The sequence below is a fragment of the Coffea arabica genome, chromosome 6c (genome assembly GCF_036785885.1).
Source record: "Coffea arabica cultivar ET-39 chromosome 6c, Coffea Arabica ET-39 HiFi, whole genome shotgun sequence".
Classification (NCBI taxonomy): domain Eukaryota; kingdom Viridiplantae; phylum Streptophyta; class Magnoliopsida; order Gentianales; family Rubiaceae; genus Coffea; species Coffea arabica.
Window position 1 is genome coordinate 7,815,638 of NC_092320.1, and position 121,896 is coordinate 7,937,533.

The following is a 121,896-nucleotide window of genomic DNA, read 5'->3' on the forward strand; positions in this document are numbered from 1 at the left end:
GAGTGCAGATTGGTGCATGGATTTGGAGATGCTTATTGCTTAACCCAAAAGCAAAAGCGATAGGAATTCCTGCACTTGCAGGTTTCAATTCTATTAAATCCAATCCACGTTGCGTTCAAAACCAATTCTATCTATTATAGGTGCTTGCATGCATCAAACCTTTTGCGTTGATTTTTTCAGAAAATTTTGTGTACATCATAAAGTGATTGTTGAGTGATCGCTATCTAATCTAATTTATAATCTTCTGTGAAGATGTGATGGGATCCTAACTTAACACAAATTGAAAAAGAAAAATATCCGTATGACGCTGGATGATTTCACGTACAGCTAAGCAACTGAACATTAATAAAATTAAGGGTCCGTTTGTTTCGGGTGAAAATGTTTTCCAGGAAAATATTTTCCTCATTTCCCGTGTTTGGTTGTACAAAAGTTACTGAAACCATTTTCCTATGTAAAATATTTTCACTCATCTTATGGAAAACAACTTCCCTTCCAAACTTACTGAAGTTGTTTTCCGAAATGCATGCATCCCGCCTGTAGTATGTTCCAAACTTACCGAAAACATTTTGTAGTATGTTCTTTTTTTTTTTTTAGTGTAAACAGGAGAACTCGAACCGAAGACCTCTTTCTTACACTCCCTCCCCTGTACCACCCAACCCAACCCAACCCTCCCCTAGTATATTCAAAATAAAAAAAAAAAAACCTCATCCTGCTCATCCTATGCTAGTAATTAATTATGTATAATAGGGACATTCTTTTCTAGAGAAACTTTTAGCAGTGAGAGTGCAAGATATATGTCACAATAAGCATTGCATGTGATTGATATTTGACACTAAATGGCCAGCAATTTGTTTATTGCTTGAGGAGATATTTTTTATTCATATATACATTTTTCCAAGATTTTTTAAAGTTAAACAATGAGATAAATTTTCTTATTTTGCATGGGAAGAAGTATGTAGTTATAATGTGTAGAAAGTAAAGATAGAGATAAAAGTGAAAATATTTCAAAAGTTAAACAAACACCATAAAAATGAAGTAAGAAAATATTTTCAATAAGCTAACCAAACACCTGAAAATGATGAAAGGGAAATGATTTTCATGGAAAATTACTTCCACGCAAGGAAAACATTTTACTTCCAACCAAACAGACCCTAAGAAGAGGTTCCAATGGCGTATTGAAAGAAGAGAAAACTAAATTAACGGCAGAAAAGAAAAGCTTTGCAAAAATACTACTCTACTATATGTGCACAGGGAGAGAGAATCAGCTGTGTGAGTCTTGAAGCACCTGAAAATCCAGCTATTCCTTAATTAACTTGTAATCAATCAATCAATCAAATTGCCATTGATACTACTACATCTTTTTTATTTGGTATTTTCACATTAGCTTATAGTACAAATAAAAGGAAGGATTAGATAATGAGGGAGCGGAAGGGCTTTCAACGAAACGAATGTACAGGGCAAAAGACAATTGCTGAAGACACGGGAATTCGTTAAATTGGTCAAATGGGTTTTGTTGAATTTAGGAATTGGAGTTGAGAGAGACCAGATTCAATGTAGTCTTCATTGATAAAGATCAACTTGTTTAAAAATACTCCTTCGCTTGTCCTGGCGCGGGTTGGTTGGATAGTATAAATAAAGACAATACAACAAGAAGGTTTGCTTGCTTTATTTTATGGTACTACTACTCCTACTATTCTGCCCCATTAGTTGCTTGTGGTACGGCACCCGCAATCTAGATCCTTTTTTGTTTTGGCTTTCCAGCCCAGCTTCACGGTTTGAACCCCGTCAGGCAAGTCAACTTGAGAAAACGAAATTGGGCATACATCAATTTCCCAGTAGCGAGGGATTCCAGCAGTTTAGCAAAATTAGAACTCAAAAAAACGTCTAGTGGTTGAATTTGTGAACCAATGAAAAAGCAAATACCACTCACGGTACGCATTTGTTGGTTCACAGAAGTGAGAAAGGAAGGTCCACTTGCACAAGTTTCATTTTTCACTCTTTGGGCCTGCACCAAATAAATAAAACTGAAATAGAAAGGAAAAAGGCAGTGCTAAATTCATAGCACCCAAAAAAACATGAAGAAGCTTAGACGTAAGATGCTGCTTCCTGTTCTTTAGTTCTAACCACCACTTGCATAAGAATGCAGAGAGGAAAAGAGAGTTTGAGATCACCCCAGTTCAGGAGTAGTAATCAACCATCCAGCTTAAATGATTAACAAACCATCACCATTTAGCCCAGACAGCAATATGCCGAATCTCACTCGCCTCATCTTAAATTATTCATCCTTTTAGGAGCACTTCAATGATATTTAACACACTCTAATAATCAATAGTTGCGGATACGTAATCGCAGCTTAACAAAAAGAATGCGATAAAAGTTGCGAGCATTAATCATAGAGCCAGATGAACCAAAAGAGAGAGAGAGCATAAGAAACATATAAATCAGTCAGATGTAACAGGCAGTATTAGCATTATATTTACAAGATCTCAAAATGCATCCTGTAGAAATACACAGTTAACTGGTGATTTTGTATCTATAAAGGTGGTATAGAAGGAGAAGCATATATATTTTGAATAGATGTGGAACTACTCAGCCAAATTAAAAAAGCCCATAAAAATTCTCAGTTCCAATGTCACTTATCCTCTTCTTCTTGCCTTCTCTCTCTCTTTTCCTCCCCTCAGGGAAACTATACACCAAATGTCATGAAACAAAGAAAACAGCGAATTCTCATTTACTGAAATAAACTAGGTGCACTTCCATCATAGCTCTTTAGTCATATAAACCTTCTTGCTCCCAAATATCCACGAGAAAATCAACCATTTCCTGTCAGTCAAAGATATTGGCCGGTCAGATACGAGCCCTGCTAGACTGAAGTCTAATGAATCACCGTAATTATAATAGAACCAAGATAGTGCAAAGAGAGCCCCCCCCCCCCCCCCCCCCAAAAAAAAAAAAAAAATTTGCAAGAAACTTACAGAGAGAGGAATTGGCTGAGGAAAACGCTTGTTAGTCCCCAGCAAGCTTTCGTAACTTGCATTCCAACTGCAACAAGAGCAATGAATGAGGCTAAAGGAGTAGGGACAGTATTTACGTATGAAAACGAGAGGATAGAAAGCTAAGAAGAACTGAATCAAAGGAATAAAATCAATTCTGACACATTTGAATATCATATATGTTGGAGCTTAGCAAAGCCTGAAATTATACTTTCTATAAACCTAGTAAACATGAATTACATTCGTCCTGATTATACTCTAAACAACATAATACAACTCAAGCTACGTCACAAGGCCACAACATGATTGCAGAATTTAAAATTCCACCACGAAACAAGAATAAGAGTGAGTGGACACCTTAAGATGGGTTCCTCAACTTGTTTTTGTGTCTCTGACTTTTTACTTCCAATCCACTGAAGCCTTGCCTGGTTCCAACGAAGATAGCCTACGCTTGGGAAAACAAGAAAATTAGAAAGTTGCGTCATAAATGATTTAGCTGAACTGAGAAGAATGTGTCATAAATGATTTAACTCAATCAAGATTCTTCTGCAGCATGCTTGAAGCTACTTCCTCATTAGGAACAAAGACGCATAAGAGAAATACGAAAGGAAGAAGAGGGGAAAATGACCCGAGACCCCTTCCTTTTCATACCGTCATCATGCATTGACCAAAAAACTATTGCTTCATTCACAGCAGAATAGAAACTAAATCATTAACACATAAAGGACGAACTTTGCTACTGAAAGCTCAACCAACAGTACAGAGGAGATTGTAAAGTATACTTGCCATGATTGACAAATTCTGAGTGGTTAATACTGTTGCCAGTGCCACCTTGTTGACTGAGGCTCTGATTTGATATACTGATGGATGACATACTTCTCTGAGATTGAACCATACTGTTCTCCAGGTCACATGTGCTGGTGCTCCAGAAATCTTCAGATATGCTGGGTTTCTTAACTAGCCGACCTTGAATTCTCAATCCCTTTGATGGCTCATCCACAGCAATGATCGGCTGAGATTTGGTGCAGCAACCAAAACAACCTCTGTTCTGTTACAATTCAGGTTCATTAACATATACAATACATGCCAGAAGCAAGATATTCACTTTTTGTGTCCCACAACCAGAACTTAGTTTGTTGTTTACTGTTCACTTTTGCAGTAGCATGAGCATTTGCCATGATTTGTGTTTCGGGAAAAAAAAAGATCTGATTCCGAAGTAAGATCATGATTTCTCTATGTTGCAGAAGGATTAGCAAACATTCACACAATTACAAAACCTTTTTTTGTTTTCAATATTTGTGTAGTTTATAGTTTACTGTTCACTAATGCAGTAGCTTAAAAATTTGCCATGCTGTGTGGCGAAACCAAAAAAAAAAAAAGAGTATCTGCTTCCGACGTAAGATCATGATTTCTATTAGTTGCAGCATTCACACACACCAAAAAAAAAATTTGTTGTCAATATCTTTCCTAATCCAGGTGATGAGCAGGAAGTTTTCAGCCATAGGTGTACAACAAACGGAACTCAAGATCAGTTAATATTAAGAAATTGACAATTTTGGAGATCAAGACCACTACAAGACATCAATTCCTAGCACTCAAAAATAAGACAGCTTTTGAGCAATAGCAATGAAGTTTACCAAACGTGTGCTAAGCACACAGACATATGTATAAACAGAACACCACATAACAGTTAAGCAGAAAACATGAAAACATGCATAACCTTTTGGCCTGGCATAATGGAAGGAGAACAAAGAAGAAACTAGAAACAAATTTATCGGCTAATTAATGGGCTAAGAAGTCCTGAAATTAGGATACTTAAAAGACAGCATATTCCCTCCTCCCTTTTATCCTTTCCAATTTCTTTCAACTTCTTTGCTTCATGATTCCAACGAGCAGGAGATCTGTGTTTGGCTCTCTTTTCAGATTAGGCCTAAGCACCACATTCAATTTTTCTCTACAGAAAATTCCTTATGACTCTTGTTCACTCAGAGTTCTTTCTTCAACGCTTCTTTGCTTCGCCTCATAGCTAATCAGCACCTAGCACCTACTACCAGGAAAAAGAATCCATGGTTTTACCTGCAAGGACTGGTATAACTTATCCTAAACAAAATGCCAATTAAAAGATTCAAGCTCCACGCACAAAATCTTTTCTTGCTTAATGCACTATCAGAAGAAGAGTATGGTTTATAAGATCATTGAGGCAATCATGAATTACCTGAGAAGAATGTTACTCTTCAAACTTAGACCTACAGGTTTCAGGTCCTTACCTCCAGTAACTTGTGACTTTCCACAGTAACATAAGCAAAGAGGAAATGAAGAAGGAGAGAAATGGGAGGAGACAAGAAGGTCTGCGATGTCCAGGACCAAGTTAGAGTAATCAACCACATACCAGCACACTAGCATGTTTAACATTCAATCCTTCTGTATCGCAGCCACCAGATGTGACTTCAATACTTTCCAAGCAGAAGACAACAACAGGCTACTGCATACTTTGGACAGGGAGGTTTCAAGGACACCAGACCAGAAAACTATAATCACCAGTTCGATATTTCTAAGAAGACACTAAATTAACCTCCTAGCAAGGTCCAAATATACCTACCCTCCTATTTATCTTATTTACTACATTGGAAGAATTTTTTCACCACAAAATGGTAAATGTTGTTTACTCCAACTACATGTCCTGTAATCATTACTCCTAGCCAGCAGAAAGCAATTTGCAGCACCTGTATTTGTCAGGATATCGCTCCAATCACAATTATAGATAAGAAGGATATTGGAGTATTGGGCTGGCTGTTTTCAATCAAAATGGTACTTTAGCATTTATAATAAACAAAGACACTGTTTTAACAGTATGGAAACAGAAAATGGAGCAATACTGCTGTTTAGAGGAAGACATAGAAGAGCATACCCCCAGTCATAATATTTCAAGTATTTACTAAACATATTCTGCAACTACAAGTATGAATTGTAAAGAGAAAGCACAATCAGTATTTAGACTTGCATTCTCTAATATAAATCTACAGTTTTAAAGGCATTAACATGTTTTGAAGGAAAATAACACTCTCATACAACCAGAAGCGCATACAATTGTACACACACCATCTCAACCGTAATAGTTGTTGTGTTATGATCATTTGAATGGTGTCTGAGTCATCGAAAAAGAAACAAATTCTAACATTTAAGTGCATAATTCACGGTCTCAAACATTAAGTCAAACACTGTCTCAGTGTAATCCTTCGCTTATGCCTATTGCATACATCCAGGAAGTCATAATAGTATGTAACAAAAAGCTCAGCCAAGCTTCACACACACCATATAGTATATAAACAAGTCTGGTTGATCTTACATCTCCTTTTTCAGCATTTTTCACTTTCTCAACTAATAATAGATCATGTTTTTACCAGTTGATTAGTTTCAACTCTTTCCCTTCAAAAGAATCATGAATGTGCAAGTAGCAGCCTGGAAAAGTCTAGTTTCTCTATCTTTCCATCTTAAGTACTAAAAAGAGAGAGAGAAAAAAAAAAAAAAAAAAGCAGAAAAATTGCAACCACAATAACCAGACAATACAAAGGTCCGTACACCACCGCAAAAGAGACAAAATAGAAGAACTTTTTACCTGGCAGACAGTTTTAGAGTTTTACACAATCCAGTTGCCACTTTTGAGACTACGACAACGGAAGATAACGAGCAAAAGGTAAAGAATAGAAAAAACAAATTAAATACGACTGTGTTGTCCAAATTTGGTAAACAAGAACAACCCATCCCACTCTTAAGTCTCTAGAATCAAAACATCTAATTATAACCACAAAAAGAGCCAGCCCGAGCTTTCCAGTATAATTCTTTAGTTCTCCATGCTTCTAAACCAAACAAAAAAATAGAAGCCCCTCGAAACAGATAACAGAACTTCAACGGTCAATACAACGGAGAGAACAGTAATAGGAAGAGACAGGAGCCAATGATAAGAACCAGAATAACTTACCCCATGCAAGCAAGAAAGCTGCTGATCCAATCAGTGAAAGAAGTGTACAGCATCATATACCTAAACATGAAGCGGCATCAAATTATAAAAACCCAATCTCTATTTCCAAACGGCCCAGATCAACCAAACCCAACATCAAGCTCCAATCATTAATCCAGCCCTGCAAACATATTTGAAGAAAAGTTAAAAAGGGTCGATAGTTTCTATGGAATTTTCACTGTCAAACAAGCAGATATTTTAGGATGGCTACTTATATATGCATAATACTCCATAAATACCTGCAACAGCACTAGGAAATACTACTACTACTCCCATTACCATATGCGGCCAGTTGATCAGCAAACTGCTGGCTACAATCACACCTAAATCCTAATTTGTGAAATTGGGCGGGGGCGGATTGTGAAGCGGTGAATTTGGGAGCGGGACTGTTTGTTTGCTGGGGTGAACCAACCGAAAGTCGAAAGTGAGCGGTGGTTAAGTTAAGTGGGTAATTTACGAGAGGGTTAAGTGGGGCCCGCTCGTTGTTAAACCTTTTCTACTTACTAACTTTCACTAAATCCAGCTAGGATTATAGTGGTTAATTTCAGCGACACGCGCTTCTTCCTTTCCCACGTGCGATTCCCCTCTTTTCCTTTTTCTTTTTCTTTTTTTGAGGACCCCAAAAAAAAAAAAGAAAAATATCTTCCTTAGTAATTGACCTTCTATTGTACGAACAGCTGCTGGCCATTAAAATTATTGAGTTGGACTTGAAAATAAATTCCTTCAATCTCGAAATAAGCATCTGATATCATAGAGTGAAATTGTTTTTTTTTTTTTTTCAGAGTGAGTTTAACAGAACAGCTCAATTCAAGGACTGATAATGCAAATTTTCAAGCCATACACAGTAGTACTTTCCACGATCTTAGGATGCCATCTCATCTGAGCGAAATATATATATATATTGGTTGTTGAGGGCCTTCGGGCCCTATTCCTGTCTTTCCTTATCCTGCAGTACCATTCAGCTTTTCCCATTTGGGGCAAAAAAGTGTCGGTTGATACTCACTCGAGAAACTAGAAGGATAGCTACAACAGTATATATATTGTCTCTTGACAACTCGCTAATTTGGTACACAAATCTGCTGCATGATTTTGTCAATCTTAATGACATCTGGCTTTGCACTAAAGCTTCCGCTAACAGTAATTTGTGTGCGAAATGATTGCTAGATGAATATGATGGGCTAAAGTTAGGTCCCTGAATCCATGGCCAATCATTCAACGAACCGGTTCAAATCAATTATTAGAGCCGGGCCGGCTATTGAAAACTATTGACTAACCTTTTCAAGAACAAAAAAAGCCCTTTGTCCATTCTGCTCGTTTAATTCTTTCAGCCATGGATACAACGTAGTTGAGTTTCGGGAAGACAAAACACAGATGACATAATTTTGATGGGCTAATAACATTATCTATCACCAAAACAGTTTAGCAAGCTGCGCTGCAAGAGCAACAAAATTCGAACATATACTCCCATGCGTTGGAAAGTTTGAAATTCTCCAGCCAAATCTTCTACTGCTTAGTGGCACGATTTAGCAAAATTGAAGCCAGACCAACTCTCCACCAAGGTGTCACAGAGGGCTCAGTCTTCTTGGATATAAGAGAAGGCAGACCTGTGTGAACGCTGCTACCAAGTGTACCCTCCGGCTTGCTACTTGTCACAGAAGAACTAGTGAAGATACGCACAAAAAGAAAGAATCAAACGGCTGGTCACGAACTGTATCACCAGAACGTGTAATATGCGTAGTGCTAGAGGTGGTTGCTAAATACAAATCACAAGAGCAGGCATACAATAACTAGTTTTCTCTTAAAAAGGAACACTCAAAATTGTTAAAATTTTCCCAGCTTCAATAGAGCGTGATGGCTAAGTGACGCAAGTTCACTTGTGCGTTTTGACTAAGGATCCGAAACACAATCCTGCTAGATATGCATTCCATAACTGACGATGCTGCTGTTGTTTTGACGTTTTCAGAAACGTCATGATGTAAAAGTTCAATTGCATAGCACAACTTGGTCCTTAATTTAGATAACAAAATAAGGTGCCCACATTATCATGCTTTCTTGCTTTAAGAAAGTCAGAGAAGCCTTGTGGTCTAACCAAGTTGTACTACTTCTCTGATTTGTAAAATGATCATAATCTATAGTTCAGTTAATCCAGTATAGCAGCAACATTGTAAATTAACCAGAATAAAAGACAAATTTACATGACTCACCTCCAAGTGAATAAACCCGAACACAGCAACTTAAAATCCCATCTCTATCACAAACTTATGCTCGAGTCTCCATTGCAAATTTGTTGTGCCTTACATTAGTAATTTATATAGGGTTTCTGATATGTAAGCAGGTGGTCTGTTTATTTTACAAGAACTCAGTCGTCATCCCTCAGGTAGTCTGCCTACTCTAATGCTTGGCAGAAAATAAGCATGCATAAAATAACTAAGCATGAAAAAACTGAAATTATACGCAAGAAAAAAAAGAGCTCATTTGAGAGTGCATACATCAGGGGTCTTGGAGCTTCATATGCAAATGTGGAAATGCCCTGTCGTTGCTTGTGCTTGGGATTAACTGAGCACAGCACATACACTCGACCACGTCGTTTAACAGTTCGACAGAACTCACACATTTTCTTAACTGATGACCTAACCTTCATATCTGCGGACAACATATCAGTCAGGGAAAATCATGAGCTTACAGAATCTACAGACAAGTACAACAAAGTTTCTTATAGATAAAATGCTACCACTGGCGAACCATGCAACCAAAAAACTTCATAAGAGCAGTTTGATACCTAGCTAACAGCATACAACCATTCAACATAGCAAAACGCTGAAAGGAGAAATGACAATATTACAGATGCATAATCAACTGATCAATAAGGCAGTTGCAGCACAGATTACGTTATTAATCATATTTATCTTCACTTCATTCACATTCCAGACATAAGAATATAAAGTGCCCTCAAACCCAAGAAACCATCTACGGCTGCTATAATGGACCCTATATGACCTCCAACATAGGAACAAAACTTTGATTTAATTTCATATACATAGTCAGCAATTCTTTAGGAAATTTCAAGTTTCATAATCTGTTCTTTGAGAAACTAGAGTTCTTTAGCTTCTCAGTCGTCTATCACATCTCAAAATAACCATTTCGGTCAGCAATAATCCCTCAGCCTGAAATCCAATTGAACATTTATTGGAGACTGGTTTCTTTAGTTAAAGCGCACAAGTCTGGACATGTTGTCAAGCTTCTCTCCTGCTACTTCAAGCAATCTAGCCTCAAGTACAATCCAGTAAATAAAGCAGATAAGTTGAAGAACAAAGATCCTCATATGTCATACGTACTAGAGAAACAACGTGTGACAAGTAAAATGAGAATGCGCGATTTTTTTTTTAACCATCAATGGAATTCGTATATTTTTAAACTTTCCACTTTAAACTAAAAACTAATAATCCTGCATCAAAACACATGGTCTACCTCACAGCAGAACTAGACATGCAAGGACCTTTATACATGACGCATAAATCTGAACTGAGCCATGAGGCTATTTAGTATCAACATTTCATAATCCCACAAGATCATCTATTAAGTACCTTAGCCATGAGGCTAAATCCCAAAGAAAACTGGAGCTGAAAACATTTTCAGGATTGCCCAATATTAAAAGGAAATGATGCAAAATACCCAGAGAAGAAGGAAAAATGCCCGTTACTTTCTTTTTTTTTATTATTGTTTTTCAGCAACAACATATTGCCATAGCTGAATCTATAGTTTTTACCAGTCTTTCCAAAGCTATTAAAACAGAAGGGTTGCATTGAAAACCAACTTGAATCTTGAAGGGGGGAAAAAAGAAAAAGAAAATTCATTTCCTAAGAGCAGCCAAAGTTTACTACTTAACTTTCTCGTAAACCAAAACCCTTCAACTGGAAAGAAGCAATTAACAACCTTGGTATGTGTATGGATAAGAAATCAAAAATTCAAAAACCGACTAGACGACGATTTGGGAGAGTGAATAAACTCGTAAAAAACACTAAATTAAATCCAGGGTTTTCGAAGTTAATAAAAGATTGTGCAGAAAAATTGATCAAATAAGAAGTTACCAGAATGATAAAAGGGATGTTTATTGCAATTTTTTGCTTCGACGATTGCAGAAACTGAAGATGGAGGGCGAGGCTGCGGCACCGCCGAGCTAAAAAATAATAAAATATTAGTGGTAAAATTTACGCTGGTTTCAACGTTGGCCCATAGAGAGCGGGCTTAAGAAGTGGCTTCTAAACCCAATTTGGAAATGCAAATGATTTTATCTGTTTGTTGAGTTGGGCTGGAGCCCAATGTTGTAAAATTTTCGTAAGTTTTCCATGTGGGAGTTAAGCACAAAATTAAAAGATGAGATTGGGGGCCATCATATTTTGGAAATTTTTAAGATTCATTTAGGATATCATTCATTCATTTTGGAAATAGTTTATATTTTAAAATATTGAAATTGTCATCATCTATGAGTCAAAACATTTATTTCAACATTTAAATATAAATTTAATTTAGATTATGATACTCAAAAAATTTATTACTAGAACCGGGAAATTTATAGAAGACAAAATATTGCCAAATTAACATTTGAGATATCACAATAATTACAGCGAAGCATCGCTTGGGATTTCAGAACAATTACAGTAAAGAATAAAAATCCCAAGCAAGATTGAGATATTTAAATTCGCACTAAAATATAAAAGAGTAAATCTCATGTATACTGACAGTGTGTACACAGACTATCACGGTGAAAGTATTCAACGGTATCATACATTCAATGGTGAAAGTGTATAGGCTATTAATATATAAGAAGATTAATCAAAAATAAAAACCATTAAAACTTGGGTTAACGTGTTCCAGAAGACGGAGTTAGCATTTGGGCCAATAGGTGGCCGTTAACATATATATGTATTTTCCAGGAACCATCTTAAAGTTGCCGTGGCATGGGAAGTTGGGAACATGACAAAAGATGGAAAGCTCAAAAAACCCAACCCAATAATCTCTTTATTTCCCCAAGATAATCTCTTTGCTTCAGACAACGGAACGGGCATCAAGTCATCAACTAATTAAATCACCACCTGGACTTGTTGGCGAACCAGAAACATTCTGGGCGTTAGTTTCCCATTTAAACACGACTGATTGCACAATTAAGGCAGTAGATTACACAAGCAAGGATACGATTTGATTAAATAAATCCCACCTGCTGCCGTCATTAAGTTACAATAATTTTTGGCGGACGCTCAATTATTGGTTAAGAAGGGTTGATCCTGATCTTGATCTAGCCTATGGCAGGCCATCTCCTCAGCCAGCAGCCCTTACTCCTCAGGGCCAAATGATTCGACCAACCCTTTTAAGCAGGACCACGTTGCTCTGCACCACATCTTCCGCTCCCGCATTAATTAAAGTTGTTATTAAATTAATGTAATGGCCATGTTATACAAAGATCTTTATGTCGAATGTGTCGAGGCTTCCATTTATCTAACTTTGTTTTGGGGGGAGGGGAGTTTTCAATTATCTCGACAGTTGAAAAAGAACGTGTCGAGGCTTCTTTGCCTCTCCTTCTTAATAATGGTTACTACTAGCGTAAAATGGGATTAGCCCCTCTACAGCCATGATGATGATCAATTACACGACGAAAGAAATTTAAGGTGTGTCACGGTTTGATTAGTTAACCTTGACTACGAAAGGTCCTTTGGGTTTCGTCATGGGAAGAAAGGAATAAGAAACTTTTATTGGATGGATTGGCGTCATTTCTAGAAGCTCTTTCCTCAAGTTAGTCAAGGGTGTTGGGCCAACGCTATGCTTGTTGACAATTAAATGAGGTTACCACAAAGTTGATGGGGTCAGATGGAAGGACCCGGAAGCATCTAGCATTGAATAAGATTTGCACACGCAATGCCCTGCTGTTTCACATCTGCGGTAATAATACCTGTTCAAATTCCACGTCTAGTCATAGGATTGTTAAATGGCTCGGGTCAGCTCGAGTTCGACCCCAAAAAAACCTCTGATTTTGGGTATAAACATTATATTCGAATTAAATATGAGCTGAATTTGGAACTTATTAGGCTCAAATTTGATATAAATCCGGTCATTTAATCTGCATCTATATATATAATTATATGTATAATATCACTAATATTTTATAGTTATGAGTTATGTGTCAAAATATATATTTATATATATATATAAGAAATATTAAATATACAAAATTATGTCAAACGATTTTGAAGGAAAAATCTTAGTACGAGTATATTGAGAACCTTTAATGATGTATTGACTGTTAATCATGTTTTATTACTATTTTTATGTACTTTGAATTAATTGGATACATTATTGTTGAAAATTTATTAGTTTATATACTTTTTAATGAACTATTACTGGTTTGTTTATAATTTTAATGTTGTGGTCCTGTGAATGTTATATTAGGTTTAGATTTTAACAGTTATAATAATTTTATTAAAGAAATTAAAAAGCAATACACGAGACTGAGCTAAGCCCGAATTAGATTCACGCTCGAATATTTTGTGAGTCAAATATAAATTTTACGTTATCAACCTCAAACTCGTAATTCAAAACTTAAAAGCGATAGTCATTACATGAGCCAAACCTAAACTTGTTAAAAGCCGATTCAGATGGTCCCATTGACAGCCTACACATAGTTATCACTTTTTTTCTGTCTACATATGGTATTACCATTCAAGACCACGACAACATTTGTGATTAAAAAAATTTTTGCTTGTGGGTAAAACTTAGTCATAACTTTACTCAATAGACAAGTTTTCTTTTTAATTTTAAGATCATGTTTAACAGGTGTTATAATAAATTAGCTGTTTATATACTACTAGGACTTACGCATAAAGTACTTGCCCCGGAAGATACCAACAAGCAACGACATGCAGGCAGGAACTTTCTAGGAAATTTGAAATTTCGAGGTTGGACTTCAATTCGGACTTTGGCGAGAGGACCAGTGGTAATTTCATTCATACGACGTCATGAATAAACTAAGCAGTATACTAGCTAATGCCAAGATTATCATGCATTGACCTAACTAATTAATGGGTTTAGCTATGCTAAATCATAGTTTGGCATCTCCAAATTATCTTCTTTTCGAAAGAGAACACTCGGGCCAGTGTGTTATGCTCCAGGTGTGTGGAAAGGATCATTGAACCATGGATTCATGACGACTAGTTAAGCTTGGAAGACATGATTGATTTGTTTGAACTTCCTGCCTTGCAAGTACCCTTTCCTTTCTGTGTTTCTTTTCCTACCAGGTCAGGGGTTCAAAATTCAAACACAAAAGGAGCAGAAGAGAGTAGAAAAAAGGCGGTAGAAAGAAAATTAGTTTTTCTTTTTGTGCTAAGAGATGTGTGTTTAATTGGTACTGGTATTAACGTGGCAAGTTTCATATGTATGGTGCATGCAAGATTTTTCTCATTATAATTTAACCATTTTGCAGTTCATCTTATTTCCTTCTACTTAATCCCTTTTTTAATCACTTCTTTTTTTTTCTTTCTTGAAAATTAGCTAGCAAATTTAGGCAGTAGTGTAATAGGAATCTATCACCCCCAGTGGGTAGCTCGGCTGGCTCCGATCGTCCGTCTTTACAGCAAGGCCACAGGTTCGACACCCACTTGCTACTGTTGTTGGACATCTTTGGGGCAAGCTCTATCCAGCCTGGGGGATTAGTCCAGGTGATTTCGGAATACCTCTCTAGACTGTAAAAAAAAAAAAAAAAAAAAAATATAATAATAATAATAATAATAGGAATCTATCGACCACGCCTACCCTTAAACTTCACGTGGCTTGTCCACACCTGCAAAGGGATGAAGCAGTGTCTCCTCACATCCTGTTTCCAGTGCTCTTTTCTTATAGTATATGTTTATAAAGATTACGTAAAAAATTTTGAGATCTTTTTTTTTTTTTTAAAAAAAAAAAATACTATTTGTTAGGATGATTTAGTAGCACATAACAAATTTCAGATGACGATGATAATGGAGTCCAACAATTATGGACAACCTGCAGAACTTTGGCCAGGTAAAGACAATAAAATTCTAGTATTTTTATTCATGTTACATCACCAAAAGGCCACAGCAGATTAGGCAAACGCCAATCTTCCATAGGCAATCTGCAGATTCTCTGCTGGTCCGTGCCATACACAAAGTGTTAAAATTCATTTCATGCAACCCACTCCTACTCCATCAGACCCTTTTCAGTTGCCCATGCTTTGCTCTTTCTATATAGCTTTCTATATTTGGCCTCTTTTGACGCGTATGCCTGGCCAATCAGAGGCTGAAATTTATTTAGACTAAGAACAGCTTTATATGCTGCCCCCCAAAGACGCCAAGCAGAACACAGATTCTATGAACCAAAGAAAAGATAACGAAAGAAAGGAGTTGGAAAAAAAAAAAACAACAACAAAGATCAATATTTTTTTTTTTTTGGAGGGCTTGATGCCACACTATCAATGGTCAAGAATGAAGAATTAATCCAATGGTGCAGACGGCCCTCTTCTGACTACTTTATACAATAATATTAAAATACTAGTGCAAGTTATAGATGTATAGGTGTCGGGTTGTACAATACACATACATATGAACATGTGATGTGATGAGGTCTTTCTGTCTAAGGACTACATCAATAGAGAACTGAATAAACACAGGACTACATCAATACATGAGCCATACAAATGTTTAGTGATACAGAAGGAAATGATGAACACGCATTCACACATATAGATGTGTGAATTCGTGGATTAATTGAATCTTTTCTTATAAGCAAAATGCATGGATTTGAGAGAATTCTGGCTTATACTAGTATTTTTTTTTTGCTGGTACAGGCGTGATTCAAACTCAATCTTCAAGGTCTTCAACTCAATATCGAGACGAGAAAAAAAAAAAAAAAGAAAGAAAAGAGGCAAATCCAAATTGTGCAAATTAACAAGGCAAATGTTCTGGCAAAAGGAGATACAAAATTGGAAATCTAAATTCAATTTAAGCCAGTACTAGAGGAATCATGCATGTATGTACAAGTACAACAGGAGGCTCCCATTCAAGATTTTGACATCCTACCATTAGGAGGGAGACTAAACTCTCACGCAACATGCAATCTGTAACATAGACCGCCATGTGCCATCATTTTCTCTTTCGTTTCCATACTTCTTGGCAACAATCAGCATTTTTTTTTTTTTTTGCCAAATATATTAGTAGTAATTTACAACTAGAAAGGGACATACCCAAATAAAAATTGCAAGAAAATAAAACTATGTACAGATTAAAGGTATAATTACTAGAGGCAATTAGAGCTAGTTCAATAGGAATACGTGGTGCGGAGAAGAACACGGTCCCTGAGAATCCCATTGTATAAAGCTACCCTGTTTGCTGGCATTCCCTGCACTTTCCCACCTTTGAATGTTGCGGAAGAAGAAGAAGAAGGCGATGAGGATAATGATTCTGCAGCTCTGTTGTGGGAACTTGAACTGTAATTGTGCTGCAACTGCAACTTCTTCCTGTACTCATCGCTGTTGCCAATTGGGTCCACCACGTCCGCAGCAAAATGCACCCTTTTCTTCTTTTTATTTTTCTTCTTCCCATCTGCACCCCACAACGACATTATATTCCGAATCTTGGGTAAATATACCATGACAAACAAGATAAGACCAGACGGAGGGGGAAGTCCATAAATATTTTGCATGAGAAAATATAGTAGACTTTTTCTTCTTTCTTGCAAAACATGATTGATTCGTGTAGAAAATTATGCTGATTACCGATCATTGACTTTAGAGAGGAGAAAAGGGTATGTATTAAAATTGTGAAATTATGCAGGAACGATCACGTTACCTGAAGAAGAAGCAGAGGAGATGCAAGATCGTGGGAGGGGTTGAGGGGACTGGCAGGGAGGATGAAGGCAGTTGACCGTGATTGACAACTGGGAAGGTGGGAAAGATTTTTGGAGACGAAAAGCGAGGAGAATAACAGTGCCGGAGACTGCAGCCATGGCGGTGGCCAAGACCATGCCTTGAGAACTCAAGATTGATGACATCACTGATGAGAGAATAAATTAAGAGATCAAGTTTGAGCAGGAGGAGGAGGAGGAGGAAGCAGATGGTGGTTGAGTTGGGTGATCGGTGACTTTTTCTTTTCTTTTCAGTTTTCTCTCTTTTATAGAGGAGAAAACAAACAGTTGGCATTGGAATGGAACTTTTGATGGGTACATTTAGCTGAGCCTGCGCTTTAAAGTCTATAAGAAGACAAAATATTGTTTGGTACGGCCAATTTGAAGATGTCATAAAGTTAGAGGCTAGTTGCTGTTTATTAGTATATGCTATAATAATATATAGTTGAAGTGAGAAAAGAAACAGGGGGCCTCAGGTCTGAGTGCATTTGAGACAGAGAGCGGATGGGATTATTTTGTACACCAGTTTGTTACATAAACAAGCACTAAATGGAAAAGAAAGGGGGAGACAATCAATAATTGGCTTGAAGAGCAGTGAAAGACGTGAATAAGCGAGCATATGGATTACGGAAAGAAACGCTGATTTTGGAATTAGATAAAGGGATGAGGATTGGCTAGTGTGCGTCTTAGCGTCTGCTGGCTCTTCCTGCTGGTGCACCGCACGGCAATGGAATTACTACATATTCATTTCGGTTGCTTCTTCCGCAGGGACAGTGCTCTGTGTTTAACTTACTGTGTACATGAGAGGTGAGAGTGGTCGGTTAGCACTTAGCGCCTGTGGATCACGCTCCTCCAGCCGTGGCTGTGGTGGTTCTAGTCATAAATCATGTAAACATAAGTTAGCAAAAGTCTATAATTAAATGGTTTTGACTATATATGATTTCTTCTAAATTCATATGGGTATATTTTTTTCTAAATTCATTCGGGGGTGCGTAGCGTACCCATCTAATCTGATGGTGATTCAATTTGTCCAGTTTCTTTACATGTTAAGTTGTTAGGGCAGCACTTTGATCATTGGATAACAAATGTTCAACCCAACACGATTTCTTAGAATTTTTAGGCAAAACTTTTGAGGGACAAGTACATTAGTAATAAAGGATAGATGGGCTTGGCTTCTTTTCAGTAGATTTTCTATCTATATTTTTTGCAGTGCATATCACGTGTTTTTATTTATTAACAAAAGCTACGACTAGTTAAATTTAAAATAATCGTTTCCTTTTCTAATACATGTAATGCATTCGGACGTGCATTTTAGAAAATGAGGAAACAATTCACCGAAGAGGAGCCAAATCTCGTATGGGACGCCAATGGAACATTAATTGTGAGATTTAGTGAATCTCTTTTTAAGTGTATAAAAATCTAACGAGAAATATCAGTTTCTCCGACCTAATTAATTCGAAAGAATGTTATGCTGCGTTTAGAAATGCGATGCTATTTTGCTTCATTAAAAAAATATAATAATAATAATAATGTAATGATACTACCATTTTGCATGAAGAGACTACATGAAGCACGTACGACAAATGCATCATAATCTTATAATCTCTCTCTCCCTCTCTCTTTTATTTCTATCTGAATTTTTTCCCCCCATTTTCTTGCCTTCTCTTTCCCTGAATTATGTATAGGTCGAGCAGGCATGTCTTATTCCTTGGCCTTTTTTCTCCTCTTTTTCTCTTTTACGAGGAAGGATATAACCCCAATATCAGCCAAAAGATAATTCGAAATACATGACTTGCTTGATGTTCTTCTCCAGCTCGAACAAGGCAGGGAATCGAAGTTCCGTGGCGTAAAACTACAGATACGTAGATGCTGCAGACACAAAGACCATCACGACAGAATCGTCTCGCTCCATCATTTGACCAGCCAACTTAATCATTAAAGTTGTTTTGGTATGGGCACTTGAAAATAACTCGTTTTCTTTCCTTTAACTAAGGCTACGTGAATATGATAAACTTTGCCAATTAAAGGGGTGAACGCATACGGCGACGAGATTCGGATTTGCGGAATCCGATGAACGATGGAAATTATCCACGGGGATGGAGTATGGACCATCAAAAGTTTGGACTCTTTGACGGGCATATGAACTTAAGAAGGGTGTTTATAAAGAACTGGGATCCTCTCGTGCCAAATTCAGTGTCAATCACACTTATCATATGATGGTAGAATAAATTTAAATAACTAGCACATGACAAATTAAATAAGCAGGACACTTGACATAAATATAGAAGTGGTACTAAATTGTCACTGGAAAAGTGACACTAACCGTTCATGGCATAACACTATTGGTGACATTGGATTGGCATAAAAAATATGTCGCCGAGAATCCCAAGTGCTGTACTAAAATCTAATATTGCTATCATTTATCAAGGGATAATTTCAGATACCTCCCCTCAGGATTGTGATGATATCATTTAGCACCCCTGAACTTTGAATAAATCACTTCTAACCCAATTTTTAGGTTTTCATAACATTTTCAATCCATTTCAGAATAAATTATTAAAAAAAAACTCATTTGTGGATAGAGAATATGCTTTCATTTTAACGTTTTGCTTTTCCTGTGAACCATTTTATTTTCATAACAAATCTGGTTAATCACTTAACTTTTGAAAATTTGGCCGATATGATTTTCTAATTAAAAATTGCAACATGTTAATAAGATTGAAAGACCCATTACTAATTGTTGAATCATTAGTCTACACAATAAATATAACAAAATTTTGAAATTCTAAAAAAAATCATAAAAATTACTACTCCAAAATTTTACAATAAAGAAAATAATATTTTGCACCTTGAAAACCTCTCAAATAAGTTTCTAAATATATGGTTAAGAAATTTATCTTTTCCAAATTTTTATGCCATTTATTCGGACAATAGTTTAGAAAATTCAAAAAACTTGCACACAATTCATAAATCTTTAAAATCATACACAAACAGTTTTGAATTAAAAAAATAATTTTTGGTCTTTGAAAGAACCTCAAATGATTTGTAAACATAAACATTTTGGCTTGAAAATAAATAATCTCTTTTGGCTTGAAAATACTTCGAATATATTCTTCAAACCAATCTTTTTTAACTTTAATCTACTTACTTATATATTGTTTCAGTCAAATTTAACATTCAAACTGGTTGTCTCTATTTTCAACCTATTATTACATGTTTTCAATTTTGAAAAACAAAAGGTAGAACAACAAAAGAATACATTTGGAATAAAAACATCTTCCAAGACTTGATTTTCAATTTGATTCCTAAACTCTAAACTGAGATATTTTAGTAGTCCTTGTTACTTTTTTTTTTTTTGTCACCATAATAAAATTCATATAACCTAATATACCGTAATCTAGAGGGGTGGAAGAGAGGGACTCGATATAAATAAAGATTCTGTAAAAAAAGATTGATTACAGCCGTCAAATGAAATGACAAATTGATGGAACGCAAGGTTGAACCTGATCTCACACGCTAGCTATCAAGACTTGAGTCTTTTGACGGTGACCGTCGTGCCAAAGCCTAGTGGCTTAGTAGTCCTTGTTACTGGGAAGCGTCGGTTTGACACATTGTAAGTTCCCAGACGAGATGTAACATCGGACGCTGACTTTAAGGTTCATCGCATTCAAGATGAAAATGAGTCATATGCTCTACAGTTGTCAGTCATATCATATGCTTCTCTGTCTTTGTTGGGCAGGCTCCTTTCCATTACCCGTTCTTCTCTCCAGTTACCCTCGATGCATTATTAGATGAGCGATACATGGGATCGAGTGATTATCAATAATCATGTTTGCTCAACCTTAGTTGGTAATCAAGTTTGGCATCATTCAGTTTATCATATGTTTATTGCTGAAACTTCCATCTTATCCATTCAATGTTCCGGCACCTATGACTTACCACCAAAATTTAGAAGATTAAACCACTTCAAACAAGCAAAATAAAAGGATAAAGTGACAAGCCCTTTTTTTTTTTTTTTTTTTTTAAAAAAAAAAAACTCCGGATCTCTCTCGTTCTTGCTTTTAATTCCAACAATCCTACAAAGAAAAATTATTTGTTATTTTGATAGATTTTTTACTAACCCACCATATTAAAAAGAAAATTAGAATAGAGCCAACTTCACTTGATAAAAGAAAATGTAAAGCGAAGAAGTCGTTTTGTATTAGCTTGAGTAAATTATTTAAATGTACCAATTTTGAGTGTTGTATGCAGAACTAGTCAATCTTGAAAGAAAAGGAAATAAAATAAGCATAAATTGTACCCACAAAAAATATTAGAGGCTAAAGGAATTAGAGGTCCTGAGTTTAAATCCCTATTCCCGCTCTGTTTCTTAAATCCCACCCATCTTCTTTTTTTTAAAAAAAAAATTAAAGAAAAACCTTTTAGAGATATGAAAATGCATAAATCGGGTGTTATTTCAGTATTTTGTACTCAAAGGAATAAACTTTGATATTGTTTAACAAACATGGTATAGCAATGACAAGGGAACCTTTTTTTTTAATTTAAAAGCAAAATTAGAACAATGCGTCAAAGCACATAGTTAGGGATGTAAATACGTCTAATCAAACTAAATACCTATTGTTAAACCTTGTTTAATTATTTTAAGGAATCTGAAATTGTATTCAAATTTGACTTGATTATTTTTGAGTCCGGACTGGGCTCAAACGAGCTTCTATCGAAGCGGATTGTGAATAGCTTAAACTTTTAATCTATAAGTAATTTTAATTTTATACTAATGGACTTAAAGTAGATTGAACATAAATTGTTGTTTAGAGCTGACTTGACTAGTTAATCAACCAAGTTTGAAGAGCTCGCCTTAACTTGGACATAGAATATCGAGTAGCTTTAAGTTCATCATTTAGTCTTATACATCGGCCACAAATTTTAGAATTGCCCACAGAACTCGCAGTTTTGTGCACTACCACTCGTTTTAGGTCTCAGGCACCACATCTACTCCGTTGTTGTCTCGGGCTTCAGGACTACTCATTCTTGGTCTCAAGGTCCACCGCTCCAGAACGCAAAAAAAAAATAATGGGTACAGCAACAGAATAATACGAATAGCATTTATTCTTCAACCAGTAAAAGTCGATAGCGTTTGTTCTTCAACTAGTAATTTTTACTACACAGCCTCACAATCAACAACACACCAGATATCAACGCCATTGCTATCTCCTTTGCCACACAGAAATAGGAGATTTTTATTTGAAGCCGGAAAGTGGTGCTTTTAAGTGGTGAGAATTGGAGGGTAGTAATCAGCTTTGGTACCAAGAACTTTACCCTTCGTGTCTGGGAAGTACTCAAACCCAGGCAGTTGAGTCACTTCTCCAGCAGCGGTTACCCCAATGGGATAAGTAAGCAGGTGGCCCGGAAGGTCATGTCCCAGGGTCTCGCTGGAGTAAAGATCCCAATACTTGTCAGCCATTTGGTTAACCTTTCGGATGCATTCCACATTTTCAGGATGGAGGAAGCGGTTATCTAGCATACCCAGATGCTCATACCACAGTGCCATCCGAAAGCCGTGAATTTGACCCCTGGCTGGCTGCCTGATGGATAGATGATATGGCTGGTAGGCTCCCATGGCAATTTCTGAATCCCTCGCGCCGTCCATTGACCTCTGGTTGATATTAGCAGATCCTATGATGATATATTCATCGTCAACTGCAAGAAAGGAGAACACAGCACACATGTTAACATGCAACAGCATGCACAAAATAAGTACTAGTTCTTGATAATTTCCGATTGGCTCCACGAAATCAGCTTTACCCGTATACATAACTGATGATCTTTATACAGGTCATTTTTATGTAGTGAGCTTTTCGTGGATGGAGGCAGGTATTTAGATAGGGGATGGTGAATTGGGTAAATTACCAATCATCATTTTAGCGTGTACATAGATCATGAACCGCCTGGCTTGCTGAGCTCTACTGTAGTCTGAATCAGGTTCTGGATGCTCGGAAGGTTCGTATTCCCCCCTCTTCTTAGTTTCCCTATTACCCACGCAAAAAAATGTCAGGTAGTCTTTTGGATTTGCCTCAATCCCTTTTGCATGGAGGGCTTGAGCCACATCTCTATACATCATCTCCATAGTCCTCCTTTGCCAATCCAGTATAGCTTGTACAGATGAACTCTCTGGATAGCCTTCTGGCCACATCGGAACCACAATGTAAACACTAAACCTTTCCCCTGCTTCAATCTTACTCACAATCTTGAGGGATAGTTCCTTTGGGATGAGATGCAAAGCACCGACAACTTCACCCTTGACATCATCTGAATACCACCCAAAAGAGCTTCCTAGGAAATACTGGTTTTCGATGTAAATAAAATTTTTTGCGCGACGAATGGCATTGATGTATGCATCCTGAATACTTCGGTCAATGACGTTGTCCTTACCACTTACAAGTCCAGCCCTGGCTGCTTCTTCAGGAGCTTCAGGGAAACCAAAAGCTGCTCCTCCATCGATGGAACGGAACACCTGAACATTCCACGTTTCATGATCTTCTGGGAACATAACTGGGGATGGAGGGATTATTACGCCTGCCAGTTCTCTCAATTCCAGTAGTAAGTCCTTCTTACCTTGTTTCCTCCACCTCTGCTCAAAATTCTGCAACACATCCCAAGCAGCAGGACCTTCGAGCCTAGAGTGAATGTCATGCCATGGCTCTCTTGGTCCACCCTTTTGAATCGAGGAATTCTTAAAATTAGGCTGATGAAAATCATCATGGTGGGCTGTGCCCAATGTCCTGAACAGGGAATGAAAAGGAGTATCGTATCTCCCATCACAAAGATCAATACCACCAACAAAACTCACAATCCTTCTCCTCTCTGTATTTCCGTTTGGCATTTCACTATCTACAACTACAATCTTCTGGTGATGAGTGAACATTGTACCAATTTCTATATTCTGAATGATGCTCCGTCCATCATCAGGATTGCGTGGACACAAGACGCAGTGGACTTCAGTGCCCTCAAAATAAGCCCCTGTTTCTTCATCATGAGTGGCCATCAAGCCATCCTCTTTTAGCAGTTTTACGGAAGTTCGGTCATCCCAAACAAGCATTAGAACCCGCACTCCTTCGTTAGCCTTTTTCTTCAGTAGTTCACCTATTGTCATGTCTCCACCTGGTTTTGGCCTCCTCGAGTCTCTCACTAAGGTGATTTCAGTATAAACAGACCAGCCTGTGATGTAAATCAAATGCTTTGCTTTAGTGATGGCATCGAACATATCTTCCCAACAACGATGGGGCTCATAAAACTTGCCACCAGCCAGAGGAATTTTTGGGATGAAGTTGTCAGGAATATGAGCGTCTTGGTAAAGAGTGACTTTGCATCCATTATGCTGACTGAAGAAGGTGTAAGGCACGCCCGGAAACCTTGCACTTTTTATTCCTCGAGACCAATTACGCTCACGAGTAACATCAAAATACTGTACTTTCACATGAATCTTAGAATGACCATGGATAGGCTTGTGGTCATCACCCAGAATAGGAAGCCATCTGTCTATTTCTTCTTCACCCAACAGTTCTTGAACAGGCAAGTAAGCTCTTCCAATTAGTTCCGCGCCAATAGGATTATCCACTTTGACGGTGAATATAACATTTGAGGCCATATGGGCACAGTAAATGTGAAATGACTCGTACCATCGAGGATTTGAATCTCCTTCAAGTAGTCTTGTTCGGCCAACTCGAGCTTTCTCCAAATCCACTGTTGCATAGAGCCTAGAAGCAGTGTTGTTGAAACCAACAACACGCTCAATCCCCTCAACAATCTGCAGTCAACATTCATTTGGAAAGAATTGAAGACGAGAAAGGAGGTCAAACCAATTCAGAAGGCAACAATAACATCCAAACTAAAAGATTAACAGCATCAAAAGATCACCATTTTGGCGGTCAGTACATTCCCAAAAGGTATGAGAGGAAAAGCACTCCATAAAACATAGGTCAAAGTTCAAACCCCAATAGTGTTGAAGATAAAACAGAGAAATGCAAGGATCGATGATTTTAGCAACTGGATCTAATTGCTGTATTCTCCTTGAAATCAAAGAAAAGAAACCATTAATGCCTTCTATATAAGACTATCTCTCTCATCCGAGGAAGTGATTTTTGGTTGCACTGGTCTATTAGAAAAGACAAATAGAACTTCAAACGGGTCATAAATTTCCTCAGTCTAATTGGAGTTGGATCCAGCATCAGTCACAATGAATCACTTTTTTGAGTAGTTTCAGTTGGTTGACTCTTCCATGTCCTTTGGGAGGATTTTTTCGTAAGCATTGAGAGCAAACTATGTTAATCAAAGAAAATACAATGAGGTGGAACAAACTTTTTCAAAAACAAAAAGAGAAGACAGAAACCATACAGTGATCCAGACAGAGACTTGCCTAAAGTAGCAAGGAAGTGGATCGCAGTTGGAACACAAGGTTTATCCCGATAGCAGCAGTTCGGTGAGATGAAAAAAATCTTTATAGCAGTTGAACTTATAATATTTCTACTACATAATTTTCTTTTAGCAAATCTACTGCTGCTCTTATTTCCCTGCAGGCTATTAAAAGTTCTATCAGAACGCGATAAGATAGCCTCATGGTACAGGTTTAGTTGAAATATATGATTCTCGATTTCAATCCATATCTCTGAGGGGAGGCAAAACATTCAGTATGATCCATGTCAAACGCGACAAGAAAAACAATCTAAGGGACTTCGAAGTCTTGAATGATCCATGTCAAACACTATAAGCAAAAAAAATCAAAGGGACTTCAAAGTCTCCCTGTCCATTCATTCACAGCCAATGAAACATGTAAAAGCTGCACAAGATTGCAGGAACTTGCCTAGACTATGATCATCTCTGAGCTAATGCAAGCCTGTTGAAAGTCAATTTCACTAGTAGATGTTCATAAATGCTGATGCAATAGATCTTACAAACCGAGATCTAAACATCAGCTCTTTACATGATTAACAAGTATTCTCCCACTTATTCAACAAACCAGAGCAATTGAGGTGATCGGTATGGTAGGCGAAACACCGTATGTAACTGGATAATACTGCAAGATTTACCTTATGAAGAAGGTTTTGACCGAAACCACCTTTTAGTTTATCAATCTCATAGATTGTGGCATGAAGAGTTCCATGGAGCAAAATCTGAGCCATCCGTCTTCCTGCAATAACTTGATCAGAAAGTTCGTACTCGGAAATCCTTACTAACACCAAGAATAATTAAGCAGAGCTGGCAACTTTCTTTTGAGTGTGTACAAAAAAACAAAAAAAATTTAACTAACCTCAAAGAGTATGCAGTTAAAGCAGGAAACTTGAGCTGAAGGCAACTGATAAAATTGATCACAAGACTATAGAGATTAAGCAGCAAGGGGCAAAGAAAAGGACCCTCAAAAAATTAGCCACCAGTTGACCTTCATCACCTCGTCTTTCTCACATGCAGCAAGTAGTCACTTGTATATAATAGTAGTACCTTTGTCAAGCTCTTAGCAGGGGAGTCGGAATGCACGCCCGGTTTTAGACCTTGGGGAGGAAGTGAGCTACGTAGGAGTACTGCTATTATGTTTCATTCATCCATTCAATCAAATCGTAGGCTCCGTTTTCATTCATTCAAATCATAATGGACAAACGCCACTTGGAACAATTGAAATGTTTTACACGCGTACCATGTACTACAAACCTCGCTCATTAACTTGTGGTTGCTTTCTTTATTAAATTGCTTAAGAGAGAAGTAGTCAATTGTCAAGTAGCCAAAGTTTTGCCTGTGCCATAGTAAATTAAACGGTAGATTGCTTCTTATGCTTGCTGTAACTTGATAAATTGATGTACATAGGCCAAAGCCCATCAGAACTAAGTCATCATTCAACTTTTTCCCGACTTTAGTTGTTGAGCGAAAGTAGTCAAATCGTGATTTTGATAGTTGGGTCCCCTGCTACTCGATTAGATGAAGAAATATCAGTGGCACGGTGATCCAATAGCCCTTTTTGAAGTGCGTCCCAAAATGCTTCCCACCAATAAAATATTAGTGTATAGTACCACAAAATGATGTGTTCTATGGCCAATGGGCATCGTCCAGTTGGCTGATAAACTTTGCCCCGTCTTCTTCATCGTCGATAAGGAAGCAAGGGCGTCTACTCTTGTCTGCACTGCAGTGCTCCAATATCCTTTTGAATCTTCTTTGCGCTGCGCTCCTGAGTCAGTTGGCAGTTTATGGCCAGGGCAGGTTCCAGTGCAAAAGTAAAGACCGATCCGTGATTAGTAATTAGTATAGTAGTACGTGTCTGGTTAAGATAAGTTATTGGACCCAACTGCCGACAGAAGACTTGATGAATGAGCTTTTACTTGATTAATTTATGGATCTGGCAATAAGCCATTGGGGTGACCATCAAGGTCAACACCGCTCGAAAGAGAGAGCCTTGCACTAAACGGAGAAAAGGGTGCCCGGCCCTTCCAACCCCCGATTACGACTTTGTCCTGACGCTTGACAATCCGTGGAATGGAATGCAAAACGTTGATGATTTTGGTGAAAATGATGGTTTTATATTTACTTTAGCCTCAGAAAGGCCTTACATTAAACGAAAGTAATATGCTCCTTCAGGGATTAATAGGTTTTTCCCGCGAAAAAAATCAGTCTCATGCAGGAGCAAAAAGGTTACATGAATTGAACTACCTACGAGCAATTGTCGTTGTTGGATTGGGTTCATCAAGGGTAGCATTTGAGGACTAATCCAAGACAAATGGCGTGTCAACATTCCACTGACTAAAATTACCAAAGTGGCAAATGTTTGTCAAAGTCGGCCACCTAATAATGAGTAATGAGGTCCCAAATAAAGTAGAACCTCCAAATGATTACACTTTCACAAGCAGCTTGTCTGTTCTTGCTCTCATTCCAAATTTAACTGCTCCCATCTTCGTATCTCCCGTGCGATAATTTGTGGATTTTCACAACTCAAACCCCTCTCAAAGTTTCTGTCGAATTGGGTCGTTAAAAAGTCTTTGTAGCTCACAAACTAGCGAAGCAGCTTGTCAATTGTAGTCTAACTATGTCTTAGCATCTGTCCCGTAAATAAAAAGAAATACTTAACAAATAAGAGTTGCATGTAATTCAGATTTCAACAACGTCCTTGCCAGTTTTTTGAGTTTCTGGGTACAAGCTGGGTGTGCATGTTTAAGTTACAACATTAGAGGGATGCATGGAAGGAAGATGTATCAGGGGTGATATCCTGTGCTACCTGGAGAATGCAATCAATATTAATTTCAGGATAGTGTTGCAAAAGCTTCAAGTTGTCCACAAAATCACCTCTCAGCAATCTGGTTTTCACACACAATAGCATTGCACAACAGACCCGTAAAAGCATGTCCTGCCCAGAAAATTTTTCCATTTATACATTAATCTTCGCAAAATGCTAATGCTAGCAAGTTAGATGACACCCGTGAGGAGAATTTTTCTATTTTCTCTTCTTATCAGGATATATCATGACTTAGGGAGAGAAAACAGCAATGAGTAAATCGTAATTGATTATGTACAATGGTCTACTGGGATGGGAGAACAACCTGAATGCCATGAGGATTGCTCAAGAGGGAATCCCAGATTCTCAAAATGGTTCGAAAATTGAACTCCTGAGTAAGTAGCAGTGTGATCCACCTGAATGCATAGAATTGTGGGTTAACCTGTTCAATAGGGCACAAAACAGGCATTATGGTTTAGGAGTTAAGTTGCAGTTTCGAAACAATAACTGGGAAAGATTAGGTTGAGCAACAATTATTATCCATGCAGTCAGGCAACTCAGCTCACCTTGTTTGTGAGCTCAAGATGCCTCCACAATTCCTCATCGCTGGCTTTTAACAATTCAGATAGCCGCAAAAGGGTAGAGCGGATACCCACTGAACTGTTATCCATTTGTTCACAGAAGTGATCCACAGAGTCACTTATGAGTCTAACAAAACAAGAAAAACTGTCTGCTTCTACATTTGCCTGGAAAATGGAAGATAATAGCAGCTCTGCTAAATAGAGGGCCATAAGAAGCTGAATGGAAACTGCAAAGAAATAAGACCTAGCTTTTGGAGTTTAGTTCTCTGAGGAAGTTTCGGTCATTTTTATTGCATAGGGGAACACTTTATAAGTTCCAAGGGAAAGCCTTGACAGGAAGAACCTATTGGAAAAGTTCTTTATATTAAAAATAGGATTTTCAAGAGTTGTGGAGGAGTTTGAGGGCAAGGAACAGCCCCAGCCGTCTCCCGCAGAACACCTGCCAATGCACACATTTGTGCTTCCATTTACAACTTTAGCGCATATGGAAATTTCACTCCAAAAGAATCTAAACTACAGTTTTGTACCAGATTTAGCTTCTCCAGACATAAAATTTATCAGAAGATTGTAGGCATTGAACTGGAAGTCCTATAACCACCATTTCTCGGTGGTATAATACATGCAAATTAATACAGACTTATTCATTCAATACCATGAGAAAACCTCCATGGTTTGATTTGACTTAAAATTGAATTCTCGGATAAGTGCATTATCAATTCAGGGCCAACCCCACTGTTTAAAGATCATACTTAAGGAACCTCTTGCATGCTGATAAGTTTGTAATGACTGATTGAAATGACATCAACAGGAGGTTAAAAGGAAGGATGAATTTGGTAGCAACAAGTGCCAGTACCTACTTACTCTATGATCAAAAATTTTGAAAACAGCTTTTGACATGTATTGGTAAGTTTAGCTTGGAACCTCCAGAAGGAAAGGACCAATTAAAACAAGAAAATTACTACAAGCATCGCATCATGTGGTTTGAAGAAATTTCTTACAGAGTTTTTCTCTTCATGGTCGGTGCTCAATACATAATATAGTGGAGCTAAGACCTCATTCATGCCTTGCACATATCGAATTTCAGGATTGAGTTTTGCAAACAGGAGAAGTATATTTTTCATAGATTCCTGCAGATTGATATGTGATGTTGTAAATGAAATTGAATGTAAGTACCATAATCAAATTTACAAGCTCTCCTTTGGCTTTGATCTTTGAGCAGTTCAGATTCATTTGCCAACGTCTAGAACCAATAAGAATCACACAGTACCTTGCTTTTCCTACTTATAGCTGAGTCCCCAGAGAAGAATTTTATGGTTGGGTGTGTTCTTTCCAGGTCACGGTCTATCTGCTCTGAAATTTCTGCAAACTAGAAATAGAAGGTCTCAAATGTAATAAATGTGGAATCAAGCATCACAAAACAATACAAAAGGTCTCAAACTGGAGAAGATGCTTACCTCAAAGTATTTATGCCAAACACTAGCTTTTCCTAAAGACAGGGGATGATCTTCATTTGAGATCTCTTGTCGTTCAAGGGGTTCTGCAGCATGAGCATTGGCCTGCTGGTCAATGCCTTCCGCTGCTTCATCTTTCCTCCTTGAAAATTCTGACTGTCTACAATGAAGCTATTAATTAGCTTATCAAAACACTAGAAAGGGAAAAACACAAACAAGTATTTGGCAGGACAAGAGACAGAAAAGATCGCTCTTAATTAGCTGATTACCGGGCTTACGAGAAATTCCTCTTTTAGCCTAGCATATTTCAGTCGGTTCTCTCTCAACTCCTTTTCCCACATATCACGAGAAGGAGGTAAATACCCAAGTAAGAGCTGCAAATTTGCAACATACCAAAGCTCAGAGAAGTTACTCATTAAATATCAAGAGAAACACGTTTATTCTTTAATCCAATTTCATTAACGAAGCTTCTTTGATAATGACACGGTTAAAGGAAGGAGGTAAAGCTCCTTCCTTGCATATGGATCCAAGCTAAAACAAGTACCTCGTGTACATTACCAAAATACAAAATTGAGGTGGATATATTTTAGGAAGTACTGGAAACAATCAAAACAAAAGGCTTGAGTCTATTTGCATTTTAAACGCATTCTTGTTTATTACCAGGAAAAAATTGATGGCAAAATGATCAATTAAAAACTTTTACCTTCCAAATTGTTGCCCGCAAACCTCCTCCATCAGGAATCCCTGAACTAGCAATTCTTTGCAATTTGTCCAAATTAATTTCCTTCTGTGAAAGCTATCCAAACACAAGCCATAGATAAACATAATAAAAAAAACTTTTTTCGTAGACTATACAGACATGAAAACAAGCAGCATTGCCGCATTCTCTCCCAGGAACACAAAGATAAACCAAGAATCCCCTAGTTAGCAGAAGCCTAATCTAAGCAATAGTTAAGAATCGTTGTCAGTCTATTTTGCTGCTTTAACTTCTAATTGAAATTTTCTGCGCCAATTAAAAAAAATCTACTCCCTGAAGAAATATTTTGTCTTCTAATGAATTTCCAATTTTAAATGAAAAAGAAAATTGAGTCGGCCGAATAAAGAAAATGGAGTAAAGTAGGCTTCTTCTCCTGACCTCATAATCAAGATCGGATCGCTTATCATCAGCGTCAATGGCCTCCACATCTACTTTGTGTTTGGGAGGAGCCCTGATTTCCGAGAAGCCAGCATCAGACTTCACATAACTTGTACCTTCATTCTGATGGTCATCAACGTCTCCATGCGATCCCAACCCAAATGGCTCAAAGGTTTCTAGTTCTTCACCAGATTCCAACTCTTTATAAACGACTCCATTTTCGTCTTCTCCCCCATCACCATGGGCATCAAAACCAGCCACTAAACTGCCAAGCCCATTAGGAGATGAATGGTGGGATTTCTGTGGGAACTTAAGCAGCTTTTTCCCCTTCAGCATTGCTAGTCCTTAAAGACTCCTTCGAACAGAGTTCCACCGAGTAACTTATTCTGAGATGATTTTGCAATTTGGAAGATGGGATTTGGCTCCATGGTTTTGCAACTTTTCTTTTGTCTTCTCAGTTCTCTGCTGTGAAGGGAATGGTAGTTAATCGTTGAATGGTTGGCGGGCCTGATATGGGACTGGGATCCAACCATAGTTTTTTCTTCTTCTTTTTTTTTCATTTTTTGGTGGGCAATGTCAATGTGGATGGAAGAAATGAGAAATTAGTATGGGTAAAATGTACTATTTTCTTGAGTTCGATTGGTGTTTGAATTGAGCATCCTAAAACTGAATTTGTTTTTAGGGGATGGAATGGGAGCCCCCAACAACTTTTATCGGAGGAGATTAATTATGAAAAGGAGTATCATGGAGAAGTTGATTGAAAAAAATATGTATAAATTTATTCTTTTTTTGCATTTTTTATAATTAGCTATTAGAAATTGTTGAGGGAAAAAAATATACGGTAATAATGTAATATATGTAAGATAATAAAAAGTAATTTAAAAATATACCAAAAACTATTTTTTTAAAAAAAAAAAAAACTTACAAGCCAAATGGCACATGAGATGATAAAGTAGATATATTTTTTTTTGTCATCGCCACTTTATTTATATTATACCTTACTTTAAGAGGGAGATCCAATTAAGCATACGAGAGATCGATGAGAACTGAACCACTATCAAACCAGTCGGATGCATTACGCATTCATCTAAATTTTTTAGAAAAAGCATATATCATGACAATTGATGGAAGTCAAGAGTTAAGGACTTGACACCCTTGTCTCCTACGTCACCAAACCTTAACAACTTGGTAGTGGCCACCAATTGCCTCCAATTAGTGGCACATTTTAGATGATGAAGTACATACGAAAACACTAGCTTGAGAGTACTAACTTAGTGCTTGAGCAGGCACCAATTGCCTTTTCTTTTTTAGAACTCAACCACCCAGAAATCAGAGGAAGCAAAAATGCAAGAGATATGAAAAGGAGAAGGAAATTAAATTTTGCGGGAAATAAAAGACTAAAAAAGAGAGAAATGAAAACTGGAGAAATATGAGCCCACATGTGACGGTCATCAAATTTGACGTTCCGAACGCCGATGGACTTGGGATTTGGAGTTTTATTTATGTTGCTGCCTTGCTGGACACAGAGATCTTCTGTACCAACATTTTGGGCTTCTGGCACTTCTGCATTGATGCATCGAAGATTTCTGGCTGTAGACCTTGCACTTTTACTCATTAAGCCTACAAACCTTTAGGCCTCAGGAAAATGGCCTGAGGCCCTTAGCCCTAGAGTACGACGGGTACTCTCTAGATCCCATCTTAACCCACAAAAAGCGGTGGCCCTTTCGCCCTAAAGACTGAGGCCTTCCTCCATTCCTAATACTCTCCCCGTCCCATTTATTTGTTCCTATTTCAAAAATTCAATTTTTTAACAATAGTAATTTGATTGTCATATTTGATCTTGTTTTGATTGTGAAATTTTTGAAGAATATTCGGCCCTTAGACCAGTAGGATTTCTAGTTTCAGGCTTACAGCATGGACTTTTTGATCCTTTCATTTTTTACCAAAACGAGGAGGCACACATGATTCTTTACCCGTTGTTTGAAATAATAATTGTGTTTGGATAGCAGATTCATTGGAATAATTTTTTAAAAAAATTGTAATAACACTTTTTTTTTATATGATGTAGTATATGAGATAAAAGAGTTGTTGAAAATTGTGTTTGATGATCCAAAAATAATAAAATTTAGATTTTTTTTTTGGCAAATCTTGAAAATCAATCAGTTTTTGTTTCGTTGATTTTAAGTTTTGTTTTGGACTTTTGTTGCTGATCAATGTATGGATTCGTGTGCTACTCTTTTTTTTTTTTTTTTACTTAATGATAATATTTATATAATCTACTTTACCCTAATCTTGGAAGAGGGGGAGGAGGAAGCCACAAATAATATCTAGTGAGAGGAAAGATTCGAACTAACCAACTTTAACTATTGACCAACAAACCAAATGGTCGTTGGCTAGTCATGTTGTACTCGGCTAGCCGCTGCATTACATTTTCCACGCAGGCTTGTACTTGTAGTTGTTTAGATGGACAGGAGAAAAACAGCCCTTTGTGGCCCTTACTTTTTTTGACCATTATTGCTTGCAGACTTTTCAGACTTGCAGTTAAGGTGCAAACCCAGCAGCAATAAACCTGTGACAGCTGATTTTGGGACCATTTTAAGGCTTAAATGTTACAAGGACACCAGTTGAAGCTTGAAAGTGAGGAAAGTCTCTTTGCAGCTCTCACTAGTCACAAGTTTAGTTTTAAGTAGGAGCATTGTTGATGCCAGACAATTGAATTGGTCCTTCAATTTGGCTTGGAGCGCTGAAGCGATCTCTCGGATTCTACCTCAAAAGGGTAAATTCACAATGACTGCCTGTTAGTAATTTTTTGGAGTCTGTACTTCCTACAAGTTGTAACATGATGGTCCATGGTGTGGAATTGAACGCAATCAACCATTCCAAACCTGTGTGGTGGACTGATCTTTTAACCTCATTGATTCCTTAGCAAATCATTGCAGAACTTAGATTAGAATTACATACACACATTTGTGACTTGATTTCAAATTCAAGTCATATATATGGTATCGAGTTCACAATTATTTTTGGACATGCAGATATGGAGATTTATTTTTCAATGATAGTATTGTTCTTCAATTTCTCTGCGCTTGTGTATGTTGCTAACTAATCGAATGAGATATTATGAACTACTATTAGGGAAGAGCTATCAGAGCCTTTCTTGTTATCAAGTTCAGAATTTGAATCTAACTATTAGAGGTAAAATTTTCAAAAAAAAAAAAAAAAAACTATTAGAGGTGAAAAATTGTATGGAGAGGGGTTAGTGGAGGTGCAAACGTGACAAGCTGAATTGAATTTTGACTTAATCGAGTCTACCCCCGACTCAATCTTACCAAGTTCTACCTCGAATTCGACGAACTATCAATATAAAGTCCGAGTTTGAACTCGCCCCTACTCGAGATTAAAAAAAATAAAAATAATTATTTTATTTTTTAAAAAATTAAATAAAATAATAATTTTTTAAAAATAATAAAATATTAGAAATATATGTGTAATTTCACTATTAAAATAAAATTATATATAATATAGTGACTAGCGAGTTAACAAGCTAAGTTTTTCTGTACTCGAGTTTGAGTTCGAACTCAACTTAGTCGGTTCGATCTCGAACTCGAATCAAGTTTTGACTAAACCGACTCACGAGCATTTGCAAGGAATTTGACTCGTTTGCAGACCTAGGTGGGAAGGTTTGGAATAATAAAAGGAAAAGGAACTACAATGACGTTGCATACGCATGAGAATTAGTGTGTTGCATTACGAAGGTTTAAAGTCGGCGATGATGATGAGCAATGCAATTTAAGTGAATGCGTAATCTTTAGAACCCATAATTAGGCAACTTTTTGGTACAGTTTTCCTGCATAATTAAACTAGTAGTATTAATCTGGACCAGAAACGAACACGACCAGCCTAAAGTATAGAACCGGAGCAAGGCAAGATTGTATTCGCATCTCAAGTTGAGTCCACAAGTTTTGAATCTATCTAACATTATAGGGATGGTCCAGCGGCCTTAATAGTTTTCGAGTACGTGAATTAGGGATGAACAACCGCTCTAAAAGTCCATCCCAACCAAACTCCATGAATTTTGTACTGAGCAGAATTCATTATAGGGTAACCATCCAATTGAAAAATAACATGGAGTAATAAGAATGTGCAATGAACCAACTCCCATCAGAGGAGTTGGCCACCATCAAGCCTTTAAGGGTGTCTTTGAAAGTTGAGGATTCAAACGGAAAAGAGAGACAAAGAAGAGAAAGCTTGATTTTCCTTTGTTTGTGAGTTTTAAGTAAGAGAGAAAAGAAAAGAAATGGGAAGATGAATAGTGGGTAAAATTTTTTCTCCCAAATTGGAGAAAAATGGAGAGAAAGTTAGAGATAACTTGTAAAATTTTTTTAAAATACCTCTTTTATCCTTAAAAATGTCTTGAACAAATATTTAATAACTTCCATATCCAAAATTATTCCACTAATTCTCAAAATTTTCAAACAACATAACAATCCTTTCTCTTCTCTTCTCTTCTCTCATAACTTAAGTTTTCCCTTCTTCTCTTTTCTATCCTAAACTACCAAACTTAGCCTAAAGCTTGGTGGAGTGGGAAGCAAGGATTCACAAGTGTGACTCCTACAAATTGTCACAGGTGTGGCTCTCTAAATCTAGACGGGTGTGTAGTGCATTCGTCTGATCCGATGGTGATTCAGTCCCCGCCAGCCCTCCTATAGGGTCAGTTGGATCCCCCATAGAATAGGGTAGAGTAGGATAGACAAATATTGGGTGTCGAAAAAAAAAATAAGAATGTGCAATGAATTAAAAAAAAAAAGAAGAAGAAAAGAAAAGAAGACGTGTAAATATCGTTACCATTTACTCTTTATCGAGTGACTAAAGATGGCATACATGGAGAGAGTACTGCTGAGAAGTGTTTTATAAATGATGCAACAATTAGGTGTGACACTATGTGGAGGAATTCACGACACCAAGCTCTTGTCTAATATAACCACAACCAAAGAGGCCAACTTGAGCCCCATGTGAATAGTGTGATTGGTTCCATAATTTGATAGTTATCAGCAGGTCTCGACCCTTATGTGCTGTCTATATACTTTATACAGTTTTATATGATTAATTTGATCAAAGGATTGGGATACCCTAAGTTAGAAAAAAAGAAACGTAGGTCCTGCGAGTTTGATGCTCTGATAGGAAAGGCAATGAATGACACAAGGGTAAAAGAGCCCCCAAGACAATGGTAGTACGTAAAAAGCTCTTCACATATCTTTGATAATTTTACTCGCAATCCATCATCAGGTTGTCAAATGTTTAGATTCTCTCGATGATCCCAAATCCAGACTAAAGTTCTTCAAGCTTCATGTTGTAAAATACTACTAGAACTTTCAGCTAACTCTTGAATATGAAAGTACGAAGCACCTTTTAGACGGGAGTTTTTAACTAGGCTGGTTATGAAGTTGATTTTTAACAGTACATTTGTTGTCATTTAATCAAAAAAAAAAAAGAAAAAGAAAAAGAAGGAAAGGATTACATATATTTTCTTTCTTTGAAAATTCAACATTTATTGTCCTCGTCGGTATTCGGTACGGCAACGATACTTGATGTCCTTTTTATGTTCTTTCCATTGAGAAATTTAATCCTATCCCCTGTCACATTTATAAGCTATTTATTGGCCTTTTCTTAGCATTTACCTACAATTAGAGAGATTTTTTTTTTATTATTATATATCATGTCGTTTGTTTGGCTTATCAACATACAACGTGTGTTTAATATTTTTTCTTTTTCTTTTTTTAAAAAAAAAAAAAAAAGCAGAAGTCAATATTATTAATCAATTAGTTAAAAATTATTCAGCACGCATTCTATGTCAAAAAAAAAAAGATCTATCAAAATGTTCAAGCTTGACCCAAACTCCAAATCAAAATGTCTTATTTTTTTTTTTTACCACTCTCGTGGAATTTCACCTACATTCCAACCCTGGCTGATGAATGTAGAACCATAGTAGACATTTCTTGCTTCATAGCCTTGTGAAGCTTGGAGCCCCGCGACCATGTGAGTTGAACGGGAGAGACCTGCATTGGATGCAGAAAAGAAAACTTGAATAAATCCTTGTGCTGGAGTGCCAGTTTAGTTTGATTTTGATTCCCGACACCAGCTTATAGTTTTTTCTTTTTCCGAAGAGCTTTTAACATCATTTGAAGCTTCCCTGAATGGCAACATTGCTATAAAAATACCGACATGAAGAATCATAGTGGTATCAATCAAATTCATCCAGCAAAGGAAACGAACACGAATTAGATCCTCACCCACCCTCAAATTTGGTTAGGTAAAGGTCAGTAGTGTCTTTTAAGATTGGGTCTGCAGGTACCGTACTGCAGCTTCCCAAGTCCAAAATTTTCCATTTTCATTCGGTGATTTCCATTTTTGTTCATTTATGTACTACATACATCTCCTTGGACTAAGGCCTTTCGGACTATTTCAGGAGATTCAAATGAACTAACATGTAAAACCAGAAAAGCAGTTTGAAAAGCCAAAAATCACCAGCACAACAAGAAGTAAAAAGTACGGTATGATACCAGCATGATTGATGGAAATTTAATCGTGGTGAAGGACAGGACAGGCCAAAGTATTAATGGGGAATCAAGTGCCATTGTCCCCTTTTCAGATGTGAAATTTCATCCAAGGAAGGGTCTTATCGGAGTAGTAAAGGAGACCACATGCGACGAGTTTGAGTTTGACACCGAGCATCCGCCACCTCGACTCCCTGTCCTTTCTTTTTTGGAAGAAAAACCCTGTACTTTGCATCGCCTGACCTCCTCTTAATCTACGCCAGTCCTTTTCACCTGTCGATCCTCGCATCATTTTCCGCAATCTGGGCATGTAACAAAATTTCAAGAAGGTTAGTAACTTTTTGCGACGCCATAGGCGCTGCCATTTACTCCAAAATTTCCGAAATTAACTAAGGTGCTAATTAACGTGTGAAAAAGTGCAGTTAACTTGTGATCAACTCGAGGCATAGGCAAGTGAACTGTCAACTACTAGTCAGAATCAATCCAAGGAAAAAAAAGAGGAATCCAGCAGACCATTCAATTCTGCTCGAGTTACTCGCAATTTATGGAGACCAGTGGCTCAGCAGGGTCAGTTGAAGTGGTACTACTGCGACCGTTGTCCTACTGTTTTTATTTAAACAATAACAAACTTATTATATTAGTTGACCGACGCAGGATTATAGTGTGGTATATATTCCTCTCAAGGATTTCCATGCTTTCAAGTTCAGCCATCTTGATATTTTTCCGCCGTCTGCACTGCAGAGGATATTCTTGTACTTCAATTACTCTCTGCAAATTCCCTTAACTCCGCACAACAAATGGTTCAGTCTAAAAAGTTCAGAGGTGTCAGGCAGCGCCACTGGGGTTCTTGGGTCTCTGAAATCCGTCACCCTTTATTGTAAGCTTCACCTCATCGTCTATCTCAATTCCCCAAAGCCAGCCCAGCACCCACCATTTTTGTCTGCCAGAATGATCAATATATAAAAAGTGTTTCTCTGATGATGCATGTTGATATATCCTTTTAATTTGTTGTTATTTTTTTGTGGGGAGGGATCTAATTGAGGCATGTCGTGCTGATGATTGTGACAGGAAAAGGAGGGTGTGGCTAGGCACGTTCGACACAGCGGAAGAAGCCGCTAGAGCTTATGATCAGGCAGCTGTACTAATGAGCGGGAGAAATGCGAAAACCAATTTTCCAGTAGTCCAAAATTCCGATGATGGTGATGCTGCTGCTGAACCAGCCGACTCGAACGCTAGCATTGTTACTGGTAAAGATGGTACTACTTATTATAAAGCTCAGGAGGGGTCACCCTCGTCGTCATCTAAGGATTTATCAGAAATTCTCCATGCCAAGTTACGCAAATGCAGCAAGGCACCATCTCCCTCTCTTACTTGTTTAAGGCTTGACATCGAGAATTCTAACATCGGCGTGTGGCAAAAGCGTGCCGGCCCATCCTCCGACTCCAATTGGGTCATGACAGTCGAGCTTCAGAAAAACAAGAATACTCATAACTCCAATAATAACGTTAACATCATTGCAGATGATCAGGGAGCAACGTTATCTACTTCGTCTAAGGCTCCTGCAAGAATCGACGGCCGAAGCCGGCAAAATGATCAAATGGATGAAGAGCAGAGAGTGGCCCTTCAGATGATAGAAGAACTTCTCAACATCAACAGCCCTGCTGCAACATTTGGCATTTCTCAAGAAGATCAGGGCAGTGGCTTTTACGTGGACTAGTAGTCCTTTCCAATAACTTCGAAATTTATAAGCTCCTATCTATAAATAAAACTTGAAATGGAATGAAGGCGTTGATTTCATTTCCTCCAAAAAAAAAAAAGAAGGCATAGAATTCATCATGTCCACAATCATGTGTTGGTAAATTTCGGCGTGGAGTATTTATTTCCTTGGTTGAGATTTCACAGGTAATCATTGGTGCAATTTTGAGTGTGCCGATGGAGAACAAGTCAAATTGAAGTGCAGTATTGGGACTTCACTCGGAGTCTAGATTCGCTTGTATTCTGCAATGAAATTTGAGTACTGAATTTTTGAGATTTTCTTTTGTTCCCATTAGAAGGAGGAATTAAATGGTTTCCTCCCATCATTTTTTGTGAAAATGTGGTGGTTATAAACATAGTTTGTAAAATTGAGATCCTACGCAAAAATAGTTTTGGGATAATAGGATCGGATTGCAGAATCATAAAATTCTACTAAGAATTACATACTGCAGTTGTTACTAACTTTTAAACTGTTAATTTACCTAGTTTCATTGAATATATTCATATTTAATTTATAAATGCACAATCTTAACACTAGTTTAGTGATTATTGACATCATAAATATATGTTTCAAATATTGTATCATGTTCTCATAGGTCATATTTAAGAAGAAAAATCTATTATGAACTATAAACCATGAACTTGACCAAAGAAATGAGGTAACTAAGAATCCATTGCACTAATAAGATAACAAGCAAAATACAATAAAAATAAGTAAAATTTCATTTGCACTCTATTTTTGTTATTTGCATTCTAACCATTTATTTTATCATATAATATAATAAATGAAAACTATATAATGAGAATGATAGTAAGAGTGTAATTAACAAAAATGGGAGTGCAAATATTACCAGTATACTAAGCAGCGCAAAATAATATCAAAATGTTATCCTTTTCTAACCAATTCAAACAGTCAAACTCTCATCACATAATTAAACTTGAAACTAATACTAAACTAGTAATATCTTTTAGGAAAAAAATTAAATATTACATTAGAAAATTCTAATTTGTTTTCATCTACTTTGTTAATTATATTAGAATAAATCTTATATAAACTGACAGTGCATATACTATCATCATTAGATCCATGACATATATGCAAAAATTGAATTTCAAATTCAAAATTTATATAATTGTCGTTCATCCAACGTGACAATATATACACTATCGGTATCGGTATCGATATGTAGGAAATATTAATTCATCATATTATTCTTTGCGGTACGGCATAATAAGATAGGAACACATCAGCAATATTTAGAAAGTAGGTCACACTTATTGCACAGCAGGTTTAATTTTATGAACAATCCTATAGTTGTTAGGATCGTGCAATTTCATTGTGATCCTACAATTCCAGTACGACCAACCACCCGTTTGGTTGATGGCAATGAGAGGGTAATGATTGTCATCGACGGCTGTTTGGTACATCACTTTGAACTTTTTCATTACCCACTTTTTGGTCTTCCGTTACCCAAAACTCATTGGGCACTTTCACTTCCATTACCCATCAAGATAAAAAATAAAACAAGAACGAACCAAAATTAGGAAAGGAAGAGAACAATATCCGCCTCCGCCTTCTCTCATCTTCCCTCCAACTCTTCTGCCTCCTCACTTCGCCCTTTTTGTTTCATCCCAATTTCTCTCCTTTCCTTTTTCTCCCTCTTTATTCCATGGAATTTTTCCTTCTTTTCTCTCTCACAAAAAAAAAAAAGTCTTGGTGTGATGAGATTTTCTTTTACTTTTCAGTAAGAATTTTGAAGTCAAAATTTGTTGAAACGGTGTGCAATGCTGGGATTATGGTGGAGGCAGTGAGAGGTGGCTGTGCGGTGGTGGCAGTGGCAAAGGGATAAAGAGAACACCAAAACCCGAAACAAAAAAAAAAAGGAAAAAAGAAAGAAAGAAGAGGACAGCAAACATGGGAGATCGGTCAGCAACATGCAAGAAATCAAGGGAAAGGAAGCAAAAAAAAAAAAATGGTGGAAGGAGGAGCCGGGAGGTGATGAAGAGAAAGGAGCAAAGAACAGATAACAATTTTCTTTTTTTTTTCTACTAAGAAAAGTCAATCATGTGTGTTTGGATTGAAATGTTTTAAAATAAAATAATTTGCTTAATAAATTTTAATCATCTTTTTATTCACATATATCATATTATAAAAAGTGTTATAGTAATTATTTCAAATAAATCGTTCAAATAAATTCCTATCCAACCAAATTTATTGTCATTACGGTGACTATCAAACACAAGATTTTATCAAAAGGAATCTTGATAAATTCATTCTCATCGAGGGGTGTTTCATAGTGATTGTCATTGGCATTCCTTAGCAGCAACCAGATGGGTAGTAAGTTGGGACAAATGCGATTTTATGAGAACTGTGAGCCTATTGACAATATGTTGATTGATGACTTAATTTAATTTCAGATCACGATTTTGATTATAAACTTGTTATAGAAGAAGGAAGTTTGACCATATGATATGAACAAGAACCATGTACGTTACACCCGCCTAAAACGACAGAGTTTCAGTATTTGTTTTGACCTCAAACTTACCCCATGGGGTTTAAAGTTTAAACTTTAAAACGGACGGGCTTTTGAAAATGAACGAAACGTAAATGGGGCTAAATTTCTTTTTTCTTTCTAGAAGTCAAGTTTATCTATCGCCCTTTGCTGGCTGGCGAGAATCAGAAGGGATTGGATTTACTAAGTTGTAGCTGTCTATACCCACTGCTTGGCTGTTCCTTGAGGGTATTCATTACGCTTAAAACTAGTTGTCACCAACATTTTTGTAACTTTTATAACATTCCTACTTTTTTTTTTTCAATAATTGTACTCTAATTCGCGCGACCAATGTTTTACACGACTTGCTGCTCTAAGTATTAGGAGTTTGGTGCAAACTTAGCCATTTAAAGCTTAAGGGAAAATGACCTGTTTCATCTCTCATATTTCATATTTTGCAAAAATATTCTTTTCGTCCCTCATTTTTAAAATGAATCAAATTCGTCTCTGACATTTAAAAATTAAAACTATTATATTCCTGAATCTAATTTTCAGTCTGAATCAAACAGTCCAATAACCCAGTAATAAATTTCCAAAATAGAATTGATAGATCATTCAATCAATTTCATCATATTCACATGACATTTATTAAATCAAAAAAAAAATAAAAATTATAACATAAAAGGCCATTCTTTGTCTTGGAATAGTAAAGTTTTTTTTTGATAAATTTTTTCATGCACCGTTAGTATATCCGCTTGCGAATCTAGATGTGTATCATAAATATAAAAATTCGTATTTAAATTTAAATTAAAATGATATGGCGGTGCATAAAGCCGTCAGTGTATACAATGATAATGTACTAAAGATTAATCTTTCTTGTTTACGTTATAATTTTTTATTTTTTATTTTTAGATTCATTGAATTTCACGTGAATATCAAGTTGAGTTAATCAAGTGATCTATCAATTACACCCATAGTTGTCAAAATCGCGATCCGGATCGTAGGATCGTACGATCCGGATAACCAAAATCGATCCAGATCGTATTCAGAGTCGCAAATCATATTAATCTATGTAGGATCGCATAGAATCGTAGCAGAATCGGTAGGATCGTAGAATCGTAGAATCGGTAGAATCGTACGATCCTACAATTTTTTTGTAAATTTGTAAAATACGAAACTCCATTTTGCAAGTAAATGAAAATATTTGTGGTATATTTGTAATTTATCAAAGAATTACAACATTTAATTGCAATTAGGAGCTTTTGGTAGGATCTTACGATTCTACGATCCGATCCTACGATCCGATCTTGTGAAACTAAAATCGATCCTACGTAGGATCCCAATTTTACAAACCTTGATTACACTCCCAAAATTTGTAATCAGGTTGATTGGTGGTTTGATTTAGATTGAAATTTGGGTTCAGAAATGTAATAATTTCAATTTTTAAATGTCAAGGACGAAATTGCTTAAGTTTAAAAGTGAGGGACGAAAAGAATATTTTTGTGAAATGTGAAGGATAAAACCAATCATTTTCCCAAAGCTTAATTTATTTTCCCCTTTTAGATATGAATTTCCCTTTTTCAAAGATAAAATTTTGGTCCCCGGAAAATATTCAAATATATATATATATATTATCTGACAACCTTTCGTCATTAGCCCTATTCCCTACCTCGCGTGACTGAAGCATCTCATTATATCTAATTTGGTTTTACTGCTAATTTTGTCATACGTGGTTGAGACTGTCGGAGGAGGCCTGGGTTTGGGCCTGTTTAGCCATGGACCTTTCGTTCTTGTGATGTTCTCATGTGCAGAAACAATCATTCATTTGTTAGTCCGATACAGGAGATGACTAATGGGCAGTTGATGTAAGATGATGGAGGCGCCCCTGCTTCAAGATTTGGACTTGTCGGTAAAAGCAAACTGAAGTGCCAGCTTGGTGATGTCAGAGAATCTTGAAAATGAAGAAGGTGAAGCAATCGCCAAACACGCCATCATTATTATTCATACAGCTGAAAGAGAACCAACTTCGAATATTCCCAAAAAAAAAAAAAAAAAATGGTGCTTATTTCCTACTCAATGCTATCCGTTCTGTGCTCCTCCATGCCATGCCATGGTCTATTCCAAGTATTGTGGAACTACAGCGATATTCTGACTAAAGACTAAACTTTTATTTTACCTCGTCACCCCAACATCTCCAACATAATCATGCATTCTGCAACGGGTAAGCATTCTTTGTCGTTTTTTTTTTTTTGGCCTTTTTGGCGGATAAGAAATAACCCCATCCATTTATCTTCCAGATAATTAGCAGCTAAGGAAATGACACTTTTGCATGAACAATGATTGAAAAAAATGGTCCACCTACCTTGTAACGGACTAGAACAAGCAATTTGGACTGCTACTATTATTGCAAATCATAGACCCCGGCCTCGTCTGTCTAATTGCCATCTCTCGTGTCGTGCCGTAATTCATTGGCACATGTTCACGGCATTCTCAATTTTGCCTATACAAAGATTGCGTGATGCAGATTCGGGTTTTTTGTGCTACCAGAACACTACTATTTGGATTTGCCGTTTCAGTGTTGAACGCTGGCCGGCCGTGTATCACAGGTAGAGGTGCCAATAAGAGTTGAATTATGTTGACCCGCCCGCTAATAAGTTGATTTGGATATGCAATGAATTTTAAATGGGTCATCCAATCAAATTCATTTAATTGATGGGTATTGGATTGACTCGGCTCAATCATTTATACTGGTTTTAAAAAAATATTTATATATTTAAACTCAAATTTGAATGGGTATTAAGTAAATAAATTTGAATTTTCAATCAATCTAATAACAATAAAATGTTGTTATTTATTGTCGAACGAGATGCAAAAAAATTTAAAAAAATAAGTAGAATTTGAAGTAAATCACAAATGAATTATTTATAAATACACACCTATACTTATTTATTAAATCAGTATGAATGAGTTGATCCAATTATGATTCATCCAAACTCGTCCCAACCACCTATTTTTACACCATTAATTAATCATAAAATTATTCATAGTCAGTCGATACTCATTATTGTTGTGACAGTTAGACAAGTGGCTCTTTTATTTGTCTTGCATTGCTCGTTTTGCCCGCATAGGTAACGGTACAATCAAATATGAGGATAAGGATAAACAAACCAAAAAAATAGAACAACAGAGCCCAAAGGATTTCCGTTTTATTTGTCTTAATTAATGTTTTCATCGGTTGCGAGGAAAAGGACGACGGTAGAAGATCTTCCGGCCGTAACTCGTGTGAGGATATTAATTTAATAAGCTGACCTCTCTGAAAGTAGGAAACATCCCACTTTATTCTTCCTTCTTCACTCTGTGTCGTCTGTTTCTAATGGACCTTCCAAGCAAATATTCTTCCTAATAATCCCGTTCCTTTCCCTTTTTAATCACTAATTAATGTCTGTTTCATGCATAACTATGATCAGAATAGCTCTCAATTCTTATCGCTCTACTTCAGCTTCTCATTTAAATGTTTTAATTTGTAATTGCTATTCTCCTCAAGCTCTTTAAGTAAAATTGAAGAGCCCTAAGTAGGGCAAAAATTAATTAACGTGGAAAAGCCTTTTGCTTGTTTGGAGACATGGTTTCTACTTCGTGATTCAGCAAATGAAAAAAAAAATATATATATATATATAAAATACTATCATAAATGTTTTAGATAAATTTTCACAAAAGAGTTACACGGTCAATCTAAACAAGTGATAAGCAATGACTCACTCCTTGTGAGCCGAATATGTTCAAGCATATGCCTTGATAATAGCATGCTTAATACAAACTAATCATAACAATTTTTTGATTGGTCATCACAGTCTACAATCGTATTCATTATCAAATTTTATATAAATATCAACAAATTTGACAAGTAAAGATCATGACAAGTAAAACTATTAAGATTACCCAATATCCAGACAGGAAATGACAAGTCTACAGTCATATTCAATTCAATAATGATAAACAACTAATGAAAAAAAATACTCTACAAACTCGGCTTTTCGCATAGGATATTCACTTTTTGACACACAAGATACTAAAAATAACTTACTATAGTTTAGCTTGCACCGAAAGGGATGCGAAGGAATGGAGATGCTGCGACGAGAGCACTCTACCCATGTTTGGACTTTGAAGCAAATTCCCACATATATGCGTGCGTTGTTGTGAAGAACTCCAAAAGCCTAGGGGCAGAAATAGAAGAAAAACTTGACTGAAGAGGGTTTATTCCTTTTCAAAGGTCTTGTAGTGGTGTCACCAGCTTAAGCATATACCACAAATGGATCCGAATCTTCTGCTGTGAATGCCAAAAAAGTCAGAAAAAGAAGAAAAATACAAAAATAAATTGGAATATTCTTCTTGCAGTTAATGTTTGAAATTTGATGCCATCAATAGGGGAGGAAAGGACCACCCGCTGAACAAGACTTAATCCCGAATTTACCCTTACATTTGTGCTTCGGTGCATAGGAAACTAGAGGCCATGACCTGACATCTTAAAATAGAAATGTGCCCCTGGGTCTAACGTCGGACCATTGGATACAGCACTCAGCAGTTGTTCTCGATAATCGAAACGCATATTCCACATGGCTTCGAATTATACCAATTCTCGTAGAGCCGGCGACCGAGTTGAAACTTGAAACTTTGATAGTAAATCATACCAAGTCAATCGGCTCGGCTTTAGCCAACGCTACTCTATAAAACCGGCGCTTGCAGTTGCGTAAATATTTTCACACTATTTGATCGAAGGGTTTCATGGCATCTTGCAACTGTGATGGAAGGAAGATTGTGAAAACAACTTTGATCTTTCAACACACTTACAAAACAACTTTGATTATACAAGTACATCATTGCACTCGCGCGCATGAAGAATCCATGATGATAGCAGTGTTGCAGCCAATAAATTAATTCAAAAATTATGAGAATTATAATTCAACGGCGATGTAAATAAATAATAAGCAGTGGGAGGAAAAACTCATAATACTTAACTCCTATAACTTTGACATTGACTATTACACAAATGTCTCGTTAACACGAAATTTGACACATTTTAATTTAAAGCAATTGCTCATGTATTGTAGTTAAAACTCAATTCCGCTAACTCACATGTTTTGAATTTCCTATTTATATAACGATTTTATTGAACCTAAACTTAGTAGACATCAAGATTTATTTAGATGGGTATATACAAGAAAAAAAAAATTAAGACTTCAAGAGATGTACACATTTGAATATTAATGATAATTTAAGCTTCTATGTATAGAATTCATGATCCAACTTAAATTTCACTTAGGAACTCTTTGTTTTTTTTTTTGTTCGATTAATGTAGACAAATAGGTCATTGGTTATCACCCATCAATTCATGTCTGTTTACCTTAATTTAGCCATTCTTTTATCACAAAACAAGTGTTACACTTTCTATCACTTACCATACATTATATCAACATGGCACATGTCATTGCTTTTAATGTTCATTAATACTCGATTCTTCAATAATAGTAAATGCAAGGATACATATTGCCTTTACAAGATGTAATAGGCACATATAATTTGTTTAAATAAAAATTGAAAATTTCTTACCTCTAATTGTTAGGCAATAGAGACGTAAACTCCTATACAAACCCCAAAGTTTGCAACAAGATAAAGACTACTTTTTCTGTCTATATAAAGTTGATTTATACAATATTAAACCAAAAGTTGCCAATAAAACCTAATTAGTTATTTTGTTCTCCACCAGTATTGATTTTCTTCATGAAAGCATATTCTATGATATCCCTTTCTTTCAACCCTTTCCAACATTGTAAAAGCCATCGAGTGAAACAAAAACAATTTCCTATTCTAACGTGATAGCTTCTTGGTTTTAAAATCTCATTTTAACAATGATAAAACACAATTTGATCAAGAATATAGCATACTTCTAGAGGATATTCAAATCATAAAAGTTTCGGCTCATGGCATTCGCACTGTCCCACCCCCTTGTCTTCACAACCTTTTGGAAAATTTGAAAAGACAAAGAAATAGTCGTAGAATAATTAAAATAGAAAAGTGGGGAAAACAAATCAAATTTTAGTTTTTATTACAGCCCCCCCGGCCCCCACACGTATAGAAAAGGCTCGGCTCAGCTCAAAGGCTCCACACCACACTCGCTCCCAAGTGGCGACCCTATCAGTCCCAGTCTACGGGCCACGTGTGAAGATATGATTAAGAAACCATTTAGTGTGTTTGGACAGCCAATTATTTGGCCAAATATATTTACTGACATCACCATTACAATTTCCAATACACCTTTTTATCTTTCCAATTACCTTTTTATCTCACATACATCACATCATAAAAAGTGATACAGTAAAAATATTTCAAATAACATACCATCCAAACACACTCATTATTTATGGGCCAAAAAAAAAAAAAAAGGGAGAGAGAGAGAGAGAGAGAAAGTCCCAATCCAATCTTCTATCTATCGAGTGTCGTGTCTAAGTAAGAGGGGAATAAAACTAGAGATATCCTCTCTTTCAACATCCATCCTTGAAGAATATTCCCAACTCTGCCCTCCGCATATTCTCTCTCCTCCCGCACGCTATTTATCTTCCTCCCCATTCTCCTCCATCCCCCCCATTTTCCTTCCCCTCAAATTAAAATATATAAGAAAAGAATAGTTGATTTTATATCCTGAAAGAGATGAAGTTTGGGAAGAGTTTGAGTAACCAGATCGAGGAGACGTTACCCGAATGGAGAGACAAATTTCTGTCCTACAAGGAGTTGAAGAAGCGGCTCAAGTTGATTGAGCCAAAGAAGAATCCGTCCTCGTCTTCGTCCGTCAATGGTGGTGATGGCGAAGAGTCTGCAGTGCTGGAGGCTGCTAGGCCTAATAAGAAGCCTAGGTTGGATAATTGTGTAGTCGACGGCAGTGGAGGTGAGAAGGTTCTGGCTGCTGCGACCGAGATGACCGAGGCGGAGGTGGATTTTGTTAAGTTGTTGGAGGATGAGCTGGAGAAATTTAATACTTTCTTTGTTGAGGAAGAAGAGGAGTATATCATTCGATTGAAGGTAATCAGCGTACCCTTCGTTACTGGTTTCTTGTAATTTATTAGTTGATTATTTTTTATTATGCTTCGGTTTGGATTGATTTAAGCTAGAATCGAGTAGGATAATGCAGTTGGAACATAATCTCTGTTTTTATGGACTGATACAAGTGTCAAACTTGTATTCATTTGAACAATCATCAAGCATGTGCTCAATTATTCAGTTTTAAATTGCTATTGAGATGTTTGTCCTGTTGTTAGGTTGGAAGAGTATGTGATATCTCATTAAACTTCACCAAAATGCTGGTTGCTTCTTTGAAAGTATGCTTCATTGATTGATCGTTTCCTCAAAAATGAAGAGAATTGGGAGAATCATAGTTAGCTGAAGACGTAAAAGTAATTGTTATTTAAGCTAAAGTATATATTTCGATACGTAAGTAAGAGACTAATATAGTAGTTTTGCGGTAAAGTTGATTGAAGAGAATTAGGATCTTGGACAGTGGGATTCTAACTATCAGTTTGATTCATGGAGTATAACAATGTGTCAGAATTGATGGTAGCAACTTGATTTTACATGGTTGTTGATTGGAGAAGTATCATTATTGCATATTTTGTTGTTCAATACCTCTAGCGTGGCATCTATGGGCTGCTTTTGAGTATTGTGCTTGCGTGTTGTGGGTTTCTTGTCGTATGAGGAGTTACGTAGCACTAAGCGTTATGGGGATTTTTGGGGAAATACATGCAGAAATTATAGTATCAGGGGAGTGTCTCTGGAGTTTTAAGTGCATTGCTAGGATTTTGAAATTGAGTTGAGTCAAGTTTTCAGCATTCTTTTACACTTCCAATTATAAAATTAGAACCTGACCATAAATCCATTGCTATTTGATGATTGGAGTGGATGCTATTGATTTGCCTTGTAGCGTCCTCTGTTTAAAATAATGTTGGTACTAATGTGATTATATGAACAATTTCTAGTCTAATTCCATAAACACAGGTATTGAAGTATATGATATATTTGAAGGGGTTTCAGGCTGTGGGGTAGATTTATATGGTTATACAGTGGCGTTCCCGCTGAACATTGAAGTCAGTATTTTTAAAAAAAAAAAAAGAAGAAGAAATAAATGTATAAAGCTGCACAAGATCTTTATAGGTTTCTCTCCTTGGTTCTTCAACTTGTCCATATTGTGAAACCCTCTTCATCAGCACCAATCTAGTATACAGAATGGATAATTGAATATGTTGGATATTGCGTTTTGCACCTTTTGTTTGCTTGTTTTAATGTGACATGCCTTTTGTCATCTTTTCCGCAGGAGTTGCAAGATAGGGTGGCTAAGGCGAAGGATTTTAGTGATGAGATGATAAAGATACGAAAAGAAATAGTAGATTTCCATGGAGAGATGGTTTTGTTGGAGAATTACAGTGCTCTGAATTATACTGGTAATTGAACTTCGTTTACAGTTTGGTTTTTACGTGTTTATTTGGGGTGTTGAATTATTTATGCATCTATGTGCAGTGTGCTATTAGTGTGGATTGCAGAATATGTTATGCCACGTGTTTTGTCTCCTCTCACCAAGATAATCCCTAGTTTCCAACTATTCATATTATGGAGGGCTTTGCCTTTGTGTTTTGGTCCTTAATTTGGAATAATGAAAATAGCAAGGGGCTTAGTTCCATCACTGGCTTGCAGATTCTTTGATGATTGATGTAGTTGTGTTCTTGAAGTCACTTGGGTTGGTGCTTTTCTAGAAGTCATAATCAGTAAGCAAGAAAGTTGCGTTGTGGTTACTGTCTACATAATTGTTGTCTGAAAAGTGACTGTCTTTATACGAACTTGAAATCAAAGTTCTGGCAGATTTCTTAAGCATCATCTGTAGTACTACCTGGTTTCTTTAGGCTTCGTTTGGGAGTGGAGGATTCGGACAGAAAAGAAAGGGAAAGAAGAGAAAGTTAGCTTTTCTTTCATTTGTTAGTTTTTAGTAGGAAAGAAAAGAAGGGAAATGGAATGATTTAAGAGGATGAATAGTATGCAAAATTTTTCCTTCCAAATTGGAGAGAAATGGAGAGAAAGTTGGAGGAAGCTTATGAAAGTTTTTTAAAATACCCATTTTATCCTTAAAAATGTCTTGAACAAATATTTAATGACTTTCATATCCAAAATCATTCCACTAATTCTCAAAACTCCCAAACAACATAACAATCCCTTCTCTTCTCTTCTCTTCTCTCATAACTTAAGTTTTTCCTTCTTTTCTTTTCTATCCTAAACTCCCAAACTTAGCCTTAGACTTGGAAATGGGTTGTTAATTTTGCTTAATTGTTAAACAGGATTGGTGAAGATTTTAAAGAAGTATGATAAAAGAACTGGAGCTCTCCTTCGCTTGCCCTTCATTCAGAAGGTTTTGCAACAGCCATTCTTCACCACTGACGTACTGTACAAGCTCGTGAAAGAGTGTGAGAGAATGCTTGATCATCTGTTCCCTGTGAATGTAGGCCCATCTGCACCTGAAGCTGCTGACAAGAATGAACCCTCAACAAGTTCCAACACCAAGGATGAGAGTTTGCTCCAAGGCCCGAAGGAACTTGCAGAGATTGAGTACATGGAGAGCTTATACATGAAGAGCACTTTGTCAGCCTTGCGCGTTTTGAGGGAAATCCGTAGAGGTAGCTCAACTGTTAGTGTTTTTTCTTTGCCCCCTTTGCAGACTGGTGGACTTGAGGAACCTTGGAATAAAGTCCCAGTTATAGAACAAGTTGCTAAATGATGTGTTTACACAGGGGATGACATCTAGTGTTCGCCGAAGCATATGTTGTCAGTTTTGACAGTGTTTTTGTTTGTTTTCACTCGTGCATGTACTAGAGATACTAACACAGATGTACAATTAATCTGAAAGAACAATGAGCGATTACAGGAATATGAAATCTGCTATACTGATCCGAAATTGCTCTTTGTGGCTGCCAATCGGATTAAATCGTGCTGGTGTATTCTTTTGGCATTGAGAGGGTGCTTTAGAGCCATTTAGATTTTGAAACTAATTAGATGGTAGAATTAATGCCAATTTCTGCTCTAGAGGACTTTCCTGTAAAAGAAGGATGCGAGGTTCGCAAACCTTTATCAATGACCTAATGGTGGTTGCGCAAATACGTGGAATCTTATATATGTATGTAACTGGACCTGCTCTAGAAAACCAAGGAATCTGGTATTGTCGCGTGTGCCTTGACGCAAGGAAGCCCCGAGAGTTGGGCTCGTTCCAGAGAGAAATACAGGAGGGGACGGGACTACCATGAACCACATATGTCACGAGCAATCTAGTTTATGCTGCGTCTGCCCAACGCCTTTGAAGTATGGGGTTCGTTGATTCACAACTGCAAGGAAGACTGGTTCTTAAAAATAAAATAAAATAAGCTTTTTAGATAACTGCATTTTTTTTTTTTTGGCTCGGGGATTTTTCATTTTTACTTAAAAATACATTAAAGCAACATAGAGAACAAATGCAGTATAGACTTCCTAAAATGTCGGAAGAGGTGAATTGTTAATAGTTATTTTTCAAGACAAACTTTTAAAAATTTCTCAAATAAACATCAGACGCTTAAAATTTTTGAATCTGGGAAGCTATTTCTCCTCCCTTCCCTCTCTACTTGAGTCTGTAAAATAGGTGTAGACTTGCTCAGACGTGAGACTTATTCTGTAAATAAATAAGGTGTAAATAAATTATTCTGTTTCACTGGACAGATTGTCCAGTCAAATTTATACCCCTTTTTTTTTTTTATTATTAATGGCACCATGTTTAATCGCACGATCTTCACGTGTACCAAAATTTGTGCTGCAATAGGAACGAATTTCGGTCTCTGTGGTGGAACTCTAAATGACCATTCTGCATGCTTGTGGAACTCTGTATTGTGGATGGAGAAATCCTTATCAAATTATCACACACCGCGAAATACCACGTCCGCAAATTGGATCAATTATGTTGTAATCTAATACTACAACTAATCCTAATTGCTCTCCCAGTCCCATTGCGAGAGTGGGATGATCATGGCACCATTAGAGACGAGAGAGGCATATCGATCTTTTCCAGCCAAACCACCAAAAGGAAAAAGGGGAAAAAAAACGGATGCTATGCTGACACATCTTATAACACCTAAACAGGCAAAAACATATAGTAATTTTTTACATTACCTCCCCAGTACAGCTTTTGAAGAAAAAAAAAAATGAAAGCAAAAATTGATTTCAAAGGGGAAGAGAATTAAATTTAAGTTACAGCATTGTCCAGTTTCACAACTTGCAGAGTAATCTCGAAGTCATTGCTGCTCATGCATTGTCGCCGAATCCATTAACTAATCTACAAGAAAAGGTTTAGGTGCAGCTTTCGGGGACTAAAGAAAACTGAGTGCTTTCTTGAATCTGCTTCAAGAATCCGTCAGTAGGATTCAAGAACCAATCACAGTTATAGATCTGTATTCGGCCACCCAGTAGATCAGTTTTAATCCAATCTCTATGAAAGCTTAAATCGCAAGCCCTTTTTTTTTTTTTTTTTTTTTTCCAAAGGGCTTCTTAGTTCCTCGAGCTTGCATGCTGGCAAACAGATGTTGCGCTTTCTCAGGCTTTTAGATTTTCAGTTGTACATTTAGTTGTTTTCGCGGTCATCAGCTGTATGTTACTTACTAATAAACTACCTGTGACAGATTATCAGCAGAACGTTTGGCAGGAAATTCAATGAAGTGTTTTGGTATAACACGATTTGGAGAATTAATCACAAATGCGGCCAATTAGAGATGATCCAGCTGATTGATTCGCGTCATTATTGTATTCATCACATCAACTTTTGTTGCTTCTGGGTCGAGTGCACCATCTGTTAAGGGCATTTGCATGCAAATTATCTATAAATCAAGCTAAGCTTCCCTGCACCAGGCAGAAAAGTAAGAAAAGCAAATGTGAACGAGATGAATTTGGAACGAAATTATTCAAATAGTGGAGGCCCAAAACGCGTCATAATGGAATAAAGTGCAGGAATCATATTGGATAAGGAAGGTTTCTCCTTTTTTTTTTTTTGCTACCATTTTTAACTCTTATACATATTTTCATTTCACTGGTTCTCTCCACTAAATTATGGACAAGTCTAAAAGGGAAGGCCGCCATTTTTTTGGTCCCACAAATTGATTTCCACTGAAAGAAGGCAACGGAGAGAAGTGCCCCGAAAAAAAGAAAAAAAAAAACAAAGAAAAAACCAATAATCACCAGGCAGATGTAAAAGGTGCTAGTGTAAGTACTGTATCATGGCAGCTATAAATATAGTAGTATCTTGCATTGGGAGAAACCAATCCATGCTCATAATAACAGAAGAAATACCATTGTCTATTTTTATCAGTCCTTGGCGTGACTAATTTGGTTCACTTCTTGGTTAAAATGGAGCGAAAGGCAAGTTTCTTTTGTATTTCTATAGTAGTTGTGCTGCTGAGCATGAGCTTTCGAGTAGCAGCCCAGGGAGGCCTCAAAGCAGGATTCTATTCTTCATCATGCCAGAATGCAGAGTCCATCGTGAGGTCCACTGTGGAAACTCACAATAACAAAGATCCTACTGTTGCAGCTGGCTTGCTCAGGCTTCATTTCCATGACTGCTTTGTTCAGGTTTGCGGTTAGCCCCTTGTATTGTATAAAAACTTTCTACGTTACAGTTTTCTTTTGGTGTCGACTTTCAATTGAGTTTCAAATGGTGATGATTAATCATGACGAGGATTTTGAACAGGGTTGTGATGGTTCAATTTTAATTGCTGGAGCTTCTGCTGAGAGAAATGCATTGGCAAACTCTGGATTAAGAGGATTTGAAGTGATTGACGATGCCAAAAAACAACTTGAAGGCTCATGCCCTGGGATTGTCTCATGTGCTGACATTCTTGCATTAGCTGCTCGTGATGCTGTAGGCTTGGTAAAAAGATGACTAGAAATTGCATGCACCTCTATCTGTCTGTCTGCTTTGATGCTTAGAAATACGCTTAATATCTCGATAGCTAAAGTCCTCCTCTGCAACGATTTTCAGAGTGGTGGTCCTAGCTGGGATGTGCCAACTGGGAGAAGAGATGGCAGGATATCTTCATCATCCGAAGTCCCGAATAATTTACCTTCACCACTGGATCCAATTGCCGTCCAGAGGCAAAAGTTCGCAGCTAAAGGTCTAGATGACCGTGATCTTGTTACACTAGTCGGTACTTTCTGCTGCCATCCCAACAATTTTCTTGTCTTTTTTTCTTTCTTGGCTTAAAATCATCAGACACTCGAGTGAAGAGCATCATGACATTTACACTCGCTGCAACGTACTGGGCAGGGGCACATACCATAGGCCAGGCGGATTGTTTATTCTTTAGATACCGACTCTACAACTTCACAGCAACCGGGAATGCGGATCCCAGCCTGAACCAAGCATTCTTGGCGCAGCTACAGTCTCTTTGTCCCAGAAATGGAGATGGTTCGAGAAGGGTGGCATTGGACAAAGATAGTCAGTTCAAATTTGATGTCAGCTTCTTCAAGAATGTGAGGGATGGCAATGGGGTTCTTGAGTCGGATCAAAGGCTCTGGGGTGACCCATCAACACGTCGAATTGTTGAAAACTATGCAGGGAATGTTAGAGGACTTTTGGGACTAAGATTCGATTTTGAGTTCCCCAAAGCCATGATCAAAATGAGCAGCATTGAGGCTAAGACTGGAGCACAAGGGGAGATTCGAAAGATTTGTTCCAATTTCAATTAGAAAATGTTACTGCTAGTTATGAGACAGTTGCTAGATAATAAAAAGTCGAACGGTTATGTGAATTTAGTCGAATTAAACCCTCAATTCCAAATGTTTACGTCTGTCTTTCGGGGGACTTTCAACAAGCAAATAACAAGAAAAAAAAGGAGACTAAAATGGAAGAAGATTTATTATAAGGAACATCTTGATTCTCTCACCCCGTTACACCCCACTCTCCGTCACATTCCACCACCGCCTTGGTTTCTCTCTCTCCCCTCCGCCCATACAGGTGGCATTGGCGGGGTACTGCCGCTTGGACTTTGGATAACGTTGGCAACTTCAGGGAAGGTCGGCAGCAGCACCACCCCCATTCCCACCATTCCCATTGTTGGAATCAGAACGCTCAATTGACTTGCTGGCACTACTATTCCCTCTACTACAGAACACGCTTTGAGTTGACACTTGACACCACTACCATGAAGTGCACTTATGATAATTGTTACTACTAATTGTTGTTGTGATATCCAGTGTAAATTTATCTAAAGCGTTGTACTCCTTAAAAAACAAACAAATTTCACATTTTTAGCCATAAAAAATTGGAGGTATAATAAGATAATATAATTGTACATCAAACATTTAACAGATCCATTAAGTGTACCCCTAACAGCCCAGTACACTAACAACAAATTTTATTTTATTTTATTTTTTGAGATTCAAGTGAAGACCCCAATTCTCACAAAGAGAAAGAGAGAAGAGAGGACGAAAAATATTTGATGTGTTATAAAACTAATCAAATAAGCTACTATAATATCAAGTGAAATGTTGGAGAAAGAAGTAGAGAAATGGAGAGTAATATTCTTATATTCCAATAAGATACAAAAGTCATACCAAAGGGTTTCAATGTACCTCTATATATAGGCACTACAAGATTAAAGGTACATAAATCCTATTAACCATCCACTATTACAATAATATGAAGAAACCTATGAAACGGTTTCTCCACTACATGAATGGATTTATGAATTGTAACTTCTATACATAAGTAGCCATAAAATCATGAATTAATCCCCTTGGGAATACAAAGGGACATCCACATTTTTGTTATTTCATAACACTCCCCCTTGGATGTCCATTACACAAAGAATATGTCTCGTTAAAACCTTACTAGGGAAAAACCCAGTGGGACCAAAAACCCTAGTGAAGGAAAAAGAGTACACTATTCTTGTGTAATAATTTCTCCCCCTGATGCAAACGTCATTTGAGATCTTTTAATCGTTGCATTCCAATACTCTTCACCAATTTCTCAAATGTCGCAGTTGGTAATGCCTTGGTAAATAAATCGGCCAGATTATTATCTGATCGGATTTGTTGCACATCAATTTCACTATTCTTTTGCAAATCATGAGTAAAAAAGAATTTTGGTGAAATATGTTTCGTCCTATCTCCTTTAATATATCCTCCTTTCAATTGAGTTATACAAGCTGCATTATCTTCATATAATATAGTTGGAGAATTTTCTTTTCCGGAGGATAACCCACAATTCTTCCGGATATAGTTGGTCATTGATCTTAACCAAACACATTCTCGACTGGCTTCATGAATTGCTATTATTTCAGCATGATTCGATGAAGTGGCGGCTAGTGATTGCTTTGTAGATCGCCAAGAAATGGCTGTGCCTCCATATGTAAATAAATAACCAGTCTGAGACCTTGCTTTATGCGGGTCGGATAAATACCCAGCATCAGCATAACCAACCAATTCAGGTTTGGATTTATTTGAATAAAATAAACCAAGATCTATTGTTCCTTGGAGATAGCGAAAAATATGTTTAATACCATTCCAATGTCGTCTTGTGGGCGAGGAACTAAATCTTGCTAATAAATTTACTGCAAATGATATATCAGGCCTTGTACAATTAGCAAGATACATTAGTGCACCAATTGCACTAAGATATGGTACTTCAGGACCAAGTATCTCTTCATTTTCTTCTCGTGGTCTAAAAGGATCCTTATTAGGATCTAATGATCTGACAACCATTGGGGTACTCAATGTATGTGCTTTGTCCATATAAAATCGCTTTAATACCTTCCGGGTATAAGCAGTTTGGTGGACAAAAATGCCACCTTTCAAATGCTCAATTTGTAAACCAAGGCAGAATTTTGTCTTTCCAAAATCTTTGATCTCAAATTCTTTCTTCAAATATTCAACACTATTTTGAATCTCTTCAGGAGTTCCAATTAAATTTAGATCATCAACATATACCGCAATTATCACAAAATTTGATCCATTTTTCTTGATAAAAACACATGGACATATTGGATCATTGGTATAACCTTCTTTTGTCAGACATTCATTGAAACGGTTATACCGCATACGTCCAGATTGTTTGAGCCCATACAGAGACCTTTGTAATTTAATAGAATAAATATTTTTAGGAATTGATTTGCATGCTTCAGGCATGTTGAATCCTTCGGGAATTCTCATATAAATATCATTTTCAAGATTCCCATATAAATATGCAGTAACGACGTCCATTAGACGCATATCTAATTTTTCATGTACTGCAAAACTCACAAGATATCTAAATGTGATAACATCCACTACAGGTGAATACGTTTCATCATAATCAAATCCAGGCCTTTGTGAAAATTCTTGGGCTACAAGTCTTGCTTTATATCTCACAATTTCATTTTTCTCATTTCTTTTTCTCACAAATACCCATTTATATCCTACTAGCTTTACACCTTCAGGTGTTTAGACTACAGGTCCAAAAACTTTTCTTTTAGCCAGTGAGTCCAATTCAGATTGGATCGCATCTTTCCATTTTGGCCAATCATTTCTACCTCGACATTCATCAACCGATCTAGGCTCATGATCCTCGTCCTCTGCCATAATATCAAGTGCTATATTATATGCGAAAATATTATCAATAATTATTTCTTTTCGGTTCCAACTTTTTCTTGAAGTGACAAAATTTGTTGAATTTTCTATAGTTACATTCTCTTCAAGAATTGGCTCTTTAGGAGCGACCTCTTCAGGAGGTTGAATTTTGTCACTAATTGTTGATTCATCTATTCCTCTTTTCTTTCGAGGATTTTTATCTTTGGAACCAAGAGGTCTCCCACGCTTCAGGCGTGCTTTAGACTCATTAGCACTTGTGATTTGTTCTTCAGGGACATCAATTTTAATCGGAGCATTTTCAGCAGGAATATGTGATTTAGTAACTCTTTTGGAGTCATTAAATGCATCCGGTAATTGATTTGTAATTTTTTGCAAATGTATAATCCTTTGAACTTCTAATTCACATTCTTTAGTACGAGAATCAAGGAAATTCAATGATATTTTCCAAGTGATTTCCTTTTTCGGTTGATTTTTATCTCCCCCTAATGTCGGAAAATGTGACTCGTCAAAATGACAATCTGCAAATCTCGCAGTAAATAAATCACCTGTTAATGGTTCCATATACTTAATGATTGAAGGTGATTCATATCCGACATATATCCCCAATCTTCTTTGTAGGCCCAATTTACGACGTTGGGGCGGTGCAATTGGAACATACACCGCACAACCAAATATTCGTAAATGAGAAATATTTGGCTCATAACCAAAAGTTAATTGTAGGGGAGAATAAGTGTGATAACTTGTCGGCCTAATTCTTACAAGTGTTGCTGCATGTAAAATAGCATGTCCCCAAGCAGATGAAGGAAGTTTAGACCTCATCAACAATGGTCTAGCAATTAATTGTAACCGTTTAATAAGTGATTCGGCTAGACCATTTTGTGTGTGAACATAGGCTACAGGATGTTCAACAGTTATTCCAATGGACATACAATAATCGTCAAAAGCATGTGACGAATATTCACCAGCATTATCTAGACGAATTTTCTTTATTGGAAAATCTGGAAATTGTGCTCGCAATTTAATTATTTGAGCAAGCAATCTCGCAAATGCCAAGTTGCGAGTAGATAATAAACATACATGTGACCATCTAGTTGATGCATCAATTAGCACCATAAAATATCGAAATGGTCCACATGGTGGATCTACAGGCCCACATATATCACCATGAATTCGTTCTAGAAATGCAGGGGATTCAGTCCCAACTTTAACTTGTGATGGTCTAATAATTAATTTCCCTTGAGAACAAGCAACACAAGAGAATTCATTGGATTTTAATACTTTTTTATTTTTCAATGAGTGGCCATGTGAATTCTCAATTATTCGTCTCATCATTATAGATCCAGGATGTCCGAGATGATCATGCCAAATTATAAAATCATCGGGATGAGTAGACTTCTGGTCTACTAGGTGATGAATTTCAATTGCACTAATTTGTGCATAATATAACCCAGAAGAAAAAGAAGGTAATTTTTCTACTTCGCATTTTTTCCCATAAATGATACTTGTGATTAATAAAAATTCACCATTTGTCTCAGTCATTGTCTCGATATGATATCCATTTTCGCGGATATCTTTAAAACTCAATAAGTTTCTTCGAGACTTGGGAGAGAATAGTGCATTATTTACAATAATTTTAGTCCCTTCAGGGAGAAATATAGTGGCTCTTCCGGAGCTTTCAATCAATTTTGCACTACCATTAATGGTATTAACATTTGTCTCTCCCATTTTCAAACAAGAAAAATATTTTTTATTTTTCAATATGGTGTGCGTAGTAGCACTATCAATGAGACAAATATCATCATCACCATTATTTAATCCCAAATATTTGACATCCATTTCTTCTTCAGGAAAAAAATTTCAAACAAAAATAATTATTAATAAAGATGCGAAAATAAATATTCAATGGAAAGGAAATTACATGAAAGATATAAAGCATCATAAAAATATCTAATTAATCATGGGATATTTGTTGACATCTTCAGGATGTTCAAAAAAATCAGCAACATCGAGGTGTGTCATGTCAGCATCATCACCATCATCATAGTCATTCTTTTGATCAATGAAATTTGTCTCAACACCTTTGTCTTTCTTTTTCAATGATGCTTGATAGAGGTCAACAAGATGTTCGGCCGTACGACAGGTACGAGACCAATGACCTTTCATACCACACCGGTAGCATTTTTCTTCATAAACTTTCTTTTCTCCATTTTTCTGATCGTAGTTATTTTCCCTCTTTTGGGAAATATTTTGTTGCTTGCCCCGGTTAAAATTTTCACGGGGCACACATTTACTACGATCACGTCCACGGCCACGGCCACGTCCGCGGCCTCCTCCACGGCCACCTCTACGGCCACGTCCACGACCTCGACCAGAATTTTGAAATTGGGTCGCATTTGCTTCAGAGAATGGACTTGCACCAGTTGGTCGGGACTCATGATTTTTCAGCAACAATTCATTGTTTTGTTCAGCCAAGAGAAGACATGCAATAAGTTCAGAATATTTTTTAAACCCCTTCTCTCGATATTGCTGCTGCAGGAGCATGTTAGAGACATGAAAAGTAGAAAATGTTTTTTCTAACATATCTTCATCAGTGACTTTTTCGCCACATAATGATAATTGAGAAGTGATTCTGAACATGGCTGAATTATATTCGTTGACAGATTTAAAATCTTGCAGCCGTAAGTGAAGCCAATCATATCGGGCTTTTGGAAGAACGACCAACTTCAGGTGATCGAATCTTTCTTTCAAATCTCGCCAAAGGACAAGAGGATCTTTAACAGTAAGATATTCTGATTTTAATCCTTCATCTAAATGATGACGAAGAAAAATCATAGCTTTGGCACGGTCTTGGTTTGAGGATTCATTTTTTTCCACAATAGTATTACCAAGACCCATTGCCTCAAGATGGATTTCAACATCCAATACCCATGATAAATAATTTTTTCTAGAAATATCAAGAGGTACAAACTCTTGTTTTGTAAGATTAGCCATAAGAAATTGAAATAAGATTTTGACTTAGAAATTTACCTCAAAAGTCACTTGAAGAAATACGGGCAGAATTTCGGCAAAATCTTGTACTTCACTTTTGCTCAAAGTAGCGCCTTCGTTTTCGCCTTTGCTCAAAAGAAGAGCTTTCGTGCTGATAACGTGTTATAAAACTAATCAAATAAGCTACTATAATATCAAGTGAAATATTGGAGAAAGAAGTAGAGAAATGGAGAGTAATATTCTTATATTCCAATAAGATACAAAAGTCATACCAAAGGGTTTCAATGTACCTCTATATATAGGCACTACAAGATTAAAGGTACATAAATCCTATTAACCATCCACTATTACAATAATATGAAGAAACCTATGAAACGGTTTCTCCACTACATGAATGGATTTATGAATTGTAACTTCCATACATAAGTAGCCATAAAATCATGAATTAATCCTCTTGGGAATACAAAGGGACATCCACATTTTTGTTATTTCATAACATGATGGTCGAATTAGGGATCTTATACTCACTCAACTAATGATTCTATTTTGATCTTGGGAACTGACTTTATCTTGACTTAAAGGCAAAAAATAAAAAATAAAAAATAAAAAAAGGGGGGGCAGGGGAGGGGGGGGGGCTAGACTTCAAGCGAAAAAAGGAACTATTCAATATAATGAGTTTTAGGACTTTAGCTAGGCAGCAAGCGAAAACAGAAATTATTCAATAATGACTGATTGTATGCTCTTTTTCATTATGAAATGCACAAGGAATAAGCAAACATGGGAGGCAAATCAATCATATTTCAGAAATTTTTTTGTTAAAATAACAAAACTACCCCTTTTTAAGTTTAAGACTAAATTGCATTTGAATTTGAAAGGATAATTTTTGCATTTTATCCATAAATTGTTGTGAAAATAAAATTCAAGCTGTGACTTTGACACCTCCAATTCACTGCCAACTTAGAAGGCATTTATCAACTCAACAATGCTGAGCATGGGCTCATTTTTGGAACAGCCCGACCCGACCCATCTGATTCTTAGCCCAAGTAAACAAATCCATTCTGGTCAATCCAGGCTCATCCCGCTCCTGAATTCTTCATCATGCACGTCTGATTCGAGCCCAATTCAGAGTGCACACTTTAATTACTTGTAATTATTAGATGAATGAATGCATTTACATTCATTGCTTGATTGATTTTACTCCTCCGTTTCATTTATTACATTCATTAACCGAGCATTTCTCTAGAAATTTGTGGAGTATTTTTTACCTTTTACTGCTTGTTTTCTTTTTTCCTTGTCTTTTAAATCCATGTCGGATTATGGGTGTACGTGAGAACCCCTGCAGGTGAAAGGGTTCACGGAAATACAGTGGAGGAAAGCAAAGAAAATTACGCAACAAATACTACTACTATGTGGGAAGTCGATGGCCACGAGGTCAGGGTTCATGATCATCCCAACCATTCCCCAATTGCCAAAACCAATAAGGCCAAAAAGCTTTTTAATTTTGTCCGCTAATTAAGTACTATGTAGTAGTAGTATATTTTTGGCAAACACATACAATATTTTAATCCTTTGATGGGGTCCCACGTCACTAATTACACCCCAAGAGCCACACGTTCCTGCAAATCCAGACGCCATCGTCGTCCCTCTCCAGATTGTTGGCAAATTCCAATGCCTCTGCCGTCACGAGACATTGCCCTCATAAATAAACAAATCTTCTCTCCAACCTATCCCTGACGTAAATAAAAAGCTCTCGGCGCAGCGTATCTGCAAACTTGCTTGCACTCCATAGACAAATAGAGAGTATTGTCTGCAGAGCCAGGCAGGGAGGCCCATTCCCCCAAAAAATAATTCTTTACTAACTTCCCACTCTCAGGCCAATAATTACCAATTCTATACTTATTTTATTTCTGTCCACTGTTTAAAGCTTAGTCTTCAAGATTACTTCAGCACCTATTACAATCCAAAATTTTTGAAACTTATCGAATTATCCAAAACAATAGCATAAAGGAATTTTGTGAGCTTTTCTTCTTAGCAACCAACACTCCACCCCTTACTGTGTTCTAGCCCAGCAAGCAAAGCAGGACTATCTTATAAAATACTCTTTCTCTTTCTTGTGATGGCTTCCATAACAACACCTATTTCTCAATCCCAGTTTCTTCTCAAGAAACCAGAAAGTGGAGTGCTTAAAGCATCTCAATCCCAAATTCTCGCTAAACCCATCCCGGAACTTTCTCAAAGATCAAAGCTTTTTGCTAGAAATTCGAGGATGGTGTTGCTGGCGGCGGCTTCTGCTGGCACTGCTTCAGCCGCTGAGAAGCATAAGAAGAGGTACCCTGGCGAGGCTAAGGGGTTTGTGGAGGAGATGAGGTTTGTGGCTATGAAATTGCATACGAAAGACCAGGCCAAGGAGGGCGAGAAGGAGCCCCGGGGGCAGCCTGTGGCTAAATGGGAGCCCACTATCCAGGGGTATTTGAAGTTTTTGGTGGATAGTAAATTGGTTTATGATACCCTGGAGAAGATTGTGGAGATATCTTCTTTTCCTGAATGTGAGTAATCTTTACAACTCTCTTCTTCTATCTATTTGTTTCATTGAATTGATCAGGAATGCCCCCCGTCTTTTGACTGAGTATAAGTTGTGCTCGTAGTATCTTTTCCTATTGTGTTTGAGTGGCCGTCGATTGAGATGTTCCGTTGGGCAGAATTGTGATTCTTGATTTAGAAGCATGCAATTTGGGGGTCTACTTATTCTGCATTTTTTGTGGGGTGCCATTGCGGAAGATCGTTATCTTTGTCAGATGAAAATCTTTTGCCAGGCTTTTCCTGCGTAATGTTACCCCTGCATTTGTTGGGATGTAAATCTAGTTTCTACTTTCGTTCACGTCCTGGTGAGTTAATTGAGTCATAGCTTTTAAGGCTGAAGGATGACATCGGATAAAAATGTTAGCGTACGATAGCTCTGCTTTTGTTACTCGACGACTACAATTCAGATATATCCATTACATGCTGCACAGAAGTTCAGTTTTGTCCATTGGAATTAAAAGTAGCTACAATGTATGTTCGGGACGTGTGATTTTGGGGCTTCATGAAGAGTAGGGAACGTGATGACACTCACCAATTCACAATTTTAAGTGTCAGGAAAAACCAGAGGGTGCAATTATGGTTCACAAAGATGGATGGTTGGTGCAAAATTTAGTCAGAAATTGTTACGATCTAAGCTATAAAATGAGATTATGTTAAGTTGCTTTGTCTTCTCAAGAACTTTATGCCTTATTTGGAGATTGACTTTTGATGAATGTGCAACACCATCATGGTTAAACTGTTAAATAGTTTTCTTGTTTGCTATCCAGATGCAGAGTTCAGGAACACAGGATTGGAAAGGTCAGAGCGTCTTGCAAAGGATTTGGAATGGTTCAAGGAGCAAGGTCATGCCATCCCAGAACCATCTACACCTGGAGTTGAGTATGCTCGGTATCTTGAAGAGTTATCAGAAAAGGATCCTCAAGCATTTATTTGTCACTTCTACAACATATACTTCGCCCATACAGCTGGTGGGCGGATGATTGGAAAGAAGGTGAGCAATTAGTTGGCTTACTTCTAAACTTTCTCCGCTATCTGGGACCTGTAACTTAGTTGTAAGAAATGTTAGCTCACCCTATTATTCTAAGACTGACTGATGAGATATTTTGGCCATTATACTTGAGAATAAATCTGGAAAAAATTAGGAGTGGCTATTCTAATGTGTCTGGTATAACTTGGTGCTTTTTCCTTTTTTCCCCAACCCCTACTTTCATGCTTGGTTGATACATTTGATTCTTCCCTGAGCAAGGGGAGTGAGGGTGACTAAGCTTTGGGGGACAGTGATTGAAATGCTGTACCTTCTGTAGGTACAGGCTCATGATTGTTGACTGAGGATGCAAGTCATATAAAATTGCAATTAAAATTTCTGTGATACTTTTTTAATGTCATCTCTCCCTCCTGCAAAGGAGGGCAACATTGAAACGAGATACTGATGTGGTTGGTTGCAATGGCTACAAAGGTTAGATAAATGTGCATGAGTCTGGTAATGAAGTCGATTCTTTTCTCTCTTCAGGTAGCTGAGAAGATACTCAACAAGGAGGAGTTGGAATTCTACAAATGGGATGGTGATCTCTCACAATTGTTACAGAATGTGAGGGACAAGCTAAATAGAGTTGCTGAGGTAACTTCACCTGAGGCCTACTTCCTCCTATTGTTGTGTTTTGGTTATGCAAGTATTAATGTCTCTAAGCTTGTGATCGGTGGTGGATTATACGATACATCTGCTATCTGATACACATTTTGTTTTTCGATTTTATTCAGAGCTGGACTAGAGAGGAGAAGAACCATTGCTTGGAAGAGACCGAGAAATCATTCAAGTTTTCAGGGGGTATCCTCCGCTTGATATTGTCATGATAAAGTTTGTATAATAGAGAGGGCGCAAGCTCTACTAGTTTGTTAATATCATTCTGAACTCGCACTCATTGTGATGTTATTATGCTTCACTGACTCTTCTATCAAATCTCCCCTTCTCTGTGAATGTGATGTGAAGAAAGGGGTGTTAAAGTTAAACACATGCATACTTCACACTTCTTTTTGCATTGGTCGCAGACTGCTGGCATCGCTACAGGGCTTTTTCCTCTTTGCTTTGAATGAAATCTTTTGGAAATTGGGTTTGTCCCGTTCTTGGGCTATGATGCTGCGCTTTTCTCGTGTTCTATTGGGTCCGTGTGAGAGAGGAATCGGGTTCGTTGTGGGCCTTATGCATGGAGGGTTTTGAGCATTCAGCCGTGATATTATTATTCTCAATCCAACTACGAAGGACCGAGTTGAGATGAGATTTATTTTGCATTGATGCTAAAGGCAGGTTTGGCAGAAATTCTGTGCCACTCCGTTCGGACTGGGAGGTCTCTAGGAATAATATTTTTTTTTGGGAATATATTTTAACATATTTTTTAATTATCCTTTTTTTTTTTAACCTTACGTGATGAATTTTTTTTTTCCTACAAAAACCTCCCTAAAACTCCACTCCAAAATTCAGGGAGATGTCTAGAGTTGTCTTTACCCGAAGATCTGTCTACGTGTTGTGGATGAGCTGGACACTTTCAGAAGATTCTCTTAAACTATTCATTTGTAAACACGAACAAGACCGGAATCCCGCGTATTCCAACCGACTCAAACTCGAATCTCAATTGGCTGAAGAACGGTTGCCGTCCATGTGTCGTTGACCATCTATTTGCCCCAATGGCCGACGCATAAAAGCTGATGGATGATCAGATCACTCAAACTCACGAATTGACTTAAAGCGCAGAATGTAGATTTCGATTCTCAACTTTGCCAGTTGGGAAAAACTTTCGTAATCCCTCTTCTGTGTTCGCTAAACAAAACGACCATTCCTGCCCAGAACAGTTCCCTAAGGCTGTATTTGGATTGGTGGATTTAACTGGATTTGGATAAGTGCAAGACTAATTCCGGTGGATTGCTGTGGTCTGCCCTTCTATATCGTTGCCTAATTCGAAGAGTTTCGCGGTAGCCCTCTGGGACACGGATGGTCCTGCCTTTGATATCATCATTTCTTGTTTATTCCAAAACCCTCTGTGTGTGTGTGTTTTTTTTAATTTCAATGAATGAAATCTATACGAGATGCGCATGAGCTGTTTGTGTATATGTTTGAATCATTCTGCTGGTCGGTCATAGGGAGATGAAAACGCTGTAAGGGGCATGTTTTAGACCATGCATTTCTAAATCACTTGTTGAATTTCATTAATTTCCAACCATGTTAAGCACTTTCCGAAGATTTTAAATCTGTCCATTAGAAATTCTTTGTTAGGTTCAAGTCCACCGATTCAAACAGATACAAGAATCAGAATTCAAAAATCGATTCCCTTTTGCCCGTACCATGGAATCAGAACTTCCTACTTTGCTGAACAGCCATGAGATTTAGAATAACTAAAATTGAAATTGGCATCCGTGGTCATTACAAATTTTATTGGTCCTCTCATTGCTTGGCGGCGACCACATTCTTTCTTTCTTGCAGCCCCATTCCACCAACGATTAACAAAGGAAATCTGTAGCTACTTTTTTCAGTGCTTCCTTTTTGTGGCTGCAAATTTTGTATTCTGCTTCCAAAAGAATCAAATCCCATTCTCGTGCGTTTACTTTCCAGGTGCACTCTGGACGAAGTACAACACATATATATATATATATGTGCAGAGGCAAGAGTGCCGATTTATAAAGTCAGCTGCAATTGGCTTCTTCAGAACCCCTAAGCTCTTGAGCATTTTCTCAACCAACTTCAGATATCTGTTAATCTTCCCATCTTTAAGATATGGGTTACCTCAACAGTGGATCGGATGAGAATGTGCAGCAGACGGATCCTGCGGCAGTGCTACGCAACGGGAGAGAAATTTTATTGCAGGCCTTCAACTGGGAGTCTCATAAACATGACTGGTGGAGAAACTTAGAGAAGAAAGTTCCTGATATTGCAAAATCTGGCTTCACATCAGCTTGGTTGCCTCCGCCAACTCATTCATTCGCACCTCAGGGGTATACTCCACAGAACCTTTATTCTTTGAATTCTGCATATGGTTCTGAATATGTCTTAAAAGCTTTACTTAGTAAGATGAAACAGTACAAAGTGAGGGCAATGGCTGACATAGTGATAAATCACCGAGTTGGGACTACCCAGGGGCATGGTGGAACGTATAACCGTTTTGATGGGATTCCATTAGCATGGGATGAACGTGCAGTTACATCATGTACTGGGGGCCGGGGTAATAGGAGCACAGGGGATAACTTTCCTGGTTTTCCAAATGTTGATCATACTCAACACTTTGTTCGGAAAGATATCACTGACTGGCTACGGTGGCTTCGCTACGATGTTGGTTTCCAGGACTTTCGCTTCGATTTTGTTAGAGGCTATTCACCAAAATATGTGAGGGAATACATTGAAGGTGCGAAGCCAATATTTTCTGTTGGCGAATACTGGGATAGTTGCAACTACAATGGCTGTAACTTGGACTACAACCAAGACAGTCACAGGCAAAGAATTATCAATTGGATTGATGGTACAGGGCAACTGCCTACTGCTTTTGACTTTACAACGAAGGGAATTCTCCAGGGAGCCGTGAAAGGAGAACTCTGGCGCCTCCGTGACTCTCAAGGGAAACCACCAGGTGTTATGGGATGGTGGCCATCAAGGGCTGTCACTTTCATTGATAACCATGACACAGGGTCAACTCAGGCTCACTGGCCTTTCCCTGCTAGTCATATTATGGAGGGTTACGCCTATATACTCACACATCCAGGGATTCCATCAGTATTTTATGACCATTTTTATGATTGGGGAAATTCCATTCATGACCAAATCGTGAAGCTGATGGAGATTCGACGGTTTCAAGGCATACATAGCCGATCCTCGATAGAAATCCTTACGGCACAGCCAAACTTGTATGCTGCAATGATTGGTGAGAAAATATGCATGAAGATTGGAGATGGGTCATGGTGCCCAGCTGGGAGGGAGTGGACGCTTGCAGCTAGCGGCACCAGATATGCTGTCTGGCAAAAGTAGATCCTTTTCTTTGTTAGTGGACTGCATTTAGTTTTGGGAAAAGTGGGGGTGCTAACTAAGGGCAGCTACGAGCTAACCTTCTTTGAATAAGGCTTTTAGTCCGTAATAAATTAGCAATAAGACACTGCTGCATACTTGGTTATACATTTGTAATATTGTATCAGATGTTGTCTTATCTTGCGTCTTCTTTTTGTCATTTTACTTGATGACGAAATAAATAAAAATGGTGCTTGCAATTGCATATTACTTTGCTTCCTCTGAAATGATGCGAGACGCGGAAGCAACTTCGGATCTAGAGGAACACGATGAAGATTGGATGGAGTTGAACCTGAACTTGGACCACTCAAGAACAGATTTAACGGTAGAGGACGCCACAATCAAGTATGTGTGCTTGATTGATAAGTCAAGAACAGCCTAGGATCAACTCTAGGATGTTCAACTTAGCTTTCACAAGCTAAGGGAATTTGCCACAAGGAATGGACGAAATTCTGGAAATTTTATTCAATACTCTCAAAAACTGAATGTAACATGCGGCTTGAGGCTATTAATAGCCGTGACTAAGACCTAATAAACTGGAAAGATAACAAGGAAAGTTCGGCCAGGCCCTTGGGCCTCCACTTGACCGAAAGCTAGCCCAACTAACTATAGATCTTAAGCGTCGGGGGCGTTGCCCCCGAACCCCCACCGGGGGCTTCGCTGCGGCCCCGGGCCCCCAAGCCAGGGGCGCGTCGCCCCCTTGGACCCCCGACTCGCTGACCGGGCAGCGAGATCCCCGTACGGCTCAGCGAGGGTATTTAACTGCAGCTTGGCCCGTTATTTGGAGCTTGAACACTTGCATCTTCAATTGTAAGCAGCATTTTAGTAGTCGTGCAAGGATATTCCAACTCAATTCCTTCAATGGCCGGTTTCTCTTGGATTTGGATGGCACGTACCAAGGCTTGGAGGGACTCCTTGAATCTCTTAGCTCGTGCTCGTGTCACCGGGCCTAGGGGCACTTTCACAGGGTCTACTTGTACACTTTGGGTCTCGTGCTCAATCGCATCATGAAATAAGCGTGAAAGAGGCAAAACATGTAACAGGAGAAGTCCCGTGTTAGTGGCACAATAATGGAAGGCAGCTTTTGGACCATTAACTTCTCACTTTTGACTCTATTTGAATTATTATTTTCTGAAGATTTTATAGAAAAATGTACTGTAGTAATTTAATATGTATAAGATAAAATAATAATAATAATTTGATATGTACCAGATAAAAAATATATATATATTCACAAAAAAAGGTAAAAGTTTTCTTGCGAAAAATCACAGTCCAAACATTTTGGTGGCGGCCAATAGCCGACCTATGGTTACCTTTGTTTCTTTCGGGGAATGAAGAATATGTTCTTCTTTACACAAGGTCCAGTGGCTGTGCGCACCATTGCCAGTTTTCTCAAGAATCTTTGAAGTCATTACCTGTTGTTTTTGTATTTTCTTTAGCTAATTCCAAATGCCCTGTGGATTTGGCGTCCAGTGCCATGTAGGGGCGCCATATTTACTTGTGAAAATGGTTCAAATCAAAGAATTTACCAAACCTGCTACTAGTAAAATAATTTAAGAATGACAGTGCCACGATCCACTCTGCTACTACTAGTAGGGAGATTTGAGAGTTGAATTATTATTATTATAAGGCAGCTGCGTTACGTAGCTGCACCCTCATCACTCTGGTCTGCTCCAGTCCGCAGGTAGAAGATAACCAGTACGTAATTGACAAAGCAATAATCCCCCGGAAATGGCCAAACCGCCCCCAGATTTGCTTCTCCTCTTTGCCTCATTCCTAGCTGTTGTGATCACCATTTCTGAGGCAAGATCCCTTCCTCCTCCGACGTCAACACTCCTCCCTCATCTGCTCAAATCCTTCGAGATCAAACCCAACCAGGTAATCTAAAAATCTTTAAATTCCCCCGACCCCCGCACCAAGTAATGAAAATTTCCTGTAATTCCGATCAAACCCATTTTTCTCATAACAGAATTTTATTAATTGTTGACTTGGTTGGTAGAGCGCTGCAAGTGCAAGGAGCTGTTCCTACACCGTGACCATCAAGACCAGCTGTTCTTCTTCATCTTACACCAGAGACAGAGTCAGTCTTGCATTCGGTGATGCCTATGGCAATGAGGTCAGTCAATCAGTCCAGTCAGTGACAACCAACAACCCCCCCCCCTCCCCCCCAGCACACAAACACCAAAAACAAAAAAAAAAAAAAAATCATAACTTGTTAAAAAGGACATATCTTTTTGGTAGATGCTGCAATTTTAGCTAGTCTGCATAAAAAAAATCTACATCTAAAACAAATCCCACTTTCTTTTTTTTCTTGAATTTGATGAAAAATTGATGATGTTATTGTTTTTTTTTTCGGGTAGGTGTATGCAGCGAGATTGGACGATCCCTCATCGAGGACCTTCGAGAGGTGCTCCACGGACACATTTAGGATACGGGGACCCTGCACCTACGACATCTGTTATCTCTACTTGCTGAGGGTAGGGTCGGACGGTTGGGAGCCGGAGAGCGTGAAGGTGTACGTTCCTGATGGGAGGGCAATTACCTTCAATTACAACACATTTCTGCCTGATGGAGTTTGGTTTGGTTTCAACCATTGTAATGGGGGATCTGCTGCCCTGCTTATGTAACAAATTTCAAACATTCCCACCTGTCTTGCCCTGTGAAACATCGTTTTTACCGTTGGCTTTTGCAGAATGAAATACTAAGTACTTCTTTTGTGAGATTTTGTATTGTATTGTATTATGGCATGGAATATGGATGGATTTTTGGTATACTTTCTGCCCCATGTCTGGGATGCCCAGGGCAAATTGCTTTCTTCGTATCGTTATAGTTTTAGTGACTTCTGCTCTCGTGGGCATTTCAGGATCAAATTGGTTTTCCTTTGCGTGACAAATAAGGTGATCGGCATCTTTAAACCACCAAAAAAGAAGTGTTATCAGCATCTATTTGATCCCGTCATTGAGCGGGTACGCAACGCGCCGGTAGCTCAGTGGATAGAGCGTCTGTTTCCTAAGCAGAAAGTCGTAGGTTCGACCCCTACCTGGCGCGTTTAACAGATGTTTTAACCCCTTGGAAGTCTTATTATCAGACATTCAGACTTTTTAACCTGCTGCTATCAGTGTATATGAACAATCAAATGAAAAAAAAAAAACAAAAAAAAACAGCATAGTGTTTTAGTCAAAACCAAATATTTTGGTTGGAGGCTTTTCTTTCTTCTCCACCAACAGGACAGGAGGCATCTAACACTTTAAGACCAACGACTGGAAAACACTACTCGTCGAAAGTGCTCATGATTCCGCCAATAAAGCCAGCACCATTACAGTTGCCGCACAAAATCTGCTTTTTACCTCTGCAAAAGTAGTTACGGAAGAGCACAACCCAGTTAATACTCGATTTGGGCGAGTGAACAATGCTGTGAAGATAATATGGGACAACACAAAAATCCATTTCTATCCTAAATCATTCCTCACATAAGAAGGACATAAAATCCTGAAAATACAACTTCCCTTGTCAGCGCCAGCCAGCTAGACCACTCTCCCAATCCATTACTTGCAAATCAACAATTTTTTGCAGAAAAGATAAGGATAGACAAAAAGGGGGATAGGGGTTCCTCTTCCTCAGCCTGATACCAAACGCTTTTTGAGGTTTACAGGTTTCATCTCAAGTTACAAGGCGTGGGTACCATATGTTGACACAGTTGCTCAAGACCAAAGACAGCCTGATGGAGCATGCAGTGGGAAAACTGAATGCGGTGAAGAGGAAACAGTAATGGCAATAGGTTTTCACAAGTATTAATTAAACCATGGGATGGAATGGAGGAAGGATGTATAGGGCCACCAAATACATGCATGGTGCAGGTACCAGTTTAAGGGAGGATATCTGATCTCAACTCTGTGAGAATTACAGGTGGTAAGCTGGAGGAAAATAGCAGTACACATTTTTATGGAGGTGGGATGGAGGATATGTGGCTCCTCAATCTCATCCAATCCTAAATCTATTACTCATATTTTCCATTGTTATCTTATACTCTTTTCTTTGTCTTTCCTAATTTACTTACATCATGTTTATCTGTGTCTGAAAAATATGGACGATCTTTTACGACCGTTGCGAGTTCACTTTCTGCTATTGTTCTCTTTTTGCAGTCGGAGAGCAGGTGTAGTCGCAGTCAAATCTCTAGGGCTATCAATAGTATAGAGCTAGCCTGAAGGGGTAGATGTAACAAATGACTGCTTTTATTTCACTGATAACTAGGGGAGCATCCAATGCTCGGGGTTTTCATGTTTTTGGGTTGAATAAGATAAGATTGAGGAATATGATACTTGAACGACATACCTGCAAAGCCAACATAATCCACCAGCCTTGAATTGTCCATTGAAGTGATCAACAGAGTTGACTCCTGAACCTTTGCATTGCTTACATGAAATAGCACCTAGAGAAACAACAAACGCAGTGCTCCATAAGATGTAGACCAGGAAAACTTATTAAAGTACTGCTGCTTGCTTAAGCAAGGAAATGGAGGTTAAAATCATACTAAGATTGGCCTACGACCAACAATTTGCAGGATTTTGTGGCTATTACTTCAATTTCAGTATATCATAAGTGACTCAAGTTCATCAAAGACCTTGTCGATATACATCTATTAGCATCATGTCGGTGAACGAGTCCAAATGGCACATTTAACAACTATATACAGTAACAGATGGTCCAACTGTAAACGGTCCTTGCAATTATAGTTGCCAATAAATGCTCATAAATATTTTCTTTTTGCATAACACTGTAACAAGAATTAAGAAATTGATGCAATTCAACGCCTTCAGGTGGTAGCAACCTGAAAGGAATAAATAGTTACTTCAAATAGTCACAAAGTTTTAATCAGTTTCATTACCATTTCCATCACAGTCAGCACAGACGATGCTATTTGGTTTGGTCCTTTGGTCACTGCCTGCTGCCTATTAAATCAAAATGAAAATGCATTAGGGTGAAATGACTTATAGGGCACTCTCAATTGGTAACTAAGAAAGATCTGTAAATAATACTTAAAACAAGAGAACAACCAACAAAACTGCATTGTTACCCAGTGTTGAATGCATAAATCCATTGATTCAATAGGTTGTCGAATCCAAATAATGCACTAAACAATCATTTCATTGCATGCAAAATCATGTTGCAGAATAGGTCTAAGGGGCTAAAATAGCAGAGAGCTTCGCTTCCTAGCACAAGGTCCATCCTCATTATGTTCTCCTCTGAGCATGCAGTTAACAAGACTAATGCTCATTTAAAAACTCAAGAAGGATGCTTGTGCTAATTTACTCTGCTCGTAAAGGGGCTTCAAAAATCAGACTTTTGTGCCTAGAGTTTCTTCACAAAATCAAAGTATAGCAGCAAACGAACTCTGTTTTCAACTCAAATGCAGGAAGAAGAAATTAGCCAATAATTGGTAGTATGCAAGTTTATTGGAGCAAGTAGTGTTGTTTCTTGTGTTCAGAAGTAAAAGACTATTGAAACTTGAGACAACCAAAATGTGCGAAATGAACACATACCTTGAGCTCTAAATTTTGCAAATTAGTAGCATTTTTAGAGCTGTGAGTCACATCATTCATCCACTGGACCTTTCTACCATTGCACCGGCCAAGTGTAATGCCTAAAAAGAATTAACAACAATTCAAAATCACATTAAAAAAAAATTTAGCTTACAATAACTCGAAAGATATCAACTTTCCGCTTAATAGAGTCATCTTGCAAGCTTACACCCAGGAATACTCATCAATTAAGGAGGAGGAGGAGGAGGGAAGTTTCGACAGTTTACAAAGAAGAGGTCTTACCATAGAGAGAGGAAGAGAGGAATACCTGGCTTATTAGTGGGTTTGAAAGATATGAGAGGGGTGAAACACAACGAATTTGACATTAAAACAGAAAGAAAAGAATCTTCGCTCTTCAGCAAGCAAAACGAGTGACGAAGAATGAGCAAATGTGCTGGCAGTCAAGAGAGAGTAAGAAACTCCAGGAAGAGAAGAATGTGGCTGTGAGGATGAAGTGAGGCCAAGCGTTGGTGGCAACGAACATGAGCAGCAGAAGCTGCCAACTGGATAAGGTTTTACATTTTTTTCACTTCCAATGCCATTTTTACTCAATTACAAAAGAACCCTTGTCGGGGGAATTCCATTTATTTATTATTTATTATTTATTATTATTTTTTTAAAAGTTTGCGTCTTAAAAGTCCTGAACTACTGAACCTCCAGCTTCTTTGTTTTACAAATTTAATCAACTTTCAACTGCATGTACTCATTATATTCCAACATGACAAAAAACTTAAGAAATTTTTGTGTACGTCGATTGTATTAAAAAAAAAAAAAAAAGAAAGAGGGCAAAGGAAATGACGAAAAATCTTTTGCCAAAGTTAACCGGGGACAGAAGAGTCAATGGGAATTCTTCATCAATGACAACTCCGCGAAAGCACCGCCTCTCACTCCTTAATTCAAAAAAAAAATTTTTTTTTTTTTCTAGTTAATCTCTTTGCGACGCCAAGAAAGCAGAGCGAAGCAGCAGCGAACATGGAAAGCACTCTGTTATCTCTGTCTCGCTTCATCCCCATGCCAAGTAAGCATTTTTGTTAACCCATCATCATCTGCTACACATCAGTTCTTGAAAGCCATTTTTCTTTTGGGTCCAGAAATGAATTACTGTGTATTTTCAATTCTATTATGTGCAGATAAAGGAGGGGGCAGACATGTATTAACCACAATCCAGAGCTCATTTTACGGCAAAATGATAAGTGGACACAGTTGTTTTAGGGGAAGGAATTATAATAGTGTCAGTGGTGGCAACCGAAGCAGTCTCGCGATCTCTGCCGTGGTTCATATTTTCTACTGCTTCATTCTTTCTCCCTTTCTAATTCCAAAGTTCTAATAACGTTACACGAGTTAAATTAGTATTCCAATCGATTGATGAGTATTCAAGTGTTGAGTACATGGGATTTTGTTCTGACAGCTGGGAAAGAAAATCAAGAAAGAGACTGTAGTTCCTGAGGCCGATTACCGAATTCCTACTGTTCTTCTTGGTAGGTCATAGGCGCTAAAACAAATTTACAAGTGATTAACATTATGGCACGATGTTGTTTAGGGCTCTTTGAGGTTGCAAGATTGTGTTCATCCTCTTATATCCTCTGATGTTAATGGTTCATAGAAGTTTAGCACGTTATTCATTCCATAAGCAAAAGTACTATTACACACCTCACCTCAGGAATCGAATTGCTGTTGATGGTTACATTATCAGCTCGTCTTCTATTCCCTTCACAATTCAATACAGATCATGCCTTTCATATTTACTGTGTTGACATTTACAGGTTTTGCTGGAGGCTTAATCTATGCAGATAACCTGTTAGGAGCAGCTCCTGTAGGACTACTTGGGTTGCTCCTATTAGTCCAGGTATATATGGTGACCATATACAGTAGTTGCCTCTGCATAAACCCCACAATCACGAGTAATCAACATGACTTTTTTTAGATTAGGCTTGACTGACATAGTCACTGTCTCTACTGCTTGGCACCAAAATCTACGAGTAATAGCGTTGGTTGTCTTGCTCTGTGGCCAAAATGGTCAACTAACAACACCCTTCATTTCCTTCTTTCAGACGACTAGAGTGAGGTTTGTCTTCGATGAAGAGGCCCTGGTTTGTTTACTCACTCAACCCTTTTCACATGCAAGCAGCTATTTTATGTTTATGGTTCACGGAAAGAGAACTTAGATACATACAAATTAATGATATGGCATTGCATCGTCCTATCTCATTTGTTTGAGTTTCTGATCATCTTGCTGTACTTCCTTTTTAACTTGTACTTATTTGTCTTGTTCGTCTAATGAGTAATGGCACACGATGCCTCTCTAGCTCTCCTTCTGAATTCTGATTCAGTTGCTTTCAGCTCTTTAAGAATACTGAGTGTTGGAGCAAGCTAGTGCTCCGCATATGACAAGTTTGTACGTTATTTTAGCTGGGGTTGAATTCTAGAACTCGACATTAGTCCTAGGAAAATATACTTCATTTTCCTCTTGAATTTACATCTCTCTCGTATCTTGTCTTTAGGAGGTAAAAGTAGGAGAGCAGCTTGAGGAGTCTCGTGAAAATTTTTTTGTGGGCGGAAAAAATCGGTGGAAGTGAGTAGGGCTGCTGCTCCGCTTTTGTTCATTTAAAACCGTTAGAAGTTAGAACTCATCTCACCTATTGTTTGTAACAGATACTCAACATTTGTGAACTGGGAGCTTTGGTGGCCAAATTTTCCAATCCTTGTTTATTTTAAGGAGACGCAAACAAAACCTGACGGACAAATCCACTTTTTCCCGGTTATTTTTGTGAGTATTCAAGAAATGGAGGATTTATGGATTCAAGTCACGAGCTTGGGAGCAATATAATCAGAGCATTAATTCCTTTTGTTCTTTTGTTTGTGTGGGCAGAATGGGAAGCAACTCTATGATGTTATGGTGGAAAGGTGTGGCCCTTCACAAACTAGTTCGCCCAAAGACGAGTCCTAAGCCCGGACTTTTCAAGGTAACGATGAGCCTTAGGAGTCTTCCTGTAAAATTGTGAAAGGTGGAAATAATTCAGTAGCAACATGTAATTTCACTTCATGTCACAATAGATTTCTTTTCGCCTTCAAGACATCTGCTGGTATTTATTGGATACCTAGGCTTCAAATTGAGTCTACCTTTTAGGCTTATTTTCTGCTTTTGAACCATGCTATTCAAAAAAAGCTTATCGAGATCATTGTTGAACTTGATAGCTAGTCTGACCGTACACTCAAACCATATGCTAGTATACTGATATGCTTTGTACTATCCACTTAGGACCACGGCTACCTTCTTTAATGCTTGTAAATCGTCTCTCTGTGAATTGCAAAACTAGAATGTCTCGTCTTGGCGCAGAATAAAAAAGAGCTCCGAGTAGCTTTGCTACCACATCTCAAACCTTGAAGTTCGTAAAAAAATGACAATATATTTCAATTCTGTTCAGAACAACGTACTTATAAATAGGGTTGCAAAACGAATCGAACCGCTCGTTTCAATATATTTCAATTATATTCAGAACAACGTACTTGTAAATAGGGTTGCAAACGAATCGAATCGATTCGCGAGCGGCTCGAGTCAATCTCGAATTCGAGTTCAAAATATTAAATTCGTTAGCTCACGAGTTCGAGTATATATATATATATATATATATATATTTTTTTTTATTTTTTTTATTTTAATAGTAAAATTATATATATATTCTTAATATTTTATTATTTATTAAAAAATATTTATTTTATTTATTTTTTTTAAATAATTATTTTTTATTTTTTTCGAACTCAAGCTCGAGTTTTAAATTGTCATTTCGTTGAGCTCGAATTCAAGTTCAATAAAATTAAATCAAGGCTCGACTCGACGATTGGGCTAAAACTCGACTCGACTCATTGACAACCCTACTTGTAAACACACAGAAAACTTCAAAGAGCATAAATGAGTATGCAAAATCTCAAAGGTCTGAGAGGCGATAATGACCCATTGAAAAAAAAAAAACAAAAATCATCAAGGAGACATTCTCCTTCCACCAAACAGGACATCCCCCCCCCCCCCCCCCCTTCTCCCCCCCAAAAAAAAAACAAAGGTAACCCAAAAAGCACATAACCCAAACCAAGAAGGAAAAAAACACATAACCCAAAAAGCAGCCAGCCACTGTATTCAGTGGAAACTGCAATGCTGCAGCATGCATTGGAAAAAGAATAGAATAATAACCAGCCTTTACAAGATCACAAATCGGGTTGGATGTTAAAATCAGTATCCAACTGAAACCAAGCATGTGAATTGGTTTATCACTTCCACTAATCACCAATCAACCAATTCAAATTTCGGCCGATGATATAGTAGTTCTCAAGACATTGCTGACAATAAGCTCGAAGCAATCGTCGATTCCTTTGCCTCTGCAATAGAGCATACTGAAACCAAATCACATGGCACATAAGCATGACTTGCAACCGATAAACGTCACCATCGATCTTACTGAGCTGTCATGGTGAATTTCCTGTGGTTAGGACCAACTTGTCATTCTGTTTTTGTGCAATGTGCATCTGTACCATGCTGAGTGCAGTCATGATAGCCCAGGCTGTGAAGAAACTCCCGAATCTCTTTGGCACTACTATTGCTTGCTTTCAACAAGCGCTCGTCTTCCTCATATATTATGTACGGGGCTTCCCCCTTCTTTCTTGATAGCAGCTTTGAGGCACCCTTCAGTACGTGGTACTCCCAACCCTGAACATCTATTTTAAGCAGGAGCACAGGCTCAGACTCTTCAATTACTTCATCCAGTGGAATTGACTTGATTTGAAGTGCAATCTCTTCGTTGGACTTAAATGCCATTTTGGCACCAGTGGCTGAGACTGCACTGTTGTCTAGCCGGCCGACTAACTAGCAGCAGGAAAGCAAAAGCAAATATTAAGTATTGAGCACGGATGAAGACATTCCAAAACGAGTCCAGCAAAATACAGGATAACTTCTATAAAAGAAAAAGAACAGATTAATGTTTGGTTGGATCTCTGGATCTGCCACCACCTTGGATTCAAGAAGATGCTTTTGTACACAGTAGACCAATCATAAACTAATAAAATATTTCACCACAGCTGTCCCTACCTAAGAATTTGAAGAAAGAAGCCCATCAAAAGAAAAATGCTCTGCATACCATCAGTTAAAATTACAATACCTTAAAACAATTGTGCATAATTTTGAACAGAATTACCGATCAACAGACTGTAATATTGATCACTGAGCAATGCGGGATGATGATTGGCCAACTATTATAAGAATTGTTGTGTAGCTGGTCTCTACTCTCTACTAGTCTTCAAGGAAGGCATTTCAGGGCTCTATATGGAAAAGACATCTTGCAGATTTTGACACAATAACTAGGCATGTCTGAATCGACAAGCTTGATTAGGTTTCTTGTTGATGAAACTGAAAAGCTTTGAGCTATAGTATGTGACCCAGAAAAAGGAAAAAAAAAAAACTATGTAAGACTTGTCATTGGTGGTGGATCCAACAGCTTAGCAAAAGATGTATAACTTGAATTTCTCCATGCACTGTTTCTAAACTTTGGTAGACAAGACATTAGCTCAAAGGGATCTAAACAAACTATACATACTGCAACCGCTCAAGGAGAAATGAACAAATTATACATATTATAAATACCAATTACTGCTTAAAATATGAGCTTTTGACAATAGATAGGGCTTTAAAAGTTTGAGGCATAACCACAGACAGGTGGATCAAACCATCCACTGTAACAGCTTATGTTTGTGCAAATAATTAGGAGTCCAGAAGATGACTTCAGACTACTAGTGCATTCTCCAAGTTCATGTGACTTTGACACTTAAATGTTATGAAAATATATGGACTGACCTATTTAAGTGCAGAAACAGTTATTTTTACCAGTCATCCAAAATTCTTCTGAGGCTTTCATGACTTTGTTCAGAAGTATTACCAATATAATGTACCCAAAAAAAATTATATAATGTGTTAAAGTGGAAATCAGTCCATTAATGACAAGACGAATATCACTGCTCTTACCTTAAAATAATGATGCTCAGTTGTCATATGTACAATGTTAGAACTGCTGGCTTCTGATGGGAAGTTTAAAATATTATGAAGCGGTTGGTTAATCTTACAGCGAAAAATCTGAATCTAGATCAGATTACTCATTGGTTCCTTTTACTAGATTAGTAGAAGAATGAAGATCACAAAGCTCAGATGCAAGGCTGACATGTCAAGCAATCAATGTGCCTCATAAAAGCGAAGACAACTAATTGCATAAACCACAAGAGCATGCCTACAAACTTGTCACCAAATATGTAGGCTCACAGTAAGATATAATTAACTCACAATAATCTGAAGAGGAAAAGGTGCCATGTGTCTTTCAGGTTAGGGAGACAAAATCAACACTCTTGCTTATCAGATGCAAAGGTAAGAAATGGCGTCTGGTAGAATGAAGCATTAGTAAGATGGCATTTTCAGATCCAAATTCGAACACGTCACAGATACTAACAAAATTACCAATAAGTAATAACCACACAAGACATTCAGATTAGTTGTAGAACTTTGACTGAAACAAAGAATACAAGCAAGCAAAGTAGCATTAAATGAGTCACCACATTATAAAGCAAATAACTGAATGCCATAACATGCATAAGGATATAGTGATACTAAACCATCATAGTATATAATACTACCTTATGAAATGTGATATTCCCTGATCTATCCGAAGTTGCAGCTTCAAAAACCTCAACTAAGCCCCCAACTCTGTTGAAGTAAATCCCTTCACAAATCCTCTGCAAATTCTCAAAAACAGGCTCAAAGGCCAAAACTTTAATCCCCATAACAGCAGCTGCAAAGGTAGCCATTCCCACGTTAGCACCAACATCTACGAAAATACCATGTTTATCGCCTTTCAATTTTTCCAATAGTTCTTGCACAGTGCCTGAAATATCAGCCTTCCTAAAGGATTTTCCTTTAAGGGTCCTAACAATATTCTTGTGGGGCTTTTCTGGTAAATTCCCAAAGTCTGACAATGAATAAAGAAAAGGGTACTTAAGGCCTTCAACGATGTTGGCAATGACAGGGTGGGCTTGGGGTGAACTGTAGCAATCAAAAGGCTTGATTTTTCGGTCAAATTGAGCAAGGGTTTTGATGGTTTTAGGAGTAGGAGTTTGGATTTGGGAGGCTAGGTAGAGGAAGGTGACGAGGAGGAGAGACGTTAAGAGGAAGAGGAGGATGGTTTTTGGGGTGAGAATTTTTGTGGGTTGATTTCTTTTCCAGGCATTTGCCATGGAAATTTAATTGGAGAGGGAAAGTGAAGAGAGGTCACAGGATTTCCCCGGAAAATCTCGGGAAAAATATGAAAGATGAGATCTTTCTTAGAGTGAGGAAGGGGGGAATGGGCCACTTGAGTTCTGCTTTTGCTGCCCTCTAGATTTGGAGAAAGAGGAATTGGGTTGCGGGTCTGAATCCGGATCTGATCCATTCCCAACTCAAAATCTTGACTGATACATAATTCCTATTTAGTTGAATTCCATGTTAATACTAGTGGGAATGGCACATTTTATCTGTGTTTTTTCAATACTTTTTTAACATGAAGGGGTGAAATTTAAGAAGTGAAGAGGGTGAAAAGGAGAATTGAAACCTCCAATTTTTACAAAAACAAAAAATTCTTAAAAAATCAAAAGATGTTGAATTATTTGAGATTTTTATTATGTCAATGAATGTAAGTTTATCTTTCTTTTGATCTTTTGGGAGGATTGTAGAGTATTGCACATTGTTGAAAATCTTAGACTTGTAAAGGTGAGTATATATTATTCTTTTAGAGGAAGATATTATTGTTTTGCCTTATGTTTTGAAGGTAAAAGAAGGAATACAACAAAAAAAACTGCACAAGTATATACAGATATAAAAATAGAATCTACTTTGTTTTTTTAGAGATTAATAGGTATACATACCTTACTAGACTAAAGGAATGTCTTGACACAATCCTTGAATTTTTTTCGTTACGAGTAGAATTTGAACCCCCACCTACAACATAACCCTCTTTGGTGACCACTGAACTTGACTCGGTGGTTAAAAATAGATTCTACATAACAAATGAATTATTAGAGAATAATGCAAGTAGAATGAACTTCAAGGACCAAGATTGCCATTAATCTTAATTGCAGCCGCTCCATTCCCTGCTCCGAAATATCAATGGAAGCCATACATTTAGCATCCGCCACCTCTGGCAACCAAGTCACAGCCAGTTGCACAAATGCTTATGGCCATGAAATTGACGTAGTACCAGGCCCTTGTTTACTGCATACATTTCCTCCTATATCCTACCAAAATCAAAATCGTATGATATGACCCACAATATGGGAAAGTTCTAATTTCCAATACAAAATTAATCAGAAAAGTAGACCTTTTATACTTCCTCTAGGGTAATTGAAAATGGACATTACCCAGCTCACTACAATACCAGTAATCAATTCGCAAGTCCATGTTTAGGCAGTATTTGCAGTTGATGAGTCAGCAATTAGGCGAATATCTTCTTCAATTGAAGGAAAAATAAAATCTAAAGTTCCCTATGCCAAGTAGCGCCAATTCAGTATTTTGATCAACCGTCCCAATGCCTAGTTGATTAAGTTGCACAACCCCCCTTTGAGATGGCCCGGGACTTGCAGAAAGATTAACGTTGAAAATTGTCTTCAGTCCAACCCTCAACACCCCCCCCCCCCTCTTCCTTTCCAACACCCAAAAGAAATTTTTTTTTTTTAATGTCCTTGTAAACATTAAGAAAACAGAAATTCAACTCCAAACTCTCCATTGATAATCTTCAGGCAACCAGCAAACCGATCTCAAGAACTGTCATAAGTGAATTCTATGATACATTCATTTATGCACAAGCAAGATATACAGGAGAACAATAAATAAGGATCCCCAAGACAAAATGGTGAATGGCTTGTACATTCTTCAAATTATACAAAAAAAGGTATACAGGCATGGTAAAATAACAATACTCACATTGCCAGCTTCTGAATAGATATTTCCTTGAGGGAACTCGCTAATCTACAAAATACCTTGAGGTTGTGGCCCGTTTTATCCTGTGAACCAAGAAGTAGCAATGAAATAACAATAACCAAAAATTATTTTGAATATTAGGGAATTCGAGAATCCACAACGGAAAACAAACACGTGAGCATAAGATGCAAGCATTTGTAAAATTGATGACTAGGAACCATAAACAAGAGACACTCGCGCAAAGCACTGTACTAGCAATTTGATTGAAGGAACACAGAACACGACCAATATCTGCCCAATAAGGGAATATGGGGATATCACATATGCTAATCTGAGAGAATAAAATAGGTCAACCAAACAATGCAAAGAACTAAATGGGCGGCACGACTACACCACTATAAAGGGCCAAAAAAGAAAAAGTGATGATTAGCAATTGCCTCATCAGAAGATAATTTGCTGCATTATCTCATCACTAGGAATCAATAAAAATTTCAACATAGCTTCCATTTTAAACTTTTGCTACTGATAAATAGAAGTTCATGCGAACAACATAAACAAAGGGATAAAACATTTATTAGGAAAAGGCTGAAAATATGCTCCAAGACAGCAAAACTACCAAAGAACCACTCCCATATGAAAGCTTCCAGCCCCCACTTCCCCAACCAAAGCAGCAGAATATTTAACAGGAAAAAATTTTTAAAAGAAAAGAAAAAAAATCAACTTCAGCACAAAGATGCAAGACAAGACCACATCCAACCAAGAAATCTGAAAAAAGAACAGAAATGAAAGAGAAGAAGTTGGTGATGAAGGCAGTAGAAAGTACAATCAAGAATCAGAAGAATACCTCAGTTAGCGATTCAAGCCTTTCTAAAATTGGAACTAACTTCTGGCAAAGAAAACTGATGTCCTCATCAAAGTGCCCTTTTCTTTCATTTGTAAATGCTTTCATCACTTGGCTGAAATCATAGACAAATGAGCTGCTAAGAAAGTCATCAAGAAGGGTAACAACATACCTATGAGGAAAAATAAGGAAGAAGGTTGGCATACCCATCTTGAAAATGGACAAGGATTATGTTCATCACATTTTCTGCAAGCAGAAGTAATAGGGTAACAAGTCGATTCCTGTCTGCGACAGATTGACACATCTCCACCATGGCAATATACCTCCTGAAGAAAGAAGGAAAGGCCGACCAATATCAACAATTATAAGAACATATGATTGAAACACCTAATGCAAGTATAAAGAACCACCCCACAAGATCCAAACAAGTATACTCAATATCCTAAAGATACAGAAGTACCTAAATATTATCAAGACACAAACTGTAAACATTTTTGTCAATGAATCATTGCCATAAAGAAGGTTGATTATTTTTACCAACTAAAGCAGATAGGAACCAACAACTTTCTTTCTGGGAGTGAGTCAAAGCAGTTGCTAACTAGGCATTTGCATTTTTAATTGGCTGCAAGTGGAAATTTAATTGCCTTAATCATTAACAATTTTCAATATCAAAGCCACTCAGTATTGGTTATAGATAAGTTAGTGTCTAATATGGGGCCATCTTTTTTTTGGAGTCCAGTAGTATAGGAGTTTTTCAGCAGTTATGCATTTATAAAGTACTCTCTCTCTCTCTCTCTCTCTTCACACCCCACCACCTCAAGCCCTCCCCCAGCAGACATGCACATGCATGCATGAGTGCAGGCACCATCTCAAGAGGAAGCTGTTCATATCAGCAAGCTAATGGCTACAGCCAGAGCAGAGAAGAAATTTTTAATTAAGTACATGTGGAAAACAGGCGATGAGTATAATAAAAACATTAAAAACACAACCTATAGAGAAAGGACAGAGAAGTGCTTAACTGCTTCAGTCCAGGCAATGCATTTTTCAGAAGCTACATTCATTATAAAAGGAGCTTATAATCAAGGAAGGAAGGCGAAGCAGCATTTCCCGAAAGGTTGCAAGCATTAGCAGATTATCTCAAAGTTCAACAGAAACTTGACCCTGCTATCTATAAAGGTGTCCCTATACAACTCCTGAAGGTTTTTGCTAAACCTCCCATGCACTAGCACTATTTAAATAATCTTTTCAACATTTTAAACCTGAGCAAATGAAGCCTAAGAAAAGGTTCTCGAAATATGTACTCCACAATAAACCTTTACGTATTAAAGGATCACCAAGCTAATATGCATAAGCAAGCTGATGACAATAAAATTGCTGATGAATCTCAAAAAAGGAAAAACATACAGCAGCTTATAACTTCCCTTTTTTTTGGGGGGGTTGTTTTGGGGGAGGAGAGAGAAGCAACAAGTACCTTCTCTGAATATTCTCACTTGAAGAAATACAATCTTGACGAGAACACATGGTAATTATTTCATCAACCTCCTGTCTTGATAGTTCATTGATGTCTCGGATCTAGCATAAGAATTTTCATTACATAATTCAACATACGTATATAAGCATGGCAACACTCTCTTTTTATCTTTTATCTTTTATTTTTCCTTTTATTTACTTATTCTGAAAATCATGAAGTCAACCTTGTTAAGTAGTAAGCAATTCTCTTCAGCCGCTCGTTCAAGTGCAGTAGTCAAAGAGTTGAGGAAATGACCAAGCAAAGTCAATGTAGGTTGCTGTCGTGTGGCAGATGCACGATACTCTGTGGGACCATCTGACACCTGGCAAAAAGAACATTGGGCCCATCAAGTATTTATTCGTCCCTTCCTGTAATTCTCATATGCAAACAACAGACTAATGACAGAGAGTATACTTGCCCTACATATACCTGTAGTCTCAAGGACTTCTTTTTCACCATAAAATAGAGATACGAGCTCAAGCTAAAGCAAAGGCGAGATCTGTTCAATTCTGCCTTCCTCTTACTCTGCATCCACATGCAAGTCAGTAGAACTCCCATGATTTGTATTTGAGCAGCAGAAAATCCATAACAAAGACAACTCATTACCTCCAAAAAACGTGTGGACTCCGTTGAAGAAAAATATTCTGGATTATGTGAGTAAAGAACACACATCATCCCAAAGAGCCCTTGAATGAAACCATATTCACCACTCTCCTCATATGACCAAACCTACAAGACATTAAATAGATTTCCTTTTCAAGCTTCTGCATTTCTCAAAGAGTACAAAATTACCAAGACATGCATGCCAGATAATGTAGAACATGGATGGCAGAATGCTTAGGTCAAAATCCATGATAATTCCAGTGCTACACAAAAAAGGAAAAGGTGTGCTTATAGTTTCACCAAGAGGCAGCCCATTGGAAGTTAGGATGATGTAAGCAATATTGCCACAGAAATACCTTCTGACATTGCACAAAAAGTTAAATTCATGTCCAATAGTTAATACCTTGCTCAACATCCCAACAACAAGATTCATTTGTTCCATAGTCAGTTCATCAACATCTGAAATGTTTTCCTGAAGAATTTGATCAAACAGCAATGGATTCCCTTTAACAAATTCTATAACTTCACGCACGACTTTATTCTTCACCTGCCATATAAGAAACCACAATTACAACATACTCAAGAAATGATAATATGGAACGAATAGAGATTTCTGTACAATGCACAGTTCCTAGGATACAAAAGCAACAAAAAGTTAATAGAATAAAGTAGTAAGGGCTCATTTGGTGTAACATTATTTCTTTCACCACAAAGACATCATGGCAAAAGCCATTTCTTAATAACTAGCCCTATCCCACTAAGAGGTAACTTCTATCTCTTCTATTTTTTTTTAAACAAAAAATTTCTAAGTTGCAGACATATATTGTCAGCTTTCCACTAATGCTCAAAATGCCAACGAACCCCACATTTTTCAAATTTTTACTAATTTTCAATTTGTATTTTTGTATTTTGTATCTATTATTTATTCATGTTTTTAACTATGTCCAGCCAGATTGCAATAATTATGTCCTGATCATGACAAACAAATACATTCAAAGAATTTCTAAAATCAGTTGCGAAAGGCATGTAAAACTGCCATGTCATAAACATCAGGAGAGCCAGGAAGTAAAATATGACAAGCACTCATATACAGAATAATCACAATAATTATGCATCTAATTGGCATTGTTTGAGTTTCCTAAATTTGTCTACAGCAAACAAAGGATAATATGTAAAACACCAATATTATAGGTAAATGAACGAGTCTAACCTCAAAAAAATCAGATGTATCAACCAATGAGGTCAAGGAAAATACTAATCTTAGTATTGGAGCAATAACCATTCGTTGTTTATCAACATCCACAGAAAAGTCCCTTCCAAATTTAGTATCAACACGCCGGAGACCCCCCTGAAAAAAGTCAGCATCCATTTTACACCAATCAAATTCAGGAGGCAGCAAGCAAAAATAGCCAGCAAATGACTTGAAGCATGGTACCTTAACTTGCATGTTAAATATCCTACAAGAAGAAAGATGCTCCACAGCACCCATTGAGAATAGAACCTGGGCGCCTGATTTTCCATACTTATGGCTAATTCTCAACAGAAGTGCCAGCTCTCCTTCAAGTGCGTAAATCCGTTGCATTGACTCCAAAGAAAGCCGGCTATCCTGGTAAGACATTTCAACAAGGGTAAACAAAAAGTCATCAGGAAAAGTCCAGGAAAATTCGATGCACACATCATGTTCTACATTGAGATGAGTCGAATATCGCACGCATACCAAAAAGTACCAACACAGACAAATTATCAAGGACAATTAAATCACCAACTCAATCCAGTTAAAGGGATAAAGCACAGAATCAACAAAGGGAATGCGAGTGCTAGGAATGCACATCTAATCTATCAAAGGAAGCAATTAAAAAACTACTTAAAATCTCCAAACACCACAATCAAGTTTATTTCTTGTTAAGCTATATTCAGAAATTTGTAATAGTTGTGCGGGATAGTGAGCAATTCAATTAACTCAGGCCTACTTTTGGTTGTTTATTTCTCTATAGGAAGGTATATGGTACAGTCTCCCACATAGCTTAAGTTTCCAGATGTGGTAATTCACACCAATTTAGTGTCAAAACGTCCAAGGACGAATTAATTATTGATGCAGACAATATATGACTAGCATTCAAAGATGAAGAAACATCACATAAAAATCATCCAACAAAAAATTGAAGAGAGTCAACTGTGGGGGTTAAAAATAGGCCCAGACAAGCCTCCCCCAACTTTGTCAGCACCATGAAGAATTGGTTCTAAAAACAAACCCAAACCAAGTCATGTAAATTGTTTTCTTCAGCTACAAATTAACAGTAATGGTACACCGGCAATTTAACAGATCAATCTAACAAAAGAAATACTTTTTATATAACCTTCTAGATAAATTTAGAAGCTTGAGATAGACTATCCCACCTCAGAACGTAAGTCATGATCTCATAGAAAATACTCAACAAGCAATAATCCACAATTTAAACACTGCAACAATTTATTGTGACCAAAAACAAAATTCTCAGCCTTGTTACTGAAAAATGGGGAAAAAAGTAAAGATGAAATGAGATAAGAATGGCCGTTTATAATGATAGAATCTCAAGAACATAGAATGAGAAAAAGCATACAATTTAATCTAGTTTTGTAATTACAACTTCTTGTTCATTCCCCATACCTGATATGACACATTACTGATGCTCATTAAGCAAGACCTTAAAAAGCCTCTACTTTGTAGTTGGCTTAGGAAAAACTTGTCATGATCAATGGAGATCAATGCATCCAGAACATAAAGCGACACGGTCTTTCCAGATTCACCACCTTGAGTTGCATCTTTTATTACCTATTTGAAGGATATTAAAACAAAGCGTAACATGAGATGAAGAAAAAAATAAACAACAGTAAGACAATAACAATGATGCTATTACAAGCACAATCTCACTGGATGGGACCAGTACTTAGAATTTGACCATTATAGACAGAAAAGAATAAGTATGACAGAGCAAAAGCAAGCTCTGTCATGCACCCACCAAATCGAGGATTGGTTGAGCTTCCTTCCGTAAAATAGCAAAATTCAATCGAGCCAATTCAGCCTGCTCTTTGTCATACTGTTGGGAAAAAATTTTGCAATGTAACCTCTATGACCAAATACAGTACAAAAAACAAAAACCTCCAGCTATGAGATTATGAAACCTTTTCTAGATCCAGATCATTGTCTTGCTCATTAGCTGATAAGAACTGCAGAACTGTGGCAGGAATATCAGGATCAAGCATATGTTGACAGTACTGGAAGTAGCTGAGGAGCAATGCGTATTGGCTGCATAAGCAACAAGAATAAGGATAAGGGTTTAAATTTCCACACTATCAAGATGCAGGTAAAAGTCTAAGCAATCACTCATTGCCTGACAGAACTCCTACCGTCTCCTCAATGTTTCCGATGTTTCATGTCTAAGAATTGCCATGATAAGCTTGAATAAAATAGATTGGCATGCTCCATTAGACAACTGTTTTGTCATGATCATATCAAGAAAAGCGACTGTATCGGCATTCATACCACCAGGCCATAAGAAACGTTCATCACGTAATTTTGCCATGCATGTAAGACCAACCTTTAACAAATTTTGGAAAACAAAAAATCAACGCCATGAAGGAAAAATTAAATGAAGTTATAATCCCAAACGACTTCCATTATAAGACCTGCGACAACATAAGCGCCATCTTCAGTGAACAGTCAGGAGAAGCAGAAGCACTGAGGGAAGTGTCTAGCAACCTGAGAAACAGAGCAGACTATAAAAGAAACCAGTCAAGGAAAAAAAAAAAGAACTGAAGGTTCTCAGTAACCTACTGAAATAGTACTTCAGATCTATTCTGAAGCGATGAAATCCTTCTGGATGCAGAGACCTAATCGGCAACAATAAAGACAAGGCCAGAGAATAAGAAAGTACTGTAGGATAAACTATTAATAATATTGAAAAGATGATCAATGAAAAGTACAATTCACTTGTAAAAAAATCTGGGTGCGCATGTGTGTGTGTGTGTGAGAGAGAGAGAGAGGAAATAAAACATCTCACCTCAACAATCTGAGACCAGCCTGTTAGCATGTGAAGCTGAGCAGCTTGTTCTTCAAGATTCTTGTTATATTTCCATCCCCATCTCAGCAACTGCTGAATTACATCCCTCAATTCATTTAGCTCAGCTTCACTACCAAAGGAGCTTAGCTGGGGATTAAATATATTACATTTCTGCCAAGGAAAAATAATGAAAACAGTCAGACTTACCACATAACTGTTCTGATGTTTATATTAGTAGCAGACATAAAAATAACACCTGCCAAAGTTTGTCACGAAATGAAGTAAGATCAATCAAGCGATCACCCCGCTCTGAGTAGTAATAAATACCACCCTTTCCAACAGCTGATGGATTGCTAAGGATCTCCTCAGCCTATCAGATATAAAACACAGAAAATTTTTAAAAAATAGAGGAAAAAAAAGATCACTTTATACATCAAAGCACTATCAGATACAAAGCACCAAATAAAAGACTATAATGAAATTAAACATTGTCCCATTACCATCTTACATCTTACAGTTTCTCTTACCATAAAACCATATTTCATATTAGAGATGGCCTGTGAAGACTTCACATTGTCTGGGGATTTGAACTGCACAACTTCAAGCAATCCTAAAACCTATTTGCCAAAACAGAAGAATTATACTATCAGCAAAATTGCAAGAGCACAACCACCTTTAGACCCGAGAAGGCAAAAGGAAAAAAGGAATGTCAATCTAGATTTTGCATTTCAAAGAATCAAACAGTTACAGAGTCTCAGTTAATGCTGTACGACTAGTTTGCTGAGATAAAATCAAACATTAATGCATACATAATTCAAAAAAAAGGAGGCAACAGAAACAAGAGTTTAATACACTAATTACCATATCTAGAATTTAACTTGAGCATTGAAAAGTTCAGTAAGATTAAGTGAAAGTTTGGCATAGAAGTCAAATTAGTTACTGTTCAATAAAGATACTTATCCAACCAATAACAGAAAACTGTCCTCTGAAATTCTTGAACTTATAGATACGCTATAAAGTTCAAAAGTAAAATGATGTGACTCTGAGAGATTGACTTCAGAAGACTTGTGACCAGCCCTTGCAAGGTCAAGTGCTTTCTTCTTTCTAAACTAGCTCTCCAACTTTCTCCCATGCTTCTTCTTCCATATGCAGCTGAAGTACCAATCCCATAAATAGATAGACTACTAACAAACAACAGAAGCTGAAATCTTATTTGAGTTGATTCTTCTCTGTTTATCTGTTCAATGACAGTTAATAATTGCATATGGTCTACAGCAAGTCCTTTGGCCAGTAATATTTATGGGAGTAGCATCAGGATGGAATAACCACAAAAGTATCCTCTATGCAATTTATTCTTGTAGGCATACCAATATTTGAACGTTGAAGAAACTGCACTGTTGTTTATCAAAGCACAAAGAAGGCATATAAATTCAACATGAAACAATAACAATGAGCTTGAATGCATCTGGTGGCAATTTAAAATGGCAGCCAACATTACCTTGTTCTTGCCCATCATTCTAATTCCAGCAATATCACTGCTGTTCAAAATCATTGGTTGTAGTGTATTCTTATCAATGCCACTCTCAGGAATTTCCAAGCCAAATAGCTCAGCAAGAATACATTGACATGAATCTCTATGATGAGAACTAGCCATATCAGCACCATGTAATTCAACAGCTAAAAGCTTCAACAACCATGCTCTCTGCCGAAATATGGTTAGGTGTTAATGTATGAAATAAAAATGACCCCAAAAAAACAAACATTCCACCAGAAAGCTAGGTTTTGTCAGAAAAGTGTCAAAACATACACAAAGAAGTACAAAGAGGGCACAAGTAACCAGGGAGCACTTCTGCAGATTTGTTAGTATATCTAATAGACAACAGTTTCCCTAATTTGCTAGATGGTAAGCCAAAACTCAGCCAGAAACTTCAACATTTAAACATGTAAATCAGCAAAAGCATTTTCGGAAGATGGTTAACACCGTTGCCAGCCACTTTGGGGTTTTCCACTAACACATCTAGCTAAAGCTAAAAGTTGCGCAAGGACGCAAAGATCAAGTCTCAGTAATAGGATGGGATTTAACTCTACAAGACACATCCGCCATAGAAGAGAAAAGCCATTTCTTCATTAAACAGAAGCTGAAAAATAATCTTAACATACATGTATTCTCATTAATAAGACTTAGTACCCACTTTCTTTAAATGGTGAAACCCTTTGATGCCCAATAAATGGTGCTTTTTGGCTAAAATATAACAACATAAAGAAGGAGAAACAAGGAATTACAAGATTATGGTGCACAAAATTCTTCAGAAGTCATCTGGAAAATTCTAGCTATGCAAGACTATGACAACTAGCCTACATAGCAACTGTTCCAAGTTAAATACCCTAGTATTGCAGCCAATTAGGGGAAAAAGAAGAACAGGAAGAAGAAAACACCAGGGGATATTCTGGATTGGTGAACAATAACTTGGGTCGTAGTAAACCTGATGAAGAGAGCTAATCCGAAGAGCCTGATTGTTATTCCTCTTGGGAAGTGGAGCAACAGCAAATGTATCTAGGTGCTGTTGGGACAAAAATCATATTAAGTAAAGACCCCAAAAAAAAACCAACATTGGAGATTAAGCTGAATAACAGTAGCCAATATCCAACTTCAAAATTTATGATGTTGTGACAGAATGTACCTTCAGAAAGAACTGATACTTCTTGGTACTCAACAGATCCATTGTAGGACCACTAGCGAGTGGATCCACACATAACTCATAAAGGAGCTACACGAACAGCAAAATATAAGCAATCAAAAAACGTATCAAAAACATCTAATTTCAGTAATAGGAAGACTTAAAGTAGGTATCAGCAAAGGACAGCTAACCTGAAAGCCAAATTCGTGAAGCAATGCATTCACCTCAGGTTTTGACAGCTTTTCCAAAACATCAAGAATGACCTTCAAGCAACTGGAAGCATTCAAACTAAAAGCACGTGTTAAAACCCGGAAAGGAATGAATGAAAACATAGAAGAAAATGAAGTATGGAATTAAGCATGACCTGTAGTGAAATTTTGGCTGAAGCACCGTCCTCTCGACCGGGCTATCAAGATCAAACTTGAGAAGTAGATGAGAAATATTTGGGGCCGGCCTGCCAATATTATCTATAAGCAGCTGCATTTGGAAGAATGAAATGTCATGAGCCTTTTCAATAAAAAGCTACAAATAACCACATCCCCTGAAAGAGCCCAAGCAGGCTAGCTGGCTCATCCATATCATGACCCTCTTAATCATGAAAAAGGACAAGCACTCAAAAAAATCTGTGTCCAAATCACTTGGCATACTTTTGATCTCAACACAACATCGGAGGTCTTTTACCTCACTCCACTATCCCAGCTTCTGACAATTTCTAATATTCTATCTAGTTTACAAAAATGCAGAAAAACGACCCATAAGCATGGGAGCTATACCACTTTTACATAAAACACTACTACTTTTATCAATGGTCTAATGTTAAGCTTGAAGATGGCAGGCTGAAATAGGAGAATATATCGAAGTACAACATTCACCAATTTGATGACCCATGCAAAGTAATATTCTGCAAAGTAAATACTCTTTCCGTCCCATTGTTAATGTCATGTTTCACCTTTTTTATTGTCCCAAAATTAGAGTCATGCTACAGCATTTTCCGTCTAACGTTCCGTCTTTACCCTCATATCAAGGGCAGAGGTTATGGTCTACTAATGGCAATAATCAAGGGCAGCTGATTATGGGATCTGTTCTATCATAATTGCAAAGATTATGGCTGAAATTATGGGATCTGCTCTACCATGTATATTAGCTGTACATTAGCATATCTGTAATTAATATATTAGATAGGTAGATATATTCTTACCTAGAATAGAATGTACAGAGTTTCTATTTAATGGAAAAGAGGCACAAAAGGTGGGGTCAGCCTTTGATCCAGAAAATTGTCACCTCATAGTGCATGTGTTAATAAGTCCAAAGAAATTTAGTAGGACCCACAATTTATTGTTTATTTGGAGAAGCTAGAGAAGTGTGTGAGACAACTCCCACTTTATAAGGCCAATGATGGCGTGTCTTTAACATATGAAGGGATGCATTTGGTTGAGATAGGAACCACGAAATCATTACTCCATGAAAAACACAAATTTCAGCTGACTATTGTACTTGTAACGGGGTAAATTTGGAAGTAAAGGCTTGGCTGTCAATAATGATATCACTGTACATAAAAAGTTGCACTCCCAATAAACGTCCCTAAAACTGGGACAGAGGGAGTATCAAACATGAAACAGCTCCAAGAAGAAGCACTGCACGCAAGAGAAGAGCAAACCAGGGACTTACTTGCAATATGAGAACGCCAGGATCTTCACTGCTGTCCTCAACAATCTGAGACTCAGATCGTAACTCCAAGCAGGCAGCATAGTCCTCAATCAAAGGACCTGCAGCATTGGATTTTAAAAGCAATTGAACTAGACCAACCATTCGAGAACTGCCATAAGAAAACCAAAGTCTTGTCACTATTGGTTGAATACCATTTCACTAAAACGATACACCATAACACGAGCAAGATTTCTTAAAAAAAATCAATACAAGTACCTTAGAATACTCATAATTTTAATAGAACATTGCTGAATTCTTGGCTGAAAATCATATCTGACATACTCTATGAGAGCCACTATCTGATTATGATCCTGAGAGAGTACAACATCCAAAGGCTGCAGAACAAAGCAGCACAGTCAAAATATGCAATAAAAGATTCTATTTATCTGGTTGGAGATATGAAACCAGTGTAGTCGTAAGATACAAAGCATAAATAAGGACAGAATCTATGGACAGGACAAGATGAAGAAGTGTTCACAGCATATGATATCATGTATAGAAGAAAATCGAATAATCAGGTTGACCAGAAAATGAGTTCAACAAAATACTTAGTTTCCTAAGGAGGAAGAGCCATTCTAAATTTTCAGCCAAAACTCACATACTTTAGCACATTAACATCAAATTCACTCAAAGAATAAGTTCTCCTTGTTTGGTATGTTACCCAAACTTGGATACCGATGTCAAATACGGATATGCGTAGAAGTGTCGGATACTCTATGTTGTGAAAATTGAGATATGTGGACAGGGCTATATTAATTCATTTTGGGGATACATATTAAATCACAAGTAAATTTGTGAGAATGATTAGAATATAATAAAATACCTTCAAACTCAGACTGGAAGGAGTACTATGCTAATACCATTCTATTTACATCCTCTGAAACTTGAATGAACAGAAGAATAAGGATTTTCCAACATCAATTAACAGCAGTGGGGTGCTTCCCCTACCCCACAGGGCTACAGCTTCTGATAACTTTCAGATGTATCTTTACAACAGATTAGGAACTTGGAAAGGAGCTCTCCTCCAAACTTTTCCTTATTTGAGAGTACATTTTTTTTCTCTCTTTACTCGGAAAATCTAAGTCCAAATGCAGTCAAACTATGGGGACTGGACAACAAAAGAAAAATCGCCACAGAAATATCCAGAATGTTTGAAGCTAAGCAACTACTTCAAACTCAGACTCCACCACCGATACATCTTCCTACCCCAAAAAGGAACATAATTTCATGAAGTAAAGGTCATAATAAGTCATAACATTGAGCCGAACAGGATGCTCACATCAGTTCTCAAAACAATGAAAACCTCAGGAAAAAAGCAACTTGCATAAACAGCAGAAAAGTTGAGTTTCTTACCTGATATAGTGGGCGCCAGAAATCAGATACAGTTACATCTTTGTCCAAAACAAGAAGAATAACTTCTAATGATAGGAGGACGGCTTTTTCAAGGAGTTGCCCATAAATTTGATTTGTGCGGTCTGTAATTATAGAATCGACACCAGGCAAAATAATGGCCATCACATTTCGGAACACAGTTTTTCCACTCATAAAATCCTGCAAGAATAATATCAGGAATTATATCACTCAACAAACTGCATAATAACTTTAAGGAAATGCCTGTTCAACTTGAGGATATCTAGCTAGCAGCAGCCTCAAAAAGATAAAGCACCAACTAGCAAAAAGGAGAGTCAATAGTACACATGTATATAACTGCAAGAAACAACGAACTGACATAAGTACGAATGAAGTTTATCAAAAATTTATATCTAAGATAACAACATGAAATGTGCATACCACATCATTGAACGTATCTCTGTTGTCAACACTAGTCAATATAAAAGGAATCAGATGAAGCAAATTGGATGACTTATGCTGCCAAATACCAAATTAAGATAGGTTTAATAGGCCACCAAGGGGACTGGTGAACATAAGCTTGTTATTACCGTCGGTGAAGGAACAAGACAAGCCAAGAGAGTTCATAGACATGAAAAAACAGCAACAACAACAACAAAACTTACCAACGTTAATTGGTTAATTCCAGTACCAAAACATCTCCAACAATCACTGAGAGCTAAAAATGCCACTTATAGCAATGATTTTACTTTAACAGACATCTGACATATAGATATATAAACTACCAAAACCAGCAATATCAATAGCAAAGGCACCAATTTCTGTAACCAAAGGAAAATATGAAAAAGAGATATACAAAACAAAAAGTCTGTTCACCAAGGAGTTCAAGACAAATGTGTTATCAAATGTGGCAGAAAGATCATAAAAGTCATAGACGCGCCTAAGTGATACCACATTCACATAATGGATAACAGATTACATGTCAAGGTGTAAAGAAATAATTCAAACCTGAAGGTAAACCATCATATCAACTGCAGTTTAAAAAAGTCATTGGAAAAAAAAAAACATACACACACACACTAGACATGCAATTAAAATGCGAACTTTCCTCACTCATCCTTCATTATGTGGAAGCCTGTAAGAAAATTCAACCAAGAGCACTTTGGTTCCCAAGATATATTCTACTCCTCACCCATCCTTCATTAAAATGCAAACTTTCCTCTCATCCAGATACTTATATTCTATTCCTAAAAAGATTGAATTGCAATAAATAAGCACAGTAATCTAATAGCAAGACTTATAAAGATAAGCATCCCAAAAATAGTAGAGGATCTGCAAGAGACTACTGCATATTCATAGGAGGAGACCAAATTGTGGCTGGGTCTAGTGTTCAAGCACAAATATCCAAGCTTCTACAACGAAGAGGAATGTCAACAGCAGCTAAAGAACCAGATCTCAACACAACAATAGCATTAGCAAGATCTGAAAGGTAGGAAAATGATAAGCAACAAATTTGGCAGTTGAGAAGCATGTTTCTGATGATAGACACATTTACTTTGTTTAATCATCATCATAATTATGAAGGATGCAAGTTCAACTATACTTGCTGATCAAGAAACTCCCCCATGCATGTAGCGTGTAGGAGCCAGCAAATGCTAAGCAAAAGTGAAAAGGAAATTGGTGTTGTTGTGAAGATACACATCCCAAAGGGCAAAAAAAGTACAGGAGAAGAAGAAGAAGAAGAAGCAATACTTTCATCAACTCCATCACAGGAAGCTGCATCTCAAGTGGAGTAGATTGCAGCACGGATGATTGTTGAGATGGGTTAACACTATCAATATCCTCATCCTTGATATCATACATGGCAAGTATCCTGCAGACACATAGTCAAAGATCAAGAAAACATTTCTCCATGGTTGCACAAAGGAAGCGGGTACAAGAATTTCGCACGTAAGTAACAAACAATATAGACAGCTCTATTGGGGAAAGAAGGACCTAATGCAATAGAATACAGCAGCAGAACTAAATAATGTTAACTGGAGGTAACCAATGTAAAGGAAGATGGCATACATCCGGAAGTGCTGAAGACAAGCAACAACCAGCTGCCATTTCTCACAAGGATCTGAATAGGCTCTCTGGGGAAATGGTCCAAACACATGATCACATATGAATCTGAAAATGCCAATAAATCTGCAAAAAGACGCATAAGTAAGGAGAAGTAGCTTTTCTAAGAAGGAAAACAAGAGAAGCACCATATCCTCATTGCACCATACCTACGCCCTCGATCGCTCACATCCGTTTCATCAGCAATAAGAGTATTTAGTAGGTTAACAAATGATATAGTAGATGGATATTGCTCTCTTCTTGCTTCTATCTCATTTAACTCATACCGCATATCATATATCTGCAATGTGAAGCAGCTGAACAGCTCAAAAATGCTGAAAAGATGAGCATATACCAAGCAGCAAAAAGAAATTAGGGCAAAAAACCTCAATGGCCATTGAACTATTGCTCGCGTCAACTTTTGACCATCAAACAATTTTTCATCACAAATTAGCCACGAAACTAACTAATCAGCTCGTCCGTGGCCATTTTGTCAATTATTGCTCTAACTCTACAAAATAATCAGAACACGTGTCAAAATGCAATGGTATATTTGCCCACCATGGTTATTTTTTGTCAAACACGATTTGATTATTTAATAAATTAAGAGCAATAATCGACGAAACGGCCACGGGCGGCTGATTAGTTAGTTTAGTGGCTAATTTGTGACGAAAGCTTGTTGGATAGTCAAAAGTTGATGCGGACAATAGTTTAATGGCAGCCGAGATTTTTTTGCCAAGAAATTATGATAAAAGATTATGTTGGAATCAAAAGAATTTAATGAACATATAAAAAGCTCAGCAAACAAAAACACAAATGTGTGCGCACGCATGTAAGAGCACACAAGCGAGACACTACTTTCAAGTCACAAACTAGAACAATTTCTTTTTGTCTATTCCTTGATGCAATGTAATCCTTTACAATTCACTACTTTCAAGGGAGTAAATCCTTGCGCCTGCTGTTCATCTATAAGAAAATTGCTAAGAAAATTTTGTTTGTAACTTCATACTACACCTCCCTTAAGTGTCACATGAGTTTTACAATTTTTGACACACGCCCTGGCACTGCAACGTTTAGTCAAAAGACAGTGCTTGACACCACAAGATTGCCATTTGAGAGTGTCCGCACTATATAGTAAGACCAAGAAAAGGTACTTCTAGAAAGCTTGGTTCCAATCTTAAGAACAAACAGACACATAAACCCAAAGTAGATTTTGACAAATGAAACTAACATTATTAGCAAACAAAGATATCTGGTTAAACTAGCATCGAAAGAGCAGAATAAACAAATAAGATCCTAACTAGCACTCAGTAAACTTCTAATCAAGAATACTATAATTAAAACAACTCAAAAACCAACCTGTGCAGGCATTGGCTGTACATTGTTTCTGACCTGAGGACCAATAACTACAGGTAGATCATATTGCTCTAAATAAGCCCAAATTGCATCTCTTAGAGCAGGAGAGACTTTGACAAAAGTAGCTATGGTATTACGCAATGCACCCTACAAATGATAAAACAACAAGACAGTTACCAAAAAAACTTGATCGCAACATTGGACCAAATCAGTAAACAGGGAGACATAATAAGAGAAGTAGCAGTAAGGACAGGAAACAAACTGAAATTCACAACCTTGAGATAAGGAGGGACGTTTTCATAACCAAGAAGCTTGAATAAAGGCTCGATATCTGGAAACCAGTTCTTCCTTTCAATTGGATTCCCATTTTCAACAACCTTTAAAATAGTGAAATGAAGTTACAAATCATTCAGCTTCACATTTCTTAAGAAGCACAGCAACAAGACATGTTAAAAAGCAATTATAGCCAAATCCAAGGAAAGACAGTTGAAAAGAATGTCAAAACAGATAATCGTCAACATTAAATGAAAAATTTACAAAAAAGCTGCATGCTTTCAAAATATCTCAAAAATGACCAACACGACAACTGGAAATATTGTCATGGTGAGAATTGCCAAAAAATGCACAAGACATCAACTGCCTGTACAAGATAATAACTCAAAAATACAAAATATATACAACGCCAATGTGCCCACGTGTATTTGTAGGGTAAAAAGAAAAACATCTCAAAATGACCAAGGAATGTGGCCTTTAGAGGGAAAAATATCTCAAAATGACCAACACAACAACTGGAAATATTGTCATGGTGAGAATTGCCAAAAAATGCACAAGACATCAACTGCCTATACAAGATAATAACTCAAAAATACAAAATATATACAACACCAATGTGTCCACGTGTATTTGTAGGGTAAAAAGAAAAACAGGTTCAATGAATATCACCTTCTGTAGAACATTCAAATATGCAACAAGAGCTTTTGCATCTCCTTCCTGGAACTCTGGCAACAAGGCTCCTGGACTTTGAAGGGACTGCTTAAATTTTTCCTCATATATTGACAAGCAATCAAATAAAGTGCTCCACCCAATAGAGCGAAATGTTTTTCCTTGAAGTAACTCGAATACTTTTGAAGCACCCTCTGGACTAGAGGCCTGGGTCAGCATAAATTACCATCAAAATTAGGGTATTAAAGATTCTTTATCATATTGAACATAACACAAACCATACCAAAGTGCTCAGCATGTTTAAAAATGCTACTAGCGTTTGAAAATTAGTATGATCTTCTCCAGCAAAATTCACAAATGTCCATAAGACATCATTCCCAATCAATAGCTCAGGCTCCTTCTAAAAAAAGGAAGAACAAGAAATAGGTTAAATATAATATTGGGCATCATACAAACAAAGATGTTATTCCAGCTTAACATAGGCTTCAACAAAATATATTCCACTTTCATTTAGTATAATTCACAAGAAGGGGAAATGCAGCTTTTAGACTTTATCGATAACAACCTTGCTCATAAAAGGCAGTCACTGATCAGTTCAAAAAAAAAAAGACCACTGACCCTGTAAAAGAGGATCAGTGAGGGCAAGATCTTGCTTGGCTCAGCAAGGAATTGGTCAATAAAATCTTTGGAGATTGGGCAACTAATCATGCAATGAGTTTCTTGTTTTTCCAAAATAAGCAAGCATAGAAAGCACCACATACTTTCCAAAACAAGCAAGAATAGAAAGCACCCAAAAACTTACCCAAGAAGGACTACTTTCAACAGATAAAGGAAATGTTACCAGCAAAAGACAAAGTAAGATGCAAAAGAGACAACATACAACACCATCCAAATATCTGAAAATCAAAGATAAACTTGTTACAATAAAAATATGTACAGATATTAAACCATTTTTGGTCATATACTCTTTGGTTCAAAATATGTATATACATCTGACATATACTCTTTGGTTCAAAATGCTTCCCTGCTTTTGGAACTCTAGGCACCCTATACATATACAATAACCGATGACAAATGCCGACCGAATACAACACCTAGACTCTACCCACCCATTAATCCCATTTCCACAGCCCAATTATCAGAAGCATGTAAACTAAAAGCAACAAACAACATAGAAGGTACCCAAAAAATTTCAGGAGAAAAGGTGAGAATAGACCAACCTGATAAATTTCACTTACAAACTCCAACAAAGACACAAAAGGTTGAGAAGTTGTTTCAGAAGAATGATGAGAATGTGAGCCACCATCCACCATAGGATCATTCGAACCAACCTGGCGGTATGCACCAAGGGCATTCATTGCTTTTTCTTTTGTTTCTTTAACCTACAGATAGTTCCATACAAAGTATATCATATTCTAAAAGACTTACATTTCTTATGTAGCCAAGCATTTTAAAACAAACCCAGATTCTTCCTTAAAAAGTTTCTTGTGCTGTCAAACATTGAAAAGAAACTCCAATTCTCTTGCAGAGCTAGAGTGGTACTCAACAAAAAACAGATTCTTAGGTCATCATGAATGATAATTGCAGTGTACTGTAACCCCTATATCATGATGCAGTCAATGACTTGAAACTCATCGTGTCATTCCTAACATCTTCCCCTGTAGAAAAAGATCTTAAACAAATTGCAGCCTGAGAACATGGCAAAATCCACTTATTTAAGCCTTAGATCTATTAAACTGGTCCTCTTTGTTGCCTTTTGTAACTTCTTATCCTCGATTCAAATGGCTTAAACAAGTTTTTTTTTTAAATCTTGAGGACAAAGTGACATCTACTTACCTTGTCTCTAGCAAGCGGATGAGATAGAAAGCATGTAACCATTTTATGCAGGTAAGCATCGTACATATAAATCATATCCTCATCATCGTTCTGCATCAAACAACCAAAATTCAATGCAAACTGAATGAGATGGGAGTATAATACTTCACCAGAGATTCAAAGGTACTATAAATCACTTTTCTTTGACTAACACAATATTCAAGTGTTAGAAACAAGCAACTATGTACTGAATCATCAGCACGTCAGCAAAAGGAAAGGATATCCGAGGACCCTGACAGAAAGTTTACCAAGCTGAGCAGGCAAAACACATAATGATTGCACCACCATGATGCAATTTAATTATCCCCAAAAGAAAGAACACAAATATCTCCCAGACAAAAGTGAACATAAAACCCTTGAAAGGAAGTCAGATGAAAATGAGTAACATGATAACAGCTAATAACAAGATCAATGGAATAAAGAAGCAAAAAAGAAAAAAGAAAACTTACATAAAGGAACAACCTTTAGGAGTCACATGCAGATAAAGTCTCTATCAACTCAAAGATGCATCAGAAAAGGAAATAGAAGCATTCAAATGCAGACTATAATTACATAAAACAAGAAAATTCAATTTTTTTTGTTCAAACATTTGTTTATAATAAAGGTCCTCAATTCCTTAAGGAATAAACTGAACGTCCATTTTAAAAGATTCAGACATATATTTCTATTACTCATGCATAACCTTATTTTTACAAAGTTCAGTTGCCAATTTGATCTGAAATATCCCTAACTTAGTGCGCAAACGTTTTCTAGTAGTAGTGGTCTAATCTGCATAACTACAAATCCACATCCATGTGTACATGTACACAGTTAAGAGTGAATGGCTTGAAACTCCTTTACCAAGTATTCTCCTTATTTATATATTCTTTCAGTTATCTGGTTTGTGATCTAGATATAAATCTTTAAATTCTAGCATCCCCAAGCTCCATAGTCTACACTCAACACTAAGAATTAGATCCTCATAAGATTGGTAAATTGGTGTTGATGGTTGCTGATCACAAGTGCCATCTACAATTGGCAACATCAGTTCTTGGGTTCATATAAACTTAGCCTCCTTGTACTGACAGATATCACAAAAAGCAGCATCCCAGAGATCATTCTTTGCAACCACATCAGGAATCATTGCTTACAAAAGAAAGCATAAATTTAAACACAAAAGTAGCTCCAAAAACACACGATAAAACAGAATGATGCTGACATCAACAGCAACTCTGCTGGGGGGAAGCACAGGAGAAAACATGACTAACTTGTGTTACAAGCATGTGGGAAGACAACCAACCTTAAAAGCAGCAGTTCGAAGAATCTTATCCAGCCAAAACTGGAAAACATTGTTGGAGAAAACGATGTCCAAGCATGCACAAATGTATTGCGCATGATTAGATGAAGGAGCAGCTGAAGTATCCTTTACATCAAAACCATCCTGTGTTAACATCAAATGTACAGCCCATGCAAGCCTTACACAATTGACAAAGCCCTCAACAATTGGATCATTTCCAGTAACCATAACCTATATGAAACATTACCATGTTCAGTGCTGATGAAAACTACTAAAGCATTTTAAACAAAAGAATCAATATGTGACTTACAGCTTTCTGGAAATCGTTCTTAAATGAAGGGTCACAAGACAATACAGACTCTTTATCGGGTACTGCACTTAAAGCATCTGAGATGAAAGCAATCACAAGAGAGAAAAGAAGGCTATATATAACCTGCAAGAAGTAACATGAATTTGGTCATGACCGCAAATTTCAAATGCAAAGTGGAATCCAAGAAAAAGTGCATTATCCAAGCATGTGTTTTATGTTCTATTCATCTAACTACAAGTTGAATGATACTAAAACAGTAAAGTACTACTGCTATTTATTACACGCATTCACCATCCCCAACTCAAAAACTGAATGTAGGCAATAACAGATAGGTGAAGCAGATTCACCGATTATCATCTGTTCCATTTTCTGTGTTTTCAAAACATGTCTGAATAGAAATTCTTTTTTTTTCTAGCAAAATCTATGAAAAACAGAATACAGGAAAGATAAAATTACCAAGCACATGATGAGATAAAATAAATATACACAAGGACATAACAGAGATGCCTAGAAGGAAGCCACCAAATTCCATATCAGATGCAACACACTTTTTTAGTTATTCAATCTTGTTCCTTCACATCAATATAATGAAAGTTCCATAGCCGGCAAACTCTAACAAACTGAATTCTAATGCTTTAAGAACAGGATAATCTAACCGTGGACTTCAAGACTTCATCTTAGTTTATCAAGGGTTTCAACCACTACACACAATTACTCAAAAGCAAAACTAAAAATCTAGTAAAGTAAGAAGTTCCAGATTCCTACAAGAAAGTAAAGAACTCAATTTACAGATAAGGCTGCAATTTCTCCAATGTGTGCAAAGTTCAGTGTGGGATAAACTATCCAAAATTAACTTCACTTGACCTCACATAAGCTGCGATAAGGCATGCAAGTACATAACCAAGCAAAGGACCAGCATAAAGTGCAGTTAACAATTGACAAGTTGTTACATCACAAGTATTCGAACACCAAACTGTACAGCTTTTGTGATAACAAGGCAAGACCTGATGCTTCAAAACATCGGTGCTCTGACTAAAGTCCTCTGTATTATCTTTTAAGGCAGCAAAGATGTCTTTTGCATCTTTAGAACCTGCAAGAATGAATAAAAAAATAGCAGCTAATCAGATATGTGCTATAAAGCATTAGCAACAATGTGATGTCATGATGTGTCACTTAATTAGTGATGCAGCCTGAAGCTCAAAAGAAAGTCTTTCCAATAGCCAATTCAATTAGGCACAAACAGCTAAAGCCTTCTTACTATACACCAGTAAAGAAGAAAATAAAAGGGAGCCAAAGGTAAAAGTTGCTTCCTTTATTGTAAGTTCTCCTTCCCCATGGCAAAACTTACTTCTTCTATTCATTCTCCAAGGGTTCCAATACAAAGGAAATAACACATGAAAGATTGAGATAGAAACAACCAGAGCACTTAAAAAAAAGTCATCATCTACTCAACAATCAAAAGTAGAGAATTTAAAGATCTAAAAAGATCATTAGTTGGTCTACTCTTGCCCGGGCCAGGAAAAAATCAGTTGATGACTCTTTTCCTTTTGGAGTTGAAGAGGGGGTGAACTCAATCCCGTCTTTAAAATCCTTATCCGTACAATAATTGGAAGAATGGTTCTATTTCTTTGAATAACTTAATGGGCATAGACTTCTTGGTTGAGCAATAAGGCATTGCAAACTTGAAACATCAAGTAAATAAAAGAAGGCCAACATAAGCAGACCTAAGAACTTAAAGGCTTTCAAGCAGTAAACAGCATATGAATTTCGATGGGACAAACCACAAATGGAGGAAATAATCAGACAGCAGCTATCGCAGCACGCCAATAACAAGGGTTTAGGCCAGGTACTTGCAATTGGCATAAGAAAAACCCAAGAACAGAGCTTACTAACCCAATAAGAGAGCAGCTTAGGGAGCTAGCAATGGCATCAAGTAAATAACACCCATTTAAAATTAAGTTCAAAAAGCGCTTTATGTGGATGTGGCAACATTAAAAGCATTTTATCAGAGAAAGCAACCCACGATCACCACTAAAGAAAAGGCAAGGAAACACAGCAACATCACTTTAAAAGGCTCTTAGAAAGGCAATTTTCACACAAGAACACTTGAAATTCCAAACCTGAATACCATGGAAGCCTTGTTAATTTCTAATATCAAAAAAATAGAGTACCAAAGTAATCAAAATAACACATATAAGTAAAAAAGACCATGAAAGTAGAACTGAACAATCAAGCATATCCAACCTGTTCTTACGACCAAAACAGAAAGAACAAGGCAATGAACAAGAATGACCCTCTCTCTACAAACCACAGCTCGCCGTTCCACTAGAGCACCCCTTGAGTCAAGAACATAGCATTCTGAATTAGGCCCACCCAACCCCGCAGGTTCTTCTCGATTGAGTTCCTGTGACAATGAAAAATGAAGCTATGAAGCACATGGACAACACTACAACACTGATAAAAGAAACCTTTTATAAAATAAACTCAAGAAATCAAGTTGATCCAGAGAATATCCGACGCGATTAACCGAAACAGTCAACAAAAATTGTTTAAATCCCACCAAGACAAGAAGTAACGCTGGCCACTAGTTACTAAAACTTATCGTGCTCATGAAAAGCTAAGTTGTCATCAGAACCACATAATTTGGCATTATTTAAGCAACTTGACAATTGTTAACATAAATAGATATTATATTCTCTTCTTAGCCAATCCCTAGGCAATGAGAGAGCTACAAAACTGTTGGTCCGTAAAGAGATTGACAGCTTTTCAATACTTACCTTTATTAATGAAATAAATCGCTGTCTAACTCCAGAATTAAATAGATCTTCCAAGTATCTCTGGATGTCAGCCAAAAGATCAGCTTCAAGCCCTTGGTCAAGGACAACAGCCTGCACGTGACTAGCAAAATGATGCTTTACAACTTTTGAATCTAAAAACAAATAACAGTAAGAATACTGTTTATCTTGTAAAGCAAAAGGTTTACAATACCCGCAGTAAAGTGTAAAGAGCTGTTATTAGATCCCTTCTCTCTGTATACCAGAGTCCTGCTGCAAGGCGCAAAATTTCTAAAGGATCTCTCCCTAATAAGCTCCACTAATAGTGAAAAGAAAACACCCATCAGCCAAATTTGAGAACTCAACATCTCACATCTTTACTCAAGTCACAGAGGAAAAAAAATGGACAGGAAAACTTCATCCTGGTTATTGTACACCAGTGTCAATTAAAATATATAGCGGTAGTATATCAGCTTAATAACATCTCAACTCAAAGTATCAAATACATAGATATATCATAGAGACAAAATAAGAGAAGTTCCACCTCTTGATTGGCAGCAACAAGCAAGCGAACACAGTCAATTTCATTAAGATGGAGATCATCACTGAGTTTAAGCGCCTGAAATTTCAGCAAGTGGGCAATATTAACCAAAAGGCTGAAGCAGAACATTGAAGACAAGAAATATAGAGCAGCAAGTACATAAAAATTTTTTTATTTTTTTTTTGGAGAAAGAGAGCAAGACCTATAACACCAATCCTTAAGTTGCAAGAAGTCTACCAATAAGAATAACCAAAGACATGCATGAAGACAAACTGTAGAAAATCCACCAAAGAATTAGACAACCAAATAGTAACCCTTTGGCTAAAAAACAACCAAAAGCAGGCAAATTTCATCAATGACATCTGCAAAGTGCTTTTTCATTTGTCACAGAAGCAATTACTGATGTCAAGAAACTGATATCTTTTCCTTCAACTTCCCTTAAAGACAGAAAATTCGCAATTAGCACTGAGCTAATACTCTCAAATTTAGGGCCAGGTAATTGGCTACAACCAACTGTATGGTGGTTTCAGAGGACATGTAACAGGAACCCAGACAGAGAAAAGGTGTCACTTTTGGAGGATCAGAAGAAACAGAGGTCTCCATAAAGCTCAGGGGATATTATTTACAAGCATATAAAACCTGACAACATACTATATCTTCAGGAAGTGTCCAACCACAGAAATATTTGGAAGAAGATTAAGTGAGGGGCCAAATTGTTTGTCTAGCTGGGAATAGATAAGCTACACAAAAGATAAGGAAACTGAGTTAAATCAGGTCTTGCAGGGAAGTGATCAGTAGAGAAACAATAAGCCTTACGTATGAATTGGAGGATAAAGAGCAACAAAAGGCAAAAATACCTAAAGAATAGCAGTGTGAAACTTCCAGAAATTACTCATTCAAAAGTGTCTAGACCGAAAGACTTGAGGTTGGAAAACCCCTGCACTCTTAATTTCACAGAGAGAAAGCTTAAAATACATGGAAACCTGTTCACAAAGGATTGCTTACAGTTCTCAACTCAATATTAACAAGAAATGCAGTAAAGTTGAAACAAGAACCTACAACAGATGAGCATGTGCGAAGCCGTAACCTTTTCGAATCACCATATATGATGTCTCGTACAAAAAGTAATACTGATTAGGCATGTATCACTGGGCAATAATAAACCTTGGAACATTGTAGGGTAGAACCATGGAAGCTAAATCAGAACATCAGAACTTCACGACAGCCAATTTGTAACTGTCGTCTATTTCAAGTTCTAATAAAACGACCTTGCGCAAGAAACATAAAAAAAGAAACCAATATTAGCAGTAATTAGCTCGAAATTAAGTTGTTGAAAGAGGAACTAACAATCTGGACATCTTCATCATCCAGCGTAATTGATCCAGAATTTGGCAGCCTGACTTCCTTAGAATGCACCTGAGCTCGGTCCGATGGTTTTGGAGGCTAAACGTCCAAAAATGCACCAAAGAAAAAGGAAAATTAAAAAAAAAGTTACAAAAAGTAGAACTGAATATGCTAACTGAAAGGTTTTCTTGTGAGGTTCTTGTGATTAGTAATGGACTGACAGGATAAGAAAGCAAGTTGCGGAGAGAGGGAAGAGATTGGCGAATGGCATGGATGAGTTCTACTCTCTGTGCCGGCGTCGGAGGGTTTGGGCCAAGCAGCGACTCTTCCACCGTCGATAAAAGCTGCTTCGGCGACACCATTGTTAAACTGTAATTCTTCAATTAGCAGTGAACTCCAATGGATCTCTCGGAAGAATGTGAAGAAAAAGAGAAATAAGAGTGACTAAGGAAATAGTGAAAATTGAGAGCGAAGCAGACAAAAGAAGTGCAAATTTTCGAGGAGAGAGAAAAAAGAAGCGAGAGATTGGGCGGGAAAAGCCCTAAAAGAGAAGGCGTCCGCTGGTTCCGTGGCCTTCTGGAGTCGGTGTCTTAACGGCCCGCTTTATGACATTACTTACGCGTGGTTATTACGCTTTTACTTACTGGGCCTTCAATTTGGAAACCACGGAACTAAGTTATGGATCCACAAGCAAGGAGTTTGAGCCCAAACAGTCATTGCGCCTGGAATACGCTGGAATTTTAAACACAAAGCCTAATAGAAAGAGGGCGTCTAGCCCACTGAATCACGCAACAAATATGTACGAAAAGGCTTTTTCAGGTCCAGGTCCTTTTTAGAGTGTTTGGATTATAAATTATTTGAGATATTTTTACTGTAATACTTTTTACAGTGTGATGTGTATGAAATAAAAAATAATTAAAAAAATAAAAATGTGCATTAAAAATTATAATAATAATGTAAGCAAATATATTTGGATAAATAATCTCCTATCCAAATACATAGTTATCATTTCGCTAGAGTATCATATGCTGAGAATTTGGGACTGCAATCCACCTTTTCAGAAGATTTCAATGTAAATTATGTAATGATCGACTTAATTCTTGGGCGAATGGAGGGGAGAGTTGCGCTGAGAAAGACAGGTAAGGAAAAAGAAAAACACAAACAAGGACCAAATTTTGTGCTGAGCTGAGTCCTCTTCGAACCCCCTCCAATCATACGGACAAAGAGATTCCAAGTAAATACACCTGCTAAAAGGTTGGAGATTCCAAGTAAATACACATTCCAAGTATTTTTCTTCTTCACTAGCTTAAATTGTGAAGTTTCTAGGCCCATAATTTTCAATGGAAGTAACAAATAGGTACATGGTCATTAAACATAACATTGATGGAGAACCACAAGAGTCTGATTTTGAGCTCAAGTCTGAAGGTTTTTCTTCATCAATGAAGCCAGGAAAAAACGGATGTTATCGTGAAAAATCTTTACTTATCAATTGATCCGTACCAATTCAACCGCATGAAGAACCAATCTCCCTCTGAGCGAGCCATAAATTTTGCGGGCGATGTTATCCCTGGCAAGGTAAGTTGCATTCTTAGTTGTATTGATTAATGGCATCTCCGTGAAGATATGATTGCATTTTCATCTAGTAGCAGTACTAATTCTCGTAGAATTTGTTTTTGCGTCCATAGTGCATTGATGGTTATGGTGTTGGGAGAGTCGTTCTTTCTGGGAACCCTGAGAAGGATGACTTGGTTTTTCCTGTGCTGGGGAGAGTACAGCATAATAGAAGAGGGTGGTGCCATGTTAAGCAAGGTGAATACAATGGGATTTCCGATTTCTTACAATGTAGGAATTCTAGGTACATTGTCATCGTTTCTTCATTCTAGAGGACAGAAATTGTAGTATCAGGCTAAAACCAGGATTCATGAAAACTTTTGAGCATTTGTTAATCCATGTTTGTAAATCAGGATTCGGTGGCCTTACTGCTTATGCTGGATTTTTCGAGTTGTGTAAGCCAAAGAAAGGGGAAAAAGTATTTGTCTCTGCTGCTTCAGGATCGATAGGAAATTTAGTGGGACGGCATGCGAAGCTCATCGGTTGCTGTGTTGTAGGCAGTGCTGGAAGCTCAGAAAAGGTCTAGCTAGCATCTCTTCTGCTCCATGTCGTCAATTGTTGGTAATATCCCTATTCGTTTCTGTACTATTCTTTATGGATATAACGCATCCCTGTTACCTTGAGTGGATAGCAGGTAGATTTGCTCAAGAATAAGCTTGGTTTTGACGAGGCTTTCAACTACAAAGAAGAAACTGATCTTAAGTCGACTCTGAAGAGGTAATTCATCTCCATTTCCTGAATGTGAGAAGTTTGAGTGCTTTCAGAATTTTACCAAAATCTCACCTGATATTTTGTAAATTGGAGTCGGGATTTTCCAAACAAAGATGTTAAATTATGATACTTGCTAATGCGTCTCAATTTTATTACAGTATTACTGCAGGTACTTTCCAGATGGGATTGACATTTATTTTGATAACGTGGGAGCAGAGATGCTAGAAGCAGCAGTGGATAACACGAATGCCTTTGGTAGATCGCTGCGTGTGGTGTTATAGCTGAATATACGGACAAACGAAGACGTGCTGCTCTGAACATGGTAGATGTTGTGTACAAGAGGATTAAGACTCAAGGATTTTTAGTTGGCGATCACCTCAATATCTATCGGGATTTCCTTTCAGCCACACTTGAGTCCCTCCAAACTGGGAAAATGCATGTCCTTGAAGACATTTCACATGGTGTGGAAGGCATACCATCTGCATTTGCAGGACTTTTTTGATGGGATAATGTTGGGAAAAGAATGGTTCAATTTTCAGATGCTCTGTAATCATTTCACTAGAGCATCTGTTAGATAGTATGAATCATCATCATCATCACATTTTTGCCTATGTAGTGGGGCACTGGGGCGTGACGTTTACCATCGTTCATACGCATTTCTTTCGCCATGCACGTCCTGGTTGAAGTACTTCCATGAATTCTGTATTTGCTGTTGAATCCACAATTAATTTTGCTTTCTCCACCAGTATATACATCGAATATGCTGCAACCTCTCATTGAGCACCCTCATCCCAACAGGAACAGAGCGGTGTTTTAACTGTAGAATTGAAAGCCTAGAGCATGTTGAATTCCATGGTTTACAACCTTTTGTTGGTAGCCCCTGTTGCATATTAAAGTCCTAAGCATCATTGTAAATTGCTAGCAGTCGAAGGGGCATAATTATAAACAGTCCAGATTTTCATAGTCGTCTTCTTCTTAGATTTAATGGCCTGCAGAAAATGCAGTTACAGTTCAGTTTTACTGTCACTAACAACTACAAAGACCTGGTGACCATCGGAGGTGACTTGAACAAAATGCTGAAAAGGTTTTGTGCTTATTTGAGCTCTCTCCAGAGAGTAAGCCGAATTGGAGTCAGATGGATTACCAATTTTAGATCTTCCCTAATTCCATTCCTTCGACTTGCTTAACTCAAAAAGTGCGGGGGACCCAAATGAAGTTACCCGCCAATCCTTCTTCTTCAACTTCCGATGATTCATAATTCAGTTGGTAAGACTACCCGCACAAACGCCATTCTCGGATTTCTTACTGAAAAATGCAAATCTGTCCACCAGCTCAAACAAGTCCATGCCCACTTCCTCAAACTCTACCTCCCCGAGAACCCATCAAGCATTGCCCCGCTTCTCTCCTTCGCCGCCACCTCCAAGAATCCCGCTTTCTTTTCCTACGCTCGCACTATTTTCCAAAATCTTCAGTACAAGACCACCTTCTTGTACAATACCATGATCAGAGGATATGTTCACTCACATCTGGCGAAACCCGCCATCTCGTGCTATAAAAGCATGCTAAAAGACGGGCTTATTCCGAACAATTACACGTTCACGCCTTTATTTAAGGCGTGTTCCTTGGTTTCGCAGGAGTTTAATCTTGCGGGTTTATTGGTACATTGCCATGTGTTGAAATTATGTCTTGTTTATGACCCATTTATAAGTAGCTCGTTGATTGAATTTTATTCGTCGAGTCTTGAGATGGATAAAGCGCGGATGCTGTTCGATGAAATTCCCCGGAGGGATGTGGTTCTGTGGACTACGATGATTGATGGGTATGGAAAAGTGGGTCAGGTGGAAGAAGCAAGGGCTCTGTTTGAAGAAATGCCCGAGAGAAATGTGATTTCCTGGAGCGCACTAATGGCAGGGTATTCAGGGTCCGGTGATTTTAAGGAAGTGCTTGATTTATACAGGCGTATGGAGGAAGCTGCTGTGAAGCCTAATGAGTCGGTGCTCGTGACTGTCCTTACTGCTTGTGCTCAACTTGGTGCTTTATCACAAGGCTTGTGGGTACACTCATATGCCAGAAGCTGTGGATACGAGGATAACCAAATATTAGCTACTGCTTTGGTTGATATGTACTCAAAATGCGGTTTGGTGGAACTGGCTTCTTCTGTATTTTACGGAATTGTCAACAAAGACAGTGGAGCATGGAATGCTATAATTTCTGGTTTTGCAATGAATGGTTACGCTACCAGATCACTTGAATTATTTGATCACATGGTGCTCGGTGGGACTCAACCTTCTGAGGCCACGTTTGTTGCTGTCATCAGTGCTTGTACACATGCAAGTATGGTTGACAAAGGCCTCTGGTTATTTGGACAAATGAGTAGTGTTTATAAGGTTGAACCAAGGCTTGAGCATTATGCATGTGTGGTTGACCTTTTGGCTAGAGCCGGTAGGTTGGAAGAGGCTGAGGAATTCATTGAAGACAAAATTGGAGGAATTAGCCAAGGTGATGCTAATATCTGGGGTGCTTTACTTGGTGCTTGTAGAATTTATGGCAATACAGCAATGGGGGATAGAATATGGAGAAAACTAGCTAACATGGGAGTAACAGATCATGGGACTCATGTCCTTTCATATAACATTTACAGGCAAGCCGGCAGTGACATGGAAGCAAGAAGAGTTTGGAGACTGATGGAGGACACAGGAATGAAGAAGAAGCCAGGTTGTAGTGCTATAGAGGTCAATGGTTTGATAGAAGAGTTCCGTGCTGGCGCCTTCGTGCATCCCAAAGCACCACAAGTGTGCCAGACGCTTGATTCTTTGTTCAATGTAATGCATCTTGCTAACTGAATTATATACAGGTTTGACATTTTAAGACCATGTACAGTAAGAATGAAGCAATATTGGAGGAAAATTTCAATGATACATTTAACTTACTGTTGTTTTTCGTTCTCTTTATTCTTATCTGTGGATGGGATTATAAATCCAAAGAGAATGCTCATCCGTTGAATCAAATCTCGATTTTAGACGAGTACGTTTAAGAGTGTGTGGATTTTTTTTTTCCCAAAAAAATAGAGGGAGATGCCGGTCCATGACTAAGCATCCTCCTAGCATTTGTTTTTCTAATCATTCTGGCCCATGGTATTAAGTTCCCAGTTGAGAAGGCACCGCATTGAACCTTCATTTGGTGGAAACCCTTAATGGAAGTGTCATAGTACCTATAGGGGCTTTTATTGCCTATTCAAGATAACAGATTTTATGTCTATTCAAGATTTGCTTTTGGTATTAAACGAAGTTCTTCATTCAACGTGACAGAACTAAAGGGTGAGGTGGACGCCTGGTTAAAGAACTCTTTTAACTTTTGGGGACCCAGTCGCCAAATCGGAACCAATCTGCAGAACATTTTCAAAGCGTTCTGGCACTTTATGAACTATCAAGAATAAGAATCTTTCAGTAGACGAGATCTTGCACCAGCCATCTATGCTCTCCAAACAGTATCTTCACACATTCTGTGTTCTTCTCCCCCCGTTCAGGAAGTCTCTGAGTAAGTCCAAAGCTCTGGCGTCCTAGTGGACTCAGGATCACGAGTTATTCCATCCGTAAGAACATTACAGTACTCCGATTTGTTAACCAATCAAGACAAAGAAGCAGCTGTTTATATCTTTGACCTACAAATTAATATGTTGAAAGATAAGGGAAGGATGCTTACCATCCCAAACTGTATGACTCTCTACCTATGTCAATTCCTATAACCTTCTGAGCAGTCTCAAAAGCTGTACCCCATTATTTGAAGAACAAGGAAATTTTATCAGCCGTTGAATTACTTCAATGGCGATGCACTCTCCAAAGATTTGCTTGGTTCTGGGGCTAGATGCAATGCTTCACATCAAAATCTTTATCAGCTAACAAACTGTTTATCAGATTTTTGAATCTTTCTGCACCAGGCCCAGGCCTAAGGGTAGTTATATTTCTAATAATATACCGAAGATCAGTTCTATTTGTCCCACCATCAAACCAACTGCCTGGGACGAAGCCATTTGCTTTACGGCCCAAAAGCTCGGAATCAATCCTTCCAAGAACAGCTACATCTCTGCCAAATTTTCGGGCAAAAGGAGCATTGCTGTCTACCATTCTCTGGTAATCATTGTCTGTGAGGAAATGAGGGTGCTGCTTTGGAGGGTTGTCCCAGGATATGAAATGGAGGTCATGATTAACTGTGGTATTTCGAAACTCTTTTGCATTACAGATCACTGTGTGAAAATATCCCTCTGGTGAAGAAAGAAAGTTGGCATAGTACATTAAGACTATCCTAGGTAGGTTATCCCAACCCCAAATGCAGTACTCGATGAAAGGGCGAGACAGCATCATCCAAGCAGAACCTGATTGCAAAAGCCATGTTAAAAGCCAGGAAGGTTATCAATATTGGCATATTAAAAGTATATCTAGAAAATCGAATAATCATCAGGTTATGAATAACGACAACACTTGCTCCTGTACCCCAGATGGGAGCTACCATTTAGGGTATCAAAAACGTCAGAAATGCCTGTTCAATTTCAAACTTCCACTTGCAGGAGAGTACCAAAAACAATCTAGCTCTTTACGACTAGCTATTTCCTAAATTATCTGTCAAAGAAATTAATTGCACATTAGGTCAAATTATTGGAGATTACCCAAAACCGAGAAAATAAAACACCCATAATATGTTAGATTCCTCAAAAAAAGCAGTTCTTAAAGACGCTAATGGTAACTGCGGTAATGGTCTAAAATTGTATGCTCAAATTACTGCTCTACTGGAAATAAAACGTTACTACTGCATGAACAAATAGGAAACCCCACACATATTCTGGCAGTGATAATGTCATGGAAAAAAAAAAGATATACAAGGAACATACGAAATTTGACTGATCTTCCCAACTAAGCATTCAGGTAAAGAAATTTATATTACTCAAAACTCAGATTGACATCTAAATCTATCTGAGCATCTGACTTTAACTATACCATCGACAAACAAATATTCCTGCCTCATGGATATGCATTCTGTTTGACCGTTACTCAACACTGGGTTTGATAGAGAAGCTTGTAGGTAGCGCAACATTGTCACTTCTACCAAGATTTCCATGCCTTGCCAACTATTTGGACAACCAACACTTGTACATTCAGTCAGCTCCTTGTGTGATAATCACCTTTACCTTTCAAGATTCAGAAAACATATGGCAGTTTCTTTTTTTCAAGGACCTCATAAGAGAAATGAAACAGGATGGAAAGGGTGCAATAACCGGAGCAGCCCCGCCGAAATCAGAATGAATGATTAACTTAGTCAGAAAATCAGAGAGTCATCAAAACATAGACTTGTTTGAACTCAAGTGATCTTTGGACGAAGTGAATCCTTTTTTCAGAAGAAATCATTTACATTTACTTCAAGCAGGATGTTATTAATGTTTGAATGTCGTTAATGTTTACATCCGTTACTTGGTGTGAGCTCAAAATCACAGGGAAGAACAACAATAACATATGCAAAAATATTATGAAGATGTTTACCAGTAAAGAGTTTGAATGCTGTAGGCACGCTCCTTTTCTGTGTGACCCAAAAGACATCTGATTTTTTCAGGCTATAGAGTCCCGGATCAATTATAACAGGCTTCGCCCTTTGATACCTAGAAGATCAAAAGCTGCAGTATTTGAAGGGGAAAAATATAGCCTAACATGCTACACTATGAATAGTTTTTATCTGAAATATGTAAAACTATTAAGCTCTTCTTGTACAGATCAAGAGAGAATGTGAATACTTACTCCTTCCAACCAATGTCGCTTGTGTGCTCAATAAAATTAAGTTCTCTAGGAACAGCAGATAAAGTGTGAAGTATATCTGTTCGCATAGGTGATGGCAAATACACAAAGCAAACCGCGTCAGCATGCATTCCATACTTTCATTTGTAGTTAATTCTAAGAATGAGAATAAATAACGGCTTAAATTCAGTTTAGACATTTCAGTTGTAACAGCATCCTATTAGCAAAAACTGAATCTTGTTATGTACTAAAAATTAACCACCTTAAGCAGCATGGACTAATGTTACAGATATAGAACAAAGGAGAATACAATTTAAAATTCGTGACAACGAGGTAATAATTTAGAATGCATTGAAACGCCAAGCAGAACATCAAGAGACAGTAAAGAAAATGAAGTTCCAACTGCAGGTAAAACATTCACACATCCATTTGAAGAAATAGAAAGCAACTGGTAATTGCATCCACTGCTTCAACCTTAAAAAAATAAATAAATAAATAAGAAACCCCAGGAGAATTATATGATCCGAAAAAGAACCTATGATCATGAGACAGAATTAGCATGTCCTATCAACTGGTTAATCAAGAATTAAGCCAGAGCACATACCGCAGAAACAAGAGCCAACCCACAATTTATCGGGGAAAGGAATTCACAGGTTAGTAAAAGCAATACTCGTATATAATAGCAACAAGTATTTCATACCATCTTGGGTGAGCAGAGGATAATCTGAAGCACTCAAATTGATAAACCAGTCCCAATCTCCGCCTTCTTTCAACAAAATAGCAGCAGCATGAAGGGTATTAGCAACCATAGTAGGCCCTCTATAAGTCACTAAATTGGATCTCACAATTACCCTCACATTCCCAGCTTCCTCAAATAAAGATTCATTCTTTACAAAATTCACCAGCTCCAGTCTCTCCTCAACGGAAGCCTCAAGGTCCAAATGCACCACATACTGATTCAACGGGTGATAAAGGGCCATAAGCGTCCTCTTCAAGCTCTCACCATCACCGCTAGAACCAGAGATCAAATAAGCCAGTCTTGGAATTCTTGAAAAGGGCTGAGTCGGAGCTACATGCAACTTTGATTCAACAAAGACTGGAACTTCATCTTTGATGTTCTTGGATCTTTGCTCAAAAGGGTTGGCACGAAGAACAGAAACAATGGTAAGACAACATGAGATTGAAATTGAGAACATGAGAGGAAGAGCCCATTTTTTGCTTTTCAATGGTTTATTAGTCTCCATTAAAGGAATGGCTGCTGCTGGCTCGTGCTACTTTCCCATTTAGCCGCCTGCAGACGCTGTTCTGTGTGTCAAAGTAAAGTAAAGGGAACAAGTGGGAAGGTGATCGATGTTGGTTGCGTTAATTACACCGCTGGTCACGGAATTTATGGATATCGCTGATTTAACTTTCCAACGCATTTAAGAGTGGAAATGATCTGAGAAATTCCTAGTGCTGACTTCTCTACGGCACTGACGACTCTCTCTTTTTTTTTTTTTCTCTCTCTTTACTGCACTGACGACTGGTGGGAAATGATACTGGTGGCCTCTGAGTTTTGTTGGGACTTTGTGGTGAGACTGCGCGGACTAATGACGGAATTTCCAGTCTTGTGGAGGGGAGTAGAATATTACTACCAACAAACATTTGTGGTTGCTTTCCACGCGCGGCCATCCTGCCCATTAAATAGGTGTTATGTGACAGTAGTGTAACTTGAGCAATTTAATTCGTCCACAAAACTAGTGAGTATCTATTCCTTAACAAGAATTTGTCAAAAAAAAATCAATTAACTACACCCCGGACCCGTAAATTTTTTTCTAAAAATTTGAGTTTGGTTCTTGTAACGCAAATGACTGTTTTATTTAATGTTTAAACCTTTAAGCTGATAATCAAAAAAGTGCTTTTTTTCTTCTTTGCTTTTTTCCTTTTGGGAGGGTTTGGTGGTGGGGGTGATTTTTGATGGAAGTTAAAAAACTATTTTGTGTAATTGACAATATGTCTCAATGTTCTTGGTTGTTAGTTGGCGACTTAAAATGAGAAGCGAGACTTAGAGATCTTTAACTTGACTTATCGGCCTTGTACTAAACTTTTTGCCGACAATTGTGTGTTTCAGTTGCTTAAGAAACATCATTAGGTTAAAGTCCGAAACTTAAATTCTTCCTGTTACCAAACAAAACTGCCATTTTTATAATTTAATTAATGTCATTGATGGTGAAATCTCTCTTGTTCATTAAGTAATGGCCGCTTGGATGATACATTAACTTAATACCTTGAACGAGAGAGTGAATCCAATGTTAGCAACATTTTCTTATAAAGATTTGTCTATTTCGTGAATTTAGAGCACCAAATAAGAAATGAGTCAATTTTTTTTTTTTTTACAAAAAAATAAATTTCTCGTGCAAACATATTAGAAATTGGGAATTTTTGAAGTATTAAGAATTGATCGAAACCTTCTAATGCATATTGCATATCTGTAATTGGAATCAACTCCATGCAATATAATCCAATTAAAATAGTGACAATGGTCTATTCAATATTTTGACAATTTTCTACTAAATATCTAATTAAAATAATGACAATGGTCTATTCGATATTTTGACAAACTTCTACTAAATTGCTTATTGTCTATATGGAAACTTCCAATTTAAAGTTTGTTGTTCTATTTATTGCTTGATTAACGAACATTAATCAATTATCGATGTACTCAAAATCACCCAATTCCCACCAAGTGCAGATATTTTATACGAGCGATGCACGTCACTGAGGGTGCTCACCTCGGCCACCCCGCGTGTCCGAGGTGAAGTCACCTCGTCCCTCATCGGAGCCCATCCCTGTCTTGAGCACAACCCCAGAGCCCGGCTTCATCCCTAGTCCACCGTGTAGGTGACCTCGGCACATCCACCTCGGCCGCACACTGATGATGTCAACCTGCCTGACATCTTCCAGGACCAGCACTTTATCTGAAAAGCACGGGAGGCACTTGATGGCACCTGCACCATATCCTCCGTCATCACTCCCAGGCGGCTACAGTGTCAGAGTCAGACTCCCCGACAGGAGACAGAGCCGTAATGTCAGAGTGGGTCCCACTAACATAAGTCCAGAGTCTCGCCTCTACTCTTCTATAAATACCTCCCTCACACTCCCACCAAGTAAGCGGACACTATTCATTAACTCATTCTCATTATTCTCGTTCTCATACTAACTTGATCGTCGGAGTGATACCAGGGGAGAAGCCCCGCCACACACTTCGGACGAGGAGGTTCACTTCGGACACAGGAGTTCACCTCACTTCATCTCAGAGAGGACTGATCCAGGTCGGTCTAGTTACCAACCAAAAATCACCTCCTCAATTGGCGCCGTCTGTGGGAACGAGACTACTGTTACTAAAATGAGATCCACGCGCTCCAGAAGTGGTCGAGTTCCCTCAACTGGGGCTGGGCAGACCTCGGGAGCCCAGCAAGATCGCATCTCTGAAGAGCAAGGGTCCCCGAGGACCCAGCCTGACAACGAGGAGGCCATCGCCAAGATGGCCGAGTTCGTATCACACAACCCTACCATTTTTGAGGAGCTAGGAAGGTACCTCAAAAGACAGGGGAAAGAAAAGGCCGAATCTTCCAAGAGGAGGCCGACGAAGTCCCCTGAGGCACCTTCAGATGAAGACTCCGATGAGGGGCGTCTCTCTCGGAGTACCTCCAGGCGTGCCTCCTCCAAGGCGACCTCTAAAATTGCCTCCATCTCCCGAGCGTTTTCTCGAGGACTCCTAGGGAAACGGGCCGAGGACCCACCTCGGCGCCCCGGGGGCCTAGTTTCGGACTACATGAGGGCCCCGCCCTTTACGGATGACATCAATGGGGAAATGGTGCCCCCGAACTTCAAGCTTCCAAACTTGCACACCTACGACGGCCGAGGTGACCCCGAGGATCACCTCCGCGCTTTCATCTCCGCATTCCGACTCTACTGCGTCCCCGACGCCGTGATTTGTCGGGCTTTCCCCATTTTCCTACATGGGACTGCCCGGAAGTGGTTCTGGAGTTTGGAACCGGGAAGCATCTCCTCCCTGGATGAGCTGATAGACCGGTTCATCCACCGCTTCGTGTCGTCTCGACCAATCACGAAGACTTCAGCTTATCTCTTGAACCTTCAACAGGGTCAGGGCGAGTCTCTTCGCTCGTATGCTCAAAGGTTCAACGAGGAGAATGTGCAAATACCTGATCAGAATGAGCAGGTAACTCTCGCGGCCTTTACCAACGGGTTGGTGGCCGGACTCTTCAACACCGAAATCCATCGGGATTACCCTCGGTGGACCAGGGAATCCGAAATGAAGATGTGAATCGCATGAAGCGAGAAGCCCAAGCCTCTCGTACGGGACAAGATACCCGGAGAAGGAAAGACATCGGCCGAGGTGAGCCCGGCCCAAGTGGCACTTCAAACCCACCCCGGGACCGCCGGAGTGTCTTCGACCGGATCGTGAAAGGAAGATCATCCACCTCGGACGCTGAGCTAACACCGCTCAATTCCAGCCGATCTCATGTCTTGGCTGTAATGAGGCAGAACCACCTCGGCCGAACACCTCCTGAG

General features: G+C 37.7%; 18 protein-coding genes and 1 non-coding gene across 36 annotated transcripts; 10 read left to right on the forward strand and 9 right to left on the reverse strand.

The window, feature by feature from the left end:
* Positions 1–2,441: 2,441 nt before the first annotated feature.
* On the reverse strand, positions 2,442–7,440 carry LOC113691299 (uncharacterized). 8 transcript variants are annotated; one of them, XM_027209395.2, is made up of 6 exons: positions 7,251–7,440; positions 6,973–7,132; positions 3,780–4,036; positions 3,351–3,438; positions 2,976–3,042; positions 2,442–2,823 (listed from the first exon to the last, which is right to left on the reverse strand). In XM_027209395.2, exons 2-6 carry the CDS (start codon positions 7,038–7,040, stop codon positions 2,770–2,772), a joined length of 534 nt encoding a protein of 177 aa, XP_027065196.1. In that variant the 5' UTR covers positions 7,041–7,132; positions 7,251–7,440; the 3' UTR covers positions 2,442–2,769. The 8 variants fall into 8 exon arrangements, with proteins under 8 accessions (XP_027065196.1, XP_071908698.1, XP_071908696.1 ...); XM_072052597.1 differs by having other exon boundaries at positions 7,291–7,428; XM_072052595.1 differs by lacking the exons at positions 6,973–7,132; positions 7,251–7,440 and adding an exon at positions 6,610–6,915.
* Positions 7,441–15,990: 8,550 nt separating this feature from the next.
* On the reverse strand, positions 15,991–17,453 carry LOC113692392 (uncharacterized). The gene is made up of 2 exons (XM_027210795.2): positions 16,863–17,453; positions 15,991–16,616 (listed from the first exon to the last, which is right to left on the reverse strand). Exons 1-2 carry the CDS (start codon positions 17,062–17,064, stop codon positions 16,333–16,335), a joined length of 486 nt encoding a protein of 161 aa, XP_027066596.1. The 5' UTR covers positions 17,065–17,453; the 3' UTR covers positions 15,991–16,332.
* Positions 17,454–22,005: 4,552 nt separating this feature from the next.
* Positions 22,006–26,649, reverse strand: LOC113691397 (phospholipase D alpha 1-like). The gene is made up of 4 exons (XM_027209521.2): positions 26,222–26,649; positions 26,001–26,101; positions 22,825–24,721; positions 22,006–22,614 (listed from the first exon to the last, which is right to left on the reverse strand). Exons 2-4 carry the CDS (start codon positions 26,091–26,093, stop codon positions 22,181–22,183), a joined length of 2,424 nt encoding a protein of 807 aa, XP_027065322.1. The 5' UTR covers positions 26,094–26,101; positions 26,222–26,649; the 3' UTR covers positions 22,006–22,180.
* Positions 26,650–28,016: 1,367 nt separating this feature from the next.
* On the reverse strand, positions 28,017–31,954 carry LOC113691732 (uncharacterized). 4 transcript variants are annotated; one of them, XM_072052589.1, is made up of 9 exons: positions 31,333–31,954; positions 30,901–30,993; positions 30,467–30,571; positions 30,201–30,368; positions 30,014–30,112; positions 29,745–29,873; positions 28,732–28,911; positions 28,491–28,581; positions 28,017–28,297 (listed from the first exon to the last, which is right to left on the reverse strand). In XM_072052589.1, exons 1-9 carry the CDS (start codon positions 31,666–31,668, stop codon positions 28,233–28,235), a joined length of 1,266 nt encoding a protein of 421 aa, XP_071908690.1. In that variant the 5' UTR covers positions 31,669–31,954; the 3' UTR covers positions 28,017–28,232. The 4 variants fall into 4 exon arrangements, with proteins under 4 accessions (XP_071908690.1, XP_071908686.1, XP_027065820.2 ...); XM_072052585.1 differs by having other exon boundaries at positions 28,491–28,607; positions 31,333–31,947; XM_027210019.2 differs by having other exon boundaries at positions 28,491–28,607; positions 30,201–30,353; positions 31,333–31,946.
* Positions 31,955–38,548: 6,594 nt separating this feature from the next.
* LOC113691302 (ethylene-responsive transcription factor WIN1-like) lies at positions 38,549–39,919 on the forward strand. Its single transcript, XM_027209401.2, has 2 exons — positions 38,549–38,763; positions 38,955–39,919. The coding sequence occupies exons 1-2, from the start codon at positions 38,684–38,686 to the stop codon at positions 39,601–39,603; spliced, it is 729 nt and encodes a 242-aa protein (XP_027065202.1). The 5' UTR covers positions 38,549–38,683; the 3' UTR covers positions 39,604–39,919.
* An 8,727-nt stretch (positions 39,920–48,646) lies between these two features.
* On the forward strand, positions 48,647–52,118 carry LOC113694121 (SPX domain-containing protein 1-like). 2 transcript variants are annotated; one of them, XM_027212975.2, is made up of 3 exons: positions 48,647–49,207; positions 50,493–50,619; positions 51,505–52,118. In XM_027212975.2, the coding sequence occupies exons 1-3, from the start codon at positions 48,839–48,841 to the stop codon at positions 51,939–51,941; spliced, it is 933 nt and encodes a 310-aa protein (XP_027068776.1). In that variant the 5' UTR covers positions 48,647–48,838; the 3' UTR covers positions 51,942–52,118. The 2 variants fall into 2 exon arrangements, with proteins under 2 accessions (XP_027068776.1, XP_071908694.1); XM_072052593.1 differs by having other exon boundaries at positions 48,665–49,207; positions 51,670–52,118.
* Positions 52,119–54,496: 2,378 nt separating this feature from the next.
* On the forward strand, positions 54,497–56,005 carry LOC113694259 (peroxidase 25). Its single transcript, XM_027213159.2, has 4 exons — positions 54,497–54,805; positions 54,924–55,103; positions 55,215–55,380; positions 55,500–56,005. The coding sequence occupies exons 1-4, from the start codon at positions 54,584–54,586 to the stop codon at positions 55,919–55,921; spliced, it is 990 nt and encodes a 329-aa protein (XP_027068960.1). The 5' UTR covers positions 54,497–54,583; the 3' UTR covers positions 55,922–56,005.
* A 4,743-nt stretch (positions 56,006–60,748) lies between these two features.
* Positions 60,749–61,696, reverse strand: LOC140008607 (uncharacterized). Its single transcript, XM_072053429.1, has one exon. It carries the CDS (start codon positions 61,694–61,696, stop codon positions 60,749–60,751), a length of 948 nt encoding a protein of 315 aa, XP_071909530.1.
* Positions 61,697–63,415: 1,719 nt separating this feature from the next.
* On the forward strand, positions 63,416–66,405 carry LOC113692856 (heme oxygenase 1, chloroplastic-like). The gene is made up of 4 exons (XM_027211445.2): positions 63,416–64,335; positions 65,137–65,360; positions 65,880–65,987; positions 66,128–66,405. The coding sequence occupies exons 1-4, from the start codon at positions 63,906–63,908 to the stop codon at positions 66,218–66,220; spliced, it is 855 nt and encodes a 284-aa protein (XP_027067246.1). The 5' UTR covers positions 63,416–63,905; the 3' UTR covers positions 66,221–66,405.
* Positions 66,406–66,555: 150 nt separating this feature from the next.
* LOC113692855 (probable alpha-amylase 2) lies at positions 66,556–69,620 on the forward strand. Its single transcript, XM_072052592.1, has 3 exons — positions 66,556–66,711; positions 66,846–67,333; positions 67,971–69,620. Exon 3 carries the CDS (start codon positions 68,133–68,135, stop codon positions 69,372–69,374), a length of 1,242 nt encoding a protein of 413 aa, XP_071908693.1. The 5' UTR covers positions 66,556–66,711; positions 66,846–67,333; positions 67,971–68,132; the 3' UTR covers positions 69,375–69,620.
* Positions 69,621–70,884: 1,264 nt separating this feature from the next.
* Positions 70,885–72,132, forward strand: LOC113692818 (embryo-specific protein ATS3A). Its single transcript, XM_027211392.2, has 3 exons — positions 70,885–71,288; positions 71,410–71,526; positions 71,771–72,132. Exons 1-3 carry the CDS (start codon positions 71,142–71,144, stop codon positions 72,035–72,037), a joined length of 531 nt encoding a protein of 176 aa, XP_027067193.1. The 5' UTR covers positions 70,885–71,141; the 3' UTR covers positions 72,038–72,132.
* A 253-nt stretch (positions 72,133–72,385) lies between these two features.
* On the forward strand, positions 72,386–72,458 carry TRNAR-CCU (transfer RNA arginine (anticodon CCU)). Its single transcript has one exon. It is a non-coding gene; the product is annotated as a tRNA-Arg (tRNA).
* A 9-nt stretch (positions 72,459–72,467) lies between these two features.
* Positions 72,468–75,461, reverse strand: LOC113692819 (protein BUNDLE SHEATH DEFECTIVE 2, chloroplastic-like). The gene is made up of 5 exons (XM_027211393.2): positions 75,258–75,461; positions 74,951–75,051; positions 74,296–74,359; positions 73,743–73,839; positions 72,468–72,759 (listed from the first exon to the last, which is right to left on the reverse strand). The coding sequence occupies exons 1-5, from the start codon at positions 75,313–75,315 to the stop codon at positions 72,681–72,683; spliced, it is 399 nt and encodes a 132-aa protein (XP_027067194.1). The 5' UTR covers positions 75,316–75,461; the 3' UTR covers positions 72,468–72,680.
* Positions 75,462–75,846: 385 nt separating this feature from the next.
* Positions 75,847–78,239, forward strand: LOC113692817 (uncharacterized). Its single transcript, XM_027211391.2, has 8 exons — positions 75,847–76,007; positions 76,120–76,262; positions 76,398–76,467; positions 76,753–76,835; positions 77,041–77,079; positions 77,491–77,561; positions 77,642–77,756; positions 77,859–78,239. Exons 1-8 carry the CDS (start codon positions 75,962–75,964, stop codon positions 77,934–77,936), a joined length of 645 nt encoding a protein of 214 aa, XP_027067192.1. The 5' UTR covers positions 75,847–75,961; the 3' UTR covers positions 77,937–78,239.
* An 854-nt stretch (positions 78,240–79,093) lies between these two features.
* Positions 79,094–82,412, reverse strand: LOC113691626 (uncharacterized). Its single transcript, XM_027209857.2, has 2 exons — positions 81,656–82,412; positions 79,094–79,844 (listed from the first exon to the last, which is right to left on the reverse strand). Exons 1-2 carry the CDS (start codon positions 82,250–82,252, stop codon positions 79,482–79,484), a joined length of 960 nt encoding a protein of 319 aa, XP_027065658.1. The 5' UTR covers positions 82,253–82,412; the 3' UTR covers positions 79,094–79,481.
* A 679-nt stretch (positions 82,413–83,091) lies between these two features.
* Positions 83,092–109,792, reverse strand: LOC113692528 (nuclear pore complex protein NUP205). 4 transcript variants are annotated; one of them, XM_027210946.2, is made up of 46 exons: positions 109,441–109,792; positions 109,223–109,318; positions 107,879–107,953; positions 107,549–107,653; positions 107,338–107,448; positions 106,805–106,964; positions 105,565–105,650; positions 104,561–104,683; positions 104,254–104,481; positions 102,936–103,025; positions 102,320–102,481; positions 101,383–101,499; positions 101,100–101,306; positions 100,433–100,534; positions 100,161–100,304; positions 98,972–99,102; positions 98,769–98,888; positions 98,451–98,571; positions 96,702–96,899; positions 95,565–95,683; positions 95,310–95,457; positions 94,006–94,118; positions 93,833–93,914; positions 93,645–93,731; positions 93,447–93,524; positions 92,462–92,665; positions 91,491–91,580; positions 91,220–91,333; positions 90,964–91,134; positions 90,738–90,793; positions 90,590–90,662; positions 90,311–90,501; positions 90,086–90,209; positions 89,923–90,000; positions 89,571–89,735; positions 88,359–88,529; positions 88,134–88,271; positions 87,327–87,470; positions 86,927–87,049; positions 86,750–86,845; positions 86,505–86,642; positions 86,282–86,382; positions 85,017–85,136; positions 84,814–84,925; positions 83,973–84,052; positions 83,092–83,280 (listed from the first exon to the last, which is right to left on the reverse strand). In XM_027210946.2, the coding sequence occupies exons 1-46, from the start codon at positions 109,579–109,581 to the stop codon at positions 83,262–83,264; spliced, it is 5,652 nt and encodes a 1,883-aa protein (XP_027066747.2). In that variant the 5' UTR covers positions 109,582–109,792; the 3' UTR covers positions 83,092–83,261. The 4 variants fall into 4 exon arrangements, with proteins under 4 accessions (XP_027066747.2, XP_027066748.2, XP_071908682.1 ...); XM_027210947.2 differs by having other exon boundaries at positions 83,092–83,287; XM_072052580.1 differs by lacking the exon at positions 83,092–83,280 and adding an exon at positions 83,756–83,813.
* A 455-nt stretch (positions 109,793–110,247) lies between these two features.
* LOC113692218 (pentatricopeptide repeat-containing protein At5g48910-like) lies at positions 110,248–114,486 on the forward strand. Of its 3 annotated transcripts, XM_072052582.1 has the most exons (4): positions 110,248–110,794; positions 110,905–111,028; positions 111,184–111,547; positions 111,700–114,486. In XM_072052582.1, the coding sequence occupies exon 4, from the start codon at positions 112,789–112,791 to the stop codon at positions 114,382–114,384; it is 1,596 nt and encodes a 531-aa protein (XP_071908683.1). In that variant the 5' UTR covers positions 110,248–110,794; positions 110,905–111,028; positions 111,184–111,547; positions 111,700–112,788; the 3' UTR covers positions 114,385–114,486. The 3 variants fall into 3 exon arrangements, with proteins under 3 accessions (XP_071908683.1, XP_071908684.1, XP_071908685.1); XM_072052583.1 differs by lacking the exon at positions 110,905–111,028; XM_072052584.1 differs by lacking the exons at positions 110,248–110,794; positions 110,905–111,028 and having other exon boundaries at positions 111,127–111,547.
* On the forward strand, positions 110,732–111,822 carry LOC113692219 (2-alkenal reductase (NADP(+)-dependent)-like). Its single transcript, XM_072053430.1, has 5 exons — positions 110,732–110,794; positions 110,905–111,028; positions 111,184–111,350; positions 111,465–111,547; positions 111,711–111,822. Exons 1-5 carry the CDS (start codon positions 110,732–110,734, stop codon positions 111,820–111,822), a joined length of 549 nt encoding a protein of 182 aa, XP_071909531.1.
* A 389-nt stretch (positions 114,487–114,875) lies between the features above and the next one.
* Positions 114,876–118,923, reverse strand: LOC113692815 (beta-glucuronosyltransferase GlcAT14B-like). 2 transcript variants are annotated; one of them, XM_027211387.2, is made up of 4 exons: positions 118,022–118,918; positions 117,325–117,400; positions 117,073–117,188; positions 114,876–115,913 (listed from the first exon to the last, which is right to left on the reverse strand). In XM_027211387.2, exons 1-4 carry the CDS (start codon positions 118,563–118,565, stop codon positions 115,402–115,404), a joined length of 1,248 nt encoding a protein of 415 aa, XP_027067188.1. In that variant the 5' UTR covers positions 118,566–118,918; the 3' UTR covers positions 114,876–115,401. The 2 variants fall into 2 exon arrangements, with proteins under 2 accessions (XP_027067188.1, XP_071908692.1); XM_072052591.1 differs by lacking the exons at positions 117,073–117,188; positions 117,325–117,400 and having other exon boundaries at positions 118,022–118,923.
* Positions 118,924–121,896: the final 2,973 nt, after the last annotated feature.

Coding starts and splice junctions, on each gene's coding strand:
- LOC113691299 (XM_072052594.1), bottom strand. CDS start 5,405: ATGTTAAACATGCTAGTGTGCTGGTATGTGGTTGATTACTCTAACTTG. Junction 3,439..3,779: donor CTCAGAATTTGTCAATCATG/GCAAGTATACTT, acceptor TCCCAAGCGTAG/GCTATCTTCGTTGGAACCAG. Junction 3,043..3,350: donor GTTGAGGAACCCATCTTAAG/GTGTCCACTCAC, acceptor CTCTTGTTGCAG/TTGGAATGCAAGTTACGAAA.
- LOC113692392 (XM_027210795.2), bottom strand. CDS start 17,064: ATGTCATCAATCTTGAGTTCTCAAGGCATGGTCTTGGCCACCGCCATG. Junction 16,617..16,862: donor CTCCTCTGCTTCTTCTTCAG/GTAACGTGATCG, acceptor TGTGGGGTGCAG/ATGGGAAGAAGAAAAATAAA.
- LOC113691397 (XM_027209521.2), bottom strand. CDS start 26,093: ATGGCTCAGATTTTGCTCCATGGAACTCTTCATGCCACAATCTATGAG. Junction 24,722..26,000: donor GTCAAAACCTTCTTCATAAG/GTAAATCTTGCA, acceptor TGTTGACTGCAG/ATTGTTGAGGGGATTGAGCG. Junction 22,615..22,824: donor ACACGCTAAAATGATGATTG/GTAATTTACCCA, acceptor CCTTTCTTGCAG/TTGACGATGAATATATCATC.
- LOC113691732 (XM_072052585.1), bottom strand. CDS start 31,668: ATGCTGAAGGGGAAAAAGCTGCTTAAGTTCCCACAGAAATCCCACCAT. Junction 30,994..31,332: donor GATCCGATCTTGATTATGAG/GTCAGGAGAAGA, acceptor GTGTTTGGATAG/CTTTCACAGAAGGAAATTAA. Junction 28,912..29,744: donor ACCATGAAGAGAAAAACTCT/GTAAGAAATTTC, acceptor TCCATTTTCCAG/GCAAATGTAGAAGCAGACAG.
- LOC113691302 (XM_027209401.2), top strand. CDS start 38,684: ATGGTTCAGTCTAAAAAGTTCAGAGGTGTCAGGCAGCGCCACTGGGGT. Junction 38,764..38,954: donor GAAATCCGTCACCCTTTATT/GTAAGCTTCACC, acceptor TGATTGTGACAG/GAAAAGGAGGGTGTGGCTAG.
- LOC113694121 (XM_027212975.2), top strand. CDS start 48,839: ATGAAGTTTGGGAAGAGTTTGAGTAACCAGATCGAGGAGACGTTACCC. Junction 49,208..50,492: donor AGTATATCATTCGATTGAAG/GTAATCAGCGTA, acceptor TCTTTTCCGCAG/GAGTTGCAAGATAGGGTGGC. Junction 50,620..51,504: donor CAGTGCTCTGAATTATACTG/GTAATTGAACTT, acceptor ATTGTTAAACAG/GATTGGTGAAGATTTTAAAG.
- LOC113694259 (XM_027213159.2), top strand. CDS start 54,584: ATGGAGCGAAAGGCAAGTTTCTTTTGTATTTCTATAGTAGTTGTGCTG. Junction 55,104..55,214: donor CTCGTGATGCTGTAGGCTTG/GTAAAAAGATGA, acceptor AACGATTTTCAG/AGTGGTGGTCCTAGCTGGGA. Junction 55,381..55,499: donor TGATCTTGTTACACTAGTCG/GTACTTTCTGCT, acceptor CGTACTGGGCAG/GGGCACATACCATAGGCCAG.
- LOC140008607 (XM_072053429.1), bottom strand. CDS start 61,696: ATGGGTCTTGGTAATACTATTGTGGAAAAAAATGAATCCTCAAACCAA.
- LOC113692856 (XM_027211445.2), top strand. CDS start 63,906: ATGGCTTCCATAACAACACCTATTTCTCAATCCCAGTTTCTTCTCAAG. Junction 64,336..65,136: donor GATATCTTCTTTTCCTGAAT/GTGAGTAATCTT, acceptor TTTGCTATCCAG/ATGCAGAGTTCAGGAACACA. Junction 65,988..66,127: donor AGCTAAATAGAGTTGCTGAG/GTAACTTCACCT, acceptor GATTTTATTCAG/AGCTGGACTAGAGAGGAGAA.
- LOC113692855 (XM_072052592.1), top strand. CDS start 68,133: ATGGGTTACCTCAACAGTGGATCGGATGAGAATGTGCAGCAGACGGAT.
- LOC113692818 (XM_027211392.2), top strand. CDS start 71,142: ATGGCCAAACCGCCCCCAGATTTGCTTCTCCTCTTTGCCTCATTCCTA. Junction 71,289..71,409: donor TCGAGATCAAACCCAACCAG/GTAATCTAAAAA, acceptor CTTGGTTGGTAG/AGCGCTGCAAGTGCAAGGAG. Junction 71,527..71,770: donor GTGATGCCTATGGCAATGAG/GTCAGTCAATCA, acceptor TTTTTCGGGTAG/GTGTATGCAGCGAGATTGGA.
- LOC113692819 (XM_027211393.2), bottom strand. CDS start 75,315: ATGTCAAATTCGTTGTGTTTCACCCCTCTCATATCTTTCAAACCCACT. Junction 75,052..75,257: donor CAAACCCACTAATAAGCCAG/GTATTCCTCTCT, acceptor AATTCTTTTTAG/GCATTACACTTGGCCGGTGC. Junction 72,760..73,742: donor GGATTATGTTGGCTTTGCAG/GTATGTCGTTCA, acceptor CTACTTTTGCAG/AGGTAAAAAGCAGATTTTGT.
- LOC113692817 (XM_027211391.2), top strand. CDS start 75,962: ATGGAAAGCACTCTGTTATCTCTGTCTCGCTTCATCCCCATGCCAA. Junction 76,008..76,119: donor TCGCTTCATCCCCATGCCAA/GTAAGCATTTTT, acceptor TATTATGTGCAG/ATAAAGGAGGGGGCAGACAT. Junction 76,263..76,397: donor GTCTCGCGATCTCTGCCGTG/GTTCATATTTTC, acceptor TTGTTCTGACAG/CTGGGAAAGAAAATCAAGAA.
- LOC113691626 (XM_027209857.2), bottom strand. CDS start 82,252: ATGGCAAATGCCTGGAAAAGAAATCAACCCACAAAAATTCTCACCCCA. Junction 79,845..81,655: donor GGAATATCACATTTCATAAG/GTAGTATTATAT, acceptor TCCTGCTGCTAG/TTAGTCGGCCGGCTAGACAA.
- LOC113692528 (XM_027210946.2), bottom strand. CDS start 109,581: ATGGTGTCGCCGAAGCAGCTTTTATCGACGGTGGAAGAGTCGCTGCTT. Junction 103,026..104,253: donor TTCGAACTGCTGCTTTTAAG/GTTGGTTGTCTT, acceptor TGTTTGATGCAG/AACGATGATGAGGATATGAT. Junction 92,666..93,446: donor GGATTAGCTCTCTTCATCAG/GTTTACTACGAC, acceptor ATATTTCGGCAG/AGAGCATGGTTGTTGAAGCT.
- LOC113692219 (XM_072053430.1), top strand. CDS start 110,732: ATGAAGAACCAATCTCCCTCTGAGCGAGCCATAAATTTTGCGGGCGAT. Junction 110,795..110,904: donor GCGATGTTATCCCTGGCAAG/GTAAGTTGCATT, acceptor TTGCGTCCATAG/TGCATTGATGGTTATGGTGT. Junction 111,351..111,464: donor GTGCTGGAAGCTCAGAAAAG/GTCTAGCTAGCA, acceptor AGTGGATAGCAG/GTAGATTTGCTCAAGAATAA.
- LOC113692218 (XM_072052582.1), top strand. CDS start 112,789: ATGATTCATAATTCAGTTGGTAAGACTACCCGCACAAACGCCATTCTC.
- LOC113692815 (XM_027211387.2), bottom strand. CDS start 118,565: ATGGAGACTAATAAACCATTGAAAAGCAAAAAATGGGCTCTTCCTCTC. Junction 117,401..118,021: donor TCCTCTGCTCACCCAAGATG/GTATGAAATACT, acceptor CTATGCGAACAG/ATATACTTCACACTTTATCT. Junction 117,189..117,324: donor AGCGACATTGGTTGGAAGGA/GTAAGTATTCAC, acceptor TTGATCTTCTAG/GTATCAAAGGGCGAAGCCTG.